This window comes from Mirounga angustirostris, unplaced genomic scaffold (assembly GCF_029215605.1).
Source record: "Mirounga angustirostris isolate CCGP_5_RB_7025 unplaced genomic scaffold, mMirAng1.0.hap1 SCAF_5, whole genome shotgun sequence".
Lineage (NCBI taxonomy): Eukaryota > Metazoa > Chordata > Mammalia > Carnivora > Phocidae > Mirounga > Mirounga angustirostris.
This window is the reverse complement of record NW_026991713.1, coordinates 64,161,107-64,268,375: the sequence shown is the minus strand read 5'-3', so window position 1 is coordinate 64,268,375 and position 107,269 is coordinate 64,161,107. Positions and strand designations below refer to the sequence as shown.

Genomic DNA, 107,269 nt, shown 5'->3' with positions numbered 1-107,269 from the left:
ACACTGCCGTCCTTGCAATTTCTCAAACATACCAGCATGTTTTCACCTCAGAACCTTGCGCTTGTTTCCTGGAATGAGCCGTAATGTTCTTACCCCAGCTATTCTCATGGCTTGCTCTCTCACCTCTTTCAGATTTTTGCTGAACTGTAATTTCATGAGGCCTTCCTTCCTAGCCATCTTATTTCCAATTTCAAGAGCCCTACTTAGCTACACACACACAAAACATCTCTACCCCCCCTTCTCCGCTTTACATTCTCCAAAGTACTTATTATCTAACATACTAAGTTTTACTTACTTGTCTTCCCTACAACTAGAATGTGTAAATTCTATGAGGGCATGTTCTATGTTTGACATGTTTACTGCCATATTCCCATCCGTATATTCCCATCCGTAAACAGTACATAGCACTTGATAGGTACTATTTTCTAATGAATGAATAGATTTAAGGCAGGAAAAGTACCTGAAACAACTCTTCAGAAAAGGTCTTACCTAGTATTCAATTGTAACTTGTTTTTATCACTGTGGTTTTTCGGTTACCTGTTTGTTATGTGAAATGAAGAAGCTGATATACCACAGTACAAAAAAAGGCAGCACAAGTAGGACATGTGACATAAACCAAATCAGTTCAGAAACAGGCCCCAGAGCTACAGATTACAGTAAACACATGCCTCTTATACAGTAAATACAATCAACAGAAGACATAGAAAGGGCTTCAAACTTTCCTCAGATCACTGAATGATAGAGATCAAGCCTATCTTAATCCACTATCAAGTGCCAGAGACCAGGATCATGTAAGCATTGACCGTAAGATGAAACCTAACTCTGTATCAATTAGTTTAACAAGCCCTATTAATGGGAATCCAGTTGCACACCACCTTTATATTGATTTATACCTCATCTATTGCCAAGGATGACACAGTTGATAGTAACTCTCTTAACAAAGGCAAAACACTGAACTTAGGATTTTGTAATATCATCCATTCCTCCATTCTTCATTTACTTCTCTTCCATTCAAACCAGACCAGAATTCCTAAAATGTTAGCAACTTCCACAAAAGTTTCAGAAGTACAGCAATCAAAAATCTTAAGTTGTCTTATTTTAGAAAATGGAAGGATGACCAAAACTCAAGTGCTTTTTTTTTTTTCAGAAGTGTACATCATTCATCATTCTGTCAAACTGATCTTTTTTTCCTTTTAAACTATAGCTTCTGCTAACTTTGTAAGTTTGGAGTATTTTATTTTATTTTATTTTATTATTTATTTATTCATGAGAGACAGAGAGAGAGAGGCAGAGGGAGAAGCAGGCTCCCAAGGAGCAGAGAGCCTGATGCGGGACTCGATCCCAGAACCCTGGGATCATGAGCTGAGCCGAAGGCAGACGCTCAACCATCTGAGCCACCCAGGCGCCCTAAGTTTGGAGTATTTTAGCATAAGAATTCTTTCCCTTGATTTACCTGCTGTGTGTGGTTTTGTATGTTCCAGGAAAAGAGTTGAGTATTCACTATCAATTTTTCCAGGCACCACCAAGAATGCTATATTGAGTGAGGGGTTTCTTCTCCCCTCTGACTACATCATACTTTATACTACCAGGTTCACTATGACAACCGAATCTTAGGTCTTTCCAATGGACTCAATTCCCACAGGATCTTGTGTAGTCAGAAAGTACATACTACTACCAAAACTAAAAACTGTAATCGTAACAGTAAAATGACAGTTAAAGACTAATTTGAAGACTTAGGACACATAAACAACAATCAGATGAGTGTTTTATCATTAACATTTATTGATGGGATGGATAAATACAGATTGAGAAACATACTTGACAGCAAGATATCAAACTGATAGCCAGACTATAAAATGTATACAACATCCTTTTTTAAATTTTTTAAAAATGTTTTTGAATTTTTTACAAAGAGCCCTTTACTGTAATGGTCACTTACATCCTATCAATCACATTAACAGCAGTAGAGATCCCAGGGGTAGCATCCAGAACTGAGGTGCCCCAAGTAGGACAGAGGCAACAGCAGAACAGTATGCTGAGAAAGGACTCTTAAGAGCAATACAAGAAAACAGACAAAAATATTACCACAAAATTGTACCTGAGTGACATAGATTGGTAAAGTATTTTACTTTTTTTTTCTTCTTTGCTCTTTGGTCTGATAAGAAAACGGACAGTTTCAGGAGTGTGGAGTGGGGGGTGAGGGAAAGGTCGGTTTCAAATCCAGAAACCTAGGTTAACACTAAGTCAGGCTGCTGCATTCTTTTCTTTGGGTGCTTAACCCAGACAGCACTTCCATCTTGTAACCAATTCCAATGTGATCTACCACTAACCAGTTAGGTCCTCAGCGTTCAACTGAAGAGTTCCTCATAACCTGATGGAGACATACTTGCTCTGGCTTCAATTAGCATGCTGTCAAGCATCCCTCTCCATGCTTAATATGGCAACGGAAAACCCAAGAGTCTTTCTCTTCTTTTCACTCAACCATAAATATGCACTCAAAAAGGGGAAGAGCAGACACTGCTTTTTAGTAAACATTTTCTTTCCCTCCCTTTACCAATGCCAAGTTCATATTAAAAACTTTAGGAACATTAAAATGGAAGGGTCTCCCACTTAGAAAATAATTCTCATTCCAGACCACTCTATCAGGTAGGATTACAGTACCATGCTTGTTTCAAACTCACACCCTCAGAGGGATAAAAAGACAAAATAAAACTTGATAGTGTGATACAACACGAACACTTCTTAAACCATCAGGAGCAAACACTCAGTTAAAAGCTGGGTGTTAACAAGCAGCAACATGGGAAATCTGGGGAGGTACTAAAGTCACTGAAAGCTTAGCTGGGACTGCTAAGGGCTTATTTCTTGCCATGTGAAGGGTTGCATAGACTGCTTAAATTCTCCCAAACCCAAGAGAATATTTGTATTCCAACTTCAAGATGTTCTAGAATATCCTCTTCCTAGCATTAGTATCAAAATAACTCCTTTACAAAAGAATAATCCTTTTAAAAAACTAACCTGTTCCCAAGTTCCCACAATTCCTGTGTTTCTGTGGGGAAACAAAGATCTTTAAAATCCTACCATACTGGGCTAAGACCCCTCTAATTGCCTTTGTCCAGAAGCAAAGTATGAGGGGTATGCATTTTTAACATGGGGAATTAGGTAGTAGAAGCTTAAGTAAATCCAGCACTGATGTTACCATGATTTTATTTCTATATCCTAATCCATTGCTGTTTCCAACTGGAGATTTAATTTTTTTTTCTATCAACACTGGTGAAGCCAATAATATAGAACTATGAAAAACGATACACTGAATCAAAACACAAAATCATAAAAAAAAAAAAAAAGAAAAAGAGGAAGCTGAGAGTCTCAGATATGGAAACACACTGATTCACGAGTGAGCAGCTTAGACTAATTCCTACATATTTTCTAAACCCAAAAAGCATAACTGATATTGCAAAAGACCAATTTAGTTTTAAATTAATGCTTCACTAGAGTTCAGCCAACAGCAACACAGGTATCTGATTAAAAGCCGTAAGGACATTCCACAGGTGTTTGTTTTTGCCAACAGAAGAGTCACGCAAGGTTTTAGGAATGAATTTATAAGAACTTGAGGCTCCACGCCTGCTTACCACCACTTATCCTCAATAGTCTAGGTTAAAAGAAAAAAAGCCAAGTTTAACTAGACTAACTCTGGATGGATAAATCCCATTTCTCACCCTGTGAAGGTGTGAGCATAGAGAAAACACAGAGTTTAGACACCACAAAACCCTTTGAAGCCTAAGTTTATGTAATTTGCACAATAGGCATGCTAGTCAACAGGCATATCTGCGAACCCAAATGCAGCAGCTTCATGCAGAGCACACAGGACATTCATGACATATACACAGATCCAAAAGCTGTGGACACTGTAGATACCTTAAAACAGCATCAGGAGGCATTAATATAGAAGTCTTTAAATTGACCTACATCAGCAATGAAACCGGTACAAAGGCCACACTGCACAGCATAAAGCAGCTCTTAGGCTCTAGTAAGCACTTTTTCTAGTTCACTCCTGACAAAAGGTCCAAGCAACTAAGTACAGATGCCATGGGGAACAGCTCTGAGGCCAAGTGGGTATGTCTGCCTCTGTGGTGAAGGAGTGCATATGATTAGAAAATATGTGACATTTCATGAGAAAAACTGAACGCTGGAAAAGACATTTTCATAATCAAATCAGTGATCAATTCCACAAAGATACAGATCCAAACTAAATAAACTTTCGGGAAGGTCAGGAAGGAAAGCAGACGCCACCAAACAAAATCTAAACAAATAGAAAGCCTAGATTTAGTAAACACATCACACATCTACCAATTACCTAGCATAACAGAGAAAATATCAGGGAGCTAGAGGAAAATGCCATCAGTGAAAATGAAGTAACATTCTATGTATTACAGGTTTATAGGTCGGCAGAGAGCTCATTTTACACAGCAATGGCAGGCACTCTAGACAGTTCAAATATGCAGAGATGCAGGACATTAATTCACCTTAAGGTTTACTGTACAAATTCCTTCCTATATTAGGCCAGTGCATCAACAATTCCAACTGCCTCAGTTTTCTCCCCAACCTGTTCCTGGCAAGCAGCAGCACATGTACAACTCCTGTCTCCCTATGACTTCCAATGAAAAATATTCAACTTTTCTATACAGAAGATTTGGTGTAAAGGAAGCTGCATTAAAAACAACAAGACATTCAAATTGCATCATCTTTTCCATAGCAAAAAATACCATGAAGACCAAAGAATATCACATCAAATGATCTGTGGCTTAGTGGCATTTTCAGTTAGACAACCTGGCTTAGGATTCTTTCTAGTCCCTTGACAGATTTCTTTCCTCAACTAAAGTGTTGAGTTTTGAGTGTCAGGATCTTGAACACCAATTATCCTGAAATCTGGGATAATCAAAAACCCGTAATAGGACTCCTGATCCTTTTTTTTTTTTTTTTTTAAGGAACTCTTAGAAATCTTCTGAAAAACCTCGGCCTAGAAATTAAAGCCACCAAAGATGGACAATCTGCATCTGTGGGCTAGGGTTGCTCACCCTCATGACACCAGTACTGTTAAATTCACAAGCTCCAATCTCTGAAGTCACATAGGTTGCAAAAATTAAGGATGCAGCTGTTTCCCTTCAGATATACAGATAAAAAGCAAGTCTTACATTCATAATGCAATTTAAAATACAATATCCTAAAAATACCCAATCACAATTTCATTGTTTTCAGTATCCTCTAGGTCCATGGCTTCTCCCAGAACTATTCTCATATATGGTCTGGGCTTTCAGAGGCAGGATATACAGCACACATCCCCCTTCCCCTCAGAGACCCTGAGATTGCTCTCACTTGAACACTTTCCCAAAGCCCAACTTGAAAAAAAGACACACCCAATTCTGTAGGGCAGAAGCCAGCCTTGCTCTCCAATCCTTCTTCCTCAACCCCACCTTTGTTCTGCATCAAAAGGGAAAAGGGGGTAAAACGGAAGTTTTTATAATGGAATCCAGAATCAGGCCATTGGCTGCACTTGCCCCAACTAGAATTTAGAAGGCTACCACTCAATTACAACATAAAGAAATAGGAAAATACCATGCTAACACATGCCTCTTCCTTCCTTTATGTTCTAAAGGCCACACTGTGTTCTCTCTAGTAGACTGTTGGGAAGTGAAAATGGTGAGGGACAGGGAGGGAAAGATAAAACATGATTTTTAAACACACACTTAAAACCACACATACCCACACTTACGTACACACTTAAAGGTCTCAACACTTCAAGTGGCCAGAGCCTATCAGACAGAACTCAAGGCCAAAAGCCTACCCTCCCATCCCCGCTACACACCCTCCCACCCTCCAATCCCACCCCCCAGGAGTCATTGCTATGTATCTCATACACACAGCAAAATCCCCATCCCCTCCCCGATGATATAAAAAAAACTAAACAGATAACTTACTTTCTTTAAATTATTTTTTAAAAGTCTCTTAAAAGATTTTGACGTTTAAATACTTCCTCTCTTCTGATATATTAAACACCAAAAGGATCCACAATTGTTTGATAAAACAAACCCTCCATATTTCAGTCCTGGCAAGAAGAGGGAAGACATCAACTCTAATCAACCTAATTAGGAGGTGGAGAGGCCAAGAACAGAGAAAGTATTCTTAATCCTTCACAGCTTCAACACATTCTCACCTCTCTAATACCAGTAAAAACTATAATAAAATAGTTAAATTTCTGAGGCAGTAGATATAATAACCAAGCCCCTCTACCACCCTCCCACCTGCATGTCAATATTAATTATTCCCTAGTCCAAGAAGGGTGACATAGTTCATAAGGGAAGTATTCTCTTAGTCCACAATCAGTAGTTAAAAAAAAAAAAGTTGTTTTTAAGGAAGTTTTTTTTTCTCCTCTTCTTTTTCTTTTTTACTTAGGAAGGGGTGGAAGTGGTGGAGGAGGTTCTGATGGTAGAGGTGGTAGCCGGGGTTTGTCTGTATTGCCAGATCTGGAGGACATTCCACCAGCCCGTGGATTCAGATATTCACCATAAGAATGAACAAAATCAAATGCAGGGGGCTGAGTGGGCTGAACACCCTGGGCACTGAGAAGGGAGTGAAGCATATTCACAGTATCCTGATAGTCTATTGTCTGAGTTGCATTGTGACCATTGGCCCCAGTGGGCCCTTTATCCAGTTTCATATGAGGAACTCGAGTTTTACAGCTGGGCTGTGAAAAAGGCAGGCCACTTGTGTCTGAGCTATGCCCAGGCAACTGGGCCATTGAAGGAAGAGGAGGGAAGGAGAAATTTATGGAAGAGGATTTAGTACTCTTGGCAATCTTGGCTGGATGATCAAACACTGCCCCTCCAGTCTCTTCAGGGGGACCCCTTTTACGAGTAGAACTGGAAGAGGAGAAAGAACTAGACAAGCTATAGGTTTTGTGTGCTAAGGTGCTTGTCTGGCTACTATGTTTTGGATCACCTGGACGTTTGTTCCCAGTACCAGCTGGAAGCTGAGAGTGAGAGTGCTTGTGTGAGTGGTGATTATGATGATGATGATGATTAGATGGGTGAGTCTTGTGCTTTTCTTTGTGCTCTCGGCTCTTTGTGACACTGTCCTCTACAGAATTGTGCTTGTCAGCTGCAGCATGGACTTTAATGCGCATTTTTATCTCCTCTGGTTTTGAAGAGGCAGCTTTATCTCCACTGGCCACTGGGATCCTCATTTTGAGAGCTGCTTTGTCAGCCTTTTCCAGAAAAGGCCGCTCAGGGTTTTCTGAGCCCTCTATGGGCATTTTCAGAATGACCGAAGAATGGCTATCATGGTGAGACAGGAGATTCTGGGCCGCATATGCATATTGTGACTTCACATTGGCCTCCATGTTCTCCAATTGCCTCTTCTGGGCAGCCAACTCTTCTGCATGTTTTGCACGGTATTCTTTCAGTGACACTTTAGCTGATGGCACACTCTTACTATTCTGCTTCTGGGAAATAAATGCATTCGAACCATCCTGTTGCAAAGGATGATCAACTCCCATAAGTGCTAAATTCTCACTAGTCCGATGACCCTGAGCAGGTTCCAGTTTAAAAGGAGGTTGGGAGGACAGCCAACGCTCGCCCTGCAACATCTCCACATTGCTTACGTTGCTGGATGACTCTTCAGTGGCTGGAAGGGAAGGCACTGCACTTGCAGAAGAAGTTGACATGCTCATTAAACCTGCAATAGTTGTGTCTGAAGAGCTCTGGGAAATCATATTGAGAATTGTCTGCTCCGAAGTGTTTTCATCTGTTCCTCGATCATCTGCTTTTGTTTTCTTGGCAGCCTGGCATGCCTAGAATAAAACAAATGACATCACTTCAGGTAATTTATATAAAAAGGAAAAAAAAAAACTGGAATGAGGGGACACTGCAACACTGGAAGTTCTGGATAGCCCATCGGCAGGCTACTCTAAGATCATTAATTATAACCACTAAAAGTTAAGATTTTAAAAACCTTCAGTCAAAAGTCATACAAACAAGATCTCAAGGAGATCTCTGCACTCCCACATTCACTGCAGCATTATTCACAATGGCCAAGATGTGGAAGAAACTCAAATGTCCATTAATGGATAATGGATATGCAAAATGTGGTATATAAGTACAATGAAATTACACTTAGCCTTAAAAAAGGAAGAGGAGGATTCTGGGAAAATGTCAAAGTAGGAAGCACCAGGAATCTCTCCCCCTCAGACAACTGAGCTGGCAGAATTTGTCTGATGTAACTGTTTTGGAACTCTGGAGTCTGTTAAAGGCTTATTAACTTTTGGGGTAAACCCTGGACAGTAAATTGGGGTTAATTTACATCAATTTCACCTTTCAGCACATTAGCAACTACCCATCTCCTACCCCAGACACAATGGAGGTGGCTGTGCACCTGTTGCTGGAGTAGCTTACACACTCTGGGGGAGCCAGTACCAGCGAAAAGGACTCTCTCCTGCAAATATCAGGCTCTGTGCTCTGATCCCTGATTATAGTTTCTGACCAAAGAGGTACAGACTAAGAGGCAGGCAGCCTTTGTTACTGCGCCTCCCTCTACTGTTGCAAGCTCCTCCACCCTCTGGCTAACGTGACTTCCAGGGACTTAAAGGACCGGCATCCTTTCTCCCCTTCATTTTTTGCTTTTTGGCCCTTTTGGGAGCCAGACATTAAAGAGCAGGATATTTAAAACAAAACAAAACAAAACAAACAAAAACTGCAAATAGAGAAAATTAGAATATTTTGACCACACATTCCCAGGGAAAGAATCAGAAAAGAAGTGAGAACACCTTAGGTTTATACATCAGGCTGACCCTCAGCAGAGACACCATCCAAAATCAAATCCAGCCCCCCCATCCAAAAATAGTAACAAAACCCAGAAAAGCCTGGGAATCTGATTTAGATTCAAAGGTCCAGTGTTCAACCAAAAATCACAAAGCATTTTAAGAAACAGGAAAGTATGGCCCATTCAAAGGAAAAAAATAAATCAACAGAAGCTTCCCCTGAAAAGGACCTGATGGCAGAACTACTACACGAAGATTTTATTATTATTTTTTTTTTTTAAAGATTTTATTTATTCAGTTAAGACACAGAGATAGCATGGGCAAGGGGAGAGGCAGAGGCAGAGGGAGAAGCAGGCTCCTGGCTCAGCCAGGAGCCCGATGCGGGACTCGATCCCAGGACCCCGGGATCATGACCTGAGCCGAAGGCAGACGCTTAACCATCTGAGCCACCCAGGCGCCCCCACATGAAGATTTTAAAATAACTCCCTTAAAGATACTCAAATAACTTAAAGGAAGTTATGGAGAAGGTTAAGAAAACAATATATGGGGGCGCCTGGGTGGCTCAGTCGTTAAGTGTCTGCCTTTGGCTCAGGTCATGATCCCGGGGTCCTGGGACTGAGCCCCGCATCGGGCTCCCTGCTCCACAGGAAGCCTGCTTCTCCCTCTCCCACTCCCCCTGCTTGTGTTCCCTCTCTCGCTATGTCTCTGTCAAATAAATAAATAAAATCTTAAAAAAAAAAAGAAAACAATATATGAACAAAATGGAAATACCAATAAATATCAATAAAGAGATAAAAAATCTAAAAGGAAACCAAAAAGAAATTCTGGAGCTGAGTAGTACAATAACTGCAAAGAAAAATCCACCAAAGGGATTCAAACACAGATTTGAACAAGTAGAAGAATCAATCAGCAAACTTTAAGATAGGACAATGAAAATCATTGAGTCTAAGGAACATAATGAAAAAAGATTGAAGCAAGTGAACAGAGACCTATCGGACACCAACAACTGGACCAACACATGCAACATGAAAATGCCAGAAGAAGAAAAGAAAGGGGCAGAGAGAATATATGAAAAAATAATGGCTGCAAACTTCCCAACTTTGATAAAGACAATAGAAACAAAAGCTCAACAAATTCCAAGTAAGATGAACTCAATGAGACTCACATGAGACATATCAAATTTCAAAAGCCAAAGACAGAGAATCTTGAAAGCAACAAGAGAAGTGAGTCAACAGGTACAAGGGATCCTCGATAAGATCACGAGCAGGTTATCTCATCCAAAACATTGGAGGCCAGAAGACAGTGAACCAATACATTCCAAGTGCTAAAAGAAAAAAACCTGTCAACCAAGAAATCCACATCCAGCAAAAATGTCCTTCAAAAGTGAGCAAGAAATTTAGGACATTTCCAAATAGGTAAAAGCTGACGAAGTTCATGACTACTAGACCAGTCAGTCGTCCAAGAAGTGCTCAAAGAAGTCCTGCAAGGTGAAATGAAAGGAGACTATACAGTAAATCAAAGCCATATGGAGAAATAAAGATCTTCAGTAAATACATGGACAATTACAAAAGCTACTTTTTTTTTTTTTTAAGTAATCTCTACCCCCAAACATGAGGCTAGAATCCACAACTCTGAGAACAAGAGTCCCATGCTCTACCAACTGAGCCAGCCATATACCCCAAAAGCGACTATTGCTTTAACAATGGTCTATAACTGTGCTTCCTGTTTTCTACATGATTTAAGAGACTAATACATTTTAAGGAAAAAAAAACAATTATTTGTGTAAAAGCCAGTATTACTGTAACTTTGGTTTGTAACTCAAGTCTTATTTTCTATTTAATTTAAGACCCTAACACATTTAAAAGGATTATTAGGGATGCCTAGGTAGCTTAGTTGGTTGTCTGCCTTCGGCTCGGGTCATGATCCTGTGGTCCTAGGGTTGAGTCCCACATCTGGCTCCTTGCGCAGTGGGGAGCCTACTTCTCCCTCTGCCTGACACTCCTCCTGCTTGTGCTCACGTGCTCTGTCTCTCTCTCTCTCTGACAAATACAGTCTTTTAAAAAATTAAAAAAAAAAAAAAGGATTATTAGTTTATGTTCTGGGGCATGCAATGTATAAAGAGACAACTTTGTGACATCAACAACTAAAAGATATGGGGACCCAGCTATAAAGAAGAGAAGTTTTATGTTACTGAAGTTAAATCAGTATAAATTCAAATTATTGTAACTTTATGATGTTAAACATAATCCTCATGGTAACCACAAAGAAAACAGACATAGAATATACACAAAGGAAATGAGAAAGGAAGTTAAAATTTTCACTATGGAAAAGTCAACTAAAAGACAGTAATGCAGGAAACAAGGGACAAAAAACTACAAGGCAGGTAGAAAACAAACAGCGTAAGCATAGTGACATTATCTATAATTACTTTACATGAAAACAGATTAAACTCTCCAATAAAGACAGACATTGTCAAAATGCATAAAAATACATGATCCAGCTATATGCTGTCTACAGGCAACTAAGATCCTAAGACCCAAGAAGGTTGAAAATGGAAGGAGGGAAAAACATGTATCATGCAAACAGTAACCAAGAGAGAGCAAGGGTGGCTACACTAATATGAGACAACATACATTTTAAAACAGAAAAGGCTTCAAGAGACACGAAAGGACATTATATATTAATAAAAGGCTCAATTTAGCCTTAACAATTATAAACATTTGCACTCCTAATAAAAGACTATCAAAACTGACAGAAGACTTCACTTGGAGACTTTAATATCCACGCAAAAGGGACAGAACCACCACAAAAGATAAGGAAACAGAGAACTTAAATTCACAAAATCGTGGAAACTAAATAACACTTTTAAACAACTAATGGATCAAAGAAGAAATCAAAAGGGAAACTGGAAAATACATAGGGATGAATGAAAACAAAAAGACAACATATCAAAACTTATGGGATGCAGCAAAAGCAGCACTAAGGGAAAAATTTATAGCTATGAACACTCACATTAAAAATAAAGAGCTCAACTTAACAAACTAAAGTTATAATGTGAGGAACTAGAAGAAGAACAAACTAAAGCCAAAGCAAATGGAAGGAATATAACAAAGATTACAGCACAGATAAACAAAATAGAAAACAGAATAGAGAAAAATTAATAAAACTAGCAGGTGGTTCTTTGAGAAGATCAAAAAAATTAAACCTTTAACTAGATGGTCTAGGAAAAAAACAAAAGATTCAAACCACTAAAATCTGAAATGAAAGAGGAGACATTGCTATCAATTCTACAGAAATAAAAAGGATTTTAAGGGTACTCTGACCTTAAGGCAATCTGGAAGAAATGGATGCATTCCTAGAGACGAATAAACTACCAAAACTAAAACAAGAAGAAACAGAAAACCTGAACAGACCCATAACCAGCAAGGAAATTGAAGCAGTAATCAAAAATCTCCCAACAAACAAGAGTCCAGAGCCGGATGGCTTCCCAGGGGAATTCTACCAAACATTTAAAGAAGAACTAATACCTATTCTTCTGAAGCTGTTTCAAAAAATAGAAATGGAAGGAAATTTCCCAAACTCTATGAGGCCAGTATTACTTTGATCCTAAAACCAAACACCCCACTAAAAAGAATTACAGACCAATATCCCTGATGAACATGGATGCCAAAATTCTCACCAAGATACTAGCCAACAGGATCCAACAGTATATTAAAAGAATTATTCACCACAACCAAATGGGATTTATTCCTGGGCTGCAAGGGTGGTTCAACATCCACAAATCAATCAATACACTACATTAATAAAAGAAAGGACAAAAACCATATGATCCTCTCAATAGATGTAGAAAAAGCATTTGACAAAGTACAGCATCCTTTCTTGATTAAAACTCTTCAGAGTGTAGGGATAGAGGGAACATACTTCAATATCATAAAAGCCATACATGAAAAGCCCACAGGAAATATCATTCTTCAATGGGGAAAAACTGAGAGCTTTTTAGGTCAGGAACATGGCAGGGATGTCCACTATCATCACTATTGTTCAACATGGTACTAGCAGTCCTAGCCTCAGCAGACAACAAAAAGAAATAAAAGGCATTCAAATAACCAAAAAAGAAGTCAAACTCTCACTCTTTGCAGATGACATGATACTCTATGTGGAGAACCCAAAAGACTCTACCCCAAAATTGCTAGAACTTATACAAGAATTCAGCAAAGTGGCAGGATATAAAATCAATGCACAGAAATCAGTTGTGTTTCTATACACTAACAATGAGACAGAAGAAAGAAAAATTAAGGAGTCAATCCCATTTACAACTGCACCCCAAAACCACAAGATACCTAGGAATAAACCTAAACAAACGACAAAGGATCCATACTCAGAAAATTATAGAACACTCATGAAAGAAACTGAGGAAGACACAAAGAAATGGAAAAACCTTCCATACTCATGGATTGGAAGAACAAATATGTTACAATGTCTATGCTACCTAGAGCAATCTACAGATTCAATGCAATCCCTATAAAAAAAACCAACTTTTCTCACCGAGCTGGAACAAACAATCCTAAAATTTCTTTGGAACCAGAAAAGACCCTGAACAGCCAGAGGAAGGTTGAAAAAGAAAACCAAAGCTGGTGCCATCAGAATCCCAGACTTCAAGCTCTATTACAATATAATCATCAAGAGAGTACGGTACTGGCACAAAAACAGACACACAGCAGAACACAGAACCCAGAAATAGACCCTCAACTGTATTGTCAACTAATATTCGACAAAGCAGGAAAGAATATCCAATGGAAAAAAGACAGTCTCTTCAACAAGTGGTGTTAGAAAAATTGGATAGCCACATACAGAAGAATGAAATTGGACCATTTCCTTACACCACACACAAAAATAGACTCAAAATGGATGAAAGACCTAAATGTGAGACAGGAGTCCATCAAAACTCTAAGGAAAACACAGGCAGAAAACTCTACAACCTCGGTTGCAGCAACTTCTTGCTAGACACATCTTCAAGGGCAAGGGAAACAAAGGCAAAAATGAACTACTGGGGCTTCAACAAGATAAAAAGCTTTTGCACAGCAAAGAAAACAGTCGATAAAACCAAAAGACAACCGACAGAGTGGGAGAAGGTATTTGCAAATGTCTTATCAGATAAAGGGCTAGTATCCAAAATCTATAAAGAACTTATCAAACTCAACACCCCCAAAAAGCAAATAATCCAATCAAGAAATGGGCAGAAGACATGAACAGACATTCCTCCAAAGAAGACATCCAAATGGCCAACAGACACATGAAAAAATTCTCCACATCACTCGGCATCAGGGAAATACAAATCAAAGCCATAAAGAGATATGACCTCACACTGGTCAGAATGGCTAAAATTAACAAGTCAGGAAACGACAGATGTTGATGAGGATGCAGAGAAAGGGGAACCCTCTTACACTGTTGGTGGGAATGCAAGCTGGTGCAGCCACTCTGGAAAACAGCTGGAGGTTCCTCAGAAAGCTGAAAATAGAGCTACTGTACGACCCAGCAATTATACTACTAGGTATTTACTCCAAAGATAGAAACGTAGTGATCCAAAGGGGCACCTGTACCCCAATGTTTATAGCAGCAATGTCCACAATAGCCCTATTATGGAAAGAGCCCAGATGTCCATTGACAGATGAATAAAGAAGATGTGATGACATATTATATATATATATAATACACACACACAAACACACACATGCACACACAATGGAATACTGCTCAGCCATCAAAAAATCTGAAGTCTTGCCATTTGCAATGACATGGATGGAACTAGAGGGTATTATGCTAAGTGAAATAAGTCAATCAGAGAAAGACAATTACCATATGATCTCACTCTTACGTGCAATTTAAAAAATAAAACAGAGGATCATAGGGGAAGAGAGGAAAAATAAAACAAGACAAAATCAGAGAGGGAGACAAACCGTAAGAGACTCTTAATCATAGGAAAAAAACTCAGGGTTGCTGGAGGGGAAAGGGTTGGAGGGATGGAGGAACTGGGTGATGGACATTAAAGAGGGGGGAAAAAGTGAATTTTACTCTATGTAAATTGTACCTTAATAAACCTGACTTAAAAAAAATTTTAAAAAAGAGTACTCTGAACAACTGTATGCCAATAAATTAGATAATCTAGATGAAATGGACTAATTCCTAGAAACACAAAACCTACCGAGAATAAACCATAAAGAAATAGAAAATCTGAACAGTAACTAGGAAGGAGACTGAATCAGTAATAAAATAATTTCCCAACAAAGAACAGCCCTGGACCTGATGGCTTCACTGGTGAATCTTTTTAAAACTTTTCCAGAAATTTGAAGAGGAGGCAACACCTCTCAACTCATTCTATGAGGCCAGCATTACCCTGATATCAAAGCCAGACAAAGACACTCATGTAAAAATTCTCAACAAAATACTAAACAAACTGGGACGCCTGGGTAGCTCAGTCGGTTAAGCATCTGTCTGCTTTGGCTCAGGTCATGATCCCAGGGTCCTGGGGTAGAGTCCCACATCAGGGCGGGGGGGCGGGGGACGGACTTGAGTTTGCTTCTCCCTCTGCCTACCTCTCCCCCTCCCTGTGCTCGCTCTCTCTCTGACAAATAAATAAATAAAATCTTAAAAAAAAGATACTAACAAACTGAATTTAGCAGCATATTAAAAGAATTACACACTATGACCAAGTAAGACTTACTCCTAGAACGCAAGAATGGTTCAACATACAAAAGTCATCCATGTGACATGCCACGTAAACACAATAAAGGAAAAAAAACACATGATCTTCCAGATACAGAAAAAGCATTTGACAAAATTCAACACCCTCTCTTGATAAAAACACCCAACAAACTAATAGAAGGAAACTACCTCAACATAATAAAAGCCATATATGAAACACTCAAAGCAAACATCACATTCAACAGTGAAAAACTGAAAGTGCTCTGCTATGATCTAGAACAAGGCAAGGATGCCCCTTTCAATTTTATTCAACAAAGTATTAGAAGTTCTCATCAGAACAAGTAGGCAAAAGAAAGCATTCAGAGACACCTGGGTGGCTCAGTCAGTTAAGCGTCTGACTCTTGATTTTGGCTCAGGTTATGATCTCAGGGTTGTGAAATGGAGCCCCATGTCAGGCTCAGTGCTGAGCATGGAGTCTGCCTAAGATTCGCTCTCTCCCTCTGCCCCTCCCCACTGACGTTCTCTCTCTCAAAAAAAAAAAGAAAGAACATTCAAATTGGCAAAAAAGTAAAATTATCTGTTTGCAGAGGATATAATTTTTTTAAAAAAGACTTTATTGATTTGACAGAGAGAGAGATAGCACGAGCAGGGGGAGGGTCAGGCAGAGGGAGAAGCAGACTCCCTACCGAGCAGGGAGCCCGATGAGGGACTCGATCCCAGGACGCTGGGATCATGACACCTGAGCCGAAGGCAGACGTTTAACCCTAAGGCAGATGATATAATCTTACATAGAAAACTCCACATACATAAAAATTATTATTAATAAATTCAGCAAAGTAGCAGGATACAAAGTCAACACATAAATTTCAGTTGCATTTCTATACATGAACAATCTGTAAAGGAAATTATGAAAACAATCCTATTTACAATAGTATCAAAACAAAACAAAACAAAAACCTTATGAATTAACTTAACCAGGGAGGTGAAAGACTTGTACGATTAAAACTGGAAAACACTGCTAAAAGAAATTAAGACTAAATGGGGGGCGCCTGGGTGGCTCAGTTGGTTAAGCGACTGCCTTCGGCTCAGGTCATGATCCCGGAGTCCCTGGATCGAGTCCCGCATCGGGCTCTCTGCTCGGCAGGGAGTCTGCTTCTCCCTCTGACCCTCCCCCCTCTCATGTGCTCTCTCTCATTCTCTCTCTCACAAATAAATAAATAAAATCTTTAAAAAAAAAGAAAAGAAATTAAGACTAAATGGAAAACTCATTCCATGTTCTGGATTCAAAGGCTTCATACTGTTAAAATGTGAACATTATGACCCTAAGCAACCTGAAAATTCAATGCAATCCCTATCAAAATCCCAGTATTTTTTGCAGAAATAGAAAAGGCCACCCTAAAACTTATATGAGATCTCAAGTGACCCCCAAATAGCTAAAATAATCTGGAAATGAAGAACAAAACTGGAGAATTCACACCTCCTGATTTCAAAACTTACTATAAAGCTACAGTAATCACTGTACAGTAATATAGTGTGATACTGGCATCAAGAGACATACAGATGAATGAAACAGAAGAGAAAGCCCAAAAATAAACCCTTGCATATATGGTCAAATGATTTTTGCCAAAGATGCCAAGACCAAGACGGGGAAAGGATAGTCTTTTTAATAAATGGTGCTGGGAGGGGCGCATGGGTGGCTCAGTCAGTTAAACATCTGCCTTCGGCTCAGGTCATGATCCCAGAGTCCTGGGATCGAGCCCCGCATCGGGCTCCCTGTTCCAAGGGAAGCCTGCTTCTCCCTCTCCCACTCCCCCTGCTTGTGTTCCCTCTCTCGCTGTCTCTCTCTCTGTCAAATAAATAAATAAAATCTTAAAAAATAAAAAAATAAAAATTAAATGGTGCTGGGAAAACTGGATATCCACATTCAAAAGAATGAAGTTGGACCCTTACCTAATACCACATACAAAATTAGCTCAAAATTGGATAAAGGACTCAAAGCAATAAAACTCTTAGAAGAAAACAGGACAAAGGCTTCACAACAGTGGATTTGGCAATTTCCTGGATATGACATCAATGGCACAGGTAACAAAAAAAAAAAAGGAACATTTAGACTTCAAAATTTTTTTATTTTTCTAATTAAAAAATTTAAAAACAACTTCAAAAAAATTAAAATTAAAAACAGAATTACCATATAATCCAGCAATTCCAATTCTGGGTATATAACCAAAAGAATAAAAATCAAGATCTTGAAGACATACTTGTACACCCATGTTCATGGCAGCATTATTCACAGTAGCTAAAATATGGAAGCAACTTAAGCATCCATCAACAGATGAATGGATAAGCAAACTGTGGTGGATACATACAAGGGAATATCACTCAGCCTTTAAAAAATTCTACAATATGCTACAACATGGATGAAGCTTGAGAACATTATGCTAAGTGAAATAAACCACAAAAAGACAAATACTGTATTATTCCATTTATATAAAGTACTTAAGAGTGGCCACATCACAAAGACAGAAAGCATAATTGTGACTGCCAGGGGCTGGGGGGAAGGGAGAATGGGGAATTATTTAATGAGTATAAAGTTTCAGTTTCAAAAAATGAAATGAATTATGGAGACGAATGGTAATGATGGTTGCACAACAATCTGAATATACTTAATACTCCTGAACCGTACATTTAAAAATGGTTAAGATGGTAACTTTTATGCTATACGCATTTTACCACAATTAAAAAAAAAAAAAAAAAAAAAAGGAAATCCTGCCATTTGCCACATGAATGAACCTGGAAGGCCTTTTGCTGTGAAATAAGCCAGACACAGAAAGACAAAATATGATCTCACTTATGTGAGGAATCTAAGATTTAAACTCATATAGACAGAGTAAAATAGTGGCCTGGGGGTAGGGGGAAACAAGGATGTATTAGTCAAAAGGTACAAAGTCAGTTATATAAGACAAGTCCTAGAAACCTACTGTACAACATAATACCTGTAAGTAACTGTATACTCAAAAATTTGCTAAAAGGGTAATCTTACATTAAGTGTTCTATCACATCCCCCAAAAAGTTACAGCAATCTATACCAATGCTACAAGCCAATTAAAAAAATTAATTTGTGCATATCTAAAATTCATTCATTAACGTCTATGCCTTATGACTGCTTATGACAGCAGTTACTCCAAAAGCAAATTCCAGAAATTTTGGTGAGGTGTCATATGATCACAGTGATCACCTATGTGCTCTCCAGCCTCCTGTGAATCCTAGGCAAACTCATTTTCTACAATTCACTAAACTCAGGAGAATGAAATTAATTTTATCAATCTGGATTTCTGAGAATGCAGGGAACGTTTTTATTTATTTTTTTTAAGATTTTATTTATTTAGGGGCACCTGGGTGGCTCAGTCCTTAAGCGTCTGCCTTCAGCTCAGGTCATGATCTCAGGGTCCTGGGATCGAGTCCCTCATCGGTCTCCCTGTTTGGCAGGAAAGACTGCTTCTCCCTCTCCCGCTCCCCCTGCTTGTGTTCCCTCTCTCGCCGTGTCTCTCTCTGTCAAATAAATAAAAATCTTAAAAAAAAAAAAAATTTATTTGAGAGAAAGAGAGATAGTGCGAGAGAGCACAAGGAAGAGGGAGAAGTAGGCTCCCCGCTGAGCAGGGAGCTCGATACCAGGACCCTGGGATCATGACCTGAGCCAAAGGCAGATGCTTAACCGACTGAGCCACCCAGGCACCCCTGCAAGGAACGTGTTTAAATGAACTTTCTATCTAATGCCAAGGGAAAAAAGAATGATTCCATTATATAAATAAGACTTTGAAAAATATCTGAAATACAACTTTAGGGGGCGCCTGGGTGGCTTAGTCGTTAAGCATCTGCCTTCGGCTCAGGTCATGATCCCAGGCTCCTGGGATCGAGCCCTGCATTGGGCTCCCTGCTCCACGGGAAGCCTGCTTCTCCCCCTCCTACTCCCCCTGCTTGTGTTCCTTCTCTCGCTGAGTCTCTCTGTCAAATAACTAAAATCTAAAAAAAAAAAGAAATAAAACTTTAGCCTGCAATCTACATAAAAACAAAATTTAAAATCCATTTAAAAAGCAAATAATGTCAACGCAGAATAATACCAGCTCTAACCTTGTAACTCTATCTTTCCTCTACCAGAACCCAACACTTTATGACTCAGAGTAGCCACATTTTTTCCCTAACAGTCTCCACACAGAAAACACTCAATCAATGTTGCCGACTGACTATATCACAAGAGTTGCACAACACAAAACAAATCCTGCTATCACCTATCACGACTGACTTCTGGGCCAGTATCTAAGTTATGAAGTTGAAGTCATGATTATTACGTAACTAAGAAAAGGGTAATTCCAAACCTGGGGTACATAACCAATTCTGGTATATTCACTGTGCAGTCAAAAGAAAAAAAACTGGTTTTGTACCACAAGCTGACAGCAATAATTCTTACCCTCCAATTCCGAATTCGTTTGAGCCTGTTAGGGGTTTTCTCCAGAATCTGTAGAAATTCATGTGTCAGTTCTACAAATGAAATAGAACATTTAAGAAAAACTCAGAGAAGCAGAAGTAAAAAAACAAGAATAACCTCAACTAACTATTTTCATCTGAATCAAGTCACTTTGGGCCAGATATGTGACAGATCAAGAGCAAGTGCTTTTCAAGGTCCCTTACTCTAAAACTTACCATCTAAAAGTTCCAAGGTCACAGTGGCGTCAACATACTCCCACCAGTGCTTCCCATCAGTTGAGACTGGGATCTCCCAGTTGGACCACTTGCAAGCCAGATGAATGCAGACACAGGCCACCACAGGAGGTGTGTACTGCAGACTAAATGTGGTCAAATGCAAGCTGACATCAGAGGGAAGGAAACAAGAGAGTGTCATGAGCTCTCAATTCTGAACCCAAAGTTAAAACTCTCCATTATTTAAAAAGAAAAAAAAATTTAAAAACACTGGAGAGTAAGAAGGGTAAGAAATATCCAGTGCTCTGATCCAGCACTCAACATGATTTTCCATTAACCCACCTGCTCAGGTAACATTTTTGAATTTTTTGGCTATACATCATTCAATCCCACACACTGACAAAAGACCAGGACCAAAACCAAAGAGATAGGGTACTCAGTTTTTAAAAATAAGGATCTATTATCCTGAGAGCAGCTTAGAACTCAAGGAAAATTATAAGATTTTTAGTTATGTGTAATCCCTAAATCAAATACTTAAAACCCTCTTAAAATTATCTTATCTCTTGCCAATCACAGGTCTGGTCTATTTAAAATAATGAATAGAGGGGTGATTGGGTGATGGACATTTAGGAGGGCACTTGATGTAATGAGCACTGGGTGTTGTATGCAACTGATAAGCACCAAACTCTACCCCTGAAACTAATATTATAATATATGTTAACTAAGTTAAATTTAAATTAAAAAAATAAAAATATACTAAACTAAAATAATGAATAGACAATCACTCTCTCAATTGTGAATATGCTTAACTGATGGTTTACTTCAAAAATTTCTCCTATCAGGCTATAAAAATGAAACGACAGTCAATAGGAGTATCTTTGATTTCCATGAACAATCAACTGGAGATGAGACTGATCAAGTAATTTGGTAATACAAATTATGTATTAATTTTTGTTTTAAAAAGAGAAGAAGAAAGACAAAAACATTATAACTCTTTACACATATACATGCACATTTATCTGGCAATGGGGGAAGAAAAATAAGTCTTTTAAATACCATAATTATTGGGACACCTGGGTGGCTTGGTTGATTAAGCATATCTGACTTCGGCTCAGGTCATGATCTCAGAGTCCCAGGATGGAGCCCGGTGTCAGGCTTCCCCACTCAGCAGGGAATCTGTTTGTCCCTCTCCCTCCGCCCCTCCCCCGGCTCATGCGCGCTCAGTCACACACATGCACACTCTCTCTCTAATATCAACCTGAAGTTTACCTAAACTTACAGAACTATGCTCTTGGATTATTTTTTTAATTATTTTTTTTAGATTTTATCTTTAAGTAATCTCTACACCCAACGTGGGGCTTGAACTCAGCACCCTGAGATCAAGAGTTACATGCTCTCCCAACTGAGCAGCCAGGCACCCCTGCTCTTGGATATTTTAAAGCCAAGGAAGACATGCAGAATCAAGTATGCTTTCAAACCATCAGTACTACATAATTACATCATCTTAGCAAATTAAAAAGCACCATGGAAACTTAAGGTAAAATATGAAAACTGTACAGAAAAATCAACAGTTCCAGAGAATTGTCTATAATACACTGTATCAACAATCCAACCTGGGTCTTTGGGTTCTAGTTTACTAAGTGCTAGACCTGATATCTTTCCATATACCCCCCAAAAAGTGACAATTCCAACCCAAGTAAAGCCCTATCCCAAAAATAGAAGAGAAAAATATTAAAATATAAACCTGTTAGTTGCCATGAAGTAAGAAGTCTGTGCTAAGTCCTTGCTTGCTAAAAAAGAAAAGGGAGGGGAGGGAGAGGGAAAAAAGTTATTAGTTCCATTCATTCTCCATTATTTAGTGAGCATTTAATATTTCCAAGTAGAGAACATAATAACAAATAAGGCAGACTTGGTCCCTGACCACCTGATGTTTAACATTCTACAAAAGAAGACAAATCAGCAACTTTTAATTATAATAATTATGCTGCTTCCAGACCAAGGAACTCAAGCTTTACATTGCACACCAAGTATTTGAAATACTTGTTTAAAATGCAATTCCTGGACAACCTTCCTAGAGTGTGACTCAGTATGTTTGGAGAAGGACACATGCATTTTTAACAGGTAACCTAGAAATTCTGATGCAAGGGTTCACTGAAAAATACTGAACTAGAAGATGAACTAATTTGGAGGCAAGATCAGAACCCAGAATACCTTTGTATATTTGGGAAAAGTGATCTGTGCTTAAAAAAAATTTTTTTAATGGAGTAGCCTGTGATTCAGACCCCAAATCATCAAATAACATAAATTACTTGATATACCACAATGAAGGAAAAAAAAAAATCTCCCCTTCCCCAAAAAACTGCTCTGGGTAATAAAGTAAATTTTAATTTTCCTTAAAACTCAGTCTTTTCAATACCAGCATATATCCACCTTTGTTTAACCTTATCCTTGCTCAATGTAAACCTTCTAATGCTTTCTAACTATATCCTTAAACTGCTATTAGATACCTGTCACTTGACTTTATGAAATCTGCTCCAGGCTCTGACAAACATTGTCAAGAGGCTAATTCTAACTGAAGATCACCTAAAAACTTTAAGAACCCAGCAGAAAAATCCCAAGTTAGAAACACTCATTTTGATTTAAGCCAGGTAATCCTTTCAATTTAACTTCCAGCCAAAGCAGCTATGTTATATATTTGTCCACCATAAATAAAGCATAGCCATTAAATGGTAAAACAATTTAAGACAGCCATTTCAAGTTGGGATTCCTTACCTCGAACCAGTTGAGTGCACTTTACCACATGTGTATGTGGGTGATCAATTGTTAGTTCAAAGCCTAAAAAAAAAAAGTACTTTAGTTAAAAAGCTAAAGATACTGGAGTCATTTTATCCTTCTTTTATCTGAGTCATCATTAAAGGCCTCCCTCATTTTCCTCTCCCAAAATTACTGTTCAGAGGCTAAGAGGGTCACACAACACATATAGCACACTCTTCTCTAAGACGTATTATCTTCAAAGACAATCATATTTTGCACTAAATGATAAAGCTAATGCAGTCTCAAGACCCCTGAGGAACCAATAATCTCTAAACAGAAAATTATTCTCAATGGACAAATGATTCATGCAAATTAGATCTTATTGGCTTCCACATTAAAATATTAAAATTTATTCCACCAGAAAGATATCATTTTCCCCTAAAATACAGTTACTCTGAAGATAATTTAAAGTAAAAAGCTAATTAACAGAAATTAACTTCAGAGATAAGCTTTGAGTGCTCACTTTGGCAGCATATATGCTAAAAAAAAAAAAAAAGATAAGCCTTGAAGAATTGTGTGTACAGACATGAAATAAAATACAGGTGTACCAACACAACTCATACCCAGAGAAGAGAAAAACAGCCCAAGAAAAAAATCTTTATTTTCCAAATTTGCTAAGCTTTTAAAAGGTAGTATCTCTGATAAAAATAATCATCATCATCAGGGTTGCCCATCAACCGCTAGGGCTGAAATTTCTCCACCAAAACTCTGCTGTTCTAAACACTGATTAGAGGTGTGCCTGGGTGCTCAGTCCATTGAGCATCCAGCTCTTGGTTTCGGTTCAGGTCATGATCTCACAGGTTGTGAGATAGAGCCCAACGGAGCCCCGGGGTAGGGAGTGTGTTTGAAGATTCGCTCCCTCTGCGCCTCCCTCCACACAGCTGCACACATGTGCGCGCTTGTTCTCTCTCTCAAATAAATAAATCTAGGGGCGCCTGAGTGGCTCAGTCCATTAGGCGTATGCTATTCAGCTCAGGTTATGGATCCTGGAGTCCCACATCTGGCTGCCTGCTCAGCGGGGAGTCTGCTCCTACCTCTGCCTCTCACCCTGCTCGTGCTCTCTTTTTCGCTCTCTTTCTCAAACAAAATCTTTTAAATAAATCTAAAAAAAAAACTACATGACTTCTTTAAAAAAAAATAAACTATTACCAAATTGTTAAATTGTTAAAAATTGATCCTGTTATATAAATATAATGACAGACAAACAGATCATAAAAATCCATGAAAGGAAAAAAGTTCTTTAGTTTCTGCCATTATTTATCATGAAGTTAATAACTGACAAACTTCCAAAGCAAATCATGAATGTAGAATTAAAAAAACCCTGCTAACTACTATTCCAAAGGACGGCTATACCTGACTTCTCTCTATGGTGTAGGTCAGGGTTAAACCGCATTCCACAACTTCTATAATTAGCAAAAACCTTCACTAGAGATTTTCTTCTGCCTTCCTATTTTGCAAATTTTAAAATTTTATATTGCATACATTTCTTAATATTTTAAAGAAAAATAAATTTACCTAAAGTCTGCAGAATTATGCTTTCTAATATCACCAGATCTTGAACTTGTTGCAGGTAAGCCTGCAGGCGAGAAGACAGATAAATTATTCCCCAAAAAAGGCACAATATATAAAGTGTAAACAATTCTAACTCCTTCCAAGAAAACCAAAGCAACAAAAGGCAGGGATGAAGTTAAGAGGTAGCCTAGGAACTGAAATATAATCCTTCTCTATTAAGCATAAATTTTCCTCTTAAAAGAAGAAAAAAGTGACATATTGAGAAATCATACTTTATTCATAATTAGCTACCAAAAAGGCACCAGGGATTTGGTTCATTTTCAAGACTAACATTTTAGGTTTTAAAATGTGATGTAGACACAAAATAATTAAAAATACATACATCTTTTTTCAACATCATCAAAATACATTTGTAGACCCTACAGTACTGCAGGCAATCTCAAACATCTGACTCCTGACAACCGTCCCATCTGAGGTAATGCTAGATGTCTAAGAATTAGAAGAGTTCAAAGGAAAAGGGAATAAACAACAAAAATTTCTCTCAGATTCGTACCAGCCAATACTGTAGCCACTACCCCTACATGGCTACTGAGCATCTGAAATGTAGCTAGACTAAACTGAGATGTGCAATAGAATATACGCCAAATTGGGGGGCCTGGGTGGCTCAGTTGGTTAAGCGTCTGCCTTTGGCTCAGGTCGTGATCCCAGAGTCCTAGGATCAAGCCCCTTATCAGTGGAGTCTGCTTTTCCCTCTCCCTTTGCCCTTCCCCCACTCGTACTCACACACGCACACGCACTCTAATAAAATCTTTTTTTTTTTAAAGATTTTATTTATTTATCTGACAGAGACATAGTGAGAGAGGGAACACAAGCAGGGGGAGTGGAAGAGGGAGAAGCAGGCCTCCCATAGAGCAGGGAACCCGACATGGGGCTCGATCCCAGGACCCCGCGACCATGACCTGAGCCGAAGACAGATGCTTAATGACTGAGCCACCCAGGCGCCCCATAAATAAAATCTTAAAAAAAAAAAAAAGAATATATGCCAAATTTTGAAGACTTAATTTAAAAATAATAATGTAAATGACCTCATTAATAATGTTTTAATATTGATTTTACATTGAAATGACAATATTTGGGATTAAATAAAAGATATTAACAATAATATAAAATATTACAATTAATTTCACCTTTTTTTTGTTTTTTTAAAGATTTTATTTATTTATTTGAGAGAGACAGAGAGCACAAGAGAGTGAGCACGAGCGGGGGGAGGGGCAAAGAGAGAGGGAGAAGCAGGCTCCCCACTGAGCAGGGAGCCCGATGTGGGACTCCATTCCAGGACCAGGACCCCAGGATCACGACCTGAGCTGAAGGCAGACACTTAATGGACTGAGCCACCCAGGGGCCCCAATTTCACCTTCTTTTAAATGAAGATTTTATTTCTAATGAAGATTTTAAATGAAGTTCAGTGAAAAGTTAAAGTGTTTTATTTATACATGACTCCCTCTATATTTCTATTGGACAGCACTGGTCTAGAACTTTAGGAGAATGAGACTTGGGACAGGAGTTAGAGCTATATTGTAGTGAACTTTCCACCTAACTTTACGATCTTGAACTAAGTCCAATAAGGACTTAAACTGTGCTAGTACTCCTTTCCATATAGTGAATAAAATATTTTCTTCTAAGATTCCCCATCTCATGAGGGATAGAAACTCGGGTAAGAAATTATATAAATATACTTTAGAGAAAAAAAGTGAGAATTATTTTTTGTTTTACTTTGTTAAAACAAAATTTTGTTTCATTTGGTCAGTTCTACAGACCAATGACATTTACTAGTCTAAAACCTAAATAAAAATCCAGGGCAATAATAACTCTTTCAACAAGAGCTACTGCTGTAAGAGAAAACAAAGGGAAGTCAAGACACTATTATGTAAAACAACTCACATAATTAGAACTATTATCAAAATAAAGGGGTGCCTGCGTGGCTCAGTCAGTTAAGTGTCTGACTTGTGATATTAGCTCAGGTCATGATCTCAGGGTTGTGGGAATCCACATTTCACAGGGAGTCTGCTTGAGTTTCTCTCCTGCCCCTCCCTGCACCCTCTCTCCTCTCAAATAAATGAATCTATAAACAAACAAGCAAACAAATAAAATAAAAACAACCCCCTAAAAGAAACACTTTCTCCAATATAATGAAAACATGCAAATTTATTTACCTATCTGATAAAGGATGACTCATGCATCCATCGTAAGAGACTTAAATAATCTAGTAACAGAAATCCAGAGTTTAAACACTTAAAAATGTCAGACTTCAAAATTTCTCACAACTCATCACTCCCCAACAACCGACTTCTAAAGCCAGGACAGAGCTTCCCTTCTTTAAGAAAGTCAAGGAAGGATGGAAGGAAAAAAAGCTGTATGTACATGCATAAGATAGAGGTCTGACAGAATATATACTGAAATTATAATCAGCAGTATCCTGCTAGAAGGAAGGGGAGATGAGCTTTAACTTTTACTTCAAATGATTCTTAAATGTTTGGGTTCTTCTATAGCAAGCATATATAACTTTTGTAATTTCTTTAAAAGTTAAAAAAAAGGGGGCACCTGGGTGGCTCAGTTGGTTAAGCGACTGCCTTCGGCTCAGGTCATGATCCTGGAGTCCCAGAATCGAGTCCCGCATCGGGCTCCCTGCTCTGCAGGGAGTCTGCTTCTCCCTCTGACCCTCCCCCCTCTCATGCTCTCTCTCTCAAATAAATAAATAAAATCTTTAAAAAAAAAAAAGTTAAAAAAAAAAACGACAGGACTCATTTTTTTTTAAAGAGTCCGTAACAAAACTTTATTGGTAAGAATATTATTCATGGAGCGCCTGAGTGGCTCAGTCAGTTAAGCATCTAACTTCAGCTCAGGTCATGATCTCAGGGTCCTGGGATCGAGGTGAGTCTGCTTGTTCCTCTGCCCCACCCCAGCTTGTGGGCTCTCTTTTTCAAATAAGTAAAATCTTAAAAAAAAGAAAAGAAAATGGAGAATAAAACGGGAATGTATTTGCAATATAATAAGTAGAAAAGTCATACAAAATACATACATGTGTAGCTATTCATAGAAAAGAAGCTAGAAATAATGATTCACTTACATACCCGTGGTCCAAATTATATCTAGGTAATACATTTTCTTCTTAGTTTTTCTGTATTTTCCAATTTTACTATAATGAATACAGTTAAGTTTTGCCATAAAGTTTCTAATGTTTTTGTAAAGGAAAAACAAAAACTAAAAATTTAACAGCCCCCATTCAGACTTCAGTAAATCAAAATTACAAAACTAAGCTATCATCAAAATAAATAAAAACAGATATATGTAATTAATCCCCTACCTCACTCCTAGTATCAGGAAGTGATTCCTGCGGATGGAGACAAGCGTGTGCTACCTTGATGACGTGTTCCAATTTTTTTGGTTGCTCCTCTACTTTAGCCGCTAGAAATAATGCCGCTGGAGCCACAGACTGGATGGAGAGAAAATAAATCACATTTATTATTTATTCCTAGATCAAGGTAGATCTAAAAAACAACTAAGTCTCAAACCAAATTCCCTGCTTGCCTCAACTTCATCACTTCTCGTTAATGCCTTTTCTTCTCCTTAAAATGTCTTCCCCTCTCCTATCCGTTAATCTACATCCGCTCCCAAAAACCAATCCCTTAAAAACTCTCATGAAAAGCTATCTGTGTGAGAAACTACTAGATGTAAATAGTTGGCTTTCTATTTAAAATGAGGTTCTTGGAGCCCCTGGGTGGCTCAGTCATTAAGCGTCTGCCTTGGGCTCAGGTCATGATCCCAGCATCCTGGGATGGAGTCCTGCAACGGGCTCTCTGCTCAGCGGGAACTGCTTCTCCCTCTCCCACTCCCCCTGCTTGTGTTCCCTCTCTCACTGCATCTCTGTCAAATAAATAAAATCTTTAAAATAAAAAAATAAAATGAGGTTCTTTCTTAAGTTTATATCATAACCCTCTGTATACTTTTTTTTTTTAAATCCCAAGACGCTGGGATCATGACCTGAGCTGAAGGCAGACACTTAACGACTGAGCCACCCAGGTGCCCCTCTATATACTTTTTTTTAAAGGAGCAAATTGAAAGTAGATTAGTAGTTGCCAGGGGCTAGAAGAGGAAAATGGGAGTGACCACTAATGTATTAGAAGTTTCTTTCTAGGGCAATATAAATTTTGTGGAATCAGATCATGGTGATGGTTGCAGAACTTTATGAATATATTAAAAACCAGTGAATTGGGGCACCTAGATGGCTCAGTCAGTTAAGAGTCCGACTCTTGGTTTTGGCTCAGGTCATGATCTCAGGGTCATGGGATCGAGCCCCATGTCCGCCTCCATGCTCAGCAAGGAGTTGGCTTGATATTCTTTCCCCCTGCCTCTCTCTCCCCCTCTGCTCCTCCCCCTGCTCAAGTGCACTCTCTCTCTCTAAAATAAATAAATAAAATCTCTAAAAACAACAAAAACCCAGTGTACTGCACACTTTAAAAGGATAAATTTTATTGTATGTGAATTATCTCAAATATACTTATATATGGGGGGAGCACAAATCTTAGAAAAGGGAATTCAAAAAATAGTATTATATTCAAGACGTTATACAAAGGCACCCAGGGGAAAAAAAACTCAAGCCAACACACAAGTACACAACAAATTCAGTCACTAAACAATATAAGAGATTAGAGCAATATGACATAAATGTAGCCTGGTAATGATCTGGGAAATCCCAGGAAGAACTTCTATTGAATCTTAAGAATATTTCAATGAATCAAACATGGCAATGGCAAGAACCAGAAGTCAAAGAAATATAATAAATAATTTTATATAATTGAAATACCTATTTCACTTTACTGAGTAGAACAAACAAGCATTCTAATACTTATTCATATCCCTGCTGCTATATGCTATTTTGCTGGAAGAGATTTTTATCCACAAATCCAATTCATAGTAACAATTCTCTTCCTTCGTATTTGTTGCAGCTGTATGCAGCAAACTCCATATATATGCCTAGACCTTAGGATAAGCAAAGCAGAACCAGAGGAAGATGGGTATGAACAAAATGTGAGGAATCAGAGTAAGAAGCACACTAAATTGAGTAGGTGACATAGAGAATGGGATATGGAACACAAAAGATCTTTAGCAAGAGATTGACACTAAAGATTTTAGAGAAAAGTACGTAATTTAAGAAACATTTAGAAAGACATATCCGGGGGCACCTGGGTGGCTCAGTCGGTTGAGCATTGTCCTGGAGTCCCCATCAAGCCCCACGGGACTCTCCTCTTGGCGGGGAGTCTGCTATTCCCTCTGCCCCTCCCCCCACTCTGCTCTCGCACACACACTCGCTTGCTCTCTCTCTCAAATAAAATCTGGAAGGAAGGAAGGAAGGACAGACAAGATAAATCTGGTCCTAGGAAGGACTAAAAGGAGGAAAGAATGAAACGCATTAGAAGTTAACTTTAAAAAAGAAAAAAAATTCGCAATCCAGGCATTAAGAAATAAAGATAAGAGTAGGCATTAGCAGTAGAAAAATGGGGAAAAACCACAGGCATGATTTTAGAAAATTAATAGGGCTTCACTAAATCTATGTGTATGTATTTGCGTACAGAGAAAAAACAATTCTAAAATGTCAACAGGATTATCGCTGAGCAGTTAGCTACACGAATATCATCATTTCCTCCTTTATTCTGTTTATTTAAAAAAAAGATTTTATTTATTTGACAGAGAAAGAGATAGCAAGAGCAGGGACACAAGCAGGGCGAGTGGGAGAGGGAGAAGCAGGCTTCCCACTAAGCAGGGAGCCCGACACGGGGCTCGATCCCAGCACCCTGAGATCATGACCTGAGCCAAAGGCAGATGCTTAACCAACTGAGGCCACCCAGGCACCCCTCTCTGTCTTCTTTTAATTTTATGATGACTACATACAGAAAAAACAGTTAACACTAAAAATTAACAGGACTTCATAACTGATTGGAAAAAGCAGGACGGAAAAGAACTACTTAAGGACACAACTAAGATTTTTAGCCTACAACTTTGCCTTCAAGGAGCTAAAAATATATTCAAAAGGCACAAACTAAGGGACGCCTGGGTGGCTCAGTCGGTTGGGCATCTGCCTTCAGCTCGGGTGGTGGTCCCGGGGTCCTGGGGTCGGGCCCTGTGTCAGGCTCCCTGCTCGGCGGGAACCTGCTTCTCCCTCTCCTCCCGGCTTCTCTCGCGCGCTAGCTCGGTCACTATCTGTCTCTCTCTAATAGGTAAACAAAATCTTTAAAAAAAAAAAAAAAGGCACAAACTAAAATATGGTATACAAACAATGGCTAAGAAGGCAAGATAATAACTCATTAAGTGAAAGACTGGAAGAGATAAATTTCAGTCTCATTTTTGCACAGTCAACCATGTAAATACTCATTGCTCTTCATGGAATCACTTACCAAGCCAGTTTACCAAAGCATTTTCCTATCAAAGGCAATTTCTAAGAGGAATTCTTACACCAGATAAGAATATAAGATTTTCTCCATTTTAAAAGAATAAAAATGGGGCGCTTGGGTGGCTCAGTTAGGCATCTGCCTTCAGCTCGGGTCATGATCCTGGGATCCTGGGATCGAGCCCCGCATCAGGCTCCCTGCTCGGCAGGAAGCCTGTTTCTCCCTCTCCCACTCCCCCTGCTTGTGTTCCTGCTCCCACTCTCTCTGTCTCTCTGTCAAATAAATAAATAAATAAATCCTTAAAAATAAATAAATGAATGAATGAATGAATGAATGAATAAAAATGCCACCGGTATTTATTTGTTATGTACAGGCACTTTGTAAATTAATTAATTTAAATATTAACTACTGGGGCGCCTGGGTGGCTCAGCTGATTAAGTGTCCAACTCTTGATTTCAGCTCAGGTCATCTCAGGATCATGGGATCAAGCCCCGAGCTGGGCTCCTGGGCTCCACACTCAATGGGGAATCTGCTTGAGATTCTCTCTCCCTCTCCCTCTGCCCCTCCCCTGCTCATACTCTAATAAATAAATAAATAAATAAATAAATCTTATTAACTACTCTAGAAGATAGGCACTAATACTGACTCCAAAGAGATGAGAAAACTGACGCCTATGGTAACTTACCCGAAGCTATGTAACTAGTAAGTGCAAAAAATCCAAACCTAAACATATCTGACTCCAAAGCCCATTCTCTTAACCACTAAGCTTGACCCCTTAAGGATAAGCTAACCAGAATACACCCAAAACAAATCTGTTAGGACTACAATATAACACCCAATTTTGTAATATATGAAATATTACATAAACACACCAAATTGCTCACCATTAATTTTACACTTCCTCATTTGAAAATATTTAAGACAGAATATTTAGAAATGCAATTCATTAGGTTAAATTTCTTCTCAAAAAGAGTAATACAATGCCAAAAATTAAATGAAAATTAATCATTTAATCATGTCCACTAAAGAAATAAAATTTCCATTGAAAGACAAGTTCTCCATCTTCCAGGGTGTTGGAAATATACTTTATCTTGATCTGAGTGGTGGTTACATATACATACAATAATAATAATAATAATGCAAAAAGTAATCAAGTTGCACACTTCAGATTTTTGTGCTTTACTGTTAAACCTCAATAAAAATTTTTTAAAAAAATTTTTTTAAAGGCAAGCGTTCTAGCTCCAAAACACTATGAACAAAGAAATAGAACAAAATGAGAAAAGTATTCACAATACATGAAATACAGCTCTAATACATGAGAGCTCGTATAAATAAGAAAATCAGAATAAAAGAGGAGCAAAGAGAATCAAGAGTCAATTTTTAAGTCAATTCTTCAATTTCATGAGAACAATGACCTAATAGGTAGATATAAGAAGCTCAACTTCATTAACTGAAAAAAATGTAAATTAAGAAAATAATTTAGGATGCCCTCTATCTTGTTCACCATTGTATCCCAAGTGCTCAACAAGTAGTTAAAACTTAGTATTTCCTGGGGTGCCTGGGTGGGTCAGTTGTTAAGCGTCTGCCTTCAGCTTGGGTCATGATCCCAGGGTCCTGGGATCAAGCCCCCTCATCGGGCTCCTGCTCAGCTGGGAGCCTGCTTCTCCCTCTCCCACTCCCCCTGCTTGTGTTCCTGCTCTTGCTATCTCTGTCTCTGTCAAATAAATAAATAAAACCTAAAAAAAAAAAAACCTTAGTATTTCCTGATGTAATAAATATTTGTGAGGATGCAGAGAAAAGGACCTTCTCTTACAGTGCTGGAAACAATGTATACTGATATAATCTTTCAGTAAGGCAAATTGACACAACGTATACTGATAAAATATTTCAGTAGGGCAAACTGACACAACAAAACAATGTATACTGATATAATCTTTGAGTAGGGCAAACTGACACAACAAAAATTTTTTAAATGCAGCCCTGTGGACACAGTAATTTTACCTATAGGAATTTATATCAGAACAGTCATGTGAGTCATATACTATATGTACCATTATTTATAATTACTAAACTAGAAACAACCCAAATATCCACCAATAGGGAGGTGAAATAAATTATGGAACTACACGAAGAAATACTATGTGGCCATTTAAAATACAGCTGACCCTTGAACAACACTGGTTTGAACTGTGTTGGTCCACCTATATGCAGATTTTTTTTCTATAAATACAGTACAGTACTGTAACTGCATTTTCTCTTATGATTTTCTTAACATTTTCTTTTCTCCAGCATACTTTTTTGAAAGGATACAGTATATGATACATATAACATACAAAATATGTGTTAATTATATTATTGGTAAGGCTTCTGGTAGTTCACCTTCTGGGGAGTCAAGAGTTATATGTAGATTTTCAACTGTGTAGAGGTAGGTACCCCTAACCCCCACACTGTTCAAAGGTCAACTGTAATGAAAAACCACTATGAAAAGATATCCAATATATACTGTTAACTGATAGAGGCAACTCACATAAGAGTAGTATAGTAAGAAGTTATTTTTTAATAGAAATACATATTTACTAGGTATGTGTACACAAAAATGTCCAAGACACTATATGACAAAACATTATCAATGGTTACCTCTGGAGGGTGGGATTACAGAGGAGTGAAGCTTTCTACATTACACGTTTCCGTATTAATTTTTACCGTAAACATGCGTTACCTTTATGAGAAAAAAATAACATGAAAAATGCAGAGGAGCTTGACAGGACCAATATCAATGCCACAACAATGTATTAAGTCCTCTCAAATTTGAACTTGGATTTATCACAAGTCTTAAAACTAAGATATTAAAGGGTGGTATTTTTGATCTGTTAATTCCAGAATGTGCCTAAAATCAATTCTGTAGAGAGGATCAACAATCCCAAATTTTAAAAGTCACTGGATTTTGGAAAAGGTCATATCATCCACTGGAATCTCTCTATATTTATTGGATAAGTACCAGATAATTCATCCATTCAAGCTTACCGAAGGTGCTTTGGAGGATACACAGAAAAGTGAGTCTCTGTCCTTGCTAAGCTTAATACATAGCAAATAAGAAAAAATATAATTTAAAAGATATAAGTAGGAGAAGTATATAATATATATGTGCCTAAAGTGGACAAATTGATTTGAGATGTATTTTATCCTGGATTTCAAATCTTTACCATAATAAAAGGGAAGACATGAAGAAAACGTTCAGAATTGGCAAGACAGCTATGGACTTCCTCTTCAAATTTCATTCTTTATCCACTACCTTCTATTCTAGAGCTATCAGACAGATATCCTCATTAAATGCTTTTTCTCTGTCTTAATTGCTTCTTGCAATCAAAGGTAGGGCATGGCTGGAGGTAAGAGGTCTACTGGTAGGAGAAAGCCAAGCTGACTGGATAATCAGTAAAAATTGGGAATACTGAATCCACAGATCCCGGGCACCTGGGTGGCTCAGTTGGTTAAGCGACTGCCTTCAGCTCACGTCATGATCCTGGAGTCCCGGGATCGAGTCCAGCATCGGGCTCCTTGCTCAGCAAGGAGTCTGCTTCTCCCTCTGACCCTCCCCCCTCTCATGTGCTCTCTCGCTCTCATTCTCGCTCTCTCAAATAAATAAAATCTTAAAAAAAAAAATCCACAGATCCAAAGGGTTTCCAGTGTAGCTACTGCCAATACTGAGTATGCCAATATCTTACATTACAAGAGCAGTGTCTAGCTCCCTAGCTTCTCATTCCATGGCATTAAAAAAAAAGAGCTCAGAGTTTATCATCCTAAGGGTAAGTCTTAAACACTTTTCTTCAAAACATAACCTTAAAAAAAAAAAAAAAGAAGACAAAGAAGACAAAGAAGAAGAAATATTTGACTCACAAACCCATACGAAGTATTCATCAGGTTTAGCCCTATTATTTTTGTGATTTTATTAAACAAATACAGTCTTACCTGCAACTGGGATATCACTACGCACTCGCTTCCAAGTCATTTATAATAATGTTAAATAGGACCATTTCAGGTATCAAAACTGAAAATAGCACTATTTACAATTCTGTCCAGAAAAAAAAAATCCCTTTATTACTATTATTTTATTTTTCCTGTCTTAAAAGTCACCCCCATCATCACATAACGTGCCTTCCCTCTCCAACCAGTCAGTGATTGCAATTATATCAAAGCCTTTTAGAAAATCTACATCACTTACATTCACTTGTTCTCCTGTGGCTACATTATTACCGCTTCAAAAATTACACTTATATTAAGCATCATCTCCCCTTTAATGCTCCTCTCCCAACCCAAAATTTAAGTGTTCAATAATCTATTTCTTTATTAGAGAATCCACCTATTCTAAGGATGCACTAAACCTACCAAATAACTACCCAGTTTACCAGAAAACTGGAAGACTGGATTCAGTGTGACACATAATGAAAGTGATCAATCCTATTTTCTAAACTTCAAATCCCAGTTCAGCAACAAAGATCAACCTCCTCACCCCACACACACAGAGGAAGCTGTTGAAACTGATCACCAAATGAATATACCATACCAAAGATAGATAGATAGATAGATATATACTTACACTTCGATGGAACTGTGTAAAGGACTGAATCATGTAGAATCGATGCATGTATACTATCGCAGTGTTGATAGTCAATTGTGAACTAAAATGTTAAAGTTAAGGCCCCAAAACAGGCAGGCAGAACAATTCCCAAAAATACAACCTGTAGGGTGCCTGGGTGGCTCAGTTGGTTAAGCGACTGCCTTCGGCTCAGGTCATGATCCTGGAGTCCCGGGATCGAGTCCCACACTGGGCTCCCTGCTGAGCAGGGAGTCTGCTTCTCCCTCTGACCCTCCCCCCTCTCATGCTCGCTCTCTCATTCTCTCTCAAATAAATAAATAAAATCTTAAAAAAAAAAAATACAACCTGTATATCCTCCCAAAAGGACCATGCAGCCAAGCACAGTACATGCTTCTAAATGAAAATCATACTTAATTTTCCAAATTAAAGAGCAAATCTGTTTTCTTTCACCAAATTATTAACCACCAATTGACACGTAACATAATGCCTTACACACAACTGCTATTCAATGTGTAAATTTGCTGAACTGATAAACAAGCTTCTTAGCACGTGTGGATCGAGGAACCTAAACCTGTCACTTGCCTCCTGAAAATCCTGCAGTGGAGATCCAGTAGCTCAGGATATCTCTTCACACGACTTACAACACCCTTCCTGATCTGGCCCCCAGGTATGACTCTACTATCTCCTCACTTTCTAAGCTCCAGAAATTAACTTTTCAGTCCCACTCGTCTGTGGCAACTAAGCCTTCTCATATGGTGATCCCTGGGAGATGTGACAGTCACTCACTGACAAAATTTTAAATGCCTTACTTCTAAAGCCCTCAGAAGACAATGTGGGTTATTCAGGGAAGAGGTTGTGGTCCCAAGATGTCAACAACCTTAATAACAATACACACATTAAAAAGGGCTACATGTACTAAAACAGAATTTCAAACAAAAAGCTTAATTTAGTACTGACCCAATGCTTAGGAAACAAATTGGATATCCGCAATAAAGAGGACACCTCTTTTGAGGTGAGCACAACTTTAAGATACAACAAACATTACAGCCAGCCACACACTTAAATAGGAGCTGCACCCAGAAATAATTTTTCACTGCCAGAGTGGAAAGAACTTTAAAACTATATAAGCTTTCTCTGCTGCAACATGAGTATATTTTCTGACAAAAATACTTGAAGGGGAAAAAAAAATCACTAAATTATCTGATCTTTGAAATGTAAAGAAAACAAATACACATTAGAACTCTGAGTAAATTTAAAAATCCACAGTTTGTAAATGGTTTTTTAAAACTTTAGATCCCTGGGTCTATATCCTTACCAACAGAAACTGACATGCTTCCTTCCTCTGAAATTCTATAAAGTTTTAACAGTAGCTACCATTTGAACATGAGTGCCAGGCATTTTCTTAGGCATAGAAGTTACGTGCATGGCTTATCACTCCATTTTACAGACTAGAAAACCAAGAATTTGACAGATTTCTTAAATAGCTAGTAAGTTGAAGGAACGGATTTTGAACCATAGCTGGGGCATTAATTCTAGGCCACCCTCTCTTCATAAGTAAGACCTACAGGTCTTGAATTTCTCAAAACTCTTTACACGCTAAGTTCAAGAGACAGCCATCAACAGTGAAACCTCCACCAAACCCCCAGGCAATAGCGGAAAAGTAGAATTTCTAAGTCACCGGATCTGGAGACCAGAACACAACGAAAGGGGACTAGGAAGGGCTGGTTAAAACACAAGCTGCGAAGGATACGAATTCCCAGCAAAGCTGGTGGCACTGGCAGGCGAGCGGGAAATTAACTCCGCCTCGCTTCCGCGGCGCAAACACTGAATTTCAGCCCGCCCCATCGGAGTCTCTCCCACCTAGACATTCAGCCCCTGCCCACCCGCTTCCGTCTTCCGTCCCTGACAGAGCCTGAGGCCTGGAAGCCCGAGCATGGCGGGTCTGACTCCAAGGCCGGAGGCCTAGGCCGAAAGGATACACGTTAAGACGTTGTCCCATGTCCTGGAGCAGATTGGCCGCCTGCTGGCGATGAGAAAGTTCTTTATCTGGGTCCAGGCCAAAACGACGGGATGGGCTATTTTCCAGCTGTTCTCGAGTAAAATACCACCGTTTGTTGTTGTTCTTCCTCTCTCCCTCCATAGTGCTTCAACCAGAAGGCAGCGGCGGAGGCTGCAAGCACTTCCCAGCGTCACCTAAACGGCGACACACATCCGCTATGCGGGGGCAACTGCGACGTGACGAACTTCCGCTAAAAGGTGGAGGGCTAGATTGTGACAGGCTTCCGCAAAGAAGGGATAGTTAGAGTCTACTTCCGGAATGGACCTCGCAACAACCTGTAGCCGAGTTAACAGCCAGTAGGCGACCAGGAAAGACCTTGAGTCTAGGACGCAGGCGCCAGTCATGTGACCCTTGGGAGGGGGGGGTAGAAGTTCTCGTTCGAAACCACGCGTCCTCCCGCGAGAGCTGGGTTTAGCTTTCGCGTGGTGGACGAGGTGGCGAGGCAACTGTTGTGGCGGGGTAGGGCGCCCGCCCACGCGCCCCTCGGCGGTTTCTCGGAGAACTTCGTTTGTGGCGGAGGTGGCGATATAAAATGGGGGAGATAGCGAACTTGACAGAACAGGTGAGACTGTCAGAAACTGAAAAAAGTAATCAAAGAGAGTGGCCCTATCGTATATCGTAATATAAAGCAACTAGAAAGCTCTTACGTTGTTGGTAGCGGTGTAAACTACCCTTTTGCAAAGCCGCTTTACAGCGTTTATCTAAAGCCTTGAAAGAATTCTTACGCTTCGCCACAGTGATTCAACGTAAGGGAATGAAGTTTAATTAATAGTGTTAATTTAGTGATTACCACGTTCCAGGCACATTGTTGACTCAAATACACTATTTCATTTAAAAGGCAGAACCCCAAGAGGTAATAACGTTTCAATTCCCGTTCTGTGGACGAGCGAACTAAAACCGCTCCTTCGTTGTGGAAAGCTTCCACCTCCACCTTGCACACATAAGAATTTGTAAGTTGCTGTCCTCCACCAAGAAGTACCCCAGCTGGACGCCTGATGCCTATTTGAGCCTGGGCAAGATACCTAACCTCTCTGTGCCTCTTGTATAAATGTAAATGATAACAACAGTACCTACGTTTTAGGTTGTGAGGATTAAATAAGATATAATTAATTAAAAGCCTTTATAATAGTACCTAGCACATAGGAACATAGAAAACATTCAGTAGATGTTATCATAGTATTTATTCTGTTATATTAAAATTTGAGTTGTATGCATAGCACCTACCTAATACAGTCCTGGCCCTAGTAGTCGATAAATGTCAAATAAATGCTCACAACACCCTACAATAAAGAAACCAGGGCTTGGGGAAGTTAAGTAGTTTGCCCTACACTACACTGTTAAGTGTTGATTTTTAAATCAAGTCTAATTCCATTGTTCTTTCCATTCTAGCAAACTGTATTCCTGCTTTCCTGAAACAATTTACCTTGACTAATTGGGGTAGTATTAGAATCCTTTGTCTTTGGGGTAGTATTAGAATCCTTTGTCTTTTATAATATTTTGAGTTTTTTCATTTTAGACGTGGCTGCTCCCACTCAGTTTGATTCTAATTCTCAGAAGTATTTCCTTCCATTTCAGGCCCTCCTTTGCCATATGCTACCTATAATTAGCATTAGCTACATTTTACTCCAGAAAAATTGAGGTTCAGGAAGATTTAAATGACTTATTTCAGGTTATAACATGTAAAAAGTTTATGATTTCAAACTTCTAACATCACAGACTTGTTTCTTTTAATAGAATAAGCATTTTTTTTTCCAATTATGTAGTCATTATATTTTTTAAAAAGATTTATTTATTTGTTTGAAAGAGAGAACGAGCTGGGGGGAGGGGAAGAAGCAGACTCCCTGCTGAGCGGGAAGCCTGACCTGGGGGCTCAATCCCAGGACCCTGGGATCATGACCTGAGCCAAAGACAGACGCCTAACCAACTAAGCCACCCAGACGCCCCTGGTCCTCCACTTAAACTCTTGGATTGATGGCTCCATTTTGAATTTGCTCTCCTGGCTGAGTATACCAATTTTCCAAGAAAAAATTCTGGTATCTGTTCAGCTCTAGGCAATGCAGGTGGTAATCAATGGCTTGCTGTCCTGCCATACAGAAGACCGGGACCTGTGTAACTCAGAGAAAGGAAATATTCTTTGACTGAGAGGATAAATATTTGAAAGTAGGAGGCAGTAATAACAATTGCTAAACAAGAGTTTTGGATCAGGCCTGGACTCATCCCAGCTCTTCTTTTTTATTTTTTTAAACCCTCAACGATCCTTATGTGTACAGTTCCATAGTGTCAGCTATATTCACATTGTTATGTAACAGGTCTCCACAACTTTTTCATTTTGCAGATCTGAAACTTTATGTCCATATGCTTCATTTCCCCCTCTCCCAGCCCTGACACCTCCCAATCTACTTTGTGTTGCTATGAGTTTGACTGCTTTAGATATCTTATGTAAGTAGAATCATACAGTGTTTGTGACTGCCTTATTTCACTTAGTATAATGTCCTTAAAATTCCCAGCTCTTCTTTTAACTAGCTGTGTGATTTTTTTTTAAATATTTTATTTATTTATTTATTTATTTATTTATTTGAGAGAGAGAGAGCACCTTCAGGTAGAGAGGGAACGGCAGAAGCAGACTCTCCGCTGAGCAGGAAGCCAGACGTGGGGCTCGATTTTAGGACCCCAAGATCATGACCCAAGGTGAAGGCAGACGCTTAACTGACTGAGCCACCCAGCTGCCCTTAGCTGTGTGATCTTAAATGTCATCTCTGGATCCTGATGGGAAACCATCTGGCACACAGTAGGTGTTCAGTACATGTTTATTGTCAAAATAATGTTAACCTTCAGATAAATTGCCCTTAAAGAACAATTGACAAAACCTTAAACTAGAGGAATTTTCCTTTTTTTCTCTTCTTTTTTTAATTTAAATAGGACTCTCTTTCCTATAAAAGAAACCTATCAGGCTACTTTTCCTATTCACGGGACTAATCTTGTTCTGGATACAGGATTATACCATATTTCATGATTTGATCTTATTTTGCATTGTGCATGAATGTCATATTTCAGCCATGTCGAACATTACCATCTACTACTGTAAAAATAATTTCTTTCCAATATTTATATAGTCTCCAAATTAAAGCATGAAAAGATGGTGTGCCATTTGTAACTATTCCCAATTCCACATTCAGTTGATGTCATACTAATAGCTTGAAATTGGCCATGGTGTGGGTGTACTGGTAAATTATTAACAACTAGCTATCCAGAAAATCATTGTATGTGTATTTATACATACATAATTTCAAACATGAACTTATTGATATAAAGGATGTGTAGCACATATTTATAAAAAATATACAATCTTTATTATAAATTTCTTATAGCCACTTGATTCTCATAGAATGCTTTTGCTCAGTTTTGCCAACTTCTTGATTCAATAACCAACCTGTGATTGCATTTGACAAATGAGAATAGTTTTTTTTTTTTCAAAGATTTATTTATTTATTTGAGAGAGGGAGAACGTACAAAGGAGGAGCATACAAAGGAGGAGCAGAGGGAGAGAAAGAGGGAGAGAATCCCAAGCAGACTCCCTACTGAGCACGGAGCCCCATGCAGAGCTCGATCTCAAGACCCTGAGATCATACATGACCTGAGCCGAAATCAAGAGTCAGATGCTTAACAGACTGAGCTACCCAGGCACCCCAGCAAATGAGAATAGTTTTGACTGTTGGTTGACATTTTCATTTGCATTAATCAGTAAGATAAAAGTGAAACAATAAGGGGCCAAGCATGGAGCCTGCTTAAGATTCTGTCTCTCCCTCTCCCTCTGCCCCTCCCCCCTCCAAAAAAAAGTGAAACAATGAGACTTATGTTGGAACTTCACTTATTTGTCAGTGACTTGAGCAACATCTTTGCTGGGATGGGATAATAGTTTTTGAAAACCGAAAGAACCTTTCAATTTTTTGTGCTCTTGACAATGTAATGGGCATAGACATGGCATACTTTTAAACTTAATCTACATTATTTACATACTACCACTTTCTTAAGTCTAGTCAACAAAATAAATAAATCAAGCTTTTGTTTGCAGCATTTACCATTTCTGTAGTCTAAATTCTCCCATTATGGCCAGTTTCAAGCTACCAACGTGACATCACCTAGCATGGACTTGGGAAGAGATGAACACACCATCACGTAGTATTTCCTCCATATAGATACAATAGACAGGGGCTTCTGGTTTCCAGTCTGATATGTAAAGAGCTTGGAAGTCATTGCTCCTGTTCTTATAACAAAAAAAAAAAAAAAAAAAAAAAAACCCTGAATAAACTGAAAATCATCAACCCTTGTTAGATCGAGCAGAGAATTAAGGGGACAGGGCAAACCTCTACCACAAAAACTGGAGAGACAGGCAGAATCAGAAGAGGCAGAACAGAGACCCGTGGCTTACTGAGAGCAAAAACTACTATTGAAACCAGCAACTAATAGGAATACATAAAGGGCAATTGACTAATTGCTGGAGACTGAACTTGGCCTAGATTGAGAGACTAAAAACAAACAAACCTTTTGAGGGCCCCCACACTTTCATGAGTTTTACTTCCAGGAGCCCCATAGGTCTTAACTATAAAGATTGGAGAAAAATCCCCTTGTCCTTCTGGGAGGGAAAGGGAAAAAAGAGCTACTTAGACCCAGAGCATTCAGTTGTCCTTAACAAAAGCCTGTCCTCAATGGAAGCTACTTAACAGAGCCTAACCAATGTAGGAAAAGGAAAATAACCAACTCCAGCATTTGTGAGGGCCACAGTCTGGAGGGGACACAAGCTCACTAAAAAACAGACCTGATATGATTATAAAGCACTTTCCTCACCTGCCCCCCTTACCAACACATCAGTAGATCTCCTATATAATAACAGGGGATTACAACAGAAAGAACTACAAACTCAGACCCATTTAAGAAGGAGTGTGTAAGGAAACCCAAAGACAACAGGGGAGACAAAGACGTCAGAGGAGATTTTAGCCTCTGATACCTACAGCCATAGCAAACAGGAAATAGCAACCAAACTCCCAAACAGATAAACGTAAAACATCCATTCCTTTTACCCAATATATCATGTCTAGCTTCCTGCAAAAAAAAATTATAAGGCATGCTAAAAGGCAAAAAATAGAGTCTCAAGAGACAAAGCAAGTATCAGAACCAGAGTCATAATATGGCAGAAATTTTTGAATTGTCAAACTGGGAATTTAACTGATTAATATGCTAAGGACTCTAATGGGAAAAGTGGGCAACATGCAAGAATAGATGAGTAACGAAGCAGGGAGATGAAAACTAAGAATCAAAAGGAAATGTTAGAAATAAAAAACCTGTAACGGGTGCCTGGCTGCCTCAGTCAGTAGAACATGCGACTCGATCTTGGAGTCGTGAGTTCAAGCCTCAGGTTGGGCCTAGAGCTTACTTTAAAAAAAAAAACAACAAAACCCACTTTGAAGGAAATGAATGCCTTTGATGGGCTTATCAATACACTGGACACAACCAAGGAAAGAATCAGTGAGTTTGAAGATACATTAATAGAAACTTCCCAAACTGAAAAGCAAAGAGAAAAAAGAATAAAAACAGCAGAATATACACATACAATAGATATAACTTCATGAGCATAGATAATAGTAAAATGTAGTAAAATAATTAGGAAGAGATGAGTTTTTAGTATTTACTACTTTTACTTTTCATATTTATTCAATTGTAAGTTTAGATAATTTTAAATAATGGCTTAACAACCAGCTTGCAAAATTCCTGAAAATTTAAGAGGCAGCTAAAAAATCAGTATGAACTGATTCAGCACACCACTGCTTGAAATAAAAACCCATTGGAAGTACCATATTCACATTTAAATACTGTTTATGTTTCCATTATATGCTGAACACTATGCTAAGGAAATTTGCGTACATTATCTCATTTAATTCTTATAACTCTGAAATAGATACCATTGCCATTTTTTAAAATAAACAGGCTTAACCTATTCAAACTCAGATACTGAGAATATGGCAAAACTAATATTTGAGCCCAGGTCAGTGCTCTTTCTATTCACTGCCTTCTGAAACTTATAGTTTAGACTGGGGCAAGAAAAAGGGTAACTGGCACTTGATGCCTCCATTTTTCTGAAGTTATTTAGCCCACTCCCACTTTAGCTCTACTGTGAACCCATAAATCCTGTGTCTCCTTAGACAAAGGGAGTGTTAGTCATAGTAATTCTTCAGGGCATTACCATGGTTACCAAACACAGAGTCCAGTGCTCCAGCCTGAATGTTCCAGAAGAGGACAGGGAGGAGCTGAGATGGCCTTCTTCAACTTATACCTGTTGGGATATCAAAATTCCTTTCGGAACAAGAAAAGGGACACAACTGAAGAAACAAGTAAGGGGAATATAGGGTAGAGGATTAGAAGAGCTTCTTGGCCATTTCCTTTTCTACCTTGAGTTAGAGCTTTATCGCCCATAATTAACAATTACACTGGTCACCAGTAAAAATTATGGAGTAGGGAGATTATCCATTAGGTTTCCCTCTTCTGTCATTTAATATCCTTATTAAGACATTCAATCTGTTCAACTGAATAAATGTTCATTATTACTCATTTGCTCATTTAGTTAACATTTACTAAGTACAGTTTTGTGCCAGGCTTTCTCTTGGTGACTGGGGATGGATGGGGTAAGATCTCTGCCATAAAGTGGCTATTGGATAAAGATAAATACGCAAACAAAAAATTTGCAATATAGTCTATGAATAAGTTAAATATGGAATACTGTGGGACCACAAAAGAGGAAGTACCTGATACTATTGGATTTGAATGAGCACAGGAGAATCCTTTATTTTTTATTTTATTTTATTTTTTTTAAGATTTTATTTATTTATTCATGAGAGAGAGAGAGAGAGAGGCAGAGGGAGAAGCAGGCTCCCTGCTGAGCAGGGAGCCCGATGCGGGACTCGATCCCAGGACCCTGGGATCATGACCTGAGCCGAAGGCAGACACTTAACCATCTGAGCCACCCAGGCGCCCACAGGAGAATCCTTTAGAAAAGACTTCACACAATGCTGCCAGGATGATGGGAGTTCACCAAGTAGACAAAAAGGGAATATTGCACAGACTAAGGAACAGAGAGTTGAGAGAGGGCCATATTCATTGAACTCTAAGTCCTTGGGTACAGATAAAGTGTAAAGAAGACAGGTGCTGGGAAGTAAGCTTTGTAAACTTGGCAGGGGCCAGAAAATTGAGGATGCTGTTAGGCATGCTAAGCATTTTAATTTTATAGGGAGCCACTGAAGGATTTTTAATAGGCAGTGAGTAAATATCTGATTGTATTATACCCACAATGCCTAGCAGTGCCTAATACATAATGCTCTAATGCTCTAATACATAGAGATTTAATAAATACTTGTAGGTAAAAAATTAATAAATGATACTTGAATGACTAAAACAGGAAGTTAGAGGAGGCTTTGGAGGAGATGTGACAGTTGGTTAAGGTTTTAAAAGATAAATTGTTTGAAAGCACAGAAATAGAGGAGAAAGGGTATTTCAGACAGAATGGAGAACATATGTGAAGGAAATAAAGTGTAGGCAGGTACTAAAGCAAAGTTTTATTGGGGTGAAGGTAGGGGGTAACTGGTAAGTATAAAACACAAAGTTAAGATTGAGAGAGAGTAATATTGTATAGGACTCTATTAGGCACTTTCTATCCTTTTTCTAATGACAACAAAGAAGCTCTGTTTTACATACCCAGCTTTCAGGTAAGGTTTGTATAAAGGGTCCCACTGGTGGACCCTAGAAATCCCTTAATAGCCCCACACCAGACCTCCCCCGTTGGCCCCCACCTGTCCCAGCATTATGCCATGGGGCTGCTATTGTCTCCAAATAAGAAGCTCTTCACCCTCTCTCAGAGAAACACACTTGACCTACTCCATAAATTTTCCTTGTTTCAAGAATAGGCCTCTCCTGGCTGCTCTGGCCCTGCCTGCCCCCAACTAGATGGAACTTCTCACTATGAGAGAACTGAGCACCAAGCCTGGGGTTTTCGTACCCAGTTAGCTACTTAAACTGTAGTAAACAAGACTTGGTACCAATCCAAAGAGGTCTGAGTCTCATTTCTAATTAATTTCATTGTAGGCTAGGCAGAAAGAAAGACTTCACTTTATTAAAGTATGGGGTAGGGGCACTTGGGTGGCTTAGTAAGTTGAGTGCCCAACTCTTGATTTCGGCTCAGGTCATGATCTCAGGGTCGTGAGATCAAGCCTCATATCGGGCTCTGTGCTCAGCAAGGAGTCTGCTTGAGATTCTCTGCCTCTCCCTCTGCCCCTTACCCTCACTTGCGCATGCTCTCTCTCTGTTCTCTCTCTTCAAAATAAATAAAATCTTTAATAAAAAATAATAAAACTATGGGGGTAATAGGGAAGTATCCTGATATCATCTGCTTGCCCAGTTTTTTTCATTCCAGTGGCAGACTATCAGAGGCTGGAGGTTTGGCCAAACTGTTGGCCTAAAATGTAAGGTTAGAAGGAAGACTGGACATCAAATTTGTCACCCCTACAAACTGTTCCCCCTACCCCCTCAATTATACCCTCTGCTTACTTCAAGATTTGGACAGAGGAGGTCTACTTGCTGACTTCTATTTAAAATCCCTAATTTTGTTGGTTTAAGCACTTAATAATATGAAGCTATCTATTTAGTATGTACTATATGCCAGGCATTGTGCTGAGCATTCCACATGCATGATTCCATTTAATCCTCTCAACATGCCTGTGAGGTAGGTATTACTAGTCCCTTTTTACCAATAAAAGGCTCAAACAGGTTAACACAAGGTCAGTGATAGAGCCAGAATTTGACTCCACATTACTGCCTGTGCTCACATTTAAACAGTAATGGGGGGCGCCTGGGTGGCTCAGTTGTTAAGCGTCTGTCTTCAGCTCAGGTCATGATCCCAGGGTTCTGGGATCTAGCCCCACATCGGCTCCCTGCTCGGCGGGAAGCCCGCTTCTCCTTCTCCCACTCCCCCTGCTTGTATTCCTGCTCTCGCTATCTCTCTCTCTGTCAAATAAATAAAATCTTAAAAAAAAAAAAAAAAAAACAGTAATGGGGACAAATGACACAGGTCTTTTGCTGTGAGCAGGCCACTATACAAGTGATTGATGATCAGCCTTTCTAGGAAAATCTGTTAACTCCTAAACCCTGAATTTGAATGTCAGGTGGGTTCACTATTCCCTAACAGGTGGTTCTCAAGATTCCCAAGAGCCCACCATTCACTGAAACTGAATGGTAACTTTTTGCTTAGATAATGGGGAGAATTGTTGACTTGGGAACTCTTCCATGGAGTCAGTGTCTTGTAACCTTCTCTCATAGCCCCTGGACAACTTCCCAACAAAGTTAAAATTCTCCAGCCTCAGAGTGGTGTTCTGCAAGCATGGGAAAAAGTAACTGGGTGGGTTCCTCCTCTCTTTTTGTCTCTCTCATGCACACACATCACAGAGTCGTCATTATGTGGTCTATTATATGCAGATATCAAAACAATAGTTTGACGTTTTCTGTGCTTAAAACTCAAACTTTGCTGGAGTTACTGGTGAAACCCAGTGCTAGAAGTTTATCCACATCTTACTGCTCCATAGAAAATTAGGAAGTTTCACTTCTGGGACAAGAATTTAGTGAAACCACCGTTTGACAAGGCAATTACTTCACTGATTCCATCTTTCCAGGAGGCATCTGTCCCTGGAGTGTGGCTAACCTAATCAACACCCATAAACTGCTGACCACCAACTATGGATCCCTGGTATAAACCTGCTAATATCAAGCTAGCAAGTTCAGATCAGTTAATAAGTACTATATCATGCAAATTGAATATAATTACAGTTGACACTTGAACAACACAGGGGTTAGGGGCACTGACCCCCCACCTAGTCAAAAATCTGCATATAACTTTTGACTCCCCAGAACTTAACTACTAGTAACCTACTGTTGACCAGAAGTTTTACCGAGAACATAAATTGTCCAGTTAACACATATTTTGTATATTTTTTATATGTTCTTACAGTAAAGGTAGAGAAAAGAACATGTTACTAAGAAAATCATTAAGAGGGGGCACCTGGGTGGCTCAGTCAGTTAAGCATCTGACTTCAGCTCAGGTCATGATCTCAGGGTCCTGGGATCGAGTCCCGCATTGGGCTCCTTACTCAGCAAGGAGCCTGCTTCTCCTTCTCCCTCTGCCCCTCCCCCCATTCAATCTCTCTCTCTCTCAAATAAAATCTTTTTTAAAAAATCATAAGAGAAATTACATTTACAATATTTAATTTTCTTTTGTTGTAGTGTATTTATCAAAAAACTCCATGTAGGAACGTCTGGGGGGCTCAGTCAGTTAAGTGTCTGCCTTCAGCTCAGGTCATGATCCCAGGGTCCTGGGATTGAGTCCCGCATTGGGCTCCTTACTCAGCAGGGAGCCTGCTTCTCCCTCTCTCTCTCTATCTCTCTGTTGTACAGTAGACTGTTGTACAGTAGACTCTTAGATAGTTGGTCAAAGATTACATTGTAAATTGGGAAATCAAGAAAAGATACATACCTTATACATTTTAGTTTCACTTAATATGTGTAACTGTAGATTCACCAGTTTTTTTTAATATGGTGCCAATTCCATTTCTTTGAAAATGTGTCTATTGATGAGTACCATGGCCTCTTTGCCCCCACAGTGCATCATGTATCATTTCCGTTTGTCTATTTAAAGTGGAGTCAAGCATTTGCAAAGCAAACTTATTTTTTTATGATTTTTGTATTTTTCAAAACTTTCAGTTATCTTCTTCATGTCTAATCAGAAGTATTTAAAAGTTATTTATAATTCTTGGGGCACCTGGGTGGGTCAGTTGGTTAAGTGTCTGACTCTTGGTTTTGGCTGAGGTGGTCATCTCAGGGTCATGGGATCAAGCCCCACATTGGGCTTTGCGCTCAGCCCAGAATCTGCTTGTCCCTTTCGCTCCCCCTCTGCCTCTTCCCCGGACATGTGCACATGCTTTTTCTCTCTCTCTAAAATAAACAAATAAAATCTTTAATAAAGAGTAATCTTTGCAATTCTTTTTCAAAATAATATTAAATGTAATAGTGCTAAAAAGCTTAAAATGAAAAACGAGTCCCCTACCCCAATCCTCTCACCTCCTACTTCTAAAGAAAATGCTCATATGATATGTATTGATTTATCCATTTTTGGCTATTATATATTGCCTTCCTCTTTTGACAGTTGAGAATTTAGCGTTCTTATGCCACACCCTGTGCTGCTCCTCTCCCACCCTGATTTTTCCAGTATAGTTATATCACAGTTTTAGGTTTGTGGTAGGCAAAATTCTAAGAATGACCCACAATGAACTTTGCCCCTGTATAATCCCCTCCCTATTGAGTGTGGGTGGAACCTCTGAATATTATGGATAACACTCCTTGATTGTTACTTTATATGGAGAAAGGGAGATTATCTGAGTGGGCCTAATCTAATCACACAAGCCCTTTAAAAGCAGAGTATTTTCTCCAGCCAGCAGCAAAAGAGGAATTCAGAGATTGGAAGCAAGAGCGGAATTTGACACTTCATTGCTGGCTTTGAAGATGGAGGGGGCCACATGCCAAAGAATGTGGGTGGCATTTAGGAGCTGAGAGTGGCCTGGCTGACAGCCAGCAAGGGCTCAGCCCTATGACTGCAGGAAACTGAATTCTGCCAACAACCTGAATAAGCCTGAAAATGGATTCTTCTTTAGAGCCTCCACATAAGACCCCAACCCAGACAACACCTTAGTTTCAGCCATATGAGATTAAGCAGAGGACCCAGTCAAGCCTGCCCAGAATTCTGACTTACAGAACTGTGAGGTAATAAAAGAATGATGTTTTAAGCCACTAAGTTTGTGATGCAGCAATAAAACATAAAAGTTTAAGTCAAGTGTTGTAGTCTTAAAAATATGTAAAAATTGTTACCTGATGGGGCACCTGGGTAGCTCAGTCAGGAAAGTTTCTGACTCTTGGTTTCAGCTCAGGTCATGATCTCAGGGTCATGAGATCAAGCCCTGCATCAGGCTCCACGTTCAGTGTGGAGTCTGCTTGAGATTCTCTGCCTCTCTCTCTAAAATAAATAAAATCTTCAAAAAAATTCTTCACTGCTAGACCAAATAATGTCACAATGATAACTTTTGTTCAACCTTTCCTTACCCCTAGAGTTAAGAATTGCTAACTATTATTACTTTTTTCCCCAAATATTTCTTTCTTTTTTTTTTTTAAACTCACATCTTTTTTTTTTTTTAAGATTTTATTTATTTATTTGAGACAGAGAGAATGAGAGAGAGAGAGCACATGAGAGGGGGGAGGGTCAGAGGCAGAAGCAGGCTCCCCGCCGAGCAGGGAGCCCGATGCGGGACTCGATCCCGGGACTCCAGGATCATGACCTGAGCCGAAGGCAGTCGCTTAACCAACTGAGCCACCCAGGCACCCTCCCCAAATATTTCAACAGCTCTGTCAAATGCCCAATATATTTTTTTTCAATCACCCAAAACAATAAATCCATTCTATTTTTTTCGTAACTGCCTCTCTCCTACTCCGTCTGGACTGTTCACTGTCTAAGCCTGGTGCATAGCTCTTGTCTATAGAATTTGCTTTTGCCTCTTTCCAAGGTTTTATTCCCTATTTCCTGGATCCCATGTTTCTTTCTTGGTTTACTCCCTCCCTTTCCTGGAATATATCCTTGAATAGCTTTCTAAGAATGTGTAGGAGGTATATTTTTGAAGCCAAAATGGTTTTATTCTACGCTCACACTTGATTGTCAGTTTTTCCAGATGTGAAATTCTAGGTTGAAAATTCTCATTTTCTGAGAATTTTGAAGGTATGTCTTTATTGTCCTCTAGCTTCCAGTTGGATTCTTTTGTATGTGACTTATTTCTCTCTGGAAGCTTCTAATTTTTTGTTATTGTTCCTTGGTGTTCTGAAATTTCATAATGATGGAATTTGCTGTAGGTCTTTTTTCATTCATTGCAGTAGATACTGCATGAACTTTTTCAATCTGGAAATTTGTGCCCTTCATTTCTGAGAAATTTCCTTTAATATGTATTAATTTATTCTCTATTTTCTCTCCTCTCTTTTTGGAGCTTCTGTTTTAGGGATACCTGGGTGGCTCAGTCAGTTAAGCCTCTGCCTTCTGCTCAGGTCACGATCCCAGGGTCCTGGGATCAAGTCCCACATCAGGCTCCTTCCTCAGCAGGTAGCCTGCTTCTCCCTTTGCCTGCCGCTCCCCCTGCTTGTGAGCTCTCTGTTGCTATCTCTCTCTGGCAAATAATAAAGTCTTTTTTAAAAAACCCAAAAACTTCTGTTTTGTCAGCTATAAAACCTGAGATGATCCTCTAACTTACTAATATTTCTCTTTATTTTCTTTGGGTTTTTAAAAATGCATTCTTTGGGAGGTTGCCCAACTTTATCTTCATATTTTCTGTGTTAATTATCTATTGCTGTGTAACAAAGTATCTTAACACAAAGGCTTAACAAACATTTATTACCTCACAGTTTCTGTGAATCAGGAATCCAAGGAACAACTTAGCTAGGTAGTTCTGGCTCAGGGTTTCTCATGTGGTTGAAAACCGGATGTTAGCAGCACTTCAGTCATCTGATGGCTGGAGGCCTCTCTGGCTGTTGACAAGACACCTCAGTTTCACATCACATGGGCCTCTCCATAAGCTGCTTCAGTGTTCTCACATGTCAGCTAACTTAAGAGCAGATGGTCCAAGAGAGAAGGAAGCCGCAATGCCTTTTTATGACCTAGTCTCAGAAGTGACTGTCACTTCCACCTTATCTGTATGTTAAGAGAGTCACTAAATGCAGCCTACATTCAAGGGGAGGGGGAAGTAAGCTCTACTTCTTCAAGAAATATCTAAGAAGTTGTAGATATATATGAAAAACACCACACCTTTGTATCAGAACATTTTATTTTGGTTACTTTAAGTTCCAAGGGCTATTTTTGGTCCTCTGGCTTTTCTTGTCCATATCTTCTCTCTTTTCTTCATGGATATTATACTTTATTTGAAGTTCTGTTCCTTGCATTAGTTCTGTCTCCTCTGTGCTCTTTTTCCTATGAGTTTATTTTGGTCTCTTTCTCACGATGACTGTTGTCAAACAACTGGTGATCCTTGGCTCTCCACTATAAGAGTGAGGAACTAAAAGCCTATGTGCAGGAGTCCATTGTGGGCTTCAGTGGGAGCTTTCCTCTGGATATCTACAATTTTTCCAGGGAAGGATCCTGTAATTGTTTCCCTGGGGATTGGTTAGATGCTTGTCTGCTAGCATAGTAGGACCAGGACAGGAGAAGGAGGTATTGAGAGTCACACTTTTGAGGATCTCGATTTTCACTTAATCATCAGATTTTTAGTCCTGCACCATATGCCATCCCTCACAGTGAATCCTTGCTAGGAGTGCAGTGCCTGTTAGTTTCAGTTTCTCCAAAGAAATACTTTTTTCCAGTTTTATTGAGATGTAATTGACATATAACATGTAAATTTAAGGTGTACAACATGTTGATTTGATATACTTATGTATTGCAAAATGATTATCACCATAGTGCTAGTTAACACCTCCAACTCATCACATAATTACCTTTTCTTTTTTGTGGTAAGAACATTTAAGATCTACTCTCTTAACACCTTTCAAATATATAAAACAGTATTATTAACTATAATCACTATGCTGTACATTAGATCCCCAGAACTGATTCATCTTAAACTGGAAATTGGTACTTTTTGACCAACATTTCTTCATTTCCCTCACCCCACAGTCCTTGGTAACCACCATTCTACTCTCTGTTCCTAGGAGTTCAGCTTTTTTAGATTCCACATATGAGATCATACAGTATTTGTCTTTCTTTGTCCAACTTACCTGACAGCGTAATACCTTCAGGATCCATCTGTGTTGTTGCAAATGGCAGGATTTCCTTCTTTCTTGTGGCTAAGTAATATTTCACTGTGTATATACCACATCTTCTTTATTCATTAATCCATTGACAGACACTTAAGTTTCTACATCTTGGCTATTGTGAATAATGCTGGAGTGGAAATGAGAGTGAAGATAACTCTTTCCTGTTTTCATTTCCTTTGGATATATACCCAGAAGCAGGATTGCTAGACAGAGAAATCTTTTATATCTTTGTTGGGGCAATGGTTTGTCTGCTTGTGCTACATGTTCTGTAGACAGAGTTTCAGTATCCACCTTCCTGTTCTCAGACATATTCTTTACTCCTGCCTTCTATGGTACCTGTTACATTCTAAGGTTTTTACCTCTCAGATGAATTAGCCCAATTCTAGTTCTATCCTCTACTGCAGAAACTTAAGTTAGAACTTTTTGCATTCTGAAAGGTTAGTTACTACCCGTCTGTCCACTTTCTATTTTCTAAAAGATATTTCTCCTGAAATGCATCATCTGCTCTTGTATCCTTTCTCTGTCTCTCTTTGCCCTTGAAGGTTAATGCCATTGTTGTTATTTTGGCATTTGGCAAATTTGGGAGAGGAAGGAAATTTATATGGTCAATTATTTTTTAAAAACTTTATTTGGTGGGGCGCCTGGGTGGCTCAGTCATTAAGCGTCTGCCTTCAGCTCAGGTTATGATCCCAGAGTCCTGGGATCGAGCCCCACGTCGGGCTCTCTGCTCCGCAGGAAGCCTACTTCTCCCTCTCCCACTCCCCCTGCTTGTGTTCCCTCTCTCACTGTGTCTCTCTCTGTCAAATAAATAATAAATCTTTAAAAAAAAAAACTTTATTTGGTGATATAATTTCAAAGTTATAGAAAAGTTGTAAGATTAGTACAAAGAAACTCCCTACACTGTTTTACCTAAATTAGCCAATTGTATTTGGCCACATTTTCTTTCCCTCTCCCTTTCATTCTCTCTCCAAATATATTATATATATATATATATATATATATATATATATATATATAAAATATCAAGATATAGATATATTTCTCAGCTAGTTGACAATAAATTGCTCATATTATATCCCTATACCCCCAAATATTTAAATTTGTATTTCTTTAGAATAAGAACATTTTCTTAGAAAACAACCCACAATATAGGTATTAAACTCAGCAAATTTTAATAGTGAAATAATACTATTATCTAATTATCTATAGTCTACATTACAATTTTGCCAGTTGTCCCATTAATGTCCTTTAGAGCAAAACTTTTCCTTCCAGGATCTGATTAAGGATGAGCATTGCATTTAGTTGTCATGCCTCTTTAGTCTCCTTTAATCTGGAAAAATAACACTGTTCCTTTGTGTTTTATGACATGGACATTTTTTTAATAGTACATACAAGACATTTTATAGAATTTTCTTTAATATGGGTTTGTCTGATGTTTCTCATAATTAGTTTGGGTATAAATATTTTTGGCAGGAATAAGCAGCAGTATATCTTCAGTAGGTCACATCAGGAGGCTCATAATGTCATCTTGTCCCATTACTGGTGATGTTGACATTGGCCTTTTGATTAAGGTGGTAGGTTTGCGAGTTTTCTCCACTGTCAAGTTACTATTTTTGTGTTGTAATTTGTCAAGTTATTATTTTTGTTTTGTAATTTGTAATCACTTCCAGGAAGTTACTTGAAAAAATGTAAATACCCTATTCATCAAATTTTTACCCACTAGTTTTAGTATCTGTTGATGGTTCTGAGTAATATTATTTCTGTGATAGCTGCAAAATGGTAATTTTCTAACTCAAATCTATTTTAACTCAAGGTTTACAGTAATTTGTTACATTTTGAGTTTTTCTAAAACATTCAACTTTAGTTTTTATACACATCACTGCTCTTTTAACACATAATCTAATAGTTTAATATTTAAATTGCAAAATTGTAATCACAAAGTAACCTAGCATAAATCGTTTGGGGAAAAAAACACGACACTACCAACTCTTGGTAACCATGAGTTTAATTTGTGAGAGCAGAAGTATGCAGATATGCTGAAGAGTAGCTCTCAGCTGCAACTGGAATGTTGCAGGCATCTTTTAATGTTTTTCAGAGGAAATGAAGAACATTAACTAACCTAGCAAGCCTATTCAGTGGAGCTTCTACTATTTATAATAGTGAGCTATTCACATTTAATGTTCTAAAATACATCAAGAAATTAAAGCATCTTAAAGAATTACTTACTAATAGAAACTTAGATAACCTTGTCCTGGACCAAGTTAGAGATGCCTAAATGTTTGCCAAATTCAATATGTGAGTTAGGATGTAGGAAAGGGATAAATTTGAGATCCCTTTCCGGATGCAATTTAGATTCTTAGAATTCTTTGTGCTGACATATCATCCAAAGGTAATGGTTCCTGGCAAAAATTGACAAGATTTCCTGAATTTCAGGAAATGCACAGGACCTGGAATAATCAAAGCAATCTTGAAAAATAACAGTGTTGGAGGACACACTTCCCAATTTCAAATCTTCTACAAAGCTACAGTAATCAAGACAGTGTGGTACTAGCATAAGAATTGACATATATAGATAGATCAATGGAATAGAATTGAGAGTCTAGAAATAAACCCTTACACTTATGGTCAATAGACTTTCAACAAGAATGCCAAGACAGGAACACCGGGAGGGGGCTCAGTCAGTTAAGCATCTGCCTTCGGCTCAGATCATGATCCCAGGGTCCTGGGATCGAGTCCTGCATTGTGCTCCCTGCTCAGTGGGGAGCCTGCTTCTCCCTCTCCCTCTTCCTGCCATTCCCCCTGCTTGTGCTCTCTCTCCGACAAATAAATAAATTTAAAAAGAAAAAGAATGCCAAGACAATTTAATAGAAAAAGAATTGTTTTTTCAACAAATGGTGCTACAAAAACTGGAAATTCACATGCAAAAGAATGAAATTGGACCCCACGTCACACCATGTATAAAAGTTAACTTAAAATGGATCATAGACATAAATGTAAGAGCTAAAACTTTAAAACTGTTACAAGAAAAATCTTCATGACCTTAGATTAGGCAGTGGTTTCTAAGATACGACACCAAAAGCCTAAGTGACAGAAAGATAAATTGGATTTCATCAAAATTACAAACTTTGTGCTTCAAAGGACACTGTCAAGAAAGTGAAAAGTTTGTGGGGTTTTGTTTTGGGTTTTTTTTTTTTTGGTAAATGTTTGGATTACAAGACATTTAAAATAAATAAGTATGGGGCGCCTAGGTGGCTCAGTCAGTTAAGCTCCTGACTATTAATTTTGTCTCAGATCATGATCTCAGAGTCATGAGATCAAGCCCCACCTCAAGCCCCACATTGGGCTCTGCACTCAGCAGGGAGTCTGTTTGAGATTCTCTCTCCTTCCTTCTCTCCCACTCTCTAAAATAAATCTTTAAAAAAAATAAAGTATAAGCCCATGTTAAATCACTGATCACAAGAGAAAAACTAAATAGTTGCTTGGAAAAAAGGCTGTGTGTGCAGTTTCCTTTTTTTTTTTTTTTTAAGATTTTATTTATTTATTTGACAGAGAGAGCGAAAGAGGGAATACAAGCAGGGGGAATGGGAGAGGGAGAAGCAGGCCTCCTGCCGAGCAGAGAGCCCGATGCAGGACTCAATCCCAGGACTCCAGGATCGTGACCTGAGCTGAAGGCAGTCGCTCAACCAACTGAGCAGCCACCCAGCTGCCCAGTGTGTGCAATTTTCATAGGGAGTTTTTTCAAAATTTTGAGACATAATGTTAAGACATAATTCCATTTTTAAAAGCACAAAAAACAGTGAAAATAATTCTGTAATACTAACACAAAACTGATAAAATAACATAAAACATACTATAGAATACAGTACAAAAGAGGAACCCATAGACCAATGTAAGTATAAATGGACAAATCCCACTATCAGACAAATCCAAGAATATATTAAAGATAATCATCTACCATCAAGTAGGACTTATTCTAGGAATACAATGACTTAATATTGGAAGGGATTAATACGTAATACCTACGTCAAATTAAAAGATAATATATAACTATCTCACTAGAAACTAGAAAGGTAGCGGCGCCTGGGTGGCTCAGTCGTTAAGTGTCTGCCTTCAGCTCAGGTCATGGTCCCAGGGTCCTGGGATCGAGCCCCGCATCGGGCTCCCTGATCAGCGGGAAGCCTGCTTCTCCCTCTCCCACTCCCCCTGCTTGTGTTCCTGCTCTCGCTATCTCTCTCTCTGTCAAATAAATAATAAAATCTTAAAAAAAAAAAAAAAAAGGAACTGACTATGCCAAGTACTGTGTTAAGCACTGGAAATACAACAGTGACTAACGGACAATAAATAAGTAAATAAGATTCACAGATTATAACAAGTGCTGGGAAGGAAATAAGGGGAGGGTAATGCAATAGATCAGAAGTTGTAAACTGTTGACCAAAGGGCCAGACTCAGCCTGCAGTGTTCTTTTCTTAAAAATTTGGACCAATATTTAAAAATTAGGAGATTTTATGTAAAACCCACATGCCTGACCTCTTAAAAAAGTTAGAACTGGTTACACTGGCCCTAAATTCCCACATAATCACAAACAGCAAAATAGCAGCTGCCCCTTTAGATGGGACAGGTTTCTTACTGTTTGCTTTACTCATAAACATTATCTGCCTGGCTCTTACAGGCAACTGAGTTTGCAGATCCCAAAATAGAGAGTAACTAGGAAAGGCCCACTTAAAACAGAGTAATCCAGGAGGTAATGTTTGAGCTACACCCTAAAGAATGAGAATGACCCAGCCATGCATAGAGCTGAGGCTAGAGCTTTATCTTCATAGCAAATTTTAAAATCGAGATGCAATTCAAGGCCAAAACTAGCAAAGCACCTGCAACCCCCACTTTGATCAGAGACTGCTTTCACTCCATCCCAGCCAGAAGCCTGCAAGCCATCTTCCACTTCTGAAAAGCCATTTTAATCATGTACACCCTGAAGTATCTATGCACTCTGCTCATTGTTCATGACCTCATAACAAAAGGAAACTTAGAACAATATTTCTGGTACTACTACCCTTTCCACAAAGACATTTGGACAATGTGGTTGCCCTCTGCCAAGTTTGCTTCAACCATGTCATTCAGACTTCTACCTCAAAGTCCATTCAATAGTAATTATATTCTATTTCTAGTATTTCCTTGAAGCCTTTTGAGCTGCCCCAGAGCTGAAGTCTAGGCCCACATGGCCAAGGTCTGGGGCACATAGACTGACTCTAGGAGCAGGAAGTTGGGAGTGTTGAGCTCCAGAGAAACCTATCAAGACAAAGATGCATATATTTGGCTCTCCACCTAGGACATTTAGTCTTCTGAGAATAATTAGTACCATCACCACAAATCTCAGGTGGGCACTCAGGACTGCCTGACAAGCCTATTATGTCACTCTCCTACTCCTCACGACAATTATTTCACATCTCTCCTTGATTCTCTAAAACCTCTCTCCCGTCCTCACTCTGAGCTAATAACTTCCTTGCTCCTTATTTCACTAAGAAAATAGAAGCAATCAGAAGAGGCTTCCCATCATCACATCTAACATTCCACTGCATGTATAACTTCCCTCTGGCACAGTGAGTCAAATGACCGTTTGTGCACTGGAGCTGCCCCCTTCCCACCTACTCAAGGATTCTGCCCCTGAAATTATACCCTTCTCCCTCAGTTTTTCCTCCTCCTAAATCACTTCCATCACTATACAAATGTGCTGCAACCTTTTCTATCTGGGGGGAAAAAGGAAGGAAGGAAGGCCCACCCCCTTGACCTTCAAACTATTGTTCCCATTTCTTTCTCCATTCCCCCCCCCTTCCCACCCCAATTATACCACAACTTCTAGAAGGAGGAGTTTGCGCTCATCAAGTAGAGAAAAACAACCATGCTGATAGGCCTCACTAATGATCATTAAACTCAGGTGGGCCTTATGGCTGCCCAGAAGTCAGACATTTCCTTGTTCCATGCACTCTTTCACTCTCCTGGAGGCCTCATCATACCTTCTCTTTCCTTAGACCTCCAACGTCCTCAATCCTCACTTCCAGGTAATGACTTGCTTTTTTGGGGGTTTTTTTTTTAAGATTTTATTTATTTGAGAGAGTGAGCCAGAGAGAGAGCACCACCGGGAGGGGCAAAGGGAGTGGGAGAAGCACACTCTTCGCTGAGCAGGGGGCCCCAGGCCACACAGGGCTCCATCCCTGGACTCTGGGATCATGACCTGAGCCCAAAGCAGACACTTAACTAACTGAGCCACCCAGGCGCCCCAACTTGCTTTCTACTTCATAGTTTTCATTGTGAAAACAAAAGTATTTAGAAGATTATTTCTATAACCTCTCACAAACCACGTCTATCCATCTATCTGTATCAGTGCCCACGTGTCTTATTAAATGAATGAATGGTCCACAACTTATTAAGACCAACACATACACCTGTGCATCAGCTCCTATCTTTTTGCCTATTCAAGGACACTACAACTCCAATATTATTTATACTCTACTGCATCAATTTTTCCATCTCTGACCATTCCTATTTGCATACATGCATGCTACAATTTCTTTCATCTTAAAGCCCTACATTTCCTATTTCCCTGCCCCCTATACAGAAAAATTCTTCAAAAGACAAGGTTGTTGTCTCCATTTCTTCTCCTCCCAGTCTCTTGCCAGAACTCATGCCAGTCAGGCTCTTGCCCCAATCACTCCACTGAAACTACTTATATCTAGTCACCAATGCTCATATCCACTTACCATGTCGCTAAGCTCTTAGTTCTCATCTTTTCAGCAGATCAACAGAAAAGTACAACAGAGCTCAGATTGTTCTGACTCCTGTTACTGCTGAGGTTGCTTGCAATGTGTGATTAGCTAGGAGAGGTTTGGGCTTGTGAACCACCATAATGGGGAACTTGCCTCATACATTTCTATTTTAGAACTGGTTTGGGAATCGCTTGTTGGCCTTTTGGCTAAGATCAAGTGTAGAACTGGTTTGGGAAATTAACAAGGAGGGGCCAGGAAGAGTATGAGTAAAATACAGCATTCTGTTTGGCTCCTAGCAAGCCCACATCCACTTTGCTTGTCTTCCTAATCCCAGTTGCTACATCCACTAATTCAAGGAACCCACAGTTCATGACTCTGCTCACCCTTAGCTGCACAATCCAAAGGATCTTGCAGGACTCCGACCTGGAATCCACACTTGTCTTTAGAATGATTCTCTGGCTGATTTCACCTTTCAACACATTCACTCAAGTGGCTTCAAGGCACCTCAGCCTGTTTTCCCTGCTCAAATTAGCCACAATCTTAACCTTGCCCTTCAGCAAGGGCTTTAACAGCAACCATAAAAATGAACCTATTAATACTAACACTTTTTCATTTTTAACACTCTTACTATAATGATATTTTCAAATCATTCACAATTTTTCTTTGAAGAAAGATAGGGTTTTTTCCCTCCTAGTAGGTGTGAGTATATTAACATTCTACTCAAAGGGGCCCACTCAAGCTTTCCTTATCATCATAATGAAAAGTTATAGAGGTGAGTCAACACATGTAGCCAAATATTCTGCAAGTCTCTGCCTCCTTCCTTTCTTTTCCTTCTGATAAAGAACCAAAATAGAAAAACCAAAGAGGAAAACAGGGTGTGGAGAGCATACTTTGGTCTGTCCTTGACTTCATAAACTCAGTCTTCTCAGGTACCCAAAGTTGTTCAGAATTCAGGGGGCTAATTCACAATAAGCAAATTCAGAGTGCCTCAGTTTCCTTGCCTGTAAATAGAGATGATAATGCCTTATAGATTTGTTGTGGAGATTAAATGAAATTACGTATGTAATGCACCTAAGACCTAGCACATAAAATTGTACAATAGATAATTGCAGGAAAAGTTATAAATCATAATATATAAGTTACTATATACATGTGGAATATATACCTTTCCTACGACTGAAATATCGTTACTCACTTCTCAAGACATACTTGCCAGGATAGGATACCTGGAAAGCAATATTTTTAACTATTAAGTTTCCTTGAGAAGCAGAAAATACTGGCTGACTTCAAAGGATTTTTCATCCAGTTACAGCTATCCACAGAAGAGCACCCCTCACCAGTGACCAGAACTTGCATGTCCACCAGTCATAGAGTCCTGCCCTCCCAGACTCACCTTTCCTGTTTGTAATACTGATGGCCCCTGCAGGTTCAGTCCAGTTTCCAGAGTTTTTTCACCTTATGCCCTGGTCTCTTGAATGTCTAAGCTTTCTCTTCTCTGTCCTCTCCTGGGGAACTTGGCCCTATATCTGTCCTTTCCTTTGCAGACTCTATCTCACCACCTGCTTTGAACTCTGCTTTCCTGTCTAAGCTTCGTACCTAGACAGTCCTCTTAGTCCAGATTGTCGTGGTCTTGATTTCCGACAAATTAACTCTTATTTGGCCCTTTGCTGAGACAATTCCCTTGCCCTGTTATATGAAAACCCTAGGTGAGGCTAAACCTCGTCATAACACAAATATACACTCAGGACATTTCCCACTGATAAGAGTCTCAGAGGCAAGTTGATGGGGGTGGTGGTAGGAAAAGATTATGCTTGTTTTTGTCTTGAGACAAATGACGTTTCCCTGCCAGACTCTTTAGCAACTGCCCTCTAGCCACAGACACAATGACGTCCAAGCTCCACACATCTTCCTCCACTGCTGCTTTTATCATTCCTCTTCCCAAGAGAAAGTCACAGAGTCCTCAGAGTTGTTCTTCCAGTTCTAAATGAATCTCTTCAAAGAAAGACTAAATCTCAAGTGTATGGTAGTGTGGTAAAAGTTGAGCATGTCTCACCTGCGTTCTCATTTTCTGGATCCTGTCAGAAGATATAATAGATGGTTTTCCCCACCCTGCTGGAATGTTCTTTGCTCAATCTTCTAGATCTTCTGATCTCTCTGAACTGCCTGTTTGGTGACCCACCTGTTAGGAAACAGCTGGGGATGCCATTCTTAGGCTCCAGCAGAGGGCACTATAGTTCTGGCTTTTCAAACAGGAGCATGAATGGCCCAATTCAGCCAAGAATGAACTGGCCAAAGCCTTTAAGCCCCTCCGCCTTTCCAAATGGATAAACCTACTGAAGTTATAGAAATGTATCTTGGGGCACCTGGGTAGCTCAGTCGGTTAAGCGTCTGCCTTTGGCTCAGGTCATGATCCCGGGGTCCTGGGATGGAGCCCCGCACCAGGCTCCCTGCTTCTCCCTCTCCTGCTCCCCCTGCTTGTGCTCTCTCTCTGTCAAATAAATACATAAAATCTTAAAAAAAAAAAGGAAAGGAAATGTATCTTGGAAACAACCCGTATATCTTTAGCTGCTACAGACCATCATCCCCTATCCACCTGAAATTAGAGGAGAAAAGATACTCAAGCTACTTGTAGCTTCAGTCTGCCAAAGTCTAAGGAGTAGGCACCTGCAAGATGAGTGCCTACGTCTGTAGAGCAGCAAATAGGCCACTTTTTCTATGGAGTCTCAGCCTCTCCCCACTAGTTTTCCCCACTGGGAGTGGTCCAATCTACAGCAGAGTGGCCCACCAGGTTCAGTCCTTTCTGTTGCCCCAGTGCTGGACATAGGAAATGATACTCCACATTTCAGTGGAGTTCAAGGAGGCAGGGATCTGCCTTGGAACAAGGTAATGGATATCATATGCCCCACCAAACTCCAGGCTGCTTCCAGGGTGAGCAGACACCTTTGACAGGACTCCCATTGAGCTGCACACAAGGGATTCCAGCAAGAGGCTAGTTCTATCAGTTTATGTTTTCCCATAGTCCTTTGTCTTGCCTGGAAGCCATGATTAGATGATTTCAAGAACAGGTTAGTGTGGTAGTTAAGACCATGGGCTCTGGAGCCAAACTGCCTGAGTTAAATTCATGCCTCTGTCATATGCTAGTTTAGTGAACTTGGGCAAATTATAAACTTCTCCAGGACTCTGTTTCCCTATTTGTAAAACACGATAATAATAGTGCCTACCTTTTATAGTTGTGCTGAGTGCATTCACTAAGTATTAGCTTGGTTTATCGTTATCATCTCTAGAAGATCCATGTAGCCCCTTTTACATCAGCAGTCTGCAGTCAACACTAAGTTCTCTGTTATCCCATATCCCATCTACTTCCCATGTGTTCAGAATACTGAACAAGTGCACCACTTTGAGGAAGATATTTTTGGACACAGAGGCAAAGGAACTGCCCCCATATGTAAAATGTGCCCTAGTTCCCTGGGCTCATGCTCCTGTCCACTTCTTCCCAATGCACTGACAATTTCCTTGTGCCAGAGAAGACAATAAATGCAAGATAGCCTTCCAAACACACTTCAGCTAATTTCACTCTATGTTATTGCTCCAGCCAACTTCAAGGGATTAATGCCCAGCATCTAATAGGAAATCCTAGATAGGAGTCATTTTTTATGTACAATACCACATTTTCTCTCAAACTGATCTTGTGTGAATTTCTAGTCAGGGTGGTATTACTCTGCTTGCAGCAACACCAACTTGCAAGTAATGTGTGTTAGATATTATCACCATTGTGTACTAAGCATTTGGAACAGTCAGGCAAGTATCCTAACCTAGAAGTCAGAACTCTGGGAGCCATTGAGGTAGACCCATTCTAAAAATTCTTCAACCTGAAAACATTGTGGCCTGTCAGTCCCACTTACAACTAACCAGAGGCAATAGGCACAGTAGTGGATAAGGAAGACTGTGGACTACTCCAATGGTCCTAGGAAGCCGGTAGTATTGAAAAATCTGCAACATTAATTTGAGTAAGTGGAAGATCCACCCAAGTACTTTTGCACCACTCCAATGTCCTTCATAGAATATGCAAAGTATTAGATGTAGTCTTATGGCAACTCCCAATTTATGGCCCAGTTCTAGAAGAAATGGTCAGGGCCCTTTGTATCTATTTACTACCAAAAACTATATGGAGCATAGTATTAACTGGGTGGATGAAGAACCTCTGTTACACTATCTACCCACAAAATGGTGAGTTTATCTACCTCGCCACAGTGTAGTTTGCTTATAAAGAGCTCATTGCCTCCCTCTACGCGGGACATGCCCATTCACAGTAGCCGTGGCATGATTTTTACCTACAGCTCACCACTCTTCACTCCAAGTGGCTTCTAAAACTTGGCAGCTGGGGGAAATTATGGGTTACCAAAAGTATCTTCTAGCTTGCCAAAAATCAATCCAAAGAGTATGCCAACTGGTGCTTGATTCAGGAGGAAGGCATCCAAATGATACTGTCCAGCACATCTCCAAGTACACAGTAACCATTTATATGGGAAGCTGGGAGCCTACTACTTAGAAACTGAGATAACAGAGAACATCACCTGGATGTACCCTTACAGACAATCAGTCTGAGGCCTCAGAACCAGACAAAAAGCTCGTGCAATTACCTGCACCCAGACCAGTAATTACTTGCAGTCAAGGTCCCATTGCCCACTTAGGAATATGCTCTTACTCTTTCTCCCCAGAACGTATCTACTTGGCCACAGATATTCTGGCACCCCCACCTTGCCCAAAGTCAAATGACACTGCTTCCAGGAACTGGCCCCTCATTGCTATAACCTGTGATGAAGTACAAATCAGCCCCCTGATTCAGTTCAGGTTTCCAGAACTCTATATTCTGTCACCTGTCCAAATCTTCAACTATCAAAGGAAGGGTTTCAAACAGTGCTCCTCTCTGGCAGGATCATTCTCAAAGAATGTGAAAGGAGTTCCACTGGAGTGCAAAAGTGGGGAAGGAGGGACAGAAATGAATGAGTGGGGTCAAGCCAGAATGAAGGGGAAAAGCAGGAGCTGGGGAAATACTCCAAAAGAGAAGTGGCATCCCCATTCTCCACTAGAGGTGAGTCTGTGATCGCAACAATTTCCGGAGAATGGCAGACTTTGATCCAGTTCCTGACAAGCTCAGGATTCTGAGATGCAAGTCAAATCTAGCCTATTTTTTTTTTTAAAGATTTTACTTATTTATTCATGAGAGACAGAGAGAGGCAGAGGGAGAAGCAGGCTCCCAAGGAGCAGAGAGCCCGATGAGGGACTCGATCCCAGGACTCTGGGATCATGACCTGAGCCAAAGGCAGACGCTTAACCATCTGAGCCACCCAGGCGCCCCAAATCTAGCCTATTTAAGCAGAACATGAATTTATAAAAAGAATATTGGTGGGTTAACATCAAACTAAATAACTGCACAGCAAAGGAAACAATCAACAAAATGAAAAGGCAGTCTACAGAATGGGAGAAAATAGTTGCAAACCATATATTTGATAAAGGACTAATATCCAAAATACATGAGAAACTCCTATAATTCAAAAGAAAAAAAAATGATTAAAAATTGGCGTAAGGTCTGAGTAGACATTTCTCCAAAGAAGACACACGTATGGCCAACAGGTATATTAAAAGATGCTCAACATCACTAATCTTCAGGGAAATTAAAACCACAATGAGATACCACCTCACACCTGCAAAAAATGGCTGCTATCAAAAAAAAAAAGAAAAGAAAAGACAACATGTTGGTAAGAATGTGGTGAAAAGGGGGAACCTTTGTGTACCATTGATAGGAACACACACTGGTGCAGCCATTATGGAAAACAGTATGGCAGTTCCTCAAAAAAGTAAAAAGAGGGGCGCCTGGGTGGCTCAGTCGTTAAGCGGCTGCCTTTGGCTCAGGTCATGATCCCAGGGTCCCGGAATCAAGCCCCGCATCAGGCTCCCTGTTCCGCGGGAAGCCTGTTTCTCCCTCTCCCTCTCCCCCTGCTTGTGATCCTGCTCTCACTGTGTCTCTCTCTGTCAAATAAATAAATAAAATCTTCGAAAAAAAAAAAGTAAAAGTAAATCCTATTTCTGGGTATGTATCCAAAGGAATTGAAATTATGATCTCAAAGAGATATCTGCACTTCCATGTTCACTGCAGCATAATTCACGGTAGCCAAGACATGGAAGCAACATAAATGTCCATCAATGCATAAATGGATAAAGAAGTGTCGTATATATACACACACACAATGGAATATTATTCAGCCTTAAAATCAAGAAGGAAGTCCTGCCATTTGCAACAACATGGTGAACCTGGAAGACATGCTAGGTGAAATAAGCCAGACAAAGAAAGACAAATACTGTATCACCATTTATATGAAGAATCTAAAGTAATCAAACTTGTAGAAGCAGTAGACTGGTGGTCGCCAGAGGCTCGGGGGCGGGGGGCGGGGCGTGGGAAGAAATGGAGGGGCAGTAGTCAAAGAGTACAAAGTCACAGTTATATAAGATGAACAAATCCTAGAGATCTACTGTACATTATAGAACCTATAGTTAATACTGTATTATATACTTAAAATTTTCCTAAGAGCATAGATCTTCTGTTAAATGTTCTTACCACAAAATAAATAGTAACAATAAAGAGGCTGGGAGGAAATTTTTGGAGGGGATGGATGTTTATGACCTAGATTGTGGTGATGGTTTCACAGGTGTATACTTACCTCCAAACTCATTAAGTCGTACATATTAAATACGTACAACTACTTGTATGCCAATTTTACAATAAAGTCGTCTTTAAAAAAAAAAAATATTGGGAAGTACATAAAAGCTGTAAAAGGAACAGAGAAGCAAGTTTGGTGGACAGTAACCGAATCACGCTGCAGGCCTGGTTGGGCACAGACGCTGTGTTCAGTACTGTGGCAGGTGCTGTTGCCACCAAGGACCCCAGGCTCCGAATGTGCTGCTAGAAATAAGATGCAGCTTCGCTGCTGCCACTTCCCATTAGAAGAAGACTACATAGCCCCTGCTTCTCTGCAACCTTCCTCTTTGGTTCAGAATCTGAAGCAGGTGTCTGGCCTAGCCAAAACTCTTTGCCCATGCCCTAGCTGCAAGAGAGCCTGGCATCTTGGTCCATTTGGATGGCTGTCACAGAATGCCATAGACTGGGGGGCTTATAAACAACAGAAATTTACTTCTCACAGTTCTGGAGGCTGGAAGTCTGACATCAGTGAGTCAGCGTGGTCCGGTGAGGGCCCGAAGGTTGCAGACTTCTCATTGTGCCCTCATGTGGTGGAAGGGGCGAGGGAGCTCTCTGAGGCCTCTTAGGACACGAATTCCATTCATAAGGGCTCTACCCTTATGACCTAATCACCCCCTAAAGGCCCCACCTCCAAATACTATCACCTTGGGAACTGGGTTTTCAACATACGAATTTAGAGGGAACACAAACATTCAGACCTGGGTAAGGAAGCTCTGGTCTTTTGAGCCTCCATAGTGAGATTCCAGTTTTGCTTTGGAGGGGATTCCCAAACCCCCATAAGAATGCTAGGTCTATGGGCACCTGGGTGACTCAGTCAGTTAAGCATCTGCCTTCAGCTCAGGTCATGATCCCTCGGTCCTGGGATCGAGCCCCACACTGGGCTCCCTACTGGGTGGAGAGTCTGCTTCTTCCTTTCCCTCTGCCCCTTGCCCCATCCATTCTCTCTCTCTCAAATAAATAAAATCTTAAAAAAAAGAAAAAAGAATGCTAGGTCTAAACAGAGCTAAAGTGTACCTTACTCTACACTACTTTTCCAGCCCCTTCCCTGCCCCTCTCTACTTTACTTTGCACTAATCAGGCTCCAAATCAATAGCAAGCTGAAACCTCTCTACTGCTGCTATCTTCTACACACTTGCTATCCTGCTGCCTGAAATGCTCTTCCTGATACCACTATGTCCCATGGACTCCTCCTCATCCTCCAAGACTTAGCTCAAACTTAACTTCCCTATTAGACCAATTAAAGTTCTGCAAATATGCCAATTCCAGGAAATGAGTGTCCATCCAGATAAAGGACCTTTTTCACCTGCACTAACCCTAAGTATCTGTCAATATCCTGATTCCAGTAGGAGGCCACTCAAATCCCAGGAGTCAGAGAGGAGCAAGAGAATGGTGAGGGAGGTCTCATGATCACTGGGTTCTCCCTCCCTCCCTCCTGACACAGGCATTGTAATTTGACATCTGAGATCCTAAGATCAGATTTGAGTGGCAAGGAGAGATCCCTGCCGTGTGCCTGGTTGGCATGGAGACTAGAGACTCAGAAAGTCAAATAGCCCTATTTGCTAAGTACTCATAACAAGTCTGCTCTTGTTTCAGACCAGAAGGAACTGGTGCCCACTAGGCTTCCCCCTATTATCCCAGAAGATGGGAATTATTCTGTGCACCAGAATAGCCACAAAAGGTACCACGAAGCTGTAAAGAAGGTGTTGTTAAAGACATGTAAGTATTGAGTCTGGGTGGCTCAGTCAGTTAAGCTTCTGCCTTTGGCTCAGGTCATGATCTGGGGCTCCTGGGATCAAGCCCCGGTCTGGCTCCCAGCTCAGTGGGAAGCCTGCTTCTCCCTCTCCCTCTGCTATTCCCCCTGCTTGTGCTCTCTCTCTCGGTCTCTCTCAAATAAATAAAATCTTTAAAAAAAAAAAAAAAAAGACATGAAAGTATCCTGGGGTGGGCACCATGCTAGAGACAGAATAGATATGCCTGAGTTTGTAAAGAATGGTTGGGCTGTGATGGGGCATGGTTATAGGGCAGGGGGAAAAAAACAGCCAAGAAGGGAAACTGAGAAAAGGAGGGTGAAAGTAGACTTGAATGGTGGAGTGAGCAAGATAAAACAAATTGAATCAGACTTGGAAGCAGAAGCTCCGTATTGGAGTCCTAGTTCTGCCTCTTTTAAGTGTCTTACTTTGGGTAGCCACATATCTTCTATTAATCTGCTTTCTCATTAAGAAAAAGAAAAGAAAATGCCTGCTCTACCAACCTTACAGAATTGTGAGGATCACAACAAAATGAGACAATTTAGGACAGTACTTTGTATATTAGGTGCTATGCCTGTGAGGAGTGGTAGACCAAACACTGGCTTTGGAATTTGAACTGAGTTTAAACTCCAAACAAATTGTGTGACCTTGGGCAAGTTCCTTTAACCACTCAACCTCTCTGAACCACCTGAAAATGGGAATCATACTCTAACATTGTTGTGAAAGTTAGAGAAAATGTACATTTAAAAAAGCATCACTACTGATACATGCGAGAACTTCTAGGAATCTTCAGGGAGTTATGCTATGCAAAGAAAGCCAGTCCCCAAAAGATCACATACTGTATGATGCCATTTATATAACATTCTTAAATGACAAAATTATAGAAATGAACACCATGAGGGGCTAGGAGGGCATGGCTATAAAAGGGCAACTCCTGGGGCGCCTGGGGGGCTCAGTGCGTTAAGCGTCTGCTTTCTGCTCAGGTCCCTATCCCGGAGTCCTGGGATGGAGTCCCACATCGGGCTCCCCAATCAGTGGGAAGCCTTGCTTCTCCCTCTCCCCCTGCCTGCCGCTCCCCTTACCTGTGCTCTGTCAAATAAATAAATAAAATCTTCTAAAAATGGGGGGGCAGCTCCCTTTCCCTATTGGGGGAAATTGGGTAAAGCGTACACAGGATCTATGTGAATCATTTCTTACAACTATGTGTGAATCCATAATTATCTCAAAATTAAAGTTTAATTTAAAAAACTAAGGTAGGGCGCCTGGGTGGCTCAGTTGGTTAAGCGACTGCCTTCAGCTCAGGTCATGATCCTGGAGTCCTGGGATCGAGTCCCACATGGGGCTCCCTGCTCGGCAGGGAGTCTGCTTCTCCCTCTGACCCTCCCCCCTCTCATGCTCTCTCTCTCTCTCATTCTCTCTCTCAAATAAATAAAATCTTTTTTTTTTTTAAGATTTTATTTATTTATTTGACAGAGAGAGACACAGCGAGAGAGGGAATACAGGCAGGGGGAGTGGGAGAGGGAGAAGCAGGCCTCCCGGCGAGCAGGGAGCCCAATGTGGGGCTCGATCCCAGGACCCCGGGATCATGACCTGAGCTGAAGGCAGACGCCCAATGACTGAGCCACCCAGGCGCCCCTAAATAAAATCTTTAAAAAGAAAAAAAAAAAACTAAGGTACTTTCAGAAATTTAAAAAGACATGGATAGAGTATCTAAGAGTTATTCCTAATAGCAAATTCTTTTTAAGAGCTTGTAATCAATCAATAGGGAAACAGCTAAGTCAAAAATGTACCATCTACTCAATGGTATATTACAGATTTTTAAAAATAATGATTATAAAGACTATATAGCCAGAATATTAGGCTATAAATCTAAGTTTAAAGAATATACAAATTTTATACAATGGTTTAATTAGATTTATCCACATCAAGAATAAAAACACCAAAAAAACTAGGTAAGTCTGATACTATTTCAAAATCTTAAGAACACCTAATACATTTAGAACGTGATAGGCACTTGATAAATGAATCTATTAGCAGTATCTAAATATGAGGTGGTATCATTGCTTAGTTTCAGAGAATTACCTGAAATGAGAAAAAGAAGGAATTTTTTCAGAGAAGGGAGAAGGGAAAGAGAATGATTAAGCCTGGGGGATGGGGGCTTGCACATTTCCCGAGTGGGTTGACCACCTGTTTTTCCACCATCTTAGCACTTGGGGAAAGCTCTCTTGGAAATGGGCTTAGTAGCAGCAGGAAGAACCATGACTGATTCAACTGACCATGAAGGGTGTGAGATGCTGGAATCCGGAAGTAAAGCTGGGTGTGGTGGCCAGATTCCCAGGACTTCTCAGTACACGGTCGGGCCCAGTTGCTAGGTTGGGTTTGTGCTGCCGTGAGGCACAAAAGGGAGAAAGAACTTGAAGATACTGGATAACCTGCCCTCCCCAACCATTCAAGTCCCCAATCAGGTCTTCAGAGTCCCCTTGACTGATGCTCAGAACTTCAGCTTCTGGCGGTCCCATGATCCAGGAGTGCGCCCAGAGGAAACCATGCCATGGATCCGAAGCCCCCGCCACTGCCTCATCAGAAGCCCAATGACCAGGTTAGGCTGGGATGGGTGAGGGTGAGGAGAATAAGGGAAGAACTCCCTCCACTTAAATCCTTAGAGCTGTTTCATCTCTTCTGAGTTAGGGAATAGAAGACAAAGTTGGGGTCTTACCAGGGATAGCTGGCCCCAGAATCTGGCATTCCAAGGAGTTAAAGCTTTGTTTCTATTTTGTGTTTCGCCTTGTGGCTATGACTTCTGGGGCAAGCACAAGACAAGTGTCTATAGCTTTCCTAGGGGAGTCCAGGGATGTTTCTGCTCCCTTCATTGCTGCCGCCCACCCTCCAACCACTATTCACTGGCAGTAGCCATACTTCCTCATTACTGCCCCTGCCCTCTCTGCCCTGAGGCAGTCTTGGGAGATGTTTAAGGACACCACCACATATACACCAGCCTGGCCTGGCCTGGCCGAATCTGAGACCCTCTCTCTCTTTTCCAGGTTCATGGATCACTCTGTTCTCAGTGACAGAAACTTCAGTCTGTATTGAGCAGGATGTGTTTGCAGAAGAGCAAGATGGACCATGGAAACAGGGCAAAAAAAGAGAAAGTGGGAGAAGGTGTCCTGGTTCCACTAACTGACTAATAAGAGGAGGGGATCGCAAAAGCAGAGTAAACAGATTGGACTAGAAGTCACTTGTGTGCGCTGGAAGTGAAGCAGAGGGAAATTATTCCAAAGCCCAAATTCCTGTGAAACCAGATGTATGGGGGCCAGAATTTGGTGTTTGGTTTGGGAAGGGGCCAGGGTACAGAAAAGACCACCAAGGGGGTCTTGACCTCATGAATGGCAGGTGTCAGAGTAACAAGTCTGGGAAGACACACACTGGTTCTCATGATGCTGAAGGGTCTAGAGTAGTCATGCTCTCTGAAGACTGCAGCTTCACCTTGGCAGCGAGAAAACCAGAAGAAGCCCTCTAACCACAGAGGAAAGAGGCTCAGAGCCCTCCAGCAGGAGGCTGCCTCCTATACCCAGCTCTGCCACTTCTGACCCAACCCAGGGCCCAGAACATCTTCAGAGAGCTAGGAATTTTACAAACAATTTGATTTTATTGATATTTAAATATATTAAATATTTCACTGAAATACATGATACACAACCCTCCCCCCCCCACAGTGGTTACATTATAAAACCAAAGTCCATGGGCCTCCCATCCGCTGACTCCCCCATCACCTGGTGAGAAAGGGGGCGATGGTAGCCCAGGAGAAGGGCATGGCTGGCACTGTGGTATGGGGAGTTGGTGTGGACAGGCCCCTCCCACTTGGCAAGAAGCAAAGTCAAGTCACCGAAGACTGAGGTCTTCCCACTCTGGTCTCCTTACACCCTCACCCCCAACCCAGGGCTCCAAGCAGTCCCTTCCTATCCAGGGATATGGCTGGGGAAAGAAAGTTGATTTTCTGTCTGGACCAACTAGTCTTTTCCCCTCCTCCTGCCATGGCTAATGAAGTGCCCGATGGCCCATTTGGTTGATGCATGAAGATCCCCCAGGGGAGGCAATAGGAGCCAAAAACCAGGCCTCTGCAAGGAGCTTGAGTCAGAAAGGGCACGAGGAAGGGCAAGAGTACCACCTATCCCTTCCATTCCCCAAACCCAGCAACTCTGGGACCCTCCTCTGTCTCTCTCATCACCTCCAAGACAAAATGATGTTCAAGCAAAATTCAGGCTAATACCTCTGGCTTAAATAGGTACAGACAGAGAAACCAAGGCACCAACTAATTCAGGCCTGAGGCAAGGAGGTTGCAAGGAAAGGAGTAAAAGGAAGGCAGAGATAGGAAGGGAATCTAGAGTCCAACCTTCCAACCCTCCTTTCTAGCCCTTGCAGGCTTCATGGGCTAGACTGAGACTGAAGGCTGCGGAACACCAAGTTTCAGGTTCCCTTGCCTCATTCCCTAGTACCAGAATCTGGGTCCTCAGAGAGATCCCATGCTACCTCGGTCCCAAAGTATACCACCAGCTGGGGAACCCAGGAAATCCCTGAGCCTCTGCCCACCAAACCCCAGACAGGTCAAGTGCATGGAGCACTGAGGCTCAAGCAGGTGCTTGGGTCCCTGCCCCTGGCAGGGAGACAGTCATGGTGCACACGTGGCCCCCAAATGGCACTTAGGGATTTGGCACAAAAAGGACTCCTCTCCCCAGGGCCACCTTCTTCTTGCTACCACACCCCATGCCACTCCTGTGCAACCTAGGCATCTCTCTCCACCCCTTGAAATCAGAAACACTTCCTTATTCCCAGAAGACAGAGGCCCACAGGAGAGAGGCAACCCCGGGTAGAGAGCTGAGGAGGAGCACAAGGACACACACAGACCTGGGAAACAGCTACACACACAAAGGCCGACATGCACACACATTACACAGACACACAGGCCCTCCCCAGGGCCAAAGACTTGGGAGGACAGGTTTGAGATCAGGGTCATCCTCCTCCATGCCCTGACCCTTTTCTATTTGGCAACAGAATGGGTAGAGATGCTCTGTGTCCCCTTGCCAGCAGACAGACAGACAGAGCACGGGGGGGGGGGGGGGGGGCAGGGGGGGCAGAGTTACCTGATCATGACCCCAGTGGGGCCCTCAGATCGAGTCTGGTACCACCCCGCTCCCTGGCTGGCCTGCTCTCTTTGGCACCTGCCCGTGGACTTTCAACTCCTGGTCTGACATCCGCACACACACGCTTGCTCTCTGGCTGGGCATTTTCACAGTACCAATGAGGCCAGATGCCCCTTTCCCTGGAGCTGTGCAGGAACTGGGGCTAAATCTGAGCTGTCAAAAGTCCCTTTATTCCCCTTTGGGGACAGATCATGGGACTAGGATTTGGCAAATGGAAACATTCCCCTGAAACATGGACAGAGCTGGGTCCCCAGGGCATCCCCCTCCTCTGCCCTGTGCCTAGGAGGGAGACCTGACCGGGGTGGGGTACCCAAGGCCAGTGCTGGGGACGCAGGCACTGCAGAGGCAAGCACAGAATAGGCACTCCTCAGGCCTGCCCCAGTCTTTGTACAAAATATTCCCAGGAAAAAAGAGGGAAAGGAAGGGCCCAGCCCTGAGTCCGTTGCCCAGACAGACAGGGAAAGGGTAGGCATGGCAAGCTGCCATTTTAATCCCTCAGACAGGAGGGCTCCTTCCGCCTCTGCTGATGCCCCCCTCCCCCCGCCGGCCCCCCCAGCTCCCAAAAGCTGGAACAAAGAGGCAACAGCCCTATCCCAGTTAGAAAAGTAGAAGTCACTTGCATAATCCTCTTGGTATCCCTTGTTCACCAGCCTGAGAGCAGACGAGCATGGTCCAAGCACAGCCTGCTGGTGTGCTCCCTTCTGTGATCAGCAGGGTCTGGAGGCTTCGTGCCCCCTGCCACGGCTCCACTGAGCGAGCTCAGAGTCCACTCAGATGCCCACCTTGGTCCTGACAGCTGAATTTGTAGCTGGGCCCTGTTAACTGGGGGGGCCCCCGTTGAGGAAGTAGGTGGTCATCTCCCCCTTGCCCTTCACCTTGACCACCCCTCGACACTCCAGCTGGTAGCCTTTGGCAGCTAGAACCTGGTACAAGTCCGTGGTCACCTGGGGGATGGGAAGGGAACCCATTTAGCCTGGGATCCTTCCTGCTGCATTTGTAGGGGTCCAGGGGTTCTCTAATCATGCTAACCCCACCCCAAACCGCACCCACCCCCAACCACAGAACACTGCCACCCTACCCCTGTCCTAGCTGACCTCAGAGAGGGACCTGCAGAAGCCCTCTGGACCCATACCCTTCCCAGCCTCTGCCCACATCCCCCTCACCTGGATTCGGTCAGGGACCCCCGTGCTGTCCATACGGCTAGAGACATTCACTGTGTTCCCCCAGATGTCATACTGCGGCTTCCGAGCCCCAATGACGCCTGCCACGACTGGGCCCATGTTCAGCCCTGAGATGGGAACAGCAGCAAAAAACTGAGACTAATGGACATTCCAGGGTCAGCCCAGGGAGTCATCCCGCCTCCTGGAACCTTTAGAAGGACCCAGAGAAGAGAGTGACAAAGGGACAAGTGTCCTGGTTGTAAAAAATGGCAGATCTGGGCATGTCCTGAGGCGCTCCCCTGAGTTAAGACAGCCACTGCCATAACAGTAGCTAAATCCACCGAAAGCTCGCTCTGAGCCAAGCCCTCCGGGAAGCATTTTGCATTCCATTACTTCATCCCCTCAACAGCCTTCAACGGTAGGTATCATGCCCATTTTACAGATAGCCTTGGGGAGCTGAGGGGAGTTGGGCAACGTGCTAAATAAGCCAGTAAGTGGCACAGCCAGAGTTCAAACCAGAGTGACTCCAGAACCCACGCTGTTAACCGCTCCTCCCGCCCACCAGCTCCCAGCTCATCTCAGAGGTGCCTCTTAGACTGGACACGGGGACTGGAGTGTAAATAAACCTGGTTTTGAACCCCAGTGCAGCCATCTACTAGCTGTTTGGCCATGGCCAAGTTATTTTAATCTGAGAGTCAGTCTCTATCTGTAAAAGGGGATGACAACGTGAAGACTAAAATGCCTAGGACAGGGCCTGGCACACAGTAGGCCCCCAATAAATGATCTCTGTTCTAAATGTGAGACAAGACAGGAGGTGGGAGAAAAGGACATCCCAAAGGATTCCTGATGGGGCATCTGTGACGCCGTCCCTAGCCTGCTTCCTTGGCCTCACCCAGGAACAGCCCTGGGAAAAGCTCCCAGGCAACCAGGCCGTCTCACCAATCTTCATCTGGAAATTGTTGAAGGAGTGCTCATTGATGTGTTTCATCTGCTCCATGAGCCGCATGGCATAGTCGGCCAGGGCGGTGATGTGGGAGCGGCCCGCCTGATCATAGGTGCTGGCGTTCAGGCCTGAGGCCGCCATGTAGGTGCTACCAATCGTCTTGATCTTCTCCAGCTGCCGGAAGCGCTCCTCGCTGATGATCTGGCCAGCACGGGGAGACCTGACCGTCAAGGCAGAGAGGCCAAACGCACGCACCCTGCCCGATGCTCACTCCTGCCCTGCCTCGGCCTCTTCCCCCTTCCCTGTTTCAACAGCTCCCCTCCCTCGAGTGAGCGTGCCCCCGCTTCCAGCTGCTGTTCTCAAGGCGGGACCGAGGAGCCAGAACACAGGCCTCCTTCGCCAGGCAGTCAGCAGAACCCCAGGCCAGGACTTAACGCGTACAGCTTCAGCTCCGCTTCAAAAGCTCCCTCGCAGAATCCGGAACCACAGAAGGGATATTAGCCACCAGTTATCCTAACCGTCACTTTTCGGGAAACTGAGTGCCAGAGCGAAGAAGTGCCTTGGCTCCAAAACAGTAAATGGCCCATTCCTGACCTGGACGTTCAGGATACTTCCTCATGCTTGTTTCCATTTTCTCTATCCAGGGGCCCATCTTGCTTCCTTGGGCTCACATGGGGTTCTGTCCACAGACCACTGCTTTCTTATTCAGTAACATCCACCTGGTACCTATCCTGTCCCCTCCACAGAGCCTCATGTCCTTTGCTCCCCAGCAGTGACAACCCTGCCCCACTGAGGCTGAGCTCCTTGCTGCCTTGGACACCCTGGTGGGTCCTTGTCCTTGCCTCTGCTGTACCTACCCTTACTCCTACCCCGACGTCTCTGGGTCCCATCAACCCTCCCTCCCCGCCCCAATCCAGCTACCCCTCCAACCCCGGCCATCCCATCCGAAGTTCTCCCCGCTCCCCTAGCCCCGCCAGCTGCTCGGCCAGCAACAGCGGCCAGACAAGCACCTCATCGAAGTCGGCGATGATCTCGTTGAGCAGCCGCAGGCACTCAACACCCTCATTGTTGGCCTCCAGCTCCACGTAGAACTCGGAGAAGTTGGCGATGGACGCGAACATGACAGCCACGCACTCGCACGACTGGTAGTAGAGCTCGTCGTTGCGGCGCTCGCGGGCCAGGAAGTGGGCGGCCACGTCCTTGGGCAGGATGTTGTGCAGCAGCCTTCGGTTGTAGGCCTGCAGCTCCTCCATCTCCTCCTTCTCCCCTGTTGCCTGTGGACACCACAGCCATCACCCATTGCCCAACAGTCACAAGGGGTGGGTAGAGCGGCCGATGCCTGGAGACAGGCATCAGAGGGAATCACAGGGAAGGAGAAAGGCATGGCCGGGTGAGACCTAAAGAACAAGCAAAGGGGTGAAGGGCACGGACAGGATGAAGCAGGGGTTAGGGGGTGGGCGCAGAGAAGGCCTGGAGCCCGAGTGGGCTTGGGCGGCCCGAGCCTCGGCCAGCTTGTAACAAGATGCACTTCTGGCTTGGCCCAGGTTCCGTCCCCAGGGCCCTCCCCCTGCCCCAGAGGCCCGTGCTCGGTCACCTGCAGCTTCCAGAGGAAGTCCAGACGCGCCGTCGATTCCACCTGCTGGGCATGCAGATACAGCGCCAGGGCAAACACCAGCAGAATCACTGGGGTCATGTACTTGAGCGCCACCCGCCCCGCAGCTGGGCTGAGGGGAAGCAGAGGCAAGCTCAGTGTCTGGAAGAGGCACCGGGCAGCCCTACCCTGCCCCGCCCCAGAGCCCTCACTCACCAGTCCAGCCCATCGAAAGTCTCATTGGAAGAAGCCCTGGCAAGAAGATACAAGAAACAAAGTCATCGGCTCTTCTTGGGTTGCTGGGTGGGGGCACAGGGAAGGGGAGGCAGAAACTGCATTTCCTGAGCACAGAGCACAAAATCAGGCACAGGGCCAGGGCCTTTGCTTACACGAACTCGTTAAGAGCAGAGGTTAAGAGAAGCTTCCACTCGTGGCTCCTCGACTTACCTGTCCTGGGACCCGGTACAAGTTGCTTAAGTCTAGGCCTGTTTCCTCATCAGTAAAAGAGGGACGAGATCTAAGTAACACGCACAAGAGGCCTAGCGCGGCGCCCGGTGGGCAGGAAGGCTTCGACAAATGTCAGTTACCAGAGTCTTTACAATCACCTATGACACAGGTGCCACCGCCATTTTACAGATGAGGAAACTGAGGCTCAGAGACGTGAACTCACCCGCCCAAGGTCACACAGCTAATGAGCAGCAGAGCGGGACTCAAACCCAAGTGGGCCCCCAAGAGGGAGTCCTTCAAAACCCAAGAGGCTTTTCCTACCACCACACCAAGCTATGGCCCCATATCACAAGGGGTGGGGTTTGCAGAGGAAAAGCCAGTGTGGTAACCCTGCCAAAGCCCCTAAGCAGGAGTCAGACGTCTTGGTTCCCAGCCAGGGCTCTGCCACAAAGCAGCTGTGTGACCTACAGGTGGTTAAGAGAATGTGTACGAAGGAACCATGCAAATGAGAGAGGGAATTTTTTAAAATGTCTGGCCTGAAGATACAGGCACTTCCCAGGACTGGGGTTTCCTTGGGGTGACTGTGAAGTCATATGCTGGGAGCTCCTCCCCTGCCTCCTTTTCTGCCACAGGTGAGGGGTGAGTGGTAGCATTCCAAGGGCACAAGAGGCCTGGGCACCAGAGAGACTCACAGTGACCAGCAGGGTCAGGAAGCTCCTAGGGGATGAAAGGGGCTGAGGATAAACTCACAAGCCATGGACACCAAGCAGCAGGTCATAGTTGTCAAAGATGGTGGCTGGGGGGCCCAGCAGAAGCAGCACCAAATAGATGAGCCCCAGGACAAAGATCATGGCCAACTTCCCGATGCTACTGATGTGCAGGAAGACAGAGCTGGCCAAGAGACTCAGCAGCATGTTCCCAACGAAGTACTGGGGGGCGATGGCAGAGGTGGTGTTGGATGAAGCCGCGGCACCCCCGACCCCATGCAGGAAGAGCACTCCCCTCCACAACCTCAAACCCAAAGCTCCTTCAGCCTCCGCACCCCGCCCCCCAGCACACTGGGGCCCCTGGCTGCTTCTGCAGCAGGGACGCTGGTGAGACCTGGACCCCGGTGCCCATCGCCAGGCGTGACACAGAGGAGTCAACAACGAGTACTGATCGGGACCACCCCCCCCCAATCCCGCCTGAGCACGGCTTGGACACCTCAGGGAAGCTGCAAGTGGGTGCGGTGCCCTCACAGAGGGGAGCATCCAGGCCCAGAGAGTAATTGAGCTGCTGCAGGTGGCAGGCAGTGATGTCAGCAGGTGTTACATTCAGCATCCGGGCTGCACAGGTCCGTATGGGGGTGTGGTTACAGGTGAACTGCAAAAGTTGGGGGAGACTATCAGGGTATCGCGGAGGGGAGCGCTTACAAGGGCCATGCCCCCGTGCCTTCTACTCTGGAGGTCAAAGTTCTCACTGAGGGTGACAGGAGGTACAGAGAGCAAGGAGAAAGGGGGACTCGAGTTAACCTCATCCCCTCCTTTGGGATAACGAGCTCTCGGAGGGCAGGAAATGGGTCTCCTTCCTCTGCCTACCCCCAGGGCCCAGAGCAGTGCTTGGCACAGATGAAGGGAAGAAGAATCCCCACTGGACCTTTACCATGTTGGCGATGGCAGAGGTGAACACAAGCAAGACTGAAAAGATGCCAACCCCAGTGCTGTGTGCCCGAGAGCGGACGATGCTGCGGGAAAGACGTCGCAGGGCCTTGGGGAAGAGCTGCGGACGGGCCAGAGACCGGGAGTTAGAGACCACATCAGCCAAGGGGTAAGGCCAACGAGGGCCGGGGCCTGGGGGCGGGGCGGGGGCCGGGGAGGCCTGGCCTTCTCCTCCCTGTCCCCACGTGCCTCACCAGCCCAGCCCAGCCCGCCCTCCCCGACCAGCCCTGGAAGAACCCCCGACGTACAGAGCCGCAGGAGGGCACGGCACAGGTCAGCACGGTGATCAGCAACAGCAGGAAAATACTGGCATAGATCCCAAGCATCAGTGTTGAACTGGGGCAGAAGAGGGCCAGGAAAAATGTTACTCTGGAATAGCTGGGCTTCCTTGTCCCACTCTCCAGATGGGCAGGGTGCGGGCTCCAGGGACCGTAAGCTTGCATGGGTGTTTAGGAAGGTTCTGGGAAGTGGTGGAGGGAAGAGAAGCAGAGTGAGGAGGGACAGGGCTCTCACTGTGGGAAGACGAGGAGCTGGATAAAGCAGATGAAGCAGAAGACCAACAGCGCACAGGCCACGTAGGCTCCGAAGCGGGGGTCCACCTTCCGTGAGTACTGAGGGAGAGGAGGCTGAGCTGGGTGCTGGGCTCTGCCCTGGGGGAGGCAGGGCACTCCCAGGGGCCTCAAGGAGGGGAAGCAGTGGCCCAGTTGATAGGAATCCCCCCTGTGCCCTGTGGTCGCCCCTCTCCCCCCATTCCCAAAATAACCTCTCCTGTTCCCTCAGTTGTGCTCAGCCTTCCCTGCCTGGACCTCCCCTCCTCGCCTGGCCCTCGTCCCTCTGCCCTCAAATCCCCCAAACCTTCTTTTCAAGGTCCTCTCTCTGGAAGGTGAGCAGGAAGCGGCGCACGTGGTCCTTCCGTAGCTGATCGATGCTGCGGGCATCGATGGCACGGCCCAGGAACTCATCTACCTCGTCCTCGGGGTTCAGGGCATCTTGGGCACCCCGGCTGAGGGCAGGGGACATGGCTTCATCAGGGGCATGAGCAGTGCCACATGAGAGGCAATGAGAAGGGAAGGGCATGGGCAGCACCCCAGAATAGAGTGAGCGGGGGTATGGCCCCTGCTCCCCCATGACACACCTAAGCTCCAGGAAAGAGGGGGCCTCGGCTCCCCGCAGCCCTGTCCCAGGGTGCAAGTGCCTTCTCCCCTCCTCTTCCTCCCTCCTCAATCACCTGACTTACTTGTCTTTGCTGGAGTCATCAATGCCCTGGAGAAAGGGACAAAGCGTGCCGGTGAGGTGAAGGGCAGACCACCCTCACCTCCATCATCCCTTCCCCCTCCCCAACAGCGTGCTGAGGGGTCCCCCCCATGTACTTTGCGGGGCTCGGGACCCCTGGTATGAAGTCATCCCTCCTGCTCCCAATACCAGAAGTCATACGTGGAGACGCAAGAGCCACAACAAGGAAGGAAGAGGAAAGAAGCGGGGCACAGAGTGTCAGGAAAATGAGGCCTCAGGTACTAGTGCTGCGGGCCCCTCACCATCTGGCGGAAAGCCTTGGAGTCCTTGGTCCGGGAGAAGGCACGGTCGGGCACCCAGCGTGGCATCAGCCCTTCCATGGAGTTGGCCCGCGTCCGCTGCAGCTTGGCCAGCATGGCCTTCTCTTCTTTCTGTGCAGGCAGCCGGGTGCAGGATCAGAAAAGGGGCCCAGAGAAGAAGTCTGTCTGCTCCCCACATTTGCCCTCCTCCCTGCCTGCCTCCCCCGCCGCAACCCCCCACCCCGGCCTGACCCGTTTCTGGCTGGCTCCCAGGATGAGGAAGGTCTCGATGTGCTGCTCCTTGAGGTAGGCATTACGCTCACCGCCGCGGCCTGGCTCCACCTCGTAGTCCCCGTTCAGGTACTGCAGCGTGGCCCGGGTGATATGGATCCGGCTGGGAGGGACCAGGAGGGTGAGGCCGGGGCTTGCCCGCCTCATTCCCGTCCCTCACCACCTGGACCCCACACTCACCCGGCCCGGCCCCCCGCCTCCATGTGGTTGGCCAGCGTCACGTCATTGGACCACACGTCGAACTGCCACTTCCGCAGGCCAAGGACGCCACAGTGCACACGCCCGCTGTGGATGCCCACGCGCATGTTCACGTTCACGCCGGTCACCTCACGCACCAGCCTGGGAGGAGGCGGCTCCGGTTCAGCTCCTGGCACGGTCCTCCCCACTCCCAGCCCAGAGCTCAGGCCCTTCACTCCCCTCGGAGCCAAACAGACAGGGACAGACCCAGACGCGGGGCACGGGAGCACAGCCCTTGGCTGGACGTGGGCAAAAGGCTGCCAGGGTCTCAGGGACAAATGTTTGAGGGCTGTTTTCACCGGCTGTGGCCCTGCAGCATCCTGTGGAACTGAGCCAGAAAGGGGGGAGCCCCTGTTCTCCCCTCAGGCCAGCTCAGCTAGCACTCGCACCAGCCCAAACGCCCTCACGCTGGCTCCCCTACCCTGCCCGGCTGGCTGGGGTCTCGGCCGCACAGGCTCAAGAAATATGCATTCCCCTCCCCGGTGATGGGCCTCCAAGACAGAGAAATAGCCACAACTGAGAAAAAGTCCTGAGGACACGTCAAAGGGTAGGAGTCGGTGGGGGCACCCTTGGTTCCAGAAGGCCTGGGAGGGGCACCGCTTACGAGATGGCCTCAATCATGTCCACGCCCATCTCCACACAGCAGTGGGCATGATCTGCCCGGGCCTCCGGCAGCCCCGACACACAGTAGTAACAGTCCCCTAAGATCTTGATCCTCAGGCAGTGATTTTCCTAAAGAGGAGAGTTGGGGAGAGTCGCTCTCACTCTCTTGCCCGCCCAGCACCCTCACTGAGTCACCACCTGTCCCCACCGTGCCAGGCCGCCCCAGTAAGGCTATGCTCTCGCCACCCCCAGCCCCAGCCCCCTCACCGCAGCCAGCTTGTCAAACCGGGCAAAGAGCTCGTTCAGGGTCATGACCAGCTCCTGCGCAGTGCACTGGGATGCCAGGCTGGTAAAGCCTTCAATGTCTGCAAACAGGATGCTGTGGACAATGGCAGAAAATGGAAGGACCACGTGGCGCTCAAAGACTCCCGGGTTCCCCATCCCTCCCGGGCTCCTCCCCCTCCCCCCCTACCTGACATTGTCATGCTTCTGGATGTAGATCTTGTGGAACATCATGTCTTCTTTCTTTGTGTTGATATCTTCTTTCATCTCCATGGCAACATGCTGGGGCAACACGGACAGCAGCAGCCGTTCCTAGACCAGCGGTTTCAACGGGGCACCACTACCTTCTCGGCCTCACGCTGCGATCCCTCCTGATGCCTCCACCACCCCAGGGCCCTCCCAGAGCCCTCTGGAGACCTGAGCTTCCCTTCTGGACCTCCCCCATGAGAGCCTACAGCAGATCCACGCCCCAGCCTGCTCTGAGCACCCCCGTGCAACCCCTCGCTTGTGCTCCCTGCTGCCCTCTCCCACCCTCGGACAAGACAGGACCCCCAGCGTCACACAGCCTGTGTGATGCACGATCGGGGGGACCGCCGTCCACACTGATTCCATGGAGTGGTACAAGGCAGCGGACCCAGTCCGCGGGTTCTTTGGGGGTGAGGACGGGAAAGGCCTTGGACAGGGAGAGCAGCCCCACCTGCTGCCGATTCTCATGCTGCAGGTGCAGCCGGGCCTGGATGTAACCACGGGTCTCCTGAAAGGCCTGGCGCTGAGACACCTCAGCCGGGTAGTGCGTGCAGATGCCGATGACATTGGTGCAGACGAACAGCAACATGCTGGCACCCAGCTGCAAGAGGGCGGCAGCGCAGACGCGTGACCACCCCCACCCCCACTCCGCGCAGGTGCAACTTGCTAGGCTCTCTGTGCATGCATTCCCTCGGAGGAAGCCAGGATCCGTGCCCCGTCTGTCCCCGAGCTGTCCCAACCCCTGTAACATATCTCCCCCTTCTCCCACAGGACTCCGGCCCCCTGCCCGGATCACTCCACAGCTGGAAATGGGACCTCTTCACGACTCCTGGGAGCAGAAGCGCCAACCAGGGCAAGGTGGGTCATGGGGCCTGTGCCCAGCACACTACGATTTCCTGCCCCACAGCCAGCCCAAACAAAAAACAAATGCTGCTCCTTCTGTATGTGGATCTCCTCACAGGACAACACCCAGGAGACTTGAGCTCTATATCCTCCTATGAATGCCCAGGACAAGTCACCTCATCCCTCTGGGCCTCTGTAAGCTCATCTAGAACCTGGAGAGGGACAACAAGAAGATTTCTAAGGTCCCTCCCTGCTCTGACATAACTTGATATAATAGTTACTACTACTATTATTATTATTATTAGTTGGCTAATTTGTTGGCTGCCTACTTAATATTCCTGACTTCTATAGCTACCTCATATACAGTAACGGATTTCTCCTAACTCTATGAAACAGATAACAGCATCTCATTTTAAAGGTAAGACGTTCCAGCACAGAGACGCTAAGTAACATGTCCCAAATCACACAGCTAATAGTGGCTGGTGTGGGACTTGAATCCAGGACAGTCAGACTCCAAAGCCTGTGTCCAAACCCTACTGCACGGTACATTCCAGACTTCCAAGATGCCTACACACCCCACTCAGCCAAGCTCTTGAGGCCCAGCCTCAGAGACCAGGCTTGGGAGTCCTCAATTCTACTAACGTTGGACCTTCCCTTCCACCTGGGAAGGGTTGCCACCATGCCCCGGCACTCCCAATTCTTGGCATAGCCAGGCCGCATGCCCTAGGACCCCGATCTGAGGACGGTCAGCCCTCCTCCGCATCAGTAGCACTCACCGGAGAGGAAGTCTAGGGAAAACTGGCCTCAGTGTTTCTGGAAATTCAGGGGTTAACCTGGCACCTGTGGCTCCACCCCAGAGTTGGCTGGGGCAGGGTTCTGGTTTGGGGAGAAGGGAGGGAAAGAGCACTAACTGGAAGCCAGGAATTCTGGGCTTTGCCCAGAGCCAGAACGAGTCCTGCAAACTTGGGCAGGTCACTTAATCTCTGGGGCCTCAGTTTCATGTTTCTTAGGTGAAATGGAGGGGTAGGTTCAGCAAACCCCCAAGCCATTTCTCGCTCTGACCCCCTAGGAACGGCCTCCTAGCTTCCCTTCCCAGTCCAGCTCACAAGGCCCCCCTCCCAGCAGCAGGGCTGAAGAGGGGGGGCACACTATCTCCCTTAGGGGTTTCTAAGAATAGCCCCCAGTGGGGGAGAAGGAGAGGGGGGGTTTAACCAGGCAACTTCCCTTCCTGGCCCCAGGAGCCCAAGAGGAAAAAGTGAGTCATGGGGGAGGGAAGGGGAAGGGGGACGAGAGACTGAAATAGATCTGTACGGAGACCCCTATCCGACTGTGAGAAAAAAGGGATGCCAGGGCACTCTAGGAGACTCCAGGAGGGGCTGCTGGGTGAAACCGCTCAGTGCGTCTAAATGAGTGGGTCAGAGGAGAAGGAAGGCTCCTTCCCGTGAGCGTGAGCAGGGCTGGATCTGGAAAAGGGCTGTGCAAGGAGCCTAGAAAGGAGGTCACGGCCCCAAGCCATCCAGACTCATATAGGCCAACTGGACACAGGGACTCAATCCTTCTCAGTTCAGAGAAGGGTTATGGCGACCCTGGCTCCGCAGACGGGCACAGGGGCAGGGGTGACTTTCCCCGCTCACCCTAAGAACGTGCCTGCTGAGACCTACTGGGTCAGGCTGCAGCTGGGTGCCCCTGGGGAGGCAGGAGGCTGGCACAGTCCTGGCCTCCATGGGGCTGCGCCTCCCCAGTCAGGCCCTGGGCCTGGTTCTGGGCACCATGCCAGCTAAGAGCAGAGAAGAGACACCCACCCACCCCTGGCCAGCCAGAGAGAAGGCGGGGGCGGGGGGGGGGGGGGGCTGGAGAGGCACCACCCCCAAGCTCCTCCTTCCCCAGGAGGGTAGTCCAACTCCAAAGCCCAGTGCGACAGCTACCCTGGTGAGAAGTTGGGGGCCAGCAGAGACAGAAAGACCCTGGCTCTTTAAGAGGTCTGGCTGCCCTGTGGGTGCATGCTCCACAAACAAATGGGCTATAAAGTTACTTTTAAAAAGGTACATTCTGTTCCAGAGCACAAGCTGGGCGGAGAAGGGCATCATGCCAGAGCACCCAGCTTCTCACCCTGGGAGCCCCAGGCAACTTCCTCTTTGTGGGTGGGGCTAGGGTGGGCTACAGGCCACAAGCCCTAGGCAAGGCAGAGGTGGGACTCCCTCAAAACTTGAGCAAGACAGAGGACAGCACCCTCAAAATCAGGGTGCCAAGAGAGGGATCATGGGCTACATTGGTTAGGGGCTATGCCCTGAAGGATCAGCTAGGCAAGATGTCCTGGTCTCTGCTCCCTGGTCAGGGGGATGACCCAAGATGGCAGACTCCACAGGCTCTGGTCTCTCTGAAAGCGACTTCCAGGAAGGCCCTTCCCTGGGTACCATCCCCTACAGCACTCCCACACCTCCCTGCCCCCAGGTTCTACTCCACTCTGGGAGAGGGTGGGGCCCTAACAGCAACATCATGAGGTAGATACTATTTTTATCCCAGTTTTACAGACTGGGAAATTAAGGCTGGGAGAAGTGAGGTTTGTTGTCTAAGATCTCACAGAGAAGAACTCAGCCCATTGGACCAGCAGGTCTGCCCACAGCCAAGCCGTGGTGATTTCTCCCTCAACATCATGCTGTCAAGCCCCACCCCACACACCACTCAGAACCCGGATACAGTAGCTGGCATGGACAGAGAACCTCAAGGCAGGGCTGCCGGAGCCTTGGTGCTCAGTGGGAGGACGGCGGGGAAGAGATCCGACCCTGACGCCCCTCTTTTCTACAGTCCAACTCCACTCAAACCACGCCCAGCCCCGGAGAAAACTGATCCCACTCGTCACCCTCCCTGTCCTCTCAGAGACGGCCTTGGTCCAGGAGAGAAGCAACTCCTCCCTTGCTCACTCCCTCCAAACCCTGCGTGATCCCTCCAGATCACCACCTGGCGCTGCTTTTCAGGGATGGCACCGGGCCTGAGTCTCAGGTATCAACTTGGGGCCAGAACTGCCAAGGCCTGCCGTAGCCAACAGTGCCCTCTCGGCCCTGCCCGGGCCCCGGGGCTGAACATCACCTTCACAGCTCCAGCGCTCCCTCACGTCTATGGGCTACGCTTCTTCAAGGGCCTCAGGCTAAAGAGCTGCAGACTGGGGCCTGCAGAGCACAGGCTTGGGTCCGGGGGCCCTCCCTCCCCTCAGCAGTGCCCTCAGCTCCAGATCCCAGATGCAGCCGACCCCTGAAACTTGGCCTCCCGTCATCTGCCCCTCCCCTTGGACACAGCCCCGGCCCCAGTATCCACCCCCACGACCCACACCCCTGCCACCCCCGGTCACCAGACCCCTTCTCATTCCTGGCCTGGTGCCCCAAGGCCCACCTCCCCGACCACCCACCTGCTTCCAGAGGAAGGCGTCGCCGCGGTTGAGTTGCCAGGCCAAGATCAAATGCAGCGTGGAGAGGCCCAGGCCACTGAAGACCGCTGCGCGCATGCGGATGGGGAGGAGCGTGTAGGTGATGTAGACAAAAAACACAGGGCACCAGAGGCCCACGGAGGGGCTGCGGGGGGTGGCCGCCAGGGCACCCCCCACCTGCACAGCTGCCAGGATGCCCAGCACCACGTAGCTCACCACCCACATGGAGTCCTGGCGGAAGCTGTGCCGGTTGCACACCACCATGAGCGCCACGAAGAGGGTGGCGGCGCCGGCCAGCAGGGCCACGTAGGCGGGCTGAGGGCGGGCGGGCGCCGCGTGGAAGGCGAGCAGCACGGCGGCCAGCAGCACCAGCACGGCCATGAGCAGCGTCAGGCTGCTCTGGTTCATCTGGAAGAAGTACCTCTGGTACAGGCGCTCCAGCTTGGCCGAGCGGAACTGCTTGGACTGGAACACCTGGGCCAGGCGCCGCCAGCAGGACCGCCGACGCCCGGCTGTCACGTCAGGGGCCACGTCGGCCGTCGCCTCCGTGTCCTCAAAGCCCAGGGCCACCGCGCGCAGCCCCAGCTCCGGGCCCTTGCCTGGGCCACCCCTCCGGACGAAGGCCTCGTCCTGCCAGGGGCACCGAGGGGGAGCTGCAGGGGTGGGGCTGGGGGGCTGTGCGTCCCGGAGGCAGCTCATATAGCGGGGCGTGCAGAAGCCACCGGTCCGGGTCCCACGGCGGGGACGCTTCTGCCCATTGCGCTCACCCCAGGCTGTTTTCCGCTCATCCACTTTGGGGACCAGGAGGCCACTAAACCACGACATGCTGCTGGGAGAAAGGAACGAGTCGGTGTTAACACCACCATCACTCCCTACCGCCGCCAGTAGCTATCATAAACTGAGTACGTTCCCGGCCAAGCTAAGCCCTTCAGACAACATCTCACTCAAATAAAATCCCGGAGGAGGACGATGGTGTCCCCCTTCAACAGGCCAGGAAACAGGAGACAGAGGGAGAGAGGTAACTGGCCCTAGACCAAGGAGCCACAGAGCTGTGAGAACCGAGATTCGAACCCAGATCTGCCAGTACGTATACGTTCACCTCTTCCCTAAAAAGCACTGATTCGTGGGCGGTGACAAACTCAAGTGCCTGTGTCAATGAGCAAAGGCTCCCCCGGCTCAGATGTGGGAGGAACTACGGAGTGCCCGCCCCCCAGCACGGCAGGGGCGCGCAGCACCCCACACTAGTAGCTAGCTGCCCCTGGCATCCCGGCAGAGCCTGATCTTCTCATTTTCAACAGAAGCTGAAAAAAATGTACGTTGTAATGTGACAGCTCCTGATTTTTAAATGTTGGGAAGTAATTCACATTTTTCAACACTGCAAGCCAAGTAAATCACGTCTATGGAATGAATTCAGCCTGTGAGCTGCCAATCGGTGACCTCCATACAAAAGGGAATCTCTTTCCACATCATTCCCCATCACACTCACGCCACGCACACTTCACCAGGCCAAATGCAACTTCTTCCTTGGGTCACGGCTTAGAAGGAACTTCCTCAGGGAAGATGTCCCGGCTCTCCAACCCAGACTACGTTCCGACCCGTTTACCGTCTGTGTGTTTCCTCTATAGTACTTACCACAATTATAACTAAACTGCCCCTTGTTCAATGTGTGTCCCCACCCCTCTGACTATAAACTTTGTGAGGGTAGGGATTATCACTATTTTGCTCAGCACTGTATCCCTAGCACCAAGTACTCAGCCCAGCTCATGGTAAGGACTCAAGAAATATAATGAGGGGCGCCTGGGTGGCTCGGTCGTTGAGCATCTGCCTTCGGCTCAGGTCACGGTCTCAGGGTTCTGCGATGGAGCCCCGCATCGGGCTCCCCGCTCTGCGGGAAGCCTGCTTCTCCCTCTCCCACTCCCCCTGCTTGCGTTACTGCTCTCGCTATCTCTCTCTCTGTCAAATAAATAAATAAAATCTTAAAAAAAGAAATACGTTGAAAAGACAGAAAGCTCAAGATGGGATGTCTGGGTGGCTCAGTCGGTTAAGTGTCTGACTCTGGGTTTCGGCTCAGGTCATGATCTCAGGGTGGTGAGATCGAGCCCCACGTCAGCTGTACCCTCAGTGCACAGTCTGCTTGGGATTCTCTCCCTTTCCCTCTCCCTCCCACTCTGTCCCTCCCCTCTCCCCCCTCCCAGCACTCTCGCTCTCAAATAAATAAATAAATAAAATCAAAAAAAAAAAAAAAAAGCAAGCTCAAAGGCATTTGCATTGAGCAGCTAATGTGAAATAAAAACAAATAGCGATAATCCTGTGACTCTTCATCTCCCTCCCTGCACTCCAGTCCTATGAGCCTCCTTGCTGTTCCCCAACACACCGTCCATAGGCCGGCCTGGGCCTGTGGTGCTCACGGGGCCGTGTCCTCTGCCGCTACAAGAGCTCCTCCAGGTCACAGCTCAAATGTCCCCTTATCAGTGAGTCTTTCTCTGACCGTTCTATTAAAATAGCAACCCCCTTTCCTGGAGCTCCCTATCTCTCTTCCCAGCTTTATGCTTTAATTTTCTCCATAGCTCTTATCAGCAACTGCCATTCTATATATTTTCCTTATTTGCTCATTGTGTCTCCTCACTGGAATGTCAGCTCCATGAAGGCAGGGATTTGGGCCCGTTTTGCTCACCGCCCTATCTGCCACACCTAGTAGAGTCTAAGTAACTGTTCCTAGAAGGGCTCGGTAGACAATGCTTTCTCTGTGCTTTAAACTTTTTGAGGTCCTCTCACATGCCTAATTCCATCTGATCTTCACCAAAACCCTGTGTAGCTGCTTCTGTGGCCACCTGGAGCACAGATTTGACAGGGGAAAAAAAAAGAAAGGAAAACAAGGTGCATAGCAGCTTTATGTGGCTGGTCCAAGTTACAGAGACCCCAGGCCACTGAATCAGACCCAAATCTCAGGTCTCCTGGAGGGTAGCACCTTGAGCCAGGATGGGGAGGACTCCAGGACAACACCCTCAGGGAGCCGCATGTGCATGCCTCCTAGCAATGAGAGGACTGTCATCCTCCTCCATGCCCACAGGGCACCCTGGGGCTCCTTGTACTTAAACCTTCAGAGCTAGCAGCCTTGACATTTGTACTCACTAGGGGACACGGCGGGGGGGGGGGGGGGTGGCAGACATGTGGAGCTTCAAGCAGACACCCAGAGGCCCACAAAAGAGAAGGCAGACTGGGGACCTCTCTGCATGCTGGAAACCCCCATCCCTAGTTCACCCTCAGCCCACTTCTCTCAGCATCCCTTCTCCCATACCCCACAGAGCAGCATGCCCTTCAACCCCTTCACACCACCAACAGCACCCTCTGGAGGGACAGATCAGAAATCCAAGACTTTGGGTCAGGTCGGCATTTGGAAAAAGGCACCAAAGGAAGCCTGGCTCCTCAAAATACTTCATTAGAAGCATGATCTTTGGAGCAAGACCAGGCTTCAAACCTGAGAGTAATTATGTGCTAGCCCACAGCCCTGAACACGTTACTACCTCCCTGCATCAGTTTCTTCATCTGTAAAATGGGAGTAGTAGTAGCTGTGAGGAAAGGATCCAACAGTATCTGTCACATAGTACACACTCGATAAATGAGTTCTTCTCCCCCACCCTACACCGTTTTGGACCCAAAACTCTGCCACTATCCAAGAAATGGAAAGACAAGTCATAAGCAAGAACACACATCTCCCCAGCCAGTCAGACACCTGGTTCTGTCAGTCCCTGTGTCCTCGGCTGTCAGTCCCCAGAGCTGCTGGAGACAGAGCCCAGAGTGAGCAGGTTTCCCACCACCCCCACCATGACATTTTACTTCATTCAGCCTCCTCCTACTCGCCAGTCCCCTGCCCTGTATTTACCACACGCACCCCCCAAATGGGCCAGACCTCTGTTCCCAAAGGACCTGTTTCTGGCTGTGTTCCCAGCCTCCTGGAAGCACATCCTAGTATCTGGCTCATACCCACAGAGGAAGGGGTAGACACTGTCCAGGAGAATGCATGACTGTCCCCAGAACACTCTGACCCCCCCAGAGGGGATAGCTTCAGAGCTGTGTAATTGTCCAACTAACTGCAACCATCCCATCTGGAGCTCCACTCCAGGCATTGCCCACCTTGGAGAACTCACCAGGCTCCCAGCACTCCTGGCACCCCACGCTAGGTCGGTATGACAAGGAACAGGGGAGGGCACTGTTCAAAGCCACAAAACTTCCCTATATGGTCCCCCAAACCTCACTGTCCAGAAACAACGCATCGCTATAAACCACAGACCACCTCCCTCTTCCCTAGGGACAGGCTCCTGAGCCTGTGCCTCTGACCTCCTCCTCCCCTGGGTCCCGGTCCCTTGCTCTCTCTCACAGATCTGCTGCTCCAGGCACCGCTGGCTCCCACAGCCAGAGCCATATCCATTCAGCTTGGCAGTTGGAGGCCCAGTGCCTCCCAGATCTCAAGTCCCTCCCAACCCTGATTCTCCAGCCTGAGACCCAGAGTCTGAGGCAGGCCAAGGCCCAGCCCCAAGGATAGCTCTGCCCACTGCTTCTCCCAAACCCTCTTCCTGGCCACCTCGGTCTGTCCCTGCCCCTGCCCTCCTTGGCAGAAGGAGGCTCCAGGGGATTTAAAACGACTTCAGAAAGTTCATGGTAGAAGGCGCTGCCCAGGCAGGGCCCTTCAGTGCCAGCACCGCCCACCATGCTGGGAAGTGGGCCTCAATTCCAGGCCTTTCCAGATGTAGAGAAGCCTCCCCCAGGGCCTGTATCTGGAGGTCCAGGACTGCCTTCTCCTCCCTTCCCGATCCTTGGTCTCCCTGAAGCCTGCAGAAGGCTCCCACTTCCACGCCCAACCACACAACACCCCCCCACACACACCCAGGTTTTTCCACCTCACAGGGGTGTTCTGGTATAGGGGAGGGTATGGGAAGAGAGTCCCCACCGCCTGCTTCCACGTCTAGGTTTCCAGTCAGGCCCAGCTGAGAATCAAGTCTGCTCCCCCCTGCAGCGGGCCCTGACACCACCCTTTTCGTTGCCAAGGTCTGGGGCTAGGGGAGTGGAGGGAACTCTTGCAGGCAGAGGGCATCCCTCCTCCCAGGCTGCCCCCCTCCCCTAAACACAATCACACTCCACCCCAAACTCGGGAGGCTCACCCCACAGCCCCGCTGCAAAAACCTCAGCCAGCCCCTCCCCCAGTACAAGCCTTTCCCCCGGGTCCCAGCAAGCTGGGCACTCGCTTCGGGGGGAGGAAGGGAGTGAAGGGTGGGAGCCTTGAGCCCCCCGTCTCCTCCCTGATTTCTCTCTCCAGCCCCAACGGCCTCAGGCTCCCCTCCAAACACTATCGAGCCTCCCCATCGCGCGATTCCGTGCCCGCACCAACAATAACAAAAACTCTCGGGAGCGGCGCGGGAGTCTTCACGCCCCCCGAGACCCGAGCGCCCCGGCGCCGCCGCTCCCCCTACCGTTCTCCGCGCGGGCTCACCTGCCGGCCGGGCTCCGCGCCTCCCCCGCGCCCCCGCCCCGCCGCCCCCGCGGGCTCCGGCCGGCCGGCCGGCCGTCCCGCGGTCCTGCTCCGTGCCCGCGCGTCCCGGCCGTCCCTCCCGCCGTCCGCAGTCCGCCCGGCCCGCGCCCCCTCCTTGCTGGCCAGCGCAGCCGCCCTCTACCCCGGATCCAGAAGTCCCCTCCCCGCCGGCTCCCGGACTCCCCGCCTTAAAGGCACAAGCTCCCATTGTCTGGGCGCCCCCTCCCCCTCCCCCTCCCGGGCCCCGCGCAGGGGCCCACTCCCCTTCCGAGGAGCGGGTAGGGGTGGGGGAGCCCGAGCAGCGCCCCTCCCTCCGCGCGCCCCCTCCTCTCTCCCGCCGCTCCCTCCCCCAGTCCTGGGAAAACAAGCGGCTTCTGTTCTGGGATCAAGACCCCGAGGGAGGGGCCGTCCCGCCCGCTGCCCCTTCCCTCCACCCCCCTGCTGCCTCCTGCGGCGTTCTCCGCCCACCCTCACCCCGGGGTCCCCGGGCGCGCCGGCAAACGCACTCTGTCTCTCGGCGACTAGCCCCTCTCCGGGGCACGGAGGTCGGCTTCCTTCCCGCCGGGGTCGCCCGGGGCTGAACCTGCGCCCACTCCTCACTCCTCCGCCCTTCCTCCCTCCCCCGGCCCCCACCCTGCCATTCCCGCCCAGCCGCCACGGCCCCGCTCCCTCCCGCGGGAACTCAGTTTAATAATTAATTAAGATTTCATTCCACCGGGCGCCAGGTGTGCGCGGCCTGCTTCCCCACACGCCACTTGTTTCCTCCTCCCCCAACCCTCTGGGGCACCTGCCAGACGCGAACCTGCTGCACCCAGAGCCCAAGAGGGGAACTAAAGGAAGGGGCGCCCCCCGCCCCCTGGGTCCTCTCCTTCCCTCTCTCTCTCTTTCTCCCCCCCCTTCCCTCTCTGGGCAGCCCCTCCCCCGCACCTGCCAACGAGCAGAGCCCCTCCCCCGGGCACCTTTTACCCAACGGGTTGTGCTTCCCTGTAGACGGTGGGGGTGAAGGGGGGGTGCATGGCTAGGTGCACATACTGAAAAATTGTTTGGGACTTTTATTTATTTCCCATGTTTTCTCGCACAAAGCAGCAACCCAAGTTACCTGGGTGATGGGAAAATCACGTGGAAGCCGCTTTAACCCTTAAAGGGTCTGAAACGTGGGATAGCCAGAAAGGGGAAGAGGGTTAATTCCCAGAATGTAGGCGAGTCTGACTTTGTAATGAGTGCCATTGCCCCAGAGCTGGGAAGAGGGCAGCCTGCCTGGCTTCCCTTGGAGGCCTGGCCAGAGGTTCCCTCAACCGCACCTGTAGCTCCTTCTTCCTTTGGCAGCCTCTTCCGCACCCTGAGGTCCCACTTCAGCTCACTCCTCAGCGCCTGCTACATTCTAGTCCTTCAAAGCCCAACTCTTGTCCCTACCAAATCCCCACTTGGATTCCTAAAGCCAGGACAGAGCTTGAGGCAAGGAAGAGAGGGGAGGAATTAGGAAAATTGGTTTCCATCACTTATCAGCCATATATAATCACAAATTATGTACTTGGGTAAATCATTACTCTCTTGGAGCCTCATCTATAAAATGGGAATTTTTTTTTTAAGGGGCACCTGGGCAGCTCAGTCCCTTAAGGGTCTGCCTTTGGCTCAGGTCATGATCTTAGAGTCCCTGGATCTAGCCGGCCTCTGCACCCTGCTCAGCAGGGAATCTGCTTCTCCCTCTCCCTCTGCTCCTCCCCTACTACCCCCACCCCTACCCCCACTTGTGGGCGCTCTCTTTCTCTCTCACGCTCTCAAATAAATAATTAAAATGTAAAAAACAAACTTTTGGGGCGTCTGGGTGGCTCAGTCGTTAAGCGTCTGCCTTCGGCTCAGGTCATGGTCCCAGGGTCCTGGGATCGAGCCCCGCATCGAGCCCCGCATGGGGCTCCCTGCTCCGCAGGAAGCCTGCTTCTCCCTCCCACTCCCCCTGCTTGTGTTCCCTCTCTCACTGTCTGTCTCTCTCAGTCAAATAAATAAATAAAATCTTTTATAAAAAATAAAATAAAAAACAAAACCATTTTTAAAAAATATTTGTTTATTTGAGAGAGAGAGCGCGGGCACCTGGGCAGGCCAAATAGGGGGGTGCAGAGGGAGAGAGAACCCTCAAGCCAACTCCCCACTGAGTGGGGAGCCCATGCAGGGCTCTATCCCAAGACCCTGAGATCATGACCTGAGCTGAAATCAAGTCAGCAGCTCAACCACTGAACTACCTAGGTAGCACCCCTTTAAGATTTTATTTTTAAGGGGAGCCTGGGTGGCTCAGTTGTTAAGCGTCTGCCTTCGGCTCAGGTCATGGTCCCAGGGTCCCAGGGTCCTGGGATCGAGCCCCGCATCAGGCTTCCTGTTCAGTGGGAAGCCTGCTTCTCCCTCTCCCACTCCCCCTGCTTGTGTTCCCTCTCTTGCTGTCTCTCTCTCTGTCACATAAATAAATAAATAAATAAATAAATAAAAGATCTTATTTTTAAGTAATCTCTGCACCCAGAGTGGGGCTTGAATCCACAACCCTGAGATCAAGAGTGGCACTCCCTACCCACGAGCCAGCCAGGTGCCCCTAAAATGGGAATTTTAAAAGACTCTACTAAAACAAAATTAAAAGAAAATATAAAAAATAAAATAAAAAAGTAATAAAATTATCTGCCTTGTCTTTCTTACAGGATTTTAAGGCTCAGAGAGAACAATGTTCAAAAATGGGAAATGAGAAAGGGACAGATTATTCTGCCATGTATGATTCTCGGTTATACTGGCCTGGCTTATTATTTGACCTTTGGGGCCTCTTCACACGACTTCTCCCTTTAAGTAGCCAATGTTCTCACCACTATCAAAATTTCCTCTCCTGGGGCGCCTGGGTGGCTCAGTCGGTTAACTGGCTGCCTTCGGCTCTGGTCATGATCCCAGGACCCTGAGATCGAGCCGCGTGGGGCTCCCTGCTCTGTGGGGAGCCTGCTTCTCCTTCTCCCCCCGCTCGTGCTCTCTAGTTCTCTCTCTGTCTCTCAAGTAAATAAAATCTTTTTTTTTTTAAGATTTTATTTATTTGAGAGAGAGAGAATGAGAGACAGAGAGCATGAGAGGGAGGAGGGTCAGAGGGAGAAGCAGACTCCCTGCTGAGCAGGGAGCCTGATGTGGGACTCGATCCCGGGACTCCGGGATCATGACCTGAGCCGAAGGCAGTCGCTTAACCAACTGAGCCACCCAGGTACCCGTAAATAAAATCTTAAAAACAAAAATTTCCTCTCCAACCTGAAGCTAGTATCTGCAATTTACCTCTTAGAATAGTATGTTCATGGGTCATATAGTGAAAATACAAAAAATAATTGAGAAAAAGAAATTAAAGAAATTTTGAAATTTGTATTTAAAAAAGCGGGGCAGGGGGGGCACCTGAGTGGCTCAGTCGGTTAAGCATCTGCCTTCCACTCAGGTCATGATTCCAGGGTCCTGGGATCCAGTCCTGCTCCGTGGGGAGTCTGCTTCTCCCTCTGCCCCTCCTCGCACTCGTTCTCTCAATCTCTCTCTCTCTCTCAAATAAATAAATAAAATCTTTTTTAAAAAAGAAATTTTGAAATTTGTATGCATCTATGTGCATTATAAATTTCTATATTTTGGAATGGAAGGCTTTGTCCCTCGTTTTATTTTGGAATGAAAACAAACCTGGACACCAACCAAGTAAGCTGGAGAAATGTGCTAAGGGTCCATCTCCGGGTACATTCAGTCCCACAGGCCTCCTCCACCCTTGTGTTTGGCTGGTGCGTTACTCCAGCCTCCAGAATGCCACTGCCCATTGCTGGAGGGCAGGGCCACCATCAGCCGCCACCCCACCCCCCCTCGCCTTTTTTTTCCTGCTCCTCAGCATCAGCACCTTACACATAGGATCTCTTCTAGCTAGGTAGACTGTCTGGTCCTTAAAAATGATTCCAGGCTCTTATTCCATAGGTAGGAAACATGAGCTAGTGCTAGGCACATGGGAAATACTCAATTCTTGAATTTTTTTTTTAAAGATTTTTTATTTATTTATTTGAGAGAGAGAATGAGATAGAGAGAGAGCATGAGAGGGGGGAGGGTCAGAGGGAGAAGCAGACTCCCCGCTGAGCAGGGAGCCCGATGCGGGACTCGATCCCAGGACTCCAGGATCATGACCTGAGCCGAAGGCAGTCGCCCAACCAACTGAGCCACCCAGGCGCCCCAATTCTTGAATTTTTAAACTTATAAGACATCAGAGCAGGAAGGGGTCATAAAGATGATCTAATCAGCTACTATCCTTTTTGTAATTTTAACAGTAAACACTTAGACAGCCTTTACTATGTGCCAGGTTTTCTTCAAAGCCCTTACCGTAAAATAACTCATCAATCCTCATAAAACTTCTTGATGCTATGATGATCATGCTCACCTCAGACATGGGGGAAACCGAGGCACAGAGAGGTCCAATAATGGAGTCTCTAAGACAGTGGTTCTCAGACTTACTCTCAGCCCCTGGAAGAAAGGATACCCTTAGCAGCACATGATAAAATAATAACATATTAAATAAGTACACAGTTTGTGCTCTGCCAGATCTGACAGAGTCTAGAATCACAGGCACCAAAGATTGAGGGGGAAAAAAATTGGAAAAACCTTAACAGTTAGAAAATGCTACCAATTTTTTTTTCTTCGAAATAGGACAAGGTGGCTATTACTGAATTATCATGACAGAACACCCTGACCCAACTTGCGGAACACCAGCCCTGCTGAGCCTAGTTTGAGAACCAAGATAGTAAGTAAAATATTCAGAAAGGACTTCCCTGGGATGAGCGGCAGGCAGCAGGCATGGACTGGGTCTATTTCTCCAAGTCTAGCTTGGTCTCAGTGACCTTGGTTTTTCTAATACAGACCACAGTCACTGTGATGTCACTGCAACCTCTCATTTTCAGGAAGAAGAAATTCCTGCAATACAGAGTGTATTACATGTAAATGCAAGTTTCATATAGCCATAAGTGTATCTGGACAACACTCTATAAATACCCAGTGTTGAAAATACCCTATAACAAAACTAGTGGACAGGCTGGAGTCCCCTGAGCCTTCCCCTGGCTATTTGGGAAAGAGCTAAGTGAGCCTCTGCCTACTCCCTTTTACAAAGCATGGATTCCTTTTATAGTGCAAATAACCGTTCCCTGACTTCTCTGCTTAAAGATCAGATTTCTGCACATTGCATTTTCCAAAAGTAAGAAAGATGTGTAAAGAAAACCCACATTCATTCAAGTCAGCAAATAGACCCTGCCTGCTTCACCACCCCCTAGCCTGACCGCACCTACCACCAGCACCCCAAAGACTCTGGCTTCCTCTGGGTCTCAGGGTTGGAGGAGGCCTTGGCCACCACCAGTCCCACAGCCACAACCACCCACAGAAACGCAATGATTGCCTGTAGACTCCAGAGGGATACAGACTTCGCTTGCCCATTCCTTAGCTCCCCACCATTCATTCATTCAAATGTTCCTTGCACAAATATTTACTGAGTGCCTACTATGGCCAGGTCCCGTTCTATTAGTAGACGCTGGGGATACAGGAAGCAGACTGGCTCTCAATCCTCAGGGAGTTGCCTTCTAGTGGGAGAAGTCAAGAAACCAAGGGACAGATGAAAAGGTAGTTGACGGTGATCGGTGCCATGATGACAATTAAATGGGGATGGGTACGAAGTGACCGAAGGAGAAACCTAGGCTGGATCGTCCGTGGCCTCTCTGAGGAAGTGATGTTCACACAGAGACCGGAATGACAAGGAATCAGCCATGCAAAGAATCTGGGTGAAGAGCATTCCAGGCAGCAAAAGTCCTAAGGCAATAGCAAACTCTCTGTGTCCAAGAAGCAGAAAGTCAGTGAGGCTGAAGGCCAGTGTGTTGGAGAAAGAGAGTACAAGATGAGGTCAGAGAGGGAGGCATGCCCTAGCTAGTATAGAAGCTCATAGGCCGGGGTAAGGAGTTTGGATTTCATTCGAAGTGTAATGAGAAGCCTTTGGAAGATGTTAAGCTGAGAAACGGCATGATCTGATTTACGGTTTTAAAAGATCATTGGCTGGTGAGGGGCGCCTGGGTGGCTCAGTTGGTTAAGCGACTGCCTTCGGCTCAGGTCATGATCCTGGAGTCCCGGGATCGAGTCCCGCATCGGGCTCCCTGCTCAGCAGGGAGTCTGCTTCTCCCTCTGACTCTCCTCCCTCTCATTCTCTCTCTCTCAAATAAATAAAATCTTTTAAAAAAATAAAAATAAATAAAAGATCATTGGCTGGTGGGTACAGAATAAATCAAGGGATCAAGAGATGTAAGGGAAACCACTTAAGAAGCAATCACAGTGGTACAGGGAGAAAGAGCAGTGGCTTGGACAAGGATGGCAACAGCGGGCTGTTGAGAAGTGAAAGGACTTGGGAAAACTTGTGGAGTTAAGAGTACCCTCAGAGCCTGCCTTGGTTCCCTCTGCACGTTTATTCATGCCAAATAATTATCAACAACCAACAAATATTTATTGAGCACCTACTCTATGTGAGGCACGGTGCTAGGAACTGGAAGTCACAGTCCAGAGGAGAAGACAAACTACCTCCTCCTGCCCTATTGCCATAGAAAGCTCTAGGCTGAGAAAGTTACTGCCCATCCCAACCCAGCCCCATTTTCAGGGCCAGAGGCACACCTCTCACCCCACCCCTGCACTCTCTTCCAGTGTTGAGCTGGGGTTGATGGGGTGGGGGGAGTGTTTACGGTTGGAGAATTGATGCCATAAAAATGAGTCCAAAGTTCTCCCAAGATCTCAGAGCAAAGACCAGGGGAGCCCAAAGCCCCAACAGTAGGGAGAGGGTGCAGCCAGGGCCACAAGGACAAGAGAAACCTGTTGGCACCCACACCACTGCTCCTTCTTCTCTGGGACCCCAGGGCCCAGCCTGCAGAGAGACCCAGTCAAGGCGGACTTGCTCAGCCTTCTCCACCATTCCATACAATTCTGGGGCCCCAATAACCTCATGCTCCCTTAGTAGATTTCTGAGTCTCATGTGCCCTCTGGTGGTAGATTTTTGACACTGCAACCCATAGTTACTTTTCACTACTCCATCTACAGTCTACTCTGGCTACCTGCTCCCTGGGAGGCAGTATGGGAAATTCAGAAATCCTGGGAAGGGCTGGGAATGTCATTGCATTAAAGCAAAGGGTCATAGCAGTTTCTGAGCCTTATAGGAGAAACCACTTAAGAAGAGGCATGGACCAGCCTTCCACCTAGGGCCAGATTTGTCTTTTGTTTATAAACTGAATGAAGTATTTTTGAGCACTGACTGTGAGCTGATCCCAAGTACCAACATGTACAAAGCTGACCCAAGATCAGGCACTCCCACTAAGGACTCTGAGTCTGGAGCTGGTGATGTGAAGAAGCCAGAGCAGCTGAGAATTTATTCTGCTCTCGGCAGCGGTGCATCCAGTGACGGTGGCAAGAGCCTCCAAAACCAGACCCTTCCATGGTTCCTGCTGCCTAATTTCCCTCTGTTCCTGCCTGTTTTTAAAGCCTGGCTAGGACTCTGGCCTTTCCATCAATTCTGTGAGCAAGTTATTCCCTACCCTTCTAATAAATGTCTTTTCTGCTCACATTACTTGGAGTCTGTTTCTGGTTTTGCAACCAAGGAGATGACTGGTACATTGGACAATCCTCTCTGAGCCTTGGTTTCCTCCTCAGTAAAAAGGGATGATAACAATGACTTCCATATGCAGGGCTGTTTTATTAAGTGTGTGTATTAGTTACATATTGCTACGTAGCAAATTATCACACATCTGGCATCTTAAAACCACACACATTTATTATCTCATAGTTTCCATAGATCAGGAGTCAGGACATGTCTTAGCTGTATGCTCTAGACTTCAGGATCTCACAAAGATGCAAAGTGTCAGCTGGGGCCACAGACTCATCTGAGGCTCGAATGAGAAAGAATCTAACTCCAGTTCAGGTGGTGGCCGATAGGACTCCGTTCCTTCAGGTTGTTGGATGGGCTGCATGGGCCACTCCGACGTGACAGCTTGCTTCATCAAAGCCAGCAAAGGAGAGAGTCTGCTAGCAAGATGGAAGTCATAATCTCTGATAGCCTAATCACAAAAGTGCCATCCCAACACTTTTGCTGTGTTCTACAAGCTAGGAGCAAATCACTAGGCCAGCCCATACACAAGAGGGGGGATTACCCAAGGGCATGAATACCAGAATATGGGGATCATTTGGGGGCCGTCTTGGAGTTTTCCTGCCACAATGAGGTAGCTGTTAGTCATCATTCAGGGCCTTGTTCAAAATCCCACTTCCTTCTCAAGGGCTTTTCAAACCCATCAAAAATTAATTCCAATTCCCCTCTTACAAACAGAGAAACTTGAAGGTGTACCAGGTATTTGATGGGATTATCTTTAATTGTGTTAGGAGGGATAATGTTATTTGGTATTGCAAGAAAATGTTCTTTTTGAGAAAGACTACTGAAGTATTTGGAGATAGAATATCATAATGCGGGCGCCTGGGTGGCTCAGTCGGTTAAGCGACTGCCTTCGGCTCAGGTCATGATCCTGGAGTCCCGGGATCAAGTCCCGCATCGGGCTCCCTGCTCAGTGGGGAGTCTGCTTCTCCCTCTGACCCTCCCCTCTCTCATGCTCTCTGTCTCATTCTCTCTCTCAAATAAATAAATAAAATCTTTAAAAAAAAAAAAAAAGAATATCATAATGCCCACAGTTTTCCTTAAAAAATTTTAGAGTAGGGGCGCCTGAGTGGCTCAGTCATTAAGCGTCTGCCTTCGGCTCAGGTCATGATCCCAGAGTCCTGGGATCGAGCCCCGCATCGGGCTCCCTGCTCCACAGGAAGCCTGCTTCTCCCTCTCCCACTCCTTCTGCTTGTGTTCCCCCTTTCACTTTGTCTCTCTGTGTCAAATAAATAAAAAATCTTAAAAAAAAAAAAATTTAGAGTAGTAAGGAGAGAGTCAGAAGGTCATTCTCCCTCTGTTTCCCAATCTCCCTGACTAAGCAGTTACCATGGAGAAAGTTGCTTTGGCTTGTGCCAGAAATGGTCCAGGAAGCCAGCTTTATATATGTGTGTAAGAGGTGAGAATATATTTAATAATACAGTCTTTTAAAGAAATGCTATTTAACAAGTATCACACTCCCTCATCTCACAAGCCCCAGAGGGCTCCCATGTTATGGTTGCGAATACACACTCACAGATATATACAAACTCACTAGAATTCTTCCTTTCAATCCTGAATAAAAGAACGTAGAGTGGAGATGGTTGTCATTGATATTGTTAATAGATATTGTCGTCAATAAAAAAGCGGTATTCAGGGCGCCTGGGTGGCTCAGTTGGTTAAGCGACTGCCTTCGGCTCAGGTCATGATCCTGGAGTCCCGGGATCGAGTCCCGCATCGGGCTCCAGTCCTGCATCGGGCTCCCTGCTCAGCAGGGAGTCTGCTTCTCCCTCTGACCCTCCCCCCTCTCGTGTGCTCTCTGTCTCTCTCATTCTCTCTGTCTCAAATAAATAAATAAAATCTTAAAAAAAAAAAAAAAAGCGGTATTCAGCCTATGGAACGTCCCCTTCTGCATTGTGCCTAATCTCTCAAATCAGGAAGAGAAAGGATCCTGGAGAAAACCCAGGGTGGAGAACCAACGTGCAGAAATCAGTTATCACCCTGCTCTCATTGTCAGTGCCGTTACACAGATGTGGAAGGCAGACCCTAGGGACAAATATCCTCTTTTGATTTGGTTTTGACCCAGTGGATCTCAGCCCTTAGCTCAGGACGTGTCCTCAGGGGAAGAGAAGGGAGGGGAGGAGGATGCTCAGCATGGCTCGGGCTGGATCCATGGCTCACAACCTCTGCGGCGGGGGCAGGAAGAACCTAGTCACTTCATGCAGCCTCGGCCCTGGGAAAATTATGAACAACCGTGGGGTTTCCCTTTTAGGTCTCTTCTCTGGTCTCCTCCTCTTCCTCCTTTCAGTTCCCCTCATTTCTCTCCTCCTCTTTAAGGTGACATCCTCCCTGGTTAAGAAAAATGCCGCGAACATCACTTTAACCAAGTGATCAAATTTAACACCATCAAAATTGGGACAAACTGACATCGTATGCCCCCAGTGGGATGCACTGGGAAAGACATAATGTCACCTAATGTAGTAGTCTTACCAAAAATGTTTACACTGAATCTGACCACAAGGAAACAAATTGAGGTATATTTCTAAAACAGTTGGCCTGTTCGATTCAAAAATATCAGCATTATAGAAGAAAAAACCTAGCTGGGAAACTGTTAACAGTTTTAAGGAAACTAGAGAGACATAACTAACCTGGATCCCAGATTTTTTTTTAAGTCATCAGGACATTGTTGGAACAATTGCGAAAATTTGAAATGGACTATACGTTAGATAATATTGTAACAATGTTCAATTTCCTGAGTGTGATAAGATTCTGTGGTTATGTACAAATGTCTGTTCTTGGTAAGCACATGATGAAGTATTTAGGAATGAAGTTGATGGTGTCTGCAGTCAACTCTCAAATGGTTCAGCAAAAACACCTAACAAATATGGGGAATTGTTAACAACCAGTGAATCCAGGTGAAATTGGATTACTCCTGCAACTTTAAACCTACAGAAAGGTTAAAAATTTTTCAAGATAACAATGTTGGGGGGCGCCTGGGTAGCTCAGCCGTTAAGCGTCTGACTTCGGCTCAGGTCATGGTCCCAGGGTCCTGGGATCGAGCCCCGCATCGGGCTCCCTGCTCCACAGGAAGCCTGCTTCTCCCTCTCCCACTCCTCCTGCTTGTGTTCCTGCTCTCACTAACTCTCTGTCAAATAAATAAATAAAATCTTTAAAAAAAAAAAAAAAAAAAAACAATGTGGGGAAGGGCGCCTGGCTGGCTCAGTCAGAAGAGCATGCTACTCTTGATCTTGGGGTCGTGAGTTTGAGCCCTACATTGGTAAATAAATAAACTTTAAAAAAAAGAAAAATTTGAGGAAATGCCAGTTCAGAGTTTTAATGCCAGCGGGAAAATACTCCAAATGAGGAAAGTGACACTGTTCCGTGGTTCCTCTAAATTTCATGTTTCCCACAGAGGTGGGGGTAGGGGGTGTGCAACAGCGAATATTTACTCAATAGGCACATTGAATGCTAGGTGCCGGCCCAGCAGATGCACTGAAAAGTTATTTATTTAGAAATAATTTGAGGGGCACCTGGGTGGCTCAGTTGGTTAAGCCACCAATTCTTGGCTTCAGCTCAGGTCATGATCTCAGGGTCCTGATATGGAGCCCCCATGTCAAGCTCCCCACTAAGCGGAGTCTGCTTGTCCCTCTTCCTCTGCCCCTCCCCCTGCTTGTGCCCTCTCTCCCAAATAAATAAAATCTTAAAAAAAAAAAAAAAAAGAAAGAAAGAATTTGATATTTGTCCTTTTCCTCTAAACATGAGATTTGTCATGGAAATTTTCAGAATTTTGTTAGACTTAAATTTTTTTACAGTTGACTGGTTTGTTGAATTGTTTTTCACTGCACAAGGATCGTCATAATCTTTTTCCTGCTTAGGGCATCTTAATGTGCCCACACACCCACCAAGGCAAACAGAGTGGGAGCTGGAAGGCAGGGAAACCAGGAAGACAGGCATTCAAGGGGACTGAAAATTTGTAGAAAGCCCTTTGGAATTGGGTAGCAAGATATGCAGAGAGCCCAGGTCTGGGAGTCCAGGCATAAAGCTAGCTGCATGCAAATGGAAATTTTTGGACTGTTCTACAGTTCAAGTATTGTCATTGTTTATTCCCTTTTTGCTCTTCCTTAATATTAGGTAAAGTTTTTTGTTTGCTTCAAACAAATGTGAGCCTCTCTCAACCATGTTGAGAAGAACCAGGACAAGGGGAGTATGCCCCCCTGGGGAAAAAGAGAGCCTTCCTGAGCTGCCCCCTTGGCCAATGTGTTTTGTCGAAAATTTATTTGCCCCTACCCTCCTTCTCTCTTCCCTTCACTCCTCCTGCCCTTTCTCTTCTCTGTCTCACCCCACCACCACCTTTTTCCTTCCCAGTGTGGTGGAATGAACTCATCAGTTGGGGCTGTGAAGTGAAGGAGACGTGGATTCCAATCAATTAGAATGTGACATGGACAAATCTGAAGACATATTCTTCCTTTCAACAAATATTCATTAATGCCCACTAGGTAGCGGGCACAATTATAGGTACTGGGGAGACAGTGGTTAAGTCAAGAAGACAGACAAGGTTCCTGCCCTCAAGCCACTTGCATTCTCCTTGAGGGAAGCAGAGAGTAAAACAAATGAATAAAACAATTATATCATGAAAAGTGTATTGCAGAATCTAGCTGTGTATTATATGAATCTAACTATGACATTCTGGAAAAAGTAGAAATATGGAGACTATAAAACAGCTCAGTGGTTGCCAAAGGTTGGGGGGAGAGAAGTATGAGTAGGCAGAACACAGAAGAATTTTAGGACAGTGAAACTAGTCTGTATGATATTATAAGGGTGGATCGATGTCATTACAGATTTGTCAAAACCCGTAGAATGTGCAACACCAAGAGTGAACCCTAATGGAGACTGTACAGTTGGGGTGCTAATGATGCATCTAGATCAGACTCCATCAATTTTAATAAATGTACTACTCTGGTGGAGGATTTTTTTTTTTAAGATTTCATTTATCTAAACAGAGAGAGCCCATGAGTGGGGGAAAGGCAGAGGGCGAGGGAGAAAGAGAATCTCAAGCAGACTGAGTGCTGAGCGAGGAGCCCATGGGGCTCGATCCCACCACCCTGAGATCAAAACCTGAGCCGAAATCAAGAGTTGGATGCTCAACTGATTGAGCCACCCGGGGCCCCAGAGGATTTTTTTCCCCCAAGGGGCGCCTGGGTGGCTCAGTTGGTTAAGCATCCAACACTTGGTTCCTGCTCCAGTCATGATCTCTGGGTCCTGAGATTGAGCCCTGCATCTGGCTCCATGCTCCGTGTGGACTCTGCTTGTCCCTCTCCCTCTGCTTCTCCCCTTGCTCTGTCTCTCTGTCTCTCTCTCATAAATAAATAAATAACATTTTATTTTCAAGTAACTTCTACACCCAACATGGGGCCTGAACCCAGAACCCTGAGAACAAGAGTCACATGCTCCACCGACTGCGTCAGCCAGGCACCTCTGCTGTTGTTGTTGTTGTTGTTGTTGTTGTTGTTGTTGTTAAGTAAGCTCTACGCCCAGTGTGGGGCTTGAAGTCACGGACTCCGAGATCAAGAGTCACTTGCGGTATGGACTGAGCCAGCCGGGGGCCCCAGGTGGGAGGTAGCAACAGTGGGAGAGGCTATGCATGTGTAGGGACAGGGGTACATGAGAAATCTCTGTACTTCTCACTGGATTTTGCTTTAAACATATATATATACATATATATATATATATATATGCAAGTGCCTTTTAAATTACTATATATCTTCCCATGTGATAAGGTCTAGAACATCATCTATAATGATAATGTATTGGTAGGCAGCTCTGAAACGGCTCCCAATGATCCCTGTCTTCTGGGATTCAACTCCCGTGTAATCCCCACCCCTAAGTGTGGGCTGGATCTACTGGCTTGTTTCTAAGGAATAAAATGCAGCAGGAGTGATGAAAAGTCACTTCCAAAATCAGGTTACAAAAAGACAATGATCTCTCTCGTCAGCAGTAAGCTGCCATGCTGTGTGTCGCCCTATGGAGAGGTCCACGGGACAAGGAATTGATGTATTCAGCTAACATCCAGCGAGGACCTAAGGTGAGGTCTTACAGGAGGCCACTAACGAGATACAATGTATGATCCTTGACTGGATACTGATTAGGAAATATCAGCGCAAAAGACATTTGGGGGGCCAACTGGGGAGATGTGAGTAGTGACTGGAATTAGATAAAATGAAAATGAATGAAATGGAAAGGTGGAGACTGTTGACTGAAAAAAAACAGGTACAAAATACCATGTTCATTATGATCTCATTTTGCTAAACACACACACATACACACACACACAAACATTTATGTGTGTGTGTGGTGCATAAAAAAAGATACAGCCTACCCTACCACCCAGCAATTCCATCTCTAGGTATATATGTCCAAAGTGATGAATTCATATATCAACCAAAAGACCCATGTTTAAGAATATCCATAGCAATTTTATTCATTGTAGACAAAATTGGAGTCATCCTAAATGTTCATCAACAGGAGAATGGATAAATAAATGATGATATAATCTAATAATGGAATACTATGCAGCAAGAAAAAAGAGCAAACTGCTGATAAATGCAACAATCTCAAGAATATAATGTTGTGGGAAAGAAGCCAGATACAAAAGAGTACACACTGTATGATCCTTTTTTTTTTTTTTAAAGATTTTATTTATTTATTTGAGAGAGAGAGAATGAGAGACAGAGAGCATGAGAGGGAGGAGGGTCAGAGGGAGAAGCAGACTCCCTGACAAGCAGGGAGCCCGATGCGGGACTCGATCCCGGGACTCCAGGATCATGACCTGAGCTGAAGGCAGTCGCTTAACCAACTGAGCCACCCAGGCGCCCCTGTATGATCCTTTTTATATGAAATTCAAGAACAGGCAAATCGTGATAAGAGGCTGAATGGCCATTGCCACCGGAGGCTGATGGGGCCCGAGAAAAACCGCTGGGCTGGGGATAAACCTGGACTTGAATATGGTTACACAGATATAGATACATATGCAAAAAAAAAAACTGAGTTATACATTTAATACTTGTGCATTTTACACAACTGTTATATGTCAATTTAAAAAAAGAATTTAAGGGCGCCTGCGTGGCTCAGTCGTTAAGCGTCTGCCTTCGGCTCAGGTCATAATCCCAGGGTCCTGGGATCGAGCCCCGCATCGGGCTCCCTGCTCAGCGGGAAGCCTGCTTCTCCCTCTCCCACTCCCCCTGCTTGTGTTCCCTCTCTCGCTGTGTCTCTGTCAACTAAATAAATAAAATCTTTAAAAAAAATAAAATAAAATAAAATAAAATAAAATAAAATAAAATAAAATAAAAAAGAATTTAAGAAAAAAATCCAGAAGGATTACACAAAAAGTATTAATGGTGTTAATTTCTGGGTGGTGGAAATGCTGTTTGGATTTATTTTGTCATGTTGTTTATCTGTATTTTTTATTTTCTATAATGCGTAAGTACTCCTTCTGTAATAATAAAAGGCTATTTTTTAAACTGCATTCCAAGTACACGATAATATTATTCACGCTGTCTGGGAGGGCAGCGGGGCGGTGGGGGGGGGGGGAAGGAAAGAGATGTACTGGCTACATTATTCCTAAAGGAGAGAGAGGTGTGGCCACATAAATTACAAAGGAATGAAGTACTAATCACTGTGGCATCCGGGTGTGGGGGACTTTTCAGGGGAAGTCTCCAGGGCCGAGCACATGGAAGGTCAGCGTGGAGCTAAGTATCCAGCCC

The 107,269-nt window shown here is 44.4% G+C and overlaps 3 protein-coding genes and 1 long non-coding RNA gene across 11 annotated transcripts; 2 read left to right on the top strand and 2 right to left on the bottom strand.

Moving 5' to 3' along the window:
- Positions 1–1,764: 1,764 nt before the first annotated feature.
- Positions 1,765–37,922, bottom strand: CCNT1 (cyclin T1). Of its 2 annotated transcripts, XM_045873522.3 has the most exons (9): positions 37,555–37,922; positions 35,576–35,657; positions 27,900–28,028; positions 24,539–24,599; positions 22,982–23,044; positions 21,954–21,999; positions 20,213–20,376; positions 19,980–20,050; positions 1,765–7,846 (listed from the first exon to the last, which is right to left on the bottom strand). In XM_045873522.3, exons 1-9 carry the CDS (start codon positions 37,713–37,715, stop codon positions 6,443–6,445), a joined length of 2,181 nt encoding a protein of 726 aa, XP_045729478.1. In that variant the 5' UTR covers positions 37,716–37,922; the 3' UTR covers positions 1,765–6,442. The 2 variants fall into 2 exon arrangements, with proteins under 2 accessions (XP_045729478.1, XP_045729479.1); XM_045873523.3 differs by lacking the exon at positions 20,213–20,376 and having other exon boundaries at positions 7,765–7,846; positions 37,555–37,921.
- On the top strand, positions 37,893–72,967 carry SPMIP11 (sperm microtubule inner protein 11). The gene is made up of 5 exons (XM_054506214.2): positions 37,893–37,930; positions 38,180–38,196; positions 67,674–67,796; positions 70,283–70,427; positions 70,870–72,967. Exons 1-5 carry the CDS (start codon positions 37,893–37,895, stop codon positions 70,916–70,918), a joined length of 372 nt encoding a protein of 123 aa, XP_054362189.1. The 3' UTR covers positions 70,919–72,967.
- Positions 71,452–91,957, bottom strand: ADCY6 (adenylate cyclase 6). Of its 7 annotated transcripts, none has more exons than XM_045873521.3 (22): positions 91,808–91,957; positions 86,302–87,145; positions 82,507–82,656; positions 82,000–82,121; positions 81,795–81,906; positions 81,529–81,656; positions 80,868–81,026; positions 80,649–80,790; positions 80,400–80,528; positions 80,102–80,127; positions 79,720–79,867; positions 79,378–79,475; positions 79,113–79,200; positions 78,809–78,925; positions 78,371–78,529; positions 77,918–78,096; positions 76,937–76,972; positions 76,724–76,853; positions 76,140–76,403; positions 75,126–75,330; positions 74,190–74,314; positions 71,452–73,970 (listed from the first exon to the last, which is right to left on the bottom strand). In XM_045873521.3, the coding sequence occupies exons 2-22, from the start codon at positions 87,142–87,144 to the stop codon at positions 73,845–73,847; spliced, it is 3,486 nt and encodes a 1,161-aa protein (XP_045729477.1). In that variant the 5' UTR covers position 87,145; positions 91,808–91,957; the 3' UTR covers positions 71,452–73,844. The 7 variants fall into 7 exon arrangements, with proteins under 7 accessions (XP_045729477.1, XP_045729476.1, XP_054363047.1 ...); XM_045873520.3 differs by having other exon boundaries at positions 86,302–87,148; positions 91,808–91,952; XM_054507072.2 differs by lacking the exon at positions 91,808–91,957 and adding an exon at positions 90,658–90,677.
- LOC135364435 (uncharacterized) lies at positions 82,575–85,992 on the top strand. The gene is made up of 3 exons (XR_010411533.1): positions 82,575–82,711; positions 82,827–82,913; positions 85,704–85,992. It is a non-coding gene; the product is annotated as an uncharacterized LOC135364435 (long non-coding RNA).
- Positions 91,958–107,269: the final 15,312 nt, after the last annotated feature.

Coding starts and splice junctions, on each gene's coding strand:
- CCNT1 (XM_045873522.3), bottom strand. CDS start 37,715: ATGGAGGGAGAGAGGAAGAACAACAACAAACGGTGGTATTTTACTCGA. Junction 28,029..35,575: donor TTACACAGTTCCATCGAAGT/GTAAGTATATAT, acceptor CTCTCCATCCAG/TCTGTGGCTCCAGCGGCATT. Junction 7,847..19,979: donor AACGAATTCGGAATTGGAGG/GTAAGAATTATT, acceptor GTTTTATTCTAG/GCATGCCAGGCTGCCAAGAA.
- SPMIP11 (XM_054506214.2), top strand. CDS start 37,893: ATGGACCTCGCAACAACCTGTAGCCGAGTTAACAGCCA. Junction 67,797..70,282: donor GAAGGTGTTGTTAAAGACAT/GTAAGTATTGAG, acceptor CAACCATTCAAG/TCCCCAATCAGGTCTTCAGA. Junction 70,428..70,869: donor ATCAGAAGCCCAATGACCAG/GTTAGGCTGGGA, acceptor TCTCTTTTCCAG/GTTCATGGATCACTCTGTTC.
- ADCY6 (XM_045873521.3), bottom strand. CDS start 87,144: ATGTCGTGGTTTAGTGGCCTCCTGGTCCCCAAAGTGGATGAGCGGAAA. Junction 81,657..81,794: donor GGTTTGACAAGCTGGCTGCG/GTGAGGGGGCTG, acceptor TCTCCTCTTTAG/GAAAATCACTGCCTGAGGAT. Junction 80,529..80,648: donor TGGGAGCCAGCCAGAAACGG/GTCAGGCCGGGG, acceptor CTGCCTGCACAG/AAAGAAGAGAAGGCCATGCT.